The sequence below is a fragment of the Sapajus apella genome, unplaced genomic scaffold (assembly GCF_009761245.1).
Source record: "Sapajus apella isolate SASKATOON/1434 unplaced genomic scaffold, GSC_monkey_1.0 scaffold2, whole genome shotgun sequence".
Classification (NCBI taxonomy): domain Eukaryota; kingdom Metazoa; phylum Chordata; class Mammalia; order Primates; family Cebidae; genus Sapajus; species Sapajus apella.
Window position 1 is genome coordinate 1,512,132 of NW_022436942.1, and position 143,352 is coordinate 1,655,483.

The 143,352-nt window shown below is 38.9% G+C and overlaps 5 protein-coding genes, 1 long non-coding RNA gene and 1 pseudogene across 24 annotated transcripts in view; 1 reads left to right on the top strand and 6 right to left on the bottom strand.

The window, feature by feature from the left end:
* Window positions 1-1,447, bottom strand: part of LOC116555197 — a 2,821-nt gene extending 1,374 nt beyond the window's left edge. The window contains exon 1 of the long non-coding RNA XR_004270421.1: window positions 1-1,447. This exon is cut by the window's left edge and continues 244 nt beyond it. This is a non-coding gene — a long non-coding RNA (uncharacterized LOC116555197).
* Window positions 1-46,228, bottom strand: part of MRPS35 (mitochondrial ribosomal protein S35) — a 52,814-nt gene extending 6,586 nt beyond the window's left edge. The window contains exons 1-7 of one of the 2 annotated variants that reach the window (XM_032283678.1): window positions 46,068-46,226; window positions 40,913-40,950; window positions 39,326-39,493; window positions 36,300-36,360; window positions 23,300-23,439; window positions 12,047-12,156; window positions 9,675-9,744 (exon numbers count right to left, since the gene is read on the bottom strand). In XM_032283678.1, the coding sequence (XP_032139569.1) occupies window positions 9,675-9,744; window positions 12,047-12,156; window positions 23,300-23,439; window positions 36,300-36,360; window positions 39,326-39,493; window positions 40,913-40,950; window positions 46,068-46,179 (699 nt within the window). In that variant the 5' untranslated portion in view covers window positions 46,180-46,226. Of the gene's footprint in view, window positions 1-9,674; window positions 9,745-12,046; window positions 12,157-23,299; window positions 23,440-36,299; window positions 36,361-39,325; window positions 39,494-40,912; window positions 40,951-46,067 lie in introns of both variants that reach the window. The other variant, XM_032283686.1, reaches the window with a different exon arrangement.
* Window positions 44,192-45,539, top strand: LOC116555192 (cyclin-Q-like). The gene is made up of 2 exons (XM_032283698.1): window positions 44,192-45,012; window positions 45,073-45,539. The coding sequence occupies exons 1-2, from the start codon at window positions 44,356-44,358 to the stop codon at window positions 45,100-45,102; spliced, it is 687 nt and encodes a 228-aa protein (XP_032139589.1). The 5' UTR covers window positions 44,192-44,355; the 3' UTR covers window positions 45,103-45,539.
* Window positions 46,229-53,392: 7,164 nt separating the features above from the next.
* REP15 (RAB15 effector protein) lies at window positions 53,393-54,648 on the bottom strand. Its single transcript, XM_032283715.1, has one exon. The coding sequence runs from the start codon at window positions 54,275-54,277 to the stop codon at window positions 53,567-53,569; it is 711 nt and encodes a 236-aa protein (XP_032139606.1). The 5' UTR covers window positions 54,278-54,648; the 3' UTR covers window positions 53,393-53,566.
* A 2,505-nt stretch (window positions 54,649-57,153) lies between these two features.
* PPFIBP1 (PPFIA binding protein 1) lies at window positions 57,154-115,416 on the bottom strand. Of its 18 annotated transcripts, XM_032283719.1 has the most exons (30): window positions 115,318-115,416; window positions 113,692-113,897; window positions 102,713-102,799; window positions 100,952-101,065; window positions 98,658-98,789; window positions 92,714-92,806; window positions 92,300-92,392; window positions 90,862-90,976; window positions 88,748-88,780; window positions 86,699-86,760; window positions 83,211-83,286; window positions 81,961-82,014; window positions 80,614-80,768; window positions 77,931-78,046; window positions 77,003-77,059; window positions 75,661-75,721; window positions 75,257-75,286; window positions 72,934-73,105; window positions 72,436-72,468; window positions 70,220-70,370; window positions 69,797-69,925; window positions 68,189-68,339; window positions 67,393-67,504; window positions 67,186-67,274; window positions 62,879-63,001; window positions 62,072-62,197; window positions 61,295-61,483; window positions 58,625-58,804; window positions 57,899-57,964; window positions 57,154-57,759 (listed from the first exon to the last, which is right to left on the bottom strand). In XM_032283719.1, exons 1-30 carry the CDS (start codon window positions 115,379-115,381, stop codon window positions 57,673-57,675), a joined length of 3,156 nt encoding a protein of 1,051 aa, XP_032139610.1. In that variant the 5' UTR covers window positions 115,382-115,416; the 3' UTR covers window positions 57,154-57,672. The 18 variants fall into 18 exon arrangements, with proteins under 18 accessions (XP_032139610.1, XP_032139618.1, XP_032139613.1 ...); XM_032283727.1 differs by lacking the exon at window positions 92,300-92,392; XM_032283722.1 differs by lacking the exon at window positions 88,748-88,780.
* Window positions 96,855-98,651, bottom strand: LOC116555407 (cytochrome c-like). The gene has a single exon (XM_032283919.1). The coding sequence runs from the start codon at window positions 97,898-97,900 to the stop codon at window positions 97,583-97,585; it is 318 nt and encodes a 105-aa protein (XP_032139810.1). The 5' UTR covers window positions 97,901-98,651; the 3' UTR covers window positions 96,855-97,582.
* On the bottom strand, window positions 108,947-109,033 carry LOC116527615 (annotated as a pseudogene).
* Window positions 115,417-143,352: the final 27,936 nt, after the last annotated feature.

Sequence of the window (143,352 nt, forward strand, 5' to 3'; positions counted from 1 at the left end):
CTTCTCATGATTACAAGTAAGGCCTTGTGCTGTATGAGAGAAAACAGTTTAACCATTTATAAAAATCCCAAGCAATTTGAAAATCATAAAAAATTTGAAGAGGCAAATATTCATAAAAAGTGAAAAAGGAATTACTATCAATTCTTTCAGCTACCAAAGCCAAATTTTTAACTATGTCAAGGAATTAATTTAGATCGGTTTTTTTAAAAATTTGCTGAATGTAAATTTGCCAGACACTGTACTAGATGCTGGAAATACAAGGATGAATGAATATACAGTACTTGTCCTCAGTGATCTCACAGTCTAATGGGGTGAGCAGACTTGTATACAGGCAATTACCAGAAAAGTAATAAAAGGAATGCTAACTGGAGGAGGGAAAAGGGAATGGGCAGGAAACAGAGAGGTTACATTTGATGTGTATTAAAAGATTCATGTGAATTTGCAAGGCTGATCAATTTGAAAAAAGAATTATAAGCATAAAAGAGAGTAACATATGCAAAGTTATGAAAGAACATATTATCTTCATTATGGCTAAGGTATAGGCTATATAACATATATTTCCTGAGTGCTGGCAATGAGGTGGCAAATTGCTGTGAATGACATGCTAAAGAGTCCAGACTTTATCCTAAGTAATGGGAAACCACTGAAGGATTCTGTAAAGGAATATGGTACAAGAGATTTGTTTTTTGAACAATTACTCTAACAGTAATATAGAAGGCAGATGAGACGGGGAAATAAATTAGAAGCCTATTGTACTTTTCAGGTAAATGATGATGAGAACTTACTAGAGTGTAGTGGTACGGATAAAGAGGGGGAACTGTTTTAACCAATATTTAAAAGCAAAAACTGAAAGACTTGGTAACTTATTAGCATCAGGAGAGAAGGAAGAAAACAGTGTAACTCTCAAATTTATGACTTCAGTCACTGGGTGCGGGAAGAAGAACGTGAGCTTTTCTTAAAGGTCTTTTAAGTATACAATAAAACGAAGTCCTGCCTTAAGGCAGAGGTATGAGTTTGTCACCTGTGTAGCACCATCCCACTCAAGAATCTAGAACACCGCCTCTTGTCTATCACATCAAGTCTAAATTCCTATTTATGTACAACAGAAAAATCCCTCCATTTTTTTACCTGCCCCTTTCATTCTAATTACCACTCCTTGCCCGCAAGCTCTGATATTAGACATAGGTTGAGTATCCCTTATCCAAAATGCTTAGGACCAGAAGTGTTTCCAATTTCAGTTTTTTAAAGGATTTTAGAATATTTGCATTATACTGACTGGTTGAGTATTCCTAATCTGAAATGTGAAATGCTCTTTTGAGCATCATGTTGGTGCTCAAAAAGTTGCAGATTTTGGAGCATTTCAGATACCAGATTTTCAAATTAGGGATACTCAAATTTACATGTACAAAACTGCCTGAAAAAAGCCAAGCTGATCTAATAATCTTTTTTTTTTTTTTTTTTTTTTTTTTTGAGATGGAGTTTTTGCTCTTGTTACCCAGGCTGGAGTGCAATGGCACGATCTCGGCTCACCGCAACCTCCGCCTCCCGGGTTCAGGCAATTCTCCTGCCCCTCCTGAGTCGCTGGGATTATAGGCATGCGCCACCATGCCCAGCTAATTTTTTGTATTTTTAGTAGAGACGGGGTTTCACCATGTTGACCAGGATGGTCTCGATCTCTTGACCTCGTGATCCACCCGCTTCAGCCTCCCAAAGTGCTGGGATTACAGGCTTAAGCCACCGCGCCCGGCTAATAATCTTCCTTATTTACAACACTAGAAGACTGGAGAAATTGTTCACAGTCAGGGCTCAGCACCAGAATCACCTGTGGAGCTTTTAAAAGTGCATACACCTGGGTCTCACAGCTAGCGTTTCTGATTCTGCAGGGCCCAGGCATCTGTAGTTTTAAAAGCTTCCCAAGTGGCACTGATAAAACCCCCAGCTGAAAACAGGTTATGGAGATGAATTTTTAATTAGTCAACTGTTCAATCTGAAAAGAGAGTAAATAGCAGTTAAAGTCAGATTTGATTTGATCTCTTATTTCATAACATTTTGAAAGTCAAAGTTGAATAAAACTAAATAATATGATACCATGGAAAAAATATGAAATGCTGAAGCTGCAGTCCAGGTCTGAGGTCCTCCACTAAAAAGCTCTGTAACCTTGGGCAAAGTACCTGACCTTTCCTCTAAATCTTAATTTCTCAGTAATATAAAATAAAAAGGCTATAATAAGATAAGCTGTTTGATTCCTGATCTTCAAAGTTAGCCCTAATTTTAAATGGATGGCTCCACTAAATGCTTTGTGTTTTAAAAAAAAAAAAAAAAGAAAGAAAAGAAAAAAAAAAGACAAACAATTTTGAAGCACTTTTAAAAGATGGAACATGCTGGGCATGGTGGCATGCCTGTAGTCCTACTTGGGAGGCTAAGGCGGGAGGATCACTTGAGCCTGGGAGGCAGAGGCTGCAGTGGGCCAAAATAACACCACTGCACTCTAGCCTGGTCAACCAAGTAAGACCCTGCCTCACTCTGAGTTTTGCAGGGGAAATGGAACAACTATTTCACCCCCTTTTTGGTGTCCTTTTTGTGTTAATGCAAGGTGATAATTGAAGCAACACAGTTAAAGTCAGAAAGTCAGAGACAGAGACCCAGTTAACTCTCAGAGCAACATCACTTTTTAGAACAAAGGCCAGTTGTATTTGTTTGAAATCAAGTAAAACTGTGGCATGTAGTCACTCTTTACCATTACTGGTCAACCACTAATGCTCAGACTCATGGGTGTTCAATGCATATGTGTAGTTATTGTTTTTCTTTTTTCTTTTTCAGTCTCCCTCTGTGCCCAGGCTGGAGTGCAGCGGCATGATCTTGGCTCACTGCAACCTCTACCTCCTGGGTTCAAGCGATTCTCCTGCCTCAGTTTTCTGAGTAAGTAGGCTACAAGCGCGTGCCACCATGCCCGGCTAATTTTTTGTATTTTTAGTAGAGACGGGGTTTCATTGTATTAGCCAGGATGGTCTCAATCTCCTGACCTCATGAACCGCCCACCTCAGCCTCCCAAAGTGCCAGGATTACAAGCATGGAGAGCCACTATGCCTGGTCAGTTGCTTTTCTTTAATCAACACCATAACATTAGTAAGTTTATGCATAAAGTGTAAAATAAAAACATACATTTCATGTTAAAGAGATGAATCTTGCCAGGAGGAGCCAATTTTAGTATATAGATTCTATTAACATTGTCAACTGTAAATTTGCATCATGAACTAAACTCACAGAAGCAAGTATTTGCAGAGAACTTACAAATTAATGTAGAATTTGAATACTTTTAAAAATACTTTTAAAAAATCAAATGAAAAACCTTATAAACACATAATCCAAATCATACATTCATGCAAATTATCTCAAACTGTTGTAAATTTTTTTTGGCAATATATGTAGAGTTGAAAACCTACTTCAAAAGTCTATTTATGGAAATTCAGAAGAATAGGCAATGTTTCCATAGCTGTTATTTGTTTTTTGTTTTTGAGATGGAGTCTCACTTTGTTGCCCAGGCTGGAGTTCAGTGGTGTGATCTCAGTTCACTGCAGCCTCCACCTCCTGGGCTCACGAGATTCTTGTCCCTCAGCATCCTGAGCAGCTAGAACTACAGGCATGAGCCACCACGCCTGGCCAACATTTTTTTGGTATTTTTAGTAGAGATGGGATTTTGCTGTGTTGGCCAGGCTGGTCTCAAACTCCAAGCCTCAAATGATCCGCCTGCTTCAGCCTCCCAAACTGCTGGGATTACAGGCATGAGCCACCATGCCCAGCCTCAATAGCTGTTATTCAGCATTTAGTATTCTTACCTGGCACTGACCTAGACACTTTGAAGTACAAAGAACAATAGGTCAGAACCCTGCTAATGAGGTCCTAAAGTTAGAAAAACAAAACATAAATGGAACAATCAGTGACTAAGACAACTAGCTGCAGTCAGGTGTTCTAGGGACCAGCACAGAAAATAAGACATAATAACTTGCTATCTATACAAAGCAGGAGTCAGACAAAGAATAACAGCCTCAAAGCAGGTCAAGGTCTTGAAAGATATACAAGAAATAAATAAGAAGAAAAGAATTATAAATGAAATAGCAAATTATACAACCCTCACTACAGACCAAGTGTTTGTGTCCCCCTAACAAATTCAGATATTGGAATCCCAACCCTCAATATGATGGAGACAGGAAAGAACTTCCTTCCTCTCTCTCTGTTCTCCACCAAGTGAGAACACAGTAAGATGACAGCCATCTGCAAACTAGGAGGGCCCTTACCCTAATCGAACCATGCTGGCACCCTGATCAACTCCCCAGCCTCTAGAACTGTGAAAAATACATTTCTGTTGTTTAAGCCACTCAATCTATGGTAATTTGTTATAACAGCTCAAACTAAGACAATATTAATACTTTTTAAATATTTATTATTAAACCTCCTCGCTCCCACTAGTGTTCTTCAACTGGAAACGATGGTTTTCCCACAATTTATTAACCTTCATATCTAGCAACCCCAAGCAAATAGACAATAAACATTTGCCATTTTTATTTTATTTATTTTGAGACAGAGTTTTGGTCTTGTTTCCCAGGCTGGAGTGCAGTGGCACAATCTCAGCTCACTACAACCTCGGCCTCCTGGGTTCAAGTCATTCTCCTGCCTCAGCCTCTCAAGTAGCTGAGATTATAGGTGCCCACCACCACACCTGACTAATTTTTGTATTTATAGTAGAGACAGGGTTCACCATGTTGGCCAGGCTGGTCTCAAACTCCTGAGCTGAGATGATCCACCCGCCTCAGCCTCCCAAAGTGCTGGGATTACAGGCGTGAGCCACTGTGCCCAGCCAATATTTGCCATTTTTAATGAAAGTGCACTTGACATATGACACAGGATAGTTTACTCTTTCATGAACAGTGAAACAGCGAGAGGAGGCTAGGTGCAGTAGCTCATACCTGTAATTCCAGCAGTTTGGGAAGCAGAGGCAGGAGGATCACCTGAGCCCAGGAGTTCGAGAACCAGTGTAGTCAACATAGCCAGACTTCATCTCCATAAAAAAATAAAAAAGTTAGCACTACATGGTGACATTTGCTTGCCTGTGGTCCCAGCTACTAGGGAGGCTGAGGTGAGAGGATCATTTGAGCCTGGGAGGTAGAGGCTGCATGCAATTAACTATGATTGTGCTACTACTGTACTCCAACTCGGACGATGAAGCAAAACTCAGTCTCCAAAGAAAAAATAAACTTCTAAAATTATCTAGTAAAACACATAAACACAGAAAAGCCCCCCCGCAAAAAATCAAATAAAACAAAAACAGTGAGAAGTACTTTTTCAAATAACTAGTAAAACACTGTATCAGCTCAATATTGCCCTCTGGTTACAAATCAACATTTTGCAAATGAGCACCATGACAAGCTTCACAGCCTGTCTCTGACTTACTGCTAGCCTCACCTCCTTTCTTGGCCTATACCCTGGCTACGCCAAACTTATGCATGTTCTTTAAACCCACAAGGCCTAGAAAGTACTTCACTCACTCTGTACTGCATACTCCTATTCATTTTCTAAAACCTATCAGCATTCCTGTGAAGTTTTCAGGGACAGTTAACCCTTGTCTGTGCCTCTCACAGCAATATGTTCCTACTTCCATTAAGCTCAACAGACTATTACTATAACCAACAGTTTCCCTCCAGAAATCAAGGCACCTGAGGCAGAAGGTCATTCATTTTGGTAGTGGCACCTAGTACTATATCTTGTACACAAGAACTAAACAGTTGTTCAGTGCAAAAAAGAACAAACAACGTCTTGCTCTGTTGCCCACACTGGAGCGCCATGGTGCGATCTCGGCTCACTGCAACCTCCAACTCCTGGGTTCAAGCAATTCTCGTACCTCAACCTCTCGAGTAGCTGGGACTACGGGTGCCCACCACCATGCCTGGCTAATTTTTTGTATTTTTGGTAGAGACAGAGTTTCATCATGATGCCCAGGCTGGTCTTGAACTCCTGAGTTGGGCAATCCGCCCGCCTCGGCCTCCCAAAAGTGCTGAGATTACAGGTGTGAGCCACCGTGCCTGGCCTCCTTGCTTCTTTAAACTGCTGAAGGATAAATGAATGGTCCAGTGAATATGTGTCTCTTAGCACCCTCCCAGCACTGAAATAATTGTTTTTTGAGGCATTATTAAGCTTTTATGCCTGAAGCTTATGCTTTGTGATGTCTATGCTTACTGAAGTCTACTTTGACACTTCTATAATTGAATTGTTTTGAATAGTATACAACAATTATATCCTTCTACTGGAGTCTAGATGATCACTTCTCCAGAGGAATTTCAGTACTACAAGCTACATAAAAGTACCAGCTACTTTCCCCTCAGTGTTACTTGAAGTAAGCTTGAGGGGAAGCTTAAAAAGTCAAGGGAAGGCAGGGTGCAGTGGCTCATGTCTGTAATCACAACACTTTGGGAGGCAAGGAGGGTGGATTGCTTCAGCCAAGGAATTCAAGACCAACCTGAGCAACACAGTAAAATCCTGTCTCTACAAAAAAATACAAAAATTAGCTGGGCGTGGTGGCATGCACCTGTAGTCCCAGCTATTGAGGACGCTGAGATGGAAGGGTCACTTGAACCCAGGAGGCCGAGGCTGCAGTTAGCCATGATCGTACCACTGCACTCCGGCCTGGGCAACAAAGCAAGACCCTCTCTCTAACAAAAAAACAAAAAACAATCAAACAAACAAAAAAAACAAGAGAAGTATATATTCATGTATTAAATGCTCAGAAGCTAGCTTATACAAAATCAAGCAATGGATTAAAAGGAGGCTATTTGATTAAATAACAGGTGATAACATCAATTTCAAGTATGAATTCCATGTTGGTGACAGAAAATATATTTCAATTCAATAAAAATTCTGTTGTAGCAGCTCCACAAAATCTCATCGCTCATCTGTATTCAAAAGCTTCTTCACTGATGGTACTTGTTTAGAAAGGACCAAGAACCAATGTTAATATAGGAAGTCTTCAAGTATACCTGTTGGGACAGTTGTATGTGGCTACTTATTCTGGCATCAAAGTAATTAGTATTAAAGATCAAAGGCTTCTGTGTGAATCCAGAATGCAACCCTGTTTGGATTCTATGTCACAGAACCACAGAAAGAGTCCCATAAATCAACTTCCATTGAATTTATACCTATCATTTCCTTCTGGGCAAATTCATTTTATAAGATGCTGGCAAAAAAAGAGTCAAAACTGGGTGTATTTCTTGTTCATTATTAACTCTTTCAGCAGCAGCCATAAAGCTGCAGCTAATTCAGCTGTGTTGCTGGTTCAAAAGGAAACTTAATTATCTTAAGCCAACGACATTCCTAAAATCAATTGTGCAGGAAACAGAGATTAACTGCTATTCTGAAGTTGCTCCTGAAGCCAGGAACTAGAAAATCCAGATAAATTGTGATAATAGAAATAACCATAAAGAGGAAAAGAGCTTACCAGCTACTTTTTGTCTTTTACTAATCTCACAACAAAATTTTTTTCTTTCACTTTCCATTCATCCTCTTGTGTTAAAACTCTTTTATCTTAATATAAAGGAAAAGCCATAAAAATTTAGAAAACAGCAGCATGTATTCACAGAATCACAGTAACTCAGGGCTGAAAGGAGGTTCCAAAGGCCATAGGATTTAACTACCTATTCAAGGAATATGGTTTTTTTGTTTGTTTTGGTTTTTTTTTTTGCCCATCTTCACTAGGTGAGTACTGGATGGAACATTTTCTACCTATCAAAGTAGTCCACTGCATCTTCTGATGGCTCTTGCAGAAAGTTTCCCTTTGGGAGGGCTGGGCGTGGTAGCTCACGCCTGTAATCCCAGAATTTTGGGAGGCCAACTAGGGTGGATCACCTGAAGTCAGGAGTTCAAGACCAGCCTGGCCAACATGGCGAACTCTTGTCTCCACTACAAACGCAAAAATTAGCCAGGCGGTAGTGGTGCATGCCTGTAATCCCAGCTACTTGGGAGGCTGAGGCAGAATGGCTTGAGCCTGGGAGGTGGAGGTTGACGTGAGCCAGGATTGCATCACTGCACTCAGATTTGGGCGACGGAGTGAGACCCATTTTTTTTTTTTTTTTTTAAGTTCTCCTTTGGGAGTCTGAGGCAGGAAGATCACTCGAGGCCATGAGTTTGAGACCAGCCTGGGCAGCATGGTGAAATCCTTTACTAAAAATACAAAAAAAAAAAAAAAAAAAGAGCTGGGTGTTATGGCACACGTCTGTAACCCCATGAACCCAGAAAGTGGAAGCTGCAGTGAGCTGAGGTGGTGCCACTGCACTCCAACCCGGATGAGAGAGTGAGACTGTCTCAAAAAAAAACAAACAAACAAAAAAAAGTTCTCACTGAATTGAAGTCTGTCTCTTACTATTGTTTCTATCTTGTTGTATCTCTAAGTCATTAAAAACAAATGTAAGTCCTCTTTCACATGAAATCTTTTATGTTTTAGATTTTTCTGTACTTCGTTTTCCCTTTCTTCACTGTTTCTATAGACACTGACATATGAAGTCCTTTCTAAAGAGCATGACCCCCTTCTTCAGCTATCTTTATTACTTTGAATTTTCCTAGTATGAAATGCTATTGAGTCCCCCGTGTTGGGTAAGGCACAAAAAAGTTTAATTTAAATGCATACCTAAAATTATTTTCACTTTAAAAATTAATATTTCAAACTGTGAGTTACCTAAACATACTGGCTACCAACTTCAAATCAGGTGAGCTGTTGCTCAAGCATAGCAAAATCTTCTTATAAATGTACATACTTATATGAAAACTCCGTAAGTTCAGACTCGATCATTTTTAATATTATTTAAACACAGGTTTAGCATTACTAATCTGAAAATCCAAAATCTGAAATGCTTGAAAATCCAAAACTTTTTGAACACTGATATGATACCACAAATGGAAAATTTGCACCCAATCTCATGTGATAGAGTACGGTCCAAATTTTGTTTCATGCACACAATTATTGAAAATATCGTATAAAATTACCTTTAGGCTATATGTAAAAAGTATATATGAAACGTAAGTGAATTTCCTGTTTAAACTTGGGTCCCATCCCCAAGATATCTCATCATACATATGCAAATATTCCAAAACCTGAAAAAATCTAAAATCTGAAACACTTCTGGTCCCAAGCATTTCGGATAAGGAATACTCAAGCTATAATTAATTGCCTTAGTTGTCCGTAATGTATAAGAGTCAAATGTTCACACAAAATGTCACATGTTAACTAAAAATTTCAATAAACATAAAATACCTTTCTATAAAGTTCTGCTCTGCAGTTTATTTAAAAAGAGGATGAATTGTAAATTCTCAAATTATACAGATAATTATTATTCTCTTTATAGCTGACAACTTCCACCCAAAGTCAAACAAAAAAACAAAGTCAAAAACTCTCAAGTTTCAAGGCATTTTAGGAATATGATTTCAGCAAGGTCCTGAGATGAACTGAATAATCTATTTCAAGATCTTCACTTTTAAAATCAGTAGAAGCTACCTATGACATTTCATAAATACTTAGACTATTTAGCAATTCATAAAATACTCAATTGAGTACTTGCCACACAGCATGTTTTCAAAAGTTAACATCATCTAAATTACACTGACGAAATCATTAACTATGCACACACACTTACCCAAGACTCATGGTATAACACTGTTAGTAGATACATTGCATAATCATAATTCTGCCTCTTTAAAGGACACCTATTAAGGAGAAAGAAGGAGAAGTCAAAATTCTAAAAACTCAGTATATAGAATGATTTGCAAAATACACAACCTACTAAATACAGAAGATAATGTTTTCAGGTATTCCTTCTCTGCTTTTAGGAAAACTGTTTTTGGAATAAAAATACTCTTTGTAGCTCATTACTTGAAGAAGCTAAATACTGGTGTTATTTTAACTAAATTTCAAGTATCTCTTTGTTTTCATTAGTAATGGACTTATATTGTATACAATAATAGCTTTACACTCCCCCCACCACACTGCTTTTGAGATGGAGTATCGCTCTTGTTGCCCAGACTGGTGGGCAATGGTGCCATCTGGGCTCACCGCAACCTCCACCTGCTGGGTTTAAGTGATTCTCCTGTCTCAACCTCCAGAGTGGCTGGGATTACAGGCATGCGCCACCACACCTGGTTAATTTTTCTATTTTTAGTAGAGACAGAGTTTCTCCATGCCGGTCAGGCTGGTCTCCAACTCCCGACCTCAGGTGATCCACCTGCCTCGGCCTCAGCACCTGGTCCACTACTTTTACTATGATTGTGTCCAATACAAGTTCCCTTCACCATCTCAGTGCCAACAATCTGCCAGATAGCATGAACATATCTGATGAGCTCACCTAAAAAGTAGATACAGGGCTAGGCATGGTAGCTCATTGTAATCCCAGAGGGCAAAGGGGGAGCGTTGCTTGAGGGCAGAGTTTGAGACCAGCTTAGTCAGCACAGCAAAACCCTGTTTCTACAAAAAGTAAAAACTTAGCCAGGCATGGGGGTGCACACCTGTAGTCCTAGCTACTTGGGAAACTGAGGCAGGAGACTGCATAAGCCCAGGAGTTCAAGGCTTCAGTGAGCTATGACTGTGCCATTGACCTCCAGCCTAGGTGACAGAGTGAGACTCTATCTCTAAAAAAATTTAAAAATAAAAAATAAAAATAAGTAGCTACAGAAAGATGATAGATGCCAATCTAAATGTTAATCTTGATTTTCCTAGAGCTGATTCTTTTAAAAATGAGTTACACTACACAATGCTGTGCTGTTGCTGCTGTATTGAAAATGGAACTAATAACATACAACTAGGTAAAACTTCTACATACATGAGATGACACACTGAGCTTTAAGGATAATAAAATAATGTAGAAAAAGATACAATTACTTCTAATTTCTTTAAATATCAAAGAAATCCATCATATGACAAATAACTTCAACTGTACTGCTTACTCTGTACTTACATTTAAGTCCTCTACTCTAAATAGTTGTTAACCATAAAACATTCATACACTCACACTTGTAAAAGTAGCTAAAGAAAAAAAAATGCCTGGAAACTGAAGTGTTCTGTTAATTAAAAAAAAAAAAAAAAAAAAAAAAAGGCAAAAAGGCAACATTGTTGGGTACTCACAGAATTTCAAACGATAGCATTTTAAAGGCATCTTTTTAAGTTGTATGAACTAAAAAAAGCCAACATTATCTAAAGATAGTAAAAGGACTATTCCTAATGTATTTCAAATCCTTCTCCCATATGAACAAACCATGGTCCCAAGCTTTTTCTGCCTCCACACTGTTGCAATCTCTGCATGTGTGTCAGGCTCCTTCTTCCTACCGATGCAAATCCTGAGACCTAATCGATATTTACACCTCCGAATGCTTTCAAACTGGGATAGGCAGGAAGAAAGCAGATCGACCTACTTATCTCTAAAAGTGGGTCTTTCATATTTTGTCATAAATTAAAAATAGCTAAAGTATAATTCTAAAAATAAAATAGGCATTTAGTAAAAACACCAATAACCTTTCTTTACTTCAAATAAAAATGACCCAATTTATAAATTCATATGTTATAAATTTAATACTGCCTTTACAAGCATCTGTCCTGGCTCTGAAAATTTTGACTATTTAGAAATGTGCCTTGACCAATTTCCACATAGATCATTAATAATATTTCTGAACTATAAGATTTTTATATGCTTTGAATGTGTAAAAGCCTGTTTAAGCATTAATCACTAGCAAATCACTTTTTTCTTCTGATATCTCTCTTGAGTCTTATATACATGGATATATTAAAATCAAGGTTAAAAATAACATTAAATTAGCTAAGCATGCCTCTGCATAAAGATCACAGCAATAGTAGGCTAGTGTGAGGATATTAAAAATATGAATGAGAGAACTCAGCTTAGTAAGAAAAGGCTATCCTCTCCCCCATCTTCAATATAATTTCTTTAAAAAGGACTGCCAAGGAACTAGAGGACAATAAGGAAACACGTGTGACTAGTTGGCTGAACTTTTTTCCCCTTACCTATCTGTTTTGATGGTAAGCACGTCCGTGGTCTTGCAGTATCGCTCTCCTACGAGTTTAATTAATTTCTTCTTTGCATGGTCATCTAAATTCAAACTGGAAAGCTTTATCTTAAAAATAAGAAAACTTATTAGAAAAAATAATTTCATATACTTTGTACAGTGAAAAAAAAAGTAGCAATGTGATTCCTATTAACATTAAATCCACCAAAAAGGAGCTGTATAGAGCAAGCCGTTGGGACACATTATAAACCCTGATCTTACTCATGGAAAAAAAAAATTAGGGGGAAAGGGAACATACTGTTTGAAGTTCTTTGAAAGTTCTGGCCATCAGAGCCTTCCCTGAAGAACTAATGACATGTCGGCTAAATAAATGAAATTATGGTGCTTATGAGCAGCACTAATAGAATTAAACTCAATTAGTGTTAGTAAAGTTGGAATATAGAAATAAATAGATAAAACATAAGGGCTTTAAGAAATTTCTGTCATGCAATTATGAGACTTGTATCATTACAACAAGTTCTACCATGCAATTATGAGACCTGCAAAACTGCAACAAGCTTTTTAAAAAAGCTACAGACATCTCATGGAAGCTGGAATACAGCACCAGAGAAGGATCAAAACACTTGAAAAAATTTCGTTCAATGTTTCTCAAAATGTTAACACTAGTCCCATAGGTTAAGAATTTTTTTAAAAGGCTCTTTCTGTTGAAAATGTTTAGGAAATGCTGAGGTCAATTTTTTTTTAAGGTAGTATTTCTTAGAATAGATAATGTGCTAATAAGCATCTTGAAATTTCAAAATGCAGTGTTGATATGTAATGATTCTCAAATTTATTTCACCTCAGATTCCACTTTTCAAGGGACAGTTCACAACACTAGTCTTCCTTAGACATATACTGGGAAGTGCTACACCAAATGAATACACTTTTTAATTTGTAGAGAATAAGGGCATGGACTAAAGGTGTCTAGAGATGAATATGTTTGATACAAGAAGATAGGTTAGGTTAGACACCAGAATTCAATTAAATAAGGGATAGATTATTCTTCCATGGAGAGTATTAATAATAAAAAAGAGCTGTAACTATCTGAAGAAGAAAAACAGCTAAATAGAATTTTGAAATCCATTTGGTTTTCTGTAGCTTCAATAACCCTACGCTTCCCTCAAGACTTCATAGTATAGCAGCCTATTTATTTTCCCATTTTTTTTCCCCACTGAATTGAAACCCTTGAGGGCAAGAATGATGTCTATCTCGTTCTTGGCACTGGTCTAACTCTTAAAATGCATGCAACAAATATTTGCTAAGTAAACACATAAATTTTTAAAAGGGAGGATATATTGTTTTTTTAAAGCACTTTGAGTTTTTGTATTCGTATTTCGTTTTTGAACTAGACAAAATAGATAAATATAAATGCAGTCTTAAAAAGAACTCCTCATGCCTGTAATCCCAGCTCTTTGGGAGGCTGAGGCGGGTGGATCATGAGGTCAAGAGATCTGAGACCATCCTGGCCAACATGGTGAAACCCCATCTCTACTAAAAATACAAAGATTAGCTGGGTGTGGTGGTGGGCGCCTGTAGTTCCAGCTGCTTTGGGAGGGAAAGGCAGGAGAATCTCTTGAACCCAGAAGGCGGAGGTTGCAGTGGGCCCAGATCGTGCCATGAGACTCCGTCCAAAAAAAAAAAAAAAAAAAAAAAAAAAAAAAAAAAAAGAACTCAAGTAGTATGAATACTGAATATTTAACTCTCAATCCAATAAAATGTTTATATGTTGTTAGACAATGTGAATGTGAATCACCAGTTTTCTAGAAAGAGAACGTATCAACTACCAGGTTACTGACTTGATAGGTAAAATAAGCCATTTTATACTCTGACTAAAAACAATATGAAGAATTTTTTACAAAAAATAAAATATACCTTTATTATGATTATGAATATACAAATATATGTATATATGCATGTATACAGAAGGAGTAAGGAGAGAAAAATGAATAGTTTTTACATTAGGATAGTGAGAATGTCCTGATCTTGCCTTTTAAAACACCCTTCAATGAAATCATAATAATGCTTAACAATGAATTTAAAAATTTCAAAAACTTAAGTATTCTAGCTTTTTATATAAGAAGTGGTCCAAAAAGAGGAAGTAATGCCGATCATTACTATAACAACGTAATGTAAGCTCAAATTCACATTCATTTAAAACTCCATTAACAGTTTAATGTTCAGAAACTATACAGAGTTTATGCCAAAAATCATAAATATTTCAGATACAGTTGTGTGGTGCACTCACGCCACCTGGTAGCACTCAAAGGCACTGCAACATCGTAGTCTTTAACCTGGGCTCATACTTCAAAGGCTGAGTGGCATTCACTGTCTTTTATCGAAATTCAAAATACTTAGATATTTTGCCTTCAATTGATACATTTCAAAGAATCAACATAATACTATTAACATTATCCCCAAAATAATGCTGACATTTCAAATCAAAGGAGGTTTTGGTTATACACACACACACACACACACACACACACACACATATTTAAATGCCTATATTTTAACACAAAAAGAGCTACATAAATTGGGAAATGTCTAAACTTGTGAAATATTTTCTCTATATGCAAGTATGATGTGGTTAGTTAAAGAATGCTGGTATTACATATAAGACAAGAATTGGTTTGATTTGTAGATTTGCCATTTAATACGTTACCTCATACGAATCATTTTATCTCCCCAAGACTCAGTTTCCTCAGGAACACTTAATTCCAGAATTTTTGTCAGAAATGAGATTAATAAAAGAGACACTTTTGAAGTTATACATAAATATGTTCTTTTAATCCTAAACTACTTTTATGACTATCAAAATTTTTTGTGAATTAAAAATTTGAGTATGTCCAATAATAGTTTATAACAGTTGTCTACCTTCACAATATTGCTTTAATCATGCTGGACTGCATGTGCTTTAGGCCATCTGTTTAACCTATGTTTACCTTTAAACTACACGGCACATCCAGGACACCGCCACTGAGCCTCAACAGCCAGCAGGTGGAGTACAGTCTAGCAGGGCAGACACAAGTCAGCAGAAGGGGTACAAGGGAGCAATGAAGGCATCACAGGCTAGCATGAGGCACAGAGGACAAGAGGAAAAGTGTGATTTAAGAAGTGAGATCTGGTGCCGTCCTTCATATAAAGCAATGAGATTATTTTTGTGTGAAATAAAATAGGCAAACTTACAACCAGTAGGGACATCAGATCTCAATTCTATGATTGAAGACAGGCCCACAAAACGTGAGGTGAGTAACATGAATTAGGATCTAGGTTTTCTGACTCTCAGTTCAGAGATTTTTCAACACACAACAGAGCTCAACAACTGTTGGTTGTGGTTGTTACCATTATTATGAAAAATAGGTAACATTTAATATGTTCTTAAAAATATGAATCTGGAATGACATTACGGCTGAACTTTCAGTTCTTTTTTTCTGTTATTGGGATTTTTGAAATTTTATACAGTAAACATATACTATCTGTGATTTAAAAATAGCTTCAATTGAAGAACTTAAGTATATTGTTGTAATATTTCAACTGTTCTATAAAATAAATAAAGGTTGGGAAGCTTCATAATTCACTTCAAAAAGATGGTACAGGCCAGATGCAGTGGCTCATGCCTGTAATCCTAGAACTTTGAGAGGCCAAGGTGGGCAGATCACTTGAGGTCAGGAGTTCGAGACCAGCCTGGCCAACATGGTGAAACCCTATCTCTACTAAAAATACAAAAATTAGTCAGGTATGGTACAGCATGACTATAATCCCAGCTACTTGGGAGGCTGAAGCAGGAGAATCACTTGAACTCAGGGAGGTGGAGGTTGCAGTGAGCCAAGACTGTGCCACTGCATTCCAGCCTGGGCCACTGCATTCCAGCCTGGGCAACAGGGCAAGGCCCTGTCTCAAAAAATAAAATTATACTTAAAAAAATTTTTTTAAAAGATGGTACAACCCTGATACTGAAACCTAGCAAAGAAAGACAACTACGAATCAAACGGCAGTATCACTGAGGAAAATGGAAAATTCCAGAAATTAGAGATTATTTGCTAGTATATAACGTAAAAATGACTGCAGAGATTTTCAACACATTTTTGCAGTGTACTTCGAATGTACTGCCTTAAAATACAGGCTACTCAGAGTACAAAAGTTAATATTTTGAGGGTCCCAGGAGGCACCTCAAAGAGGTAGCAGTCATCTTCTAGACAAATCAAAAAAGCACATTAGTCAGGGTTCCTTGGAGAAATGCTGATTCTAGGAATGGGACAGGGAAAGAGCCCAGAGCATTCTGAAGTGCTTAAAAAAAACAAATGATGGGGGTATGGCAAAGGAACAGAAGAGCCAGTGGAAAAAGTTCTCAATGGCTAAACTCAAAACAATTTGAGCAAACAAACAACCTTTTATTAGATTATAACACAGAGTATAAAATAAATGTTCATGAGTCCATACTGACATAAATGATTAAATAAATACAGGAGAATGAACAAATTTGCCATATAAGAGGATTGTAAATAATTTATGTGACACTTCAAAGAAGTGGAGCATACCTCCTGATCCTTAAGTGTGGGCTCTGCATAGTAACTTTCTTCTGAAGAGTATGGTATGGAAAGGCGGGGAGGAAGTATAATTTTGTGGTGAAGAAAATGGACAAATACTACCTCAGCCAGGTGATCAAGATTAGCATCATCACTGACAAATCACGGCCAGCGCAGTGGCTCACTGCCTGTAATCCCAGCACTTGGGAAGGGTAAGGTAGGAGGCTCACCTGAGCCCAGGAGTTCGAGACCAGCCCTGGCAACATGGCAAAACCTCGTCTCTACAAAAAATACAAAAATTAGCTGGCTGTGGTGACTTGTGCTTACAGTCCCAACTACTGGCAAGGTGAAGGTGGGAGGATCACTAACTAGAGCCTAGGAAGGTTGAGGCTGCAGTTAGCCATGATTGTGCCAGTGCACTCCAGCCTAAATGACAGAATGAGATCCTGTCTCAAACAAAACAAATAATCTTATTAGCCTATACTCTTGATATAATGTGATGAGAATGGCATTTTTTATTTCTGGGGTTTTTCTCCCCAAAACAAGTTGAAAGACATTCTATAAAATATACAACTAGTACTTCTCAAAACTCTTAAGGTCATTAAAAACAAGTCTGAGAAACATCACACCCAAGAGAAACCTAAGAAGTTATGATGACTAAACATAATGTAGTAAACTGGATGGGATTCTTGAACAGAAAAGAGGTATTAGAAAAAAAAAAAAAAAGAAAATCTGAACAAGTAGGGACTTTAATAACAATAAATTCAATATTGATTCAGTATCAATATTAATTCACTAGCTGTGACAAACACACTACAGTATATTTTAAGATGTTTACAACAGGAGACCCTGGGTATGAAATATATAGGAATTCTCTACTATTCTTGGAAACTTTCTGTAAATTAAAAGCCATTCTAAAATAAAAATTTGAATTAAAAAAGTGTATCAGGTAACTGTTCCATCACTGCTGTGTAAAAAGATATGCCATGTGTACCAAGATTTCTTTGACAAAGAAACAGTGGTTTCAAATATGAAATTAGAAGTTACAAGGGCAGACACTTGGAAGTGCAATGGCATGTCACATGGTCCAGGTGAATAAGGGCAGGGATCTGATGTTTCTCCAAAGCAACATGGCATCCGGACAAATGATCCTAAGTAAAATTCTAGCACAGCAAATCAGCAGTAGAAGAAAGGAATGATACACCATGAACTGACCAGGGTTCAGAAATGCATCAGAATACTGAAATCCTATTAATTAATTTACGACTTCGATAATTCAAAGGAGGTAATTTCATAAATGTTAGCAATCTAAGAATAGGATACACCATTAACATAATAAAGACCATTATCTCACTGAAATCCCACTTCACACTTGAGGTTAAACACTAGATGCACAACCAATTAAAAGTATGAAACAGCATAAGGGACTAAAGAAATATGATTTCAGAAATTTAAAAGACAAAAAGAAAAGCAAACTGCGGATACTTGTAAAGGGGAATTAAAACTACAATTATTTATCAATTATTTCTTGAGAAATTTCTGAAAGAATCAACTGAAAAGTCCTAGCATCCAGATTATGGTCTGTAAACACCATTGTCCACTGGCAGAAATGGCTGATTCCAGGTCTGGGATAAGAAAGTCATGAAAAGGAGCCTGAGCCATCTTGTGTTAAAATACAAGGAAACATTCAAATCCTAATGGGACTGTAACAAAAGGACAGAGGAATCAACTTAAAAGAGTTGCCACTGGCCAAATTTAAGAGATATACTTCGAGGACCAAAAAAATAATAATAATGATTTTACTTGATATCCACCCACATATTACTTGTTCAAGGGAAAAGCAAAACAACAATGAAAAACTTCATAGAGGAATGATTAGGCTGTCAGCTTCTTAGCCAAGTGCTCAATTTCAGCAAACTGAGAATGAGGCAACCAGACTTTACATGCCCCGATGCAATATAAAATACATAGCAACATCTATAAAGTATTCTTGCCAAATATATTTAACTAGAATCTTATCAGTCCTTTAAATCTAACATCCAGGTTATGTGAAATACAGAAGATAAAGAAATAAGGTAAATGACATCCAGATGCAACGAGGCAAATTCAGAAGGTAGGAAATGCTACAGGATAAAATAGCTGTCTGTTTAACAAGTCAAATTCATTAGGGAGAAGGGAGGGAAGTGGAGTTGTCTGCCATTCCAGATAATATAAGATACATCACAACCAAATACAATGGTCTTTGACTGGATTCTGGCTTCAATAAAAGAGCTTAAAAAATACCATTTTGTAAGGTAACAGGGAAAATTTGAGTGTGGAGTAGATATTTTAGATGATATTTGAGAATTATTGACAGTTTTGTTACATGTGTTAATAGTATTGGAATTAAACATCTCCTTAATTCTTAAAGAAAACACACTGAAGTATTTGAGTGTGGAACATTATTGTCAGAAATGTTAAGGTACTTAGATGTATATATGTGTGTATGAAGCAAATCTGTCAAAATATTAATTACTAAATCAAGATGCCATGTGAGTTGGGTGTTTATTATACTAGCCTGTTTCTACTTCTCCATACATTTGAAAATTTTCATAATAAAAAATTTTAAAAAGGGAATTTGGTAAAGCAGCCAAGTCAAAAGTTAAAAGACAACCATAAAATTTTTGACAAGGGCGCCAATGCCATTCAATGGAGAAAGAATAGTCTTTTCAACAAACAGTACTGGATCAACACGCAAAAGGAATGCAAAAGAATGAAGCTGGACCCTGGCTTCACTCTCTATCCAGTTTTGTCTCCACAGGTTCCACATTTGTGGATTCAACCAACCGTAGATTGAAAATATTCAGAAAAAATAAGAATACAACAATAAAAATAATGCATATTTTAAAAATACAGTGTAACAACTATTTATATACCATTTGCATTGTATTGGCCATTATAAATAATCTAGAAATGACTTAAAGTATATGGGAGAATGTACTAGGTTATATTCAATATTCAAATGCTATGCCATTTTATATCAGGGACTTGAGCATCCACACATCTAAGTATCTGCAAACCAATCCCAAACGGATACTCAGAAACAACTCTATGATAATTAATAAAAAATAGGTCATAGACCTAAATGTATGAGCTAAAACAATAAAACTCTTAGGAGAAAAAACAAGAGTGAATATTTATGACTTTGAATAAGACTATGATTTCTTACATGTGACACCAAAAGCACAAGAGACAAAAGAAAAAATACAGTTATACGAACCTTAACAATGATTTTTGACAAACACATGGCTAGGTGATTTTGTCACGTACAAACATCAGGGTGTACTTACACAATCCTAGATGGTATAGCCTATAACACACCTAGACTACATGGTATAGTCAACCGTTCCTAGACTACAAACCTGTGTAGCATGTTACTGTACTAAATACTGTAAGCAATTGTAACACAATTATATTTGTGTATTTAAGCATATCCAAACATAGAAAAAGTACAGTGAATATACAGTATTATAATCTCTTAGGACCACTGCTGTATATATGTGTTTATCATTGACCAAAACATCATTACGCAGCACATGACTTACATAAATTGGACTTCATCAAAATTAAAACTTTGGTGCTTAAAAAAGGACACCATCTAGAAAGTAAGAGAACGACCCAAAGAATGGAACAAAATGTTGGCAAATCATGTATCTGAGAAGGGGCTGGTATCCAGAATACATAAAATACAACTCCACAATCAAAAGATAAACAACCCAATTAAAAAATGGGCCAAGGATTTGAACAGGCATTTCTCCAAACATATACAAACAGTCAATAAGCACATGAAAAGGTGGTTATTAGGGAGACACAAATCAAAACTACAGTGAGATACTTTCATGACATCAGAATGGCTAAAACTAAAAGACAGGTAATAATAACCATTAGTGAGGATGTGAAGAAACAGAAAGCCTCAAACTTGCTGATGAAATTGTAAAATAGTATAGCCACTTTGAAAAACAGTTTGGCAGTTCCTCGGAATGTTAAGTATGGAGGTGCCATGCAACTCAGTCATTCCAGTGCTAGATATACACCCAAGAGAACTGAAAAACATGTCTACACAAAACCCTGTACATGAATGTTCAACAGCCTTATTCATAATAGCCAAAAAGTAGATACAACCCAAATGTCCACCAACTGATGAATGGGTAAATAAAATGTGTATATTCACAAATTATAGGCAATAAAAAGAGATAAAATAATACATGCTACCACATGTGAAACCTACTGAAAACATTACACTAAGTGAAAGAAAACATATTGCATGGTTCCATTTCTATAACATGTGAAGAATAGGAAAATCTACAGAGACAGAAAGTAGACTAGTGAGTGAAAGGGGCTTGAGGATGGTTGAGGGGTGAATTCTACAGCAAGTGAACTATGTCTCAATAAAGCCATTATTAAAAAGAAACAATGGCCTAGCGGTGGCTCACATTTGTAATCCCAACACTTTAGGAGGCCAATGCAGGGAGATTGCCTGAGTCCAGGAATTTGAGACCAGCCTGGGCACCATGGCAAAACCCTGTCTCTACAAAAATACAAAAAATTAGCCAGGCATGGTGGCACACACCTGCAGTCCCAGCTACTGCTCAGGAGGCTGAGATGGGAGGATCACTTGAACCCAGAAGGCAGAGGTTGCAGTGAGCCAAGATCGAGCCACTGCACTCTAGCCCAGGCGACAGAGTGAGACCCTGTCTCAAAAAAAAAAAAAAAGTATCCAAGAAATCAGTATACCATCAAAATGGGCAAATGACAAAAATAAGTATTTTGCAAAAGAATAAATCCTCAACCTCACTAGTATTTAAAGACATACAAATTTTAAATAAGATCAATTTTTTATCTATCAAGTTGATAGGTAATATGTAGGTTGGTGAGAGTACAGGAAAGCAAGCCTTCTCACAATCTGCTGGTGTTGTTATATTTTTTTACATTTCTTGCAGGAATTTTACAATATATATCAACAAACTTCAAGGACTATATCCTTTGGTCTCACAGTTCTCCTTTCAGGAAGTTATCTTAGGAACACCATTAGAAATACATACAAATATTAATACCTAAGGATATTCATTAAAACATTTTTCTAACAAAGAAAACCACGAAAAAGGCTAAAGGTTCCATAACACAGGTAACTTAAATAAATTATGACTTTGGGAGGCTGATACGGGCGGATTACCTGAGGTCAGGAGTTTGAGACCGGCCTGACCAACATGGAGAAACCCTATCTCTACTAGGTATACAAAAATTAGTCAAGCGTGGTGGTACACAACTGTAATCCCAGCTACTCAGGAGGCTGAGGCAGGAGAATCGCTTGAACCCAGGAGGTGGAAGTTGTGGTGAGCTGAGATCGTGCAACCGCACTCCAGTCTGGGCAACAGGAATGGAACTCCATCTCAAAAAATAAAAAAATTCTAGTAGATCTATATTATGAAATTATTTATATATCACACTTCAGTCTCAGAAAAAAGGCTAAGTTTGAAGTGATCAACATTACACCCCCAGACTCGAACACTGTCTTGGTACGTACAGTCTCTCATTTCTACATTATTCTATGTAGCCATTAAAATTAAATTAAGTTGGGTGCAGTGGCTCACACCTGTAATTCCAGTGCTTTGGGAGGCCGAAGTGGGAAGATTGCTGGAGCCCAGGAGTTTAAGAACAGCCTGGGCAACAAAATGAGACCCTGTATCTACAAAAATTTTAGGAAATTGGCTGGGCATGGTGTCTCACACCTGTAGTCCCAGCCACTTTGGAGGATGAGGCAGGACAATTAATTGAGCCCAGGAATTGGAGGCCACATTGAGCAATGTTAGTGCCCCTAGTCTCCAGCTATGAGACCCTATCTCAAAAAAATTAAAACTAAAATTAAATTAAATAATGTTTACTATTATTGGGAAATGTTTAGTTAATTCTTATTGTTCAGTAAGAAAGAACAGACTGATGAACACACAGTATAATCCCATTAAGATACACAAAAGCAGGCTGTGAATATATACTAAAATGAGCTACTATAGTTAACAGTGGTTACAAACGGTAGATTTACGGGCAATTTTATAATTTTTGTTTTCGAGAGGGAGTCTCACTCTGTCACCCAGGCTGGAGTGCAGTTGTCCAATCTCAGCTCACTGCAACTTCTGGTTCCTGGGTTCAAGTGATTCTCCTACCTCAGCCTCCTAAACAGCTGGGATTACTGGCATGTGTCACCATGCCCACCTAATTTTTTGTATTTTTAGTAGAGATGTGGTTTTACCATGTTGGCCAGGCTGATCTCGAACTCCTGACCTCAAGTGATCTACCCACTTCAGCCTCCCAAAGTGCTGGGATTACAGGCATGAGCCACCGTGCCTAGCCTATAACTTAAAACTTGTATTGTTCAAAATTTCTGTGATAAATATTACAGTTTTATAATCACACATATCAAGTACATTTTTTTTTTTCTTTTTTCTTCTTTTATTTTTAGAGATGGGTTCTTGCTGTGTTGCCTAGGCTGGTGCCAAATTCCTGGGCTCAAGCAGTTCTCCTACTGTGGCCTCCCAAAGTGCTGGGATTACAGGCGTGAGCCACTGTGCCCAGCCACCAAAGATATCTTTAAATAACATATTAGAATGATTCTTATTTAAAACAAAACAAAAAACAAAAAAAACTCTTACTCTTAAGACTACTACTCGTGCTTTGGGGTTCCGAACAGATAGTCCTGATGAAACATAATCACTGGTGTCAATTTCAATTGGAAAATGCTTCTCACATTTCTCATCACTGTCAAGTGCGGCTGGCCAGTCAGTGCAAAAATCTGAGAATAAAAGAAATAATTTCAATTACACTTTTGAAAGTAAATTCTCATTGTAATACATACTAGACAATGCCAAATTATTGAGATCATTGCCAGGTCATAAGAAAGAACAGATTCTCTTCTGCACTTTACATATATACCATCATCCCTTATCCCTTTTTCTATTAGGTACATCCTAAATTAGGCAATGTAATTAAGGAGATTCTTTGGATATTTCAGGTTTGGTGGCAGTGGTATTTTCAGCTAAAGGAGAACTGTGTCTTGATGGAAGCTTATTGTAAGCTTTGCACATATCTGTTATGGGACAGTTTACTTCCTCCATACCAACTAAAAGCAAACAGTTCATAGTACCCAGAGCATTACTGTTTTCAAAAATGTAACAGAATATTACATTTATAATCTGTAACAGAATATTAATCACTAAAGGTTACTAAAGATCAGCTGAAAAAAAATGGGAAGCTCTCAAAAAGCCCTAAGAAGGAACGGAGATGCAGTCAACAACCACCTAGAACTTTGGCTGAATAGAACCTCAACTCAAACAGGTACAAAAGCCTAAGCCCTTAAATGGATTCTTCTAAGACTTATATTTCTCCTATGTGATTTCTATGTGCCAATGGGGCTAAATGGAAAGAAGAAAGCCTTGACCTCATATTGGAGCAAGACAGCATAGAGAGCAAGTGGACTTGGGTCTGAGACCTAGGCCACAACAGGAGCTCCAGCATTGTGAACATGCCTCTCTATCTCCATAACATAGAAGTACAAACTCAGATCCCAAATACGGGGTGGAGGGGGGAAACTTAAAGGAAAAGAGGTAGCTCCCAGCATCCCCCAAGTATCACAGTGGATTTCATCTTGCCCTGTTTCAATCAAGTAGGTGTGGTAAAGAACTTTCAGCTTAAGATGAAAACTTCTGGCACTATCAGGCTGTCCACAATGGAAATCTCTTTTCTTAAACAGCCTCACTCTAAGAACAGCTAAAAGTAACTGGTTTCTTGGGTCAAACATATGAGACTGCAAGATCCATGCTTCCTCCAAAAAAGCACAACTGCAGAAGAGGCTGGTCATAATCACAGGCAGATGTGGGAGCTCTTCTAGGTGATAATCTAAGGGACAGTGATAAGTCCTTTGCCAATAACATTTCCCTGGGCTAACAATTTTGTTATAATAGGAACTATATTTAGCTCTCATTTAGGCTTTAAAATCAGAGTCGGCACAATGTCACTCTGGATTACAAAGACTCTCTGATATCTGGGACTAAATATGTTAGCAAATTAAGTATAGTTCACACCATTCCTTAAACATTCTGTTTAAAAGATCAATAGCCAGTTGCTTTGAGCGGAAAGAAGTGTCTGCAATTAAGGTCATTTTAACATTTAAAAAACATGAGCAGAGCAAGATTGTTGAGGCTAAATTTCATTCCCATCATGAACTTATTCCAATATCCTGCACTATGAGATGCATCATTGCCAAGCACTTTATAAGAGAGACTGGTATGGGGAATTTTGTGAGCTCTTGGGTTTGTACTAACTCTTTCATTTTTTTTTTTAAAAGAAACTGTGAATAAGTCATTTCAATCACCAAATGATAATTACAGTTTTCAAATTAAATTACCTAAATTATCTGTCTAAAAACATAGCCAACTGGAAAGTACATAATAGTCTCCTATTAGCCTTTACTCATCGATAGAGCAATAGACAAGACTTTGGAAGACCTTGGTTTTTATTTAACTTCTGCCACTGATTATTAAAGTTTTGGTAAATTACCTAACTTTCCTGTGCTTCAGATTTTCCATCTGCAAATTAGATATTAAATCTGAACTGACCTACTTTGAAAGAAAACTGAGAAGTACTTGAAAAGCCTTTGAGTTATATGGAAGACGCAATCTAAATCCAGAGGCTGGCAGAAGTGTAAAGGGATAGTTAAGGAAAGATTAAGACACTCGTTTAAGTACAGTAAAATATAATGCCACTCTTCTGAATGTGCTGTATGAAAGTCTTTAAGTTTTTTAAACTTATTTTTTATTTTTATGTTTTTTTGAGACAAGGTCTTGTTCTGTCATCCAGGCCCACCAGAGTAGCTGGGACCACAGACATGTGCCATCACACCCCAGCTAATTTTAAAATTTTTTTGTGTAGAGATATGATCTCACTATGTTGCTCAGGATGATCTCAAACTCCTGGGATCATGCAATCCTTTCTCCTCGGCCTCTCAAAGTGCTGCAGGACTAAAAGGGTGAGCCACCATGCCCTGTCAAAAGCCTTTCATTTAAAAATTAGGAAGTATTATAGAAATATTTTATTAAAATTACAAGTTTCTAGATCATAAACACAAATTTAAAAAGAAGAAACGGAATTTTTTACAGTTCAATGCCATTTATTAACTGGCTTTATAGAAGATCAAAGAGTGATACATGATTTGCGCCAAATGGGACACAGTTTGTTATTTTTTTTTTTTTAATGTTTTGAGACAGGATCTCACTTTGTCACCTAGGCTGGCTGATTGTGCAGTGGCTCAATATGAGCTTGCTGCCACCTCAACCTCCTGAGTTCAAGCAATCCTCCTACCTCAGCCCCCCATATGTAGCTGGGGCTACAGGCACGTGCCACCACATCCACGTGGGAGGTCAGTCAGGATGGTTGAAAAGATTGTAAAATTATAGAATATAGTCACAAACCCTCTTGGAAGGCCAAGAGGTTTGCACAGTTTCAATAGAAGTCTCGGCTGAAGGTAGCCTAATCCCCTTTACCTTTAGTTGATAAAGAAAAGCAAATAACTAGGGAATGTGAGGGAGTTTATCTGAATAACTTACTTACTTATGTGGTCCTAAAACTAAACTTTAATCTTTCATGGGCTGGATGGCCCTCTCTGGGGGAGAGTGACCAGATACATCACCCAAAAATGGTGTTTGCTTTAGGCCTTGGAACCTGGCCTTTAATCATAGATGTGTTGACTCAGAGCCTCTGTTATTAAACCTATACTAAATAAATGCCTAGAGCACCAGCTGGTCAGGGCCATGGCTGCTATCTCTCTCAGAAGTGTCTGTGAGTGGCCATGGACCCCCAGCCTGCTCCTTCACTGGAGATTTGTGTTTGAGTGAATTTGTTCATCTGTTGCTGGGTCAGGGTCTGCAGGTCAGACCCTGACAGCTGGTACCCACTTGTGAGGAGAGCTGTAATGGATTGAGGATCACGACAGAACCCCCGAAAATGGAGGTGAAAAGAGACTGCACAGTCAGTGAGTCAGTAAGTCACTGGTACTCACTTGGGATTACCAAGTTCGAGGAGAGGGGAGATTGTTCAGGCTAGAGTTTCATCATGGGACAACAGTTATCAGCTCAACAGAAGCAGTATATAAAAGTACTGAAACAGCTGCTTAAACCTAGTGGAACCTCAGTTTCACAGGCTCAATTAAGGGACCTAAGGCAAACTATTGTCTTCCATAATCCATGCTTCCCAGCAGAAGTCACATTAGATTTAGAGATCTGGGAACAAGCAGGGAGAAATATTTTTATTTATTTATTATAGCATTTTAGGTTTTGGAGTACATCCGAAGAACATGGAAGATTGTTGCATAGGTACACACATGGTAATGTGATTTCCTGCCTTCCTCCCCATCACCTATATCTGGCATTTCTTCCCATTCTATCTCTTCCCAACTCCCCACCCCCACTGTCCCTGCCCTATTTCCCCCTGACTGACCCCAGTGTGTGATGCTCCCCTCCCTGTGTCCATGTGTTCTCATTGTTCAACACCCACCTATGAGAACATGTAGTGTTTGATTTCCTGTTCCTGTGTCAGGTTGCTGAGAATGATGGTTTCCAGGTTCATCCACATCCCTACAAAGGACCCAAACTCATTGGTTTTGATGGCTGCATAATATTCCATGGTGTATATGTGCCACATTTTCCCTGTTCAGTCTATCATCGATGGGCATTTGGGTTGGCTCCAGGTCTTTGCTATTGTAAACTGTGCTGCAATGAACAATCGTGTGCACGTGTCCTTATAGTAGAACGATTTGTAATCCTTTGGATATATACCCAGTAATAGGATTGCTAGGTCAAATGGAGTTTGTGCAAAGGCAGCAGGTCCCAGTAACATCTCTAATGTTATGGGCTCTAGCTAGGATGGCTCTGGCCCTGTTATACACAAAAGAGCCTTAAGAAAGGGGAAGGAAAAAGAACTGTCACCTACTTTGTCATCCTCGAGTCCCTCTGCCCCAGTATCACCTGACCAAAATAACAAAGAGAAAACAAAGGTCTTGCCTGAGTCGCCTCCTCCAATAAATAGGAAAAAGGACAACAAACATGCTCCAGTTATGGGACCCTGTCTTAAGCAAGTGGCATTAGAAGGGGAGCTCTTATCCTGCCCAGTAATGCAAGACTGACAAGGCAATCAGGTATATGAACCTGTTTCTTTTAACACTCATAAGGTGCTAAGAAAAAGCATTAAAGAAAACAGAGCTGCTAGCCCATTTATGAAAGGAATGATTGAGGCCTTGGCAGATCACTTCCATATGGCCCCACGGGACTGGTCAATGTTAGCTGAAACAACTTTGGAGCCTAGCCAATACCTTCTCCGGAAGGCAGAAAATGATGAGTTGTGCAAACAAGCCAACTGGAATCAGGCAGCTGGGCAAGACATAACAGCTGATATGCCCCAGGGGAGGGGTCTCCATGCCAACGTACAACAAGATTTTGATTCCCAGGCCTATGCTCCAGTGTCTTTATGCACTCTCAGGACTTGGAACCGGATTCCTGAAAGTGGAATTTCAGCATCTTTTGTAAATGTTTGAGAAGGGCCTCAGGAGCCACTTTTTGAGTTTATCAATCATTTAACCCAGGCAATTAAGAGACAAATTAGTCATGCCGAGGCTGTTGATAACTTTTTGTTGCAATTGGCTTTTGAAAATGCTAATGTAGATTGCCAGCAAGCAATGCAGGCAATCAGAGGAAAGGCAGCCACAGTCGGGGGGCTTATATGAGCATGTCAGCTGGTGGAAACTGAGACACACAAAGCCAAGATATTGGCTATGGCATTAAGGCCTCCAAAAATGAAAATGGAGAAAAACTCAAATTGTTTTCTATGCAGAGAGCCAGGTCATATGAATAGAGAATGCCCCCATAGTAGAAACCAAGGTAACTAGGGGAAAGAACCCCCTTCTGTATGCCACTGATGTAAAAAGGGGAAACATTGGGCAAATCAACGTGGGTCAAAATTTGATAAAAATGGAAATCCCGTAAGTAACCAGGTAGGAAGCTTCATGAAGGGCTTACCCCAGGCCCTGCTTTACTCTGCCCCAATGAACTACTGCCAAAAGAAGGAGAAGACCCTAAAAGGGTTGCAACTGAGATCTGGGCCCCATTGCCTCTAGAACAGTGGGATTAGTCCTAGGGCAGTCTAGCCTGTCAAGTAAAGGAATTAATGTGCTCACTGGGGTAACCGACAGTGATTATCAAGGTGAGATACTGGTTATGATGGGATGTAAAGGTCTGCATATTCTTCCCCTGGATCAAAAATAGCTCAGTTACTGATTTTACCACATTGGGTCCCCAGTGCCCATGGAAAGGAAAGGGGAAAGGGAAGTTTTAGAAGCACAAGAGCCGCTGGAGTAAACTGGAATCAGTTAATCACTGATCAGAGACCCATGATTACCTTAAAAATTGGAAATAAGAATTTTACTGGCTTATTGGACACAAGGGTGGACATTTCATAAGTGATCAAAACTAGCCAGAAACTTGGCCTCATGTTACTCAGGAACAAAAAATTGTCAGAATCAGGGAAGCACACACAACTAAGGAGACGATGCGCCCCCTAATATACTGCAATTCAGAAGGGAGAAGGGAAGTTATACAACCTTTAAACACGCCCATCCCTGTTAACCTTTGGGGGTGGGACCCATTCGCCCAATGGTGGGGGTCACTCTGCAGACCCCTTTCTAATAATAGCCACTGTTAATATCCCTCCCCTTAACCCTGATGTGGCTCTTTGAAGATCCTATTTGGGTAGAACAGTGGCCTCTGAAGGGAGAGAAATTACTGAGAGCCCATGAATTAGGTGAACGAGCAATTAAAAGCTACACATGTAGAACCTTCAACCAGAACTTGGAATTTGCCAGTTTTCATCATTCCTAAAAATTCTGGCAAACGGAGACTTTTGCATGACTTATGGGCTATTAATGCTAAATTACAACCTATGGGACCTCTGCAACTGGGGCTCCCTTCCCCCATGGCAATTGCTCAAGACTGGCCTGTAATTGTTATTGACTTGAAAGACTGTTTTATACGATTTTTCTAGCAGAACAGGACAGATAAAAATTTGCATTTATATTACCAGCTATTAATGATGAAAGACCAGCTTGCAGATTTCATTGGAAAGTGCTGCCTCAAGGAATCTTCCTATGTGTCAGTATTAGGTAGATCTGGCTTTGCTCTCCAGTAGAAAGGAATTTCTCAATTGCATTATTCATTTCATGGATGATATTTTACCGGTAGCCCCAGTGGAGCCAGTAATTTTAAATTTATATAACTCTGTCATAAAGAACACACAGTTAAGAGGTTTACTCATAGCACGTGAAAAAGTACAAGTGTCCTCTCCTTGGAACTATCTTGGATACATACTTACTTCCCAAGCCTCAAAAGGTTAAGTTAAATACTCGCAACTTACATACCTTAAATGATTACCAAAAATTTCTGGGTGATGTTAACTGGCTCCACCCCACCTTGGGGATTACTACAGTTAAGTTACGAAACCTGTTTTCTATCTTAAAAAGCAATACAGGCCAGGTGCAGTGGCTCATGTCTGTACTCCTAGCACTTTGGGAAGCCGAAGTGGACAGATCATGAGGTCAGGAGTTTGAGACCAACCTGGCTAATATGGTGAAACTCCATCTCAACTAAAAGTACAAAAATTAGCTGGGCATGGTGTCAGGCGCCTGTCTTCCCAGCTACTCAGGAGGCTGAGGCAGAAGAATCGAGTCAACCTGGGAGGTGGAGATTGCAGTGAGCTGAGATCATGTTACTGCACTCCAGCCTGGGTGACAGAGTAAGATTCCGTCTCAAAAAAAAAAAAAAAAAGGCAATACAGCTCTGGATTCTCCTAGATATTTGACCCCTGCAGCTAAAAGAGAGATTGAGGAAATAGAGCAAGCCATTTCTCACAAGCAGCTAGATAGCATAGATCTGCTCTATTCAGTTCAGCTGTTTGTCTTTCCTACCAAACACACCCCTACAGGGTAAACAGAACAAATGGTCCCAGAACAATTCCTAGAATGGGTTTTATGCTCACATACCGGGCCTAAAACGCTGTCCCCTTATATTCAGTTAATTAGTAATCTATTCAGGCCACAGATGATGCAGTCAGTTGCTAGGTTATGATCCTGATATCATCAGGATTCCTTTAAGTAAAAAGCAATTTGAAACAGTATTGACCTTATCAATGGAGAGTACAAATAGCACTCTCTGATTACACAGGACAGATAGAAAATGTCCTTCCTGCTGACAAACTCCTTCAGTTCTTATCTCATACTCCTGTGACCTCACCACTGTTTACTGATGGTTCAGTTAAACATGGAAAAGTGGCAGTCTGGTGGAGACCACATAATTCACTCACTCAATCTGGATTTACTAGCACTCAGAGAGCTGAGACTGGAGCTCTGATATTGGCATTGGAGACTTTTTCTGCTCAGCCCATCAATATAGTCAGTGACTCTGCTTACTCTGTATTTTTATTACAGAACCTTGACACAGCTCTGATAAAGAACGCACTCAAGCCCTCCCTGTTTGCACTATTTCTTCGGGTTCAGCAATTGCTGGATCAACACATACATCCTACTTTTATCACACACATTCGAGCCCACAGCTCACAGCCTGGCCCATTGGCTATGGCAATGAAGAAGCAGACCTACAAGTGATGACATCCTGCTTGACCAAGCCATACAATTGCATCAATTTTTCCACCAAAACTGGAGAAAATTAAACAATTTCAACTTACCCAAAGACTAAACAAATTATCCTGTAATGCCAGATTGCCAGCTCACGGGTACATCCCTTCCTTCAACAGGAGTTAACCCCAGATGACTAGAACCTAATCAGTATGGCAAACAGACATTATACACACCCCTGAATTTGGAAAATTAAGATATGTACATATATCTTTTGATACCAACACTTGTCTAGTTAGTGCACATGCTCTTTCTGAAGAGTCTACTCGATATATTATTAAACACCTTCTTTTAACTTTTGCATTTGTGGGGCAGCCCACAAAAATTAAAACTGGTAATGGTCCAGCTTATGCCAGCTCATAATTTCAACAACTTGTCACACATGGAACACTCAACATTCCACAAGCATCCTGTATAACCCCCAAGGACAGGCCATAGTAGAATGTGCCCACCCCACCCTTAAAAATATGCTCAGAAAACAAAAAGGGGGGAGTATGAGCAAGGACCCTGCAATACTACTAGCACAAGCCTTATTTACCCTTAATTTTTAAAATTTAGATGACAAATTTCAATCAGCTGTAGAAAAGCACTTTGCTAAAACCTTTCAAGACATAAAACCTGCAGTTTTATGGAAAGGTATAAATAGTAATGAACGGTGTGGTCCAAATAAATTGCTAACGTGGGGAAGAGGATATGCTTGTATTCACACCCCCTGCGGTCCTCTTTGGATTCCAGCACAATGCATCACACCATACCATGACATGGCTAGGACCCAACCCAATACCACAGATGAAGGAATTGACCCTACAGGACCCACAACCCCAGAGGATACAGTTTCCTCAGACAACACATGCCCTGGACTTTACATGGGGGATGCTGAAGAAGACAACTCAAGAGGATGAGCGAATCCTGCTTCGGACACAGACACCATTCACTCCAGACAATCTGTTCCTTGCTATGTTCTCTGTTGCACATTGCAACTCGCATAGTGCTCTTGCTTTGTCTGCAACCTGTACCTGCTACACTCTATTGGGCTCATATTTTCGACATGCCTTTCTTTTGCCCTGTTACCTGGGCAGGCACCCCCTTCCCAGCCTATAATAACTGCTTGGCTAGGAGGAAGAGATTTACCCCTAGTGAGCTCCCTCAATAATGGCACACTTGGACTAAGGTGCCAGGTAACACTACATATCACTCCACTATCCTCCCACTGTGTGTAAGTTACAAAAGTTCCAACCCTTACTGTGTATCTACCCAAACACAATTATGGCTACATCATGGAAAAGAAATGTTTTAACAGCCTTAGCTGCAGGTAGCCTCAAACCATGTAATGCAATCAATGCCACTTTCCCTAACCCACCTTCCTATGCTAAAGGACAAAGCCAGGAATGTAATTTCACTTTAGCTGGGAGGTCTGTCATGGGGAACAGGCCTATAGCCTCCAGTTAGGCAATTATGACATCTTAAACTGTAGCCCCCACAGCCATTTGCAGGGCAGCCTTACTAATACCCTCATCTATCATGGCATCAATCAGTTTCATAGCCACATCCCATTCCTCTATGATTTGGGCCAATGCAGAGGATGAGATATCCCAGACCCCAATTAAAGTCCATGGCACCCCAAGACACTCTATAGTGCCCGGGACATCTCAGCACCTCCCTTGACAGCTGGCATGGGACACAGCATAATTTCGGTCATAATTATACTATAACCTTTATTCATAATCACACTGATCAATGTCTGATTTGCACTACCCATCCGTATGTTTTCCTTACAGGAACCAATATTTCTATTACACTCCAAAGCTCCACGTTTATGACCCAGGTGGAGGAACAGGGTTGGTTCACCTTATGTATCACTAATTACAATATATCTAATTTACATATTGCTAGTGACATGGTATTAAGAAGACAACCTGAGGTGTTCCTACCAGTCAATTTGACATATGATTGGCAAGGTTCCTCTGCCCTTGCCACATTAGAACATGCCCTGTCCCAGGTCAGACACAAAATATTCATAGTTACACTTAAATAGTCTTTATAGTCTCAGCCACAGTCATCCTGGCAACAGCTAGCATTGCTGTGGCATCCATTGCTGAATCAGTACAAATAGTTGCCTTTGTAGATAATTTGGCCAGAAATGTGTTTAATGAACTTCTCCTGTAGCAAAGAATAGATCAAAAGATTCTTACATGTCTGCAAGCCCCTGAGGTTGCCTTGGAATATGTGGGAGAGCGACAGGTTGTGCTGGCATTCTGATGTCAACTAAACTGTGACTGGGTGCATAAAAACATATCTATGTCACTTCTACCATGGAATCAATCAATACATAGTTGGGGTGAGGTGAAACAACATCTCTGGGGAACCTTTCATGACAATTTAACAGCAGACGTAAAGCAACTTAAAACTAAAATTTTAGAATCCCTTTACACCATAGATCTACACACCCAACAAACAGCCATATGGAAGGGTGTACAAGATCATCTCTCCTGGTTAGACCCCATTCCCGGGGGTCACTCTTTGACTGGAAAAGAATGTTGCTAATTATACTAATGATTGTCTTATGTTATTTACTACTTCTAGGATGCAGAGCTGGAATAAGAGCAATGACCGCCTTGCCTGACAAAACTGCTGCTGCATACATTTGTAATCTTCAATCAACAACACCTGAAGCAAAAAAAGGAGGAACTGTGGGAGATCAGTCAGGATGGTTGGAAAGATTGCAAAATTATAGAACATGGTCACAAACCTTCCTGGAAGGCTGAGAGGTTTGCATAGGTTCAGTAGAAGTTTTGGTTGAAGGCAGCCTCATCCCATTTATCTTTAGTTGATAAAAGCAAATAACTAGGGAATGTGGGGGAGTTTATCTGAATAACTTATTTACTCTTGTGGTCCTAAAACTAAACTTTAATCTTTCATGGGCCAGATGGCTCTCTTGGGGGAAGGGCGACCAGATATATCACCCACAAGTGATGTTTGCTTTAAGCCTGGGAATCTCGCCTTTAATATTATCCATAAGTATGTTGACTCAGAGCCTCTGTTATTAAATCTATACTAAATAAATGCCTAGATCACCAGCTGGTCGGGGCTGTGGCTGCTATCTCTCTCAGAAGTGTCTGTGAGTGGCCACAGACCTCCAGCCTACTCTTCCCCCAGAGATTTGTGTTTCAGTGAATTTGTTCATCCACTGCGGGATCAGAATCTGCAGGTCAGACCCTGACAGACCCAGCTAATTCTTTTGTATTTTTTGTAGAAATGGGGTTTCACCACATTGCTTATGCTGGTCTTGAACTCCTGAGCTCAAGCAATCCATCCATATCAGCCTCCCAAAGTGCAAGCATTACAGGTGTGAGCCACCATGCCCAGCCTGGGAAACAAATTTGGAAGTGATCAGTTTTAGTCTAATTTGAGGCACGAATGAATATAGAAACACATACTCTAAAGAGACAGAAAAGCATCCAAATATCCTAAAATAGAAGACCAAATAAATGAAAGGAAACAGATTTTTCTTCCCTCATCTCAAGAGTAAGTTATTATTCCTATGTTTTAGCACCTCTTTATATATTCTTCCTTATATTTTTAAATAGAAGGCCCTTTCAAAAGCTCAAGTTTAATCATAATTATGTTTACTATTCTACATCTTCTTCCCAACATAATCAGGATACTTGTGAAGTGTTTCTAGGTTTCACATTCTTTCCTGAAAAGCCTTAGTAAGTATACTGAGCATGTATATACAACACCTTTAAATCAACATGACTATATTAAAACTTTATCCAAAGGTACCAACTCCTGAATTAAACTAATCAATCATAACTTAAATTGAGATATGTACATAATTATAAAAGCTTACAAAGAACCATAAGTTAAATAATGTTATTTGCCTTTACCTCCATGCACGTAGGAAGGAAGAGAAGTAGTAGTGTAAGTAAATGAAATCTGTGTTTATACCTAGGAATCAATAGATTTGCAAAATCAATAAATCCAGAACTGAAAGTGGAATCACATTCCAGTGATTACTTCTATTATTTTTTATAAACACACATATACACTACAGAGAATATATAAGTACACATAATTAAATATATATACTATATGTAGAGTATTATAAATATAAGCATATACACAAATAAATATACACACATTTTCTGGAAGTACTTGAACTAAATAATGATTAAAAGAGAACACTTCTGGATGAAGGACTGAGAATCGTAAAGAAAGCACATAAGGCTGGGAGTACCTTTTCATCATAAGCTCTTCTATTATTTGATTTACCACGTGCATATATCACTTACTAATTTTTTTTAATTTTAAATAATTTCTTCACGATAATTCTCTGTGAAGTATCTGCAACATTTTCTTCAGTTTTCTTATGTGCATGTTTCCTTTTTTTCTTCTTGAGATGGAGTTTCCCTCTTGTTACCCAGGATGGAATGCAATGGCACAATCTTGGCTCACTGAAAGCACTGCCTGCAGGGTTCAAGCGATTCTTCTGACTCAGCCTCCGGAGTAGCTGGGATTACAGGTGCCCACCACCACACCTGGCTAATTTTTTTGTATTTTTAGTAGAGACAGGGTTTCACCATGTTGGCCACGCTGGTCTCGAAATCTTAACCTCAGGTGATCTGTCCGCCTCGGCCCCCCAAAATGCTGGGATTACAGGCATGAGCCACCATGCCCAGACTTACATGCATGTTTTCTAAAACTCAACAGTAAGTCCCTAACCTACCTGTGGACAAGGATCATGGTTTCTAATTATCATTCCTAATACCTTGTAGTGGTTGGCAAAAACAATTTGCAGATTTAACATGTAACAATTCACTGAAAACAACTTGAATACAAGGCTATATATTATATTTGAACAGAAATTCTTAAATTTATGTTCAAAATAAATATAAAATTCACATAAGAAAATAATCACTTACCTTTAAGAGCTTCACAGTGCTTTTTAATTGCTACAGGAGTCAAATGCAGAAAATTGGGAATCTTAAATAGAGAAATTTAAAGAATAAATTACCTAAATATCCTAAAAACATGAAAAAGGTAATTTTCTCATATTAAATCACAGGCCCAATAAACCATGTAGTAAATAAAATCTGTTTTTTTACAATATTGATTTTGTCACAGATGTTGTCAATTCAAGAAATGACTTTCTTAAAATATAGATTCAGTACCAAGTAATTTACAATGATACCTGGGTTTGTCTTCAGATCATATAAATCTTTTGTCTTTTACCAAACATCTTATAATGACAATCACAAGGAAAAACTAAACATAATTTTGATAGTATTCTTCCTGCCACGAATCTACAGGTACACATGTATATTTCCTTTATAAAACTGAAATGACTTAAGGACATGAATCATTGTTTATTTATTTATTTATTTTTTTGAGACAGGGTCTTGCTCTGTCGCCTAGGCTGGAGTTCAATGGCATGATCTCGGTTCACTGCAACCTCTATCTCCCAGGCTCAAGCAACTCTCCTACTTCAGCCTCCCAAGTAGCTGGGATTACAGGCATGTCACCATGCCCGGCTAATTTCTGTATTTTTAGTAGAGGTGGGGTTTCACCATGTTGCCGAGGCTGGTCTTGAACTCCTGGCCCCAGGTGAGCCACCCGCCTTGGCCTCCCAAAGGGCTGGGATTATAGGAGTGAGCCACTGGGCCCTGCCAGGATAAGAATCACTGTTTAATCATCCCAATTCCCCTGGACTGCATAGCATGACAGTATTTCCACTTTGTACATAACCCACATTTTATAAACTAGTAAATGAAGCTAGCAAATCTTAACCGGATAGTTTAATGAAGTTAGGAATATATTTATGATGATACATTAAAAGGCTACTGAATCATTCATAACGTAAATGAAAATTCAGGAATGGTCAGAGATTTGATTCCTTCAAATAAATGATTAGCATTTATTAGGTCATTTCTTGAATAATGTTAAGTTATTAAAAGAGAAAATTTAGCTTAAAGGCTCATTTGGAAAGAAAATTTAAATAAGCAGAAAGTTACTCCAAGAATTATGCCAAGTATCTTGAGCGTTGATCAGAAAATATTTGTTTTTTGTTTTTGAGACAGAGTCTCACTCTGTCGCAGTGGCGCCATCTTGGCTCACTGCAACCTCCAACTCAATTCTCCTGCTTCAGCCTGCCAAGTAGCTGGGAGGCATGCACCACTACACCTGGCTAATTTTTTTTGTAGTTTTAGTAGAGACAGGGTTTTCCCATGTTGGCCAGGCTGGTCTCAAACTCCTGACTTCAAGTGATCTTACTGCCTTGGCTTCCCAAAGTTCTGGGATTACAGGTGTGAGCCACTGCGCCTAGACAGAAAATATTGTTTTAATCAAGAGAAAACAGGCACTGAAAACTGGGATTTGGAGATGGGTGGCTTCATTTACTTTACTTTTCATTTTTTTTTTCCTTTTTATACATTTTAAAAATTAGAAACCCTAGTTTCAAGGGCCTACTTTTAATAGATCGCAGTGATAGACTTTGATTTTTAAAACATGAACATATAAACCTCAAAAATCATAAAAGAAAAAATAGACAATTTGCATAGACTTACATAGGAACAGTTCTATGTACTTTGCATATACTAGCTCAGTTAATAAGCTTCTTCAATGACACCATCACTACAAATAGATGGCATGCATTAAATGTTGGGATTTTTATATTTACTAAAATATGATTCACAACCATTAGTATTATTGCAAATATACTGGTACTCTCTTACTCAGAGATTCCCCAAAGACCTCTTTAAACAAAATTTGCTTCTTTTATTTAAAGAAAAGATCTGTTTTCCTTGATGTATGCTTTATTGAGTTTTCACACATTCCCATTTCCAAATTTCATTTACCTCTGTCTCTGGCATCAGCGTACCCATTCTCCCGGGTCTTTGAAAAACAGTTGTTTTCCTTTGTATAACTTTCATTGTATTTAAGAAGAAATCATCTAAGATATGCATTCCCAGACTAAGCATTTATATTTTCTTTAAAACACCCATCATAAATCATTATACATGCTATCAAATGAAGCATTTACCTTAACCTATTTTGCTTCAAGCAATAAAGTTATATTTGGTAGACTATAATAATAATACTAAATAATATTCTACCTTTCTGGACAGAAAAATTTTAAATTCCTCCTTTTAAACTGGAAGTTTCACCTCCCAATTCTCAATCTCAAATTAGGTTATTACATTTTTCTTAATATCACTAAAAAGATTCAATATAGAAAAGATATGATAGGCTGGGTGTGGTGGCTCACACCTGTAATTCTAGCACTTTGGGAGGCTGAGGTGGACAGATCTCTCGAGCCCAAGAGTTCGAGACCAGCTTGGGCAACACAGTGACCCCCGTCTCCAAAAGGAAAAGAGATATAACAGGAAAGGGAAGCCACAAGATTGACTAATTACTTTTTTTTTTTTTTTTTTTTTTGAGACAGAGTCTCACTTTATCACCCAGGCTGGAGTGCAGTGGTGCAATCTTGGCTTACTATAACCTCTGCCTCCCAGGTTCAAGCAATTCTCCTGTCTCAGCCTCCCAACTCCCAAGTAGCAGGGATTACAGGTGCCCACCACCACACCCAGCAAATTTTGTGCATGATTTTGGTAGAGACAGGGTTTCACCATGTTGGCCAGGCTGGTCTTGAGCTCCTGACCTCAAGTGACCCACCCACCTCAGCCTCCCAAAGTGCAAGGATTACAGGTATGAGCCACTTCAACCGGCCGACTAATTACATTCTTAAATGCTTTGGATTCTTTTGAGTATTCTTTACCATCAATAATCAAAATATAACATCTATTATTATCTGGTGTTATATAATAAAATACCTATTATTTTTAAAAATTTAAATTAAAATACAATAAAGCTATATACTGAACCTTAAAGCATAAGAGAGAAGAAAGAGGGGGAAAGATCAGCATTTGTTTCTATGTAAGTTTTATCTTACCTTTAAAAGTTCTAGATTTCCCTCCTTTGCCATGGGCACGCCCTTTTTTACTGGATACCCCATTCGAACGGGAAGAGGTACTGCAGAGGGTTTAAATGGTGCTGCAACAGGGTAAACACTAGCCCAGTCCTGGTCAACAGCCATTTTCTCTGTCCTAGGAGGTAGTGCCTAAGAAATAAAATCTTTTAGTATTTCAAATATAAATACATTCTTTAATTTTTAGAGAATTTTAATTTTAAAGCAAAAAGCTACAATTACAAGAAACAGGAGCAAAACTGCAACATATGTAAAATCTGACCTCCCACAAAACTGCTGCTATCCAAATTTAAAAAACACTAAATCTACCTAAGTATCTCTGCACTGTTTCTTTAAACCCTTTGGCAAGGATGTCCTTTAATATCACATTTTCTTCATTAAAAATTTCTTTAACTAGACTTTTAGCAAAATTTGTACATTTTGCTTATGAAGAGACGAATTAATATATTTTGAAATAGTTTTTCAAACTTCTTTGATGGAAGTCAGTAGTACATGAGGGCATTAAGTACTCGGAAGTAAAGAGAAAAGGAAAAAAGAATAATTAAGGTTAAACTGATTGAATAAATACATATTGAGAAATTATATGTCTCCTAGGCCCAGAGAAAAACTAGTACTTGATAGCTTAGTCAATCATATTCACATTTATTTTTAACGGAATCAAATACTAGGGGATTGTCACACGCAAAAGTAGGGTTTATAGTGGCAAAATTCAGCCATGCCCCATCTATGCAGTATTAAAACCACTGTAGTCAACGTCCTAGAAGCAGGTAATACTCCTGAGGAAATGTCTGCTCTTGATGATTGTAATTTGATACCATTTAACTTCCAACTAATGTGTCTTTGTTCTGATGCTATGCTCACCAACTGACCTTACAGTTTAGATTCCTCCATAGAAGGAAGGAATCCAAATGTCCACAGCATGAGACTAAACTACTTAAGACTATGGCCAGGTGCAGCGGCTCACGCCTGTAATCCCAGCACTTTGGGAGGCCTGAGGCAGGTGGATCACCTAAGGTCAGGAATTCGAGACCAGCCTGACCAACATGGTGAAACGCCCCCTTTACTAAAAATATAAAAAAATTAGTTGGGTCTGGTGGTGTGTGCCTGTAGTCCCAGCTACTCGGGAAGGTGAAGCAGGAGAATCGCTTGAACCCAGGAGGCAGAAGTAGCAGTGAGGCAAGATTGTGCCATTGCACTCTAGCCTGGCAACAAGAGTGAAACTCTGTCTCAAAAAAAATAATAAATAAATAAACTAGTTATATTAATGCATAAGTCCCAGGCTGCAGGACTTAAGATAGCATTAGAAATTGTTCCATATTCTGGTTTATACACCTGTTTCCTAGGAGTTCCTAAGTAAGTCGACCTCTCAAAGATGATCCAGTCTCTGGGTACTGAAAAAAAACAAAGACTAACCTCTGCCAGGGCTATGGCAATCACCCAGCAAACATGACCTTGTGAAGTCTTCTCTGCCAATACCTTTCTGCCATGAATATCTGCCTTATTTTAGAACTCCAGAAACCATTAAGATAGTAGAGTATATGAACTTATTACCTTTCTTTGTGGCAGCCTTTCATTTCTGGATGTTCTTTCTGTTGTACATAAAAGATAATAAACAGAATTTTATAATGTCAAGTTAGTTAACATCAATCATGATCACATTATTCCAACACAATTTAAGGTATTCAGTAACATAACAACAAAACAAACCTTTTTTTTTTTTTTTTTTTTTTTGGTAAGCTCGGGGACCAAAATCATTTTAATGAAGACAAAAAACCAGAAACAGGGAGTCTCGCTGTGTCGCCCAGGTTGGAGTGCAGTGGTGTGATCTCGGCTCACTGCAACCTTTGCCTCCCGGATTCAAGTGATTCTCCTGCCTCAGCCTCCTGAGTAGTTGGGACCACACGTGCATCCCACCATGCCTTGCTAATTTTTGTATTTTTAGTAGAGATGGAGTTTCACCATGTTGGCCAGGCTGGTCTCGAACTCCTGACCTCAAATTATCCGTCTACATAGGCGACCCAAAGTGCTGGGATGACAGGTGTGAGCCACCGTGCCCGGACCCAGTAAGAAAAATTCTATAGTTATTTGAATATAATTGCTGATACAGTAAGCTCATCATCTAAAAAATGACTCTTACAGAGTCAAATAAGACAACTTTTTAACAAATAATTTCAATAAACAGTAATAAATATTATGACTACACATAGCAGGGAATTAAACCTAGTCAATTAACTGGTGTGATGGTAAATTTTTTTCTTTTTCTTTTTTTTGAAACAAGGTCATCTCACTCTCGCCCAGGCTGGAGTGTAGTGGCGCAATCTCAGCTCACTGCAGCCTCAAACTACCGGGTTCAAGCCAATCCTTCCACTTCAGCACCCCAAGTAGCTAGGACTAAAGGCATAAGAACATCCGGCTAATTCTTAGAGACAAGCATTTCACCATGTTGCCCAGGCTGGTATCAAGCTCTTGAGCTCAAGCAATCTACCCACCTTGGCCTCCCAAAGGGCTGGGATTGCAGGTGTGAGTCACCATGCCCAGCCATGATGGTTAACTTTAGGTGTCAATCTGACTAGATTGAGGGATACATAGATATCTGGTAAAGCATTATTTCTGGGCATGTCTGTGGGGGTGTTTCCAGAGGAGATAGGCATGTGGGTCAATAGGCTGAGTGAGGAATACCTGCTCTCAATGCAGGTGGGCATCATCCAATCAGCTGAGGGCACAGAGAGAACAAAAAGGCAGATAAAAGAAGAACATATTCTCTCTCTCTTCTGGACCTGGGACACTCTTCCTCTGCCCTTAGACATCAGAATTCCAAGTGCTCCAGCCTTTGGACTCCAGGACTTGTACAAGTAGCCCTCTGAGTTCTTAGGCCTTCAGCCTTGGTCTGAAAATTACATGGCTTCCCTGGTTCTGAGGCTTTCAGACTTGAACTGACATGGGCTTCCAGCTTGCAGACAACCTATTGTAGAGTGAGTCAATTCCCCTAAAAATCCCCTGTCGTGTATCTATATATCTACATCTACATCTACATTCTGTCTCTCTGGAAAACCCTGACTAATACAGTTGGGGAAAATCTCCTTAAGAAAGTGAACTTTAAGCTAAAACCTGAAAGATGAGCAGAATGTAGCCATGAAGACAGGCAGGTGAGAAAAAGTGTTTCAACAGAGCAAGAGCACATGGGAAAATCAAAGTGAACAAATTCAATATGGCTGAAATTTAAGAATAGGACAGAGAAACAGAGAAAGAGGAGGCCGAAGACACTTAACAGGTTTCTCAACTATAATGTATCCTTGGCAGAGCTTTTCTTCTTTTTTTGAGACAGGGTCTCACTCCTGTCACCCAGGCCAGAGGGCAGTGGTGCGATCACAGCTCACTGCAGTCTCGACTTCCCACTCAGGTGATTCTGCCACTTCAGCCTCTGGAGTAGGTGGGACTATAGGCATGCACCACCACACCTGGCTAATTTCTTGTATTTTCAATAGAGACAAGGTTTGGCCATGTTGCCCAGGCTGGTCTCAAACTCCTGGGCTCAAGGGATCCACAGGCCTCTACCTCCCACAGTGCTGGCATTACAGGAATGAGCCACCATGCCCAGCCTCTTGGCAGAGCTTTTGATTTTCTTCTTCCAGTCTTTCCAGCTCATATAAATGGAATCATCATTCATCCAACTGCTCAGGACAAAAACCTAACAGGATTTTTTAAGACATCCTCAAGCCTCACATCAAATCCATCAGTAAATCCTATAAACGCTTATCTTCAAGATATATTGCAAACACAACTACACCCTCTTCTCCACTTTTACTCTAATCCAAGTCACCATCACCTCATTTTTACTACTGCAACGGCCCCCAAACAGGTCTTTGGTTCCAACTTTTACCCCAGTAAAGCAGCCCATGATCCTTTAAAAATGCAAATCACATTATATATGTTCCCTGTTCAAAGCCTTCCAATATAAAACCCAAGCCAAAAATCCAAATGAAATGTCTACAAACTCTTGAGAGGGCAGATCATTACTTAACTAACTCTTTGACGTCTTATACTGCCACTCCACTCTCTCCTCTACTCACACTTCGCTGTTGTCACTTTGGCTTTCTTTCCGTTCACTGAACACACCCCTCAGCTTGTTCTCAACTTTTGGCCTTTGCACTTACAGTTCCCTATATCCCGAAGGCTCTTTCCCCAGATCTCTGCATGGCTTGGGGGCTCTATTCAAAAGTCACTCTCACAGAGATCTTTCCTATCTACCCTATGGCCAGTACTCCCCCACCAATCCATCATTCTCAATACTCTGCTTTATTTTTCTTCATAACTTAAACCCTATCTGACATCTTATTTAGTTGTTTGATTGTTTACATTCTGACTTCTCCACCTTGCTGTATCCCCAGTGAGGGTCTAGAACACTGCAGAGTATACAATAGGAGTTAAGTATTCCTAGAAAGAAAGAATGAAAAAGTAAAAATAGACAAGTATTAGAACTATGAAGAGCCAGTATGAAGCATTAATGAATTTATGCTTTATCTGAAAAGCAATGGGAAACTATTTGTGGATCTTGAACACGGGAGCAGCAAGACAAGATCTAAAGTTTGAAAACCTCATTTGACTGTTGTGATAATTCCATGTAGGAGAGCAAGAGGGGAAACAGCAAACGGAAAAGAAACTTGTAGAAATGAGATGGTCACCTGGACTAGGTTGTTAGTAATATGAGGAGAGTAAATTAGAGATATAACAAGGAGCAGCACAGGCAGGATCCGCTGATTGATTAGACTCACGCCAGCTGCTCCTCAACGCTCTGGTCACTCTAGCCACACTTCTATCATAGCACCTCTCAATACATAGCACTTCTCCGTTAATAAATCTGTACTTTCCGTGGCGGGGTGGCGCTGCTGCGCCCGCCGCGAGTACCCCCCGCCCCGCTCTGCCGGCCTCTGCGCGCCTGAGCGCTTTTCCTTCCGCCGGGGCCGCTTTTCCTTCCGCCGGGGCCGCAGGGCCTCATGGAACGCTCGGAGGGCGGCGGACGGGGACCCGTAGCGAGGGGCCCCGAGGAACGGCCGGCGCCCGAAGCTAGGGTGCACTTCCGAGTGGCGAGGTTCATCATGGAGGCAGGTGTCAAGCTGGGGATGCGGTCCATTCCCATTGCCACTGCTTGCACCATTTACCATAAGTTCTTCTGCGAGACCAACCTGGACGCCTATGACCCTTACTTGATCGCCATGTCTTCCATTTACTTGGCTGGCAAAGTGGAAGAGCAGCATCTGAGGATTCGTTATATCATCAACGTGTCCAACAGGTACTTTAATCCAAGCGGTGAGCCCCCGGAGTTGGACTCCCGCTTCTGGGAGCTCCGAGACAGCATTGTGCAGTGCGAGCTTCTCATGCTGAGAGTTCTGCGCTTCCAGGTCTCCTTCCAGCACCCACACAAGTACCTGCTCCACTACCTGGTTTCCCTCAAGAACTGGCTGAACCGCCACAGCTGGCAGCGGACTCCTGTCGCCGTCACTGCCTGGGCCCTGCTACGGGACAGCTACCACGGGGGGCTGTGCCTCCGCTTCCAGGCCCAGCATATAGCCGTGGCAGTGCTCTACCTGACCCTGCAGGTCTATGGAGTCAAGGTACCTGCTGAGGTCGAGACTGAGAAGCCATGGTGGCAGGTATTTAGTGACGACCTTACCAAGCCAATCATTGATAATATTGTGTCTGATCTCATTCAGATTTATACCATGGACACAGAGATACCCTAAGGCCCTGGCCCAGGTCTGCCCAAAGAGAAGCCCAGGATGGTCAGCTGCCTGGGGACACTACCACCACGTCGCATCATGGCTGGTCCCCAGAGGGCCAGCTGGGAGGACTGGTTGTGCTGCTGGAGAAGGGCTGGTGAAGGCGATGACATGCTGCCACTTTGACAGTACCTAGCAGTCGCGGTCCAGAAGATGATGGGAGCCGCGCCTCCAGCGGGCAGGCTGGGAGCGCACTATGTGCAGGTGACCCAAGGCAGCCACATCTGCTTTTGTCCTTTGAGAGGACTCTGACTACAATAGAGACATGACGTCAATGAAAGGAAAATCATGAAATAGATGAGACTGAATCCCTAGGGATTTTTTTTAAAACCAGATTTATAGCGAGAATGAATGTGCAACATGGATGAAATTTATTTTGTGTAATAAAATGTGATACTAATCAACAGAAAAAATAAAAAAATAAATCTGTATTTTCCACCAGACTCCTCCGGGGTAAGCACGCTATCAAGTATCCCTATAATCTCTGTCAAATGGAAGTCATCAACACCTGTTCAATGAAGGCCACCCATTTGATGGCCTGGAATTCAGGGCAGCAATTTATCCTAGCACTGCTGTATGCCTCTCTTAATGTTTGGGGAAATCCACGGTTCAACACTGCTGATGATCGATAAACAATACAGAACACCAGTTACCGGTGCCAGCGGCTATGGGCGGGGGCACCACAGGAGCAGGTTACGGGAAAGGGGGATGTAAGCTTTCTGAGCAAACGCCCAGAGCAGAAACAGGCTGCTAGCTAGGAGCCGGGCAACGCGGGCACGTCCACGGCTCTCCTATCAGGCTGGCCTGGAAGCGGATGCACCGGCCTCTCCCAGGCGGCACTGGCTTAGCCACCGCGGCAGCCTTCACAGGGCCGATATTCCGCCCTTGCACCTCCCCCAAAGCCCGGAGGCGACGAGACAAACACTCACGCAGGCCAGGTTTCCGGACCCGAGTGGCCAGGTACATGGCGGTGGAGAATGCACGCAGAGTCCTTGCTCTCGACTGCAGAGCCACCCATGCCGGGAGCGTGGCGGCCGCCATAGCTGCAAGGACGGCAAGCCGGAGGGGACACGCGCAGTTCAGCGTCAGGGGCGGGCCTGGGTCGGCTAAACGCAGGCTCCCTGGGCTGGCACCGCCCTAGGCTGGAGAAACAGGAAACACGTGGTTCTCCGCATTCACGGCAGAGTCAAATATCAGGAAGATACCCCCGAACAGAAAGAAGTAATGAAAAGAAAACAAAAAATTCCTTACCAATCGAGTCAATCAGTTCATACAGAATTGCAGATAAGGACCATAGGGATGGGGGAGATATGGCTCACTAAAGGCAGGCGTGGTCTGGGTGGAACCTCAGATGATCCAAGAGTCAGGCAGTCTACCCGAGGGACTCCTGGTTCTTTGTAATTGTTGCTTGTCTACATTTACTTGGATTAAAGAAATCATCAATTAATGCAAGTGATACGCGCTAAGGGGAGAGAAGCAGTATACAAAGCCAGACTGCTTGAGTTTCAAACTTGACTTCACCATTTCTGGAATGTGTGATCTTAGGCAAGTTAGCATAGTCAAATGTTTATGAACAGCATTGGCATACAGTGAACACCGCATGTGCATACCCTATAACTTTTAGCTATATACAGTTAGCTTGTTGTTAGACCAAGTTAGAATTACGAAAGTTAGAACTCGTCAGGCTTAGAAAATAAACCCTTAATGAACACTCTTATTTTCTTCTTCTTATTTTTTAAGACGGAGTCTTGCTCTTGTCTCCCAGGGTGGAGTGCAGTGACGCAATTTCGGCTCACTGCAACCTCCACCTCCTGGGTTCAAGCAATTCTCCTGCCTCAGCCTCTTGAGTAACTGGGATTACAGGCATGCAACGCCATGCCCTGCTAATTTTTCTATTTTTAGTACAGATGGGGTTTCACCATGTTGGCCAGACTGGTCTTGAACTCCAGATCTCAAGTGATTCACCCACCTAGGCCTCCCAAAGTGCTGGGATTACAGGTGTGAGCCACTGTGCCTGGAGGAACACTTATTTTCTGTGGTAGAATGGATGAACATGCAAGCCTTAGTAAAAATAGTCTCTATTTTCTCATTATTTTGTAAATGTTTTATTTATTTTAATTTGTTATTATTGTTGAGACAGAGTCTTGCTCTGTTGCAAGGCTGGAGCGTGGTGGCACCACCATGGCTCACTGCAGACTTGACCTCCCAGGTTAAAGCCATCCTCCTACCTCAGCCTCTCAAGTAGCTGAGACTACAGGCATGCACCACCACATCCAGCTAATTAAAAAAAATTTTTTTTCTAGAGGTAAGATCTCACTGTGTTGTCAGGGCTGGCCTCAAACTCCTGGGCTCAAACAATCCTCCTGCCTTGGTATCCCAAAGTGATTGGACTACAGGCGTGAGTTACCACACCTGGACTATTTTTTCTATTTGTAAATTTTCTGTAGAGTTGGGGGGGTCTCACTATGTTGCCCAGGCTGGTCTCGAACTCTTGGCCTCATGTGATCCTCCTGCCTTGGCCTCCTAAAGTGTTGAGATTACAGTCATGGATCTGGCCTGTTTTTCTATTTTGTCTCAAAGTGACAAAATTATAACAGTAAAAACAACTAGGAATAAATAAAACTGACTCTTGGTAAGCATGCAACCAGTAGAGCAGAGGTATACAGGTGTCCAAGAATATTCTATGGGCTTCCTGGGGAAAAGTTTTTTCAGGTGAACCTCTCTCCATTTAAATACTCCGAAGATAAGGTGTGAATGTACATATTATCTTATTAGAGTTCTAAAGTATTTTTATAAGTTACTGTTTTTCACCCACACTTTCATGGGAAAGAAAATCATTGCAAAATCAGGATATATTTTTTTTGTTCTATACAATGAAGTTCACTAAAACATTAAAAAAAAAAAAAAAAAAGCCATACATAGGTATTCAGTGTGCCATGGACATCAATCAGTAAGGTAAGGGAGGGAGATAAATAGCATGAGATGGACAAGTATTTGGAACAATCATCGTCTTCATCTTTTCTGGACTTTTACCATCCTGTTATCGTTCCAAAATAGCACAATGTATGAGTTCCCTAGGGGATTGGAACAAAGTACCGTAGACTGGATGACTTAAAACAACAGAAATTTACTCTCTCACAATCCTGGAGTCTAGAAAGTCCAAATCCAGGTGTCAGTAGAGTTGGTTCCTTCGGGAGGTTCTGAGGGAGAATCTGTTTCTTGCATCTCTCCTAGGTTCTAATGGTTGCTGGCTCTCCTTGGCATTCCTTGGCTGGTAGAATAGACACATCACACCACCTTCTGACCCCATATTCCAATGCTGTTCTCTCCTCTCCTCAAACTATTTTTAAGATCAAAAGCATGGTCTTTTTAATCAGATGGATGTGGGGTTTGATCCAGGCTTTCCTTCTTCATGATTTTGGACAAATCTACCTAACCTCTCTGAGTTTCAGTTTCAAGGAAAATGGGAGCAATAATATTTTTCTTAGGACAGTCGTGATTAAAGGCATAAATATAAATGGTGGGCATTGGCATTAAACTCAGGGTCAATGTAACAGCCTCTTGTTCTTGCAAGCTTGTATATTTTAATCAAGTGCAAGTTCTATACCATAGAAATTTAGGGACAAAAGGAGTACTATCATATTCATACTGTAACCAGCAGTAAATCTGTATGAGTCTGTGGCAACCTCAATTCTTGCCTGCTCAGAAGAAAGAATTTGTTCGAGGAGCATAAGACAGAAAGACAGACCAAAGCCAGTTTTAGAACAGGAGTGAAAGTTTCTTTAAAAAGCTCTGCAGCAGGAACAAAAGGAAGGAAAGCACACTTAGTGGTAAAGTGGCAGGCTGGACCCTGCACTCGCTCACTCGTGTGCTCCCTCCCTCAAGGGGCTGAGTGTGGTGGGCCTAGTAGACAGAGCACCCCTGCTGGGAGTCCAGCAAAGGAGCCAGGAAAAATCCTGCATCACTGCTTAAGATACATGAGCCCCAATCCTGGTTAAATATTAGAGTAACTTAGGAGATTTTTTTTTTTAATTATCTAGACTCCCTCTGAGATGCTGATTAATAGGTCTAGATGTGTTTGGACCACTAGGGTTTTGTTTGTTTTTTGTTTACTTTAAGTTCTTCAAGTGAATCTAATATTCAGGCAAGATGGAGAACCACTGGTGTCAGCTTTAACAAGGATGAAGTGGATATAAATCTATTAGCATAGAAAATTCTCCACAATATATTGTTAAGTTTTTTTAAATGCAGGTTATAAAGCATTTATGGATTGCATAATCTCATTTGTGCATTATTTTTTTTAATTTTTTTTTATTTGCAATACAAAGTCTGGAAGGGTCAACAGCAGATTTGAGGCAGTGGGTATGAGGATGGAGGAGACACTCCTGAAGACTTCACTTTCTCCATGCTGTACTTGAATTTTTATACCAAGCACATAGCTTTAAAAAAATTAAATGAGAATGCGGTGTTTTTAAAATCAACAAAAGCTTCACATTTTAATTTTCACCTGGAAAAAAACATGGTGACTCTGATTTATGGCTTTCAGCTGTTTATAACATGAATACTTAGAATTTGTACTAGGCTCTCTGAAATTCTGGTTAGCTTACACTTTAGTACAGAAAATGTTTTCACAAGCTTTGTCTCCCTTGAGTTTCAGTCATGTGCCACATAAAGATGTTTTAGTCAACCACTGTGCATATATGATGGTGGTCTCATAAGACTATAATGGAGCTGAAACATTCTTCTTGCCTAGTGACACTGTGGCTACTGTACTGTCATAGCACAATTAGTTTATTCTTTTATAAATTTAGTGCAGCTGAAGTTATAAAGTGAATAGTGTTTGTAAAGTCTATGGTAGCATCCAGTAATGTCCTAGACATTTGCATATACTCACCACTCACCGACTCACCCACAGCAACTTCCAATCCTGCAAGCTCCGTTCATTGTAAGTGCCCCATATAGATGTATCATTTTTTTACCTTTTATACCTTCTTTTTACTGTACCTTTTTTGTGTTTAGATATGTTCAGATACACAAATATTTACCATTGTGTTCCAGTTGCCTGTAGTATTGGCAAAGTAACATGCTGTACAGACTTGCAGCCTAGGAGCTATGCCACATAGCCTAGGTGTGTAGTAGGCTGTACTGTCTAGGTCTGTGTAAGTACATTTTATTACATTCCCAAAACAATGAAATTGCCTAACAATGCATTTCTCAGTACATATCCCCATTAAGCAATGCATGATATAGTTGAAGTAATTCCCATTTTACAAATAAGGAAACAAAGAGTTAAGCCACTTGACTCTGCTCTTATGAGCGTTGAAACTCAAATCCACATCTGATTCCAAGTTGCATGTTCTTCACGTCACCTCCTTCTTGACAGTGTATTTCACACAGCATTCCTGCCGACAGGGGTCACTATACACCAAGGAAACATTAAGTGACTGACTAACCTAACCTCCCAGAAGTGTTCAAGGTGGGAATAATTATTGCTTAACAACTTTAAGACATGCCACCTGGGCCTATTCATGCCCAGTTTACTGAAGGCAGAGGGCTAAAATGTTTTTAAATTAAAAAATTGTGTTTGATTAGAAGCATTCAGAATGTCAACAAAACAGCTGCAACTTTTTTTTTCAGTTACAGAATGGTATTCAGCTAGCAGAACAATAATTATTTCATATAAGCTGCATCAGAGAAAAATGAAGATGAAAAAACTATCCTCATACATAACTAATCTGTGCTATGAGCCAACAAAAACCTGCTTTAAATTTCCATGCCAGTTACAACCCCCACATTGTACCAGGCAAGGTTAATGTCTATTGAAAACACCACCAGGACAGGGCCATTTAAAGGGACATTCAGTAACATGTTAATTGTGCAAGAAAAGACACTGTAACGTTTAAAAACTGTCTGGAACCAAGCGTAGTGAGGCAGAGAGGGTTGGACTAATACATTCCAGACTTGTTCCCCTTCTGATCTCGGGCTCTCCACTGAGTGGAAGGCAGAGTGATGCAGCCAGAGCCCGGAAGAAGACCGAGAAGGTGGGGAGTAGATGTGGAGGTTGAACTGAAAATAACTAGCACAGAGGTTTGCTTGGGTAAGTCTAAATAAAAGAGCTGGGATTTTAGGCAGGTTTGACCTTAACTAAACTCAGAAGTTCTCTCTCCTTCTACCATGACAAAGTTTTTACAACTCTGGATTGTGACCTATTGGTGGTCATGATATCAATTGGTGGCTTGCAGTCAGCATTTTACAAACTGAGGTAGGACAGACTATCAGAGTGCACTGCAACGTTTGAGTTATAAAGATCACAGCAGCCGGGCACGGTGACTCACACCTGTAATCCTAGCACTTTGGGAGGTGAAGGCGGGCAGATCATGAGGTCAAGAGATGGAAGCCATCCTGGCAAACATGGTGAAATCCTGTCTCTACTAAACATACAAAAACTAGCCAGGCATGGTGGTGCCTACCTGTAGTCCCAGCTACTTGGGAGGCTGGGCAGGAGAATCACTTGAACCTGGGAGGCAGAGGTTGCAGTGAGCCGAGATCACGCCACTGCACTCCAGCCTGGCAACAGAGTGAGACTCTGTCTAAAAAAAAAAAAAAAATCACAACAACAAATGTATTTCTTTGGAATATACTGCATAACGCCATATTGCACTTGTATGTCTTAATTTAGCCTCACAGGAAGATGCCCTAAATGCCAAAATACAGAAAGGGCTAAGGCCATAAGAAGACTGTCAGAAACAGAAGCGGTTTTAAGAGGTTGGATGCAGGTGAAAGGCTTCAGCCCACGTTTCTAATGGCTGCATATCAGTGAACAGGTTGTTCAACAACAGGAAAAGCAGCCACAGATTAAGGTCAGGAAATGGAGAAAAACTGAGCAACAGCAACCGGCTAGCATATTTGCAGGTGAATATCTTTGTGGTCTCAGCAATTCCAGTAGTTTAAAATCAGAGAATTTTCTTTTCATATATTTTTTTACTGAGATGGGGTCTCTGTTGCCTAGGCTGGAGTGCAGTGGCATGATCAAAACTCACTGCGGTGTTGACCTCGTGGGTCCAAGTGATTCCCCCACCTCAGCCTCTCAAGTAGCTGGGACTACAGGCACACATCACCACGACTTTTTATATTTTTTGCAGAGACGGGGTTTCACCATGTTGGCCAGGCTGGTCTTGAACTCCTGGGCTCAAGCAATCCTCCTGCCTCAGACTCCCAGAGTGCCGGGATCACAGCTATTCTTCCTGGCCAAATAATTTTCTTTTCTTTTTTTTGTAAATCGATTTTTACTTAACATAATTTATAGGCTTACAGGGAATATTCCTTACGTGACTGTAGAGTAATGGGCTTTGTTACTGGACAGACTTTACTTTTTTGTTGAGTCACTTAATAGATTTATGAGTTATCTAAGCTCTTTAATTTGGCAAATAGAAACCTCTTAGAGTCATGGGAGACACATGCAAATTACGCTAATATATGTAAAGCATCTGACTTGACTTACAAATACCATAAGTAATGGTGATTCCTCTTTGTACTGTTATAATTCCACACTGGCGTTTAAGCAAAAATGGTTATTATATGTGAATACATTTTCCTTACTGCAAAGGCTAAACAAATATTATTATTAAAAGGAATTGTTATTTAGGTCACTGTTTTTAAATCATAGGTAGAGCTAACACTAAAGTGAATCTCAAAGTAAATCCCATAATGTCCTCTCAGTGCAGAGACAGCAGATAGGGAGGAGGCAGAGTAGGTTAAGTGTTAGAGGAGAAGAACGCTGTGAGTTTTCCTCAGGAGTCCTCAACCAAAACTATTATATATATATGTATGTATTTATATATATATATGAGGATCACTCTGTTGCCCAGGCTAGAGTGGTGCAGTCATAGCTCACTGTAGCTTCAAACTCCTGGGCTCATGCGATCTTCCCATCTCAGCCTCCCGAGTAGCTGACCACAGGTGCAAGCCACTGTGCGTGGCTTGAAACTGGTGTTACAAATGTTAATTAAGCCTGCTCAATAGCCTTACCCACTAGTTTACCCTACCCACCTCCCACCAACAGATGCAAAAACACATTTTATACTTTTGAGTGCTAGACTTAGTATTTCAAACAGACACCTTTTTTTCTTTTTGCAAATCAAACTTTAAATGTGACTTTATTATCTCCTGCCATTTTTATTACTGAATAAGTGAATGAAATATTAAACCAAATTGTAAGTTTTCCTGAACTACAGCCAGGTTTTTTTTTTCTCTCTCTCTCTCTGTAATTGTGACACGAATATATGTTGAACCCAGTAATCATTTTCAGTCAATGGGAAAATAAAAGAAAAAAAAATCCCATGCTGGAATGATGCAAATAGGTGAGCTTGCTTATTAGAATCTTTTTATCTTTTCTTCTTACAGGCCAGTCACATCATACATATCCAGGTTAGAGAATGCTAATATAAACCTTGCCCACCTCTCTCAGCCCATCTTTCTTACTCAGACAGCTTCTGAGCAGCTCTCTGATGAAGACACAGTCTTCAGTTTCCAGGACAAACTGAACCACAGCCTTCCATCCTGGCAGATGGCTCCTCACCATCTGACTTTTGACACTGTCCAGGACAACTGCCCTGATGTCTTTAGGCTTTCCCGGCATCCCAAAGATGAAAAACAGACCCAGGCAATCCTTTCCTATCAAGCTACAGAATTCTTCCAGCTTATCAAATCTACTTTTCTTCCAGGAAGACTCCTCTACCCTTGATTCTGGATTGGAAAGGTCACAAGGCTTAGATTCCACGAGAGAAGGTGAAGACATCCGCAGAGTCTGTACTGCCAGCTGAAACTTTATTTGCTTGTCAGATCCCCAAAAGGTCCAAATCCAGTCAGCGCCAAATAGTAAGGCTTGGTGCTTGGTCATCTTGGTGGTCGTCAGCCATTCATCAATTCCCTTTTCTTGGCAGAAAGTGATGAAGTGGATTAAGAAGATTTCATTCAGAGTATTTGCAGCTGGGCAGAGTTTACTCAGAGGATATTCAAATCCAAGGTACTCCTTCAGCTTCTGAGCCGCATGGACTATAGCTTCACTGACCACCTCACAGACCCTGTGCACCTCTTTGCTGTCCTTCAGAGCCAACTGTTGTGATGCTTTTTGCCCCATTTTCTCTGCATTCAAATATCAAACAAGTGAATCTAGTTCAAACCACTTCTATCTCAAAGAAAAAGTTCTGCAGGGAAGTCCCATCTGTTAACATGGTTCACGTTTTAACTCTACAGCTTCCTTGGGTGTAGTTAAGCATATATACATACAGCTAAATACACGTTAGGTCTCTGTTTGTTAACTGGGTGTTTTGCATTCATACAGTTCCTGCTGGTTTAAGTTAGTGATACCAAATTTCACACGAAACATCTGTTCTATCTAGGTTATATCCACTCTACTTTTAATCTTTGGTAATCGCTTCCAAGATATGTTTCTTCTTTCCAAGTGTTAAAGTAAAAATAGCATGTTAGTTCTTTTTGTTGTTTCTTGAGGCAGGGTCTCACTCTGCTACGCAGGCTGGAGTGCAGTGGCGTGATAATGGCTCACTGCAGCTTCAACCTCCCTGGCTCAGGTAATCTTCTCACCTCAGCCTCTTGAATAGCTGGGGCTACAGGTGTACACCACCACACCTGGCTAATTTTTAAGTATTTTTTGTAGAGATGGGGTTTCACTGTGTTGCCCAGGCTGGTCTTGACCTCTTAGGTTCAAGCAATCCTTTCACCTCGGCCTCCCAAAGTGCTGGGATTATAGGCATGAGCCACTGTGCGCAGCCCACTATGTTAGTTCTTCAAAGATCCATATACCTCTTTCTACAACTAACTTCTCCCAGTCTGGAGGTGAGTCATTTCCATTTGCTTTTCCTATATCCCTTCTGCCAGTATTTTTTTCTTTTTAAACTTTTTTGTTTTTGTTTCTTTTACCTTTTGCCATGATTCTTCATTCCTCAGCTTAGTTTCTTCTTTTCCTACAAAAGCTTCTCAAACAAAGGCCTCAAATTCCTATCTGTTAATACATGTTATAAACTCCATTCAAACAAATTTATGGCAGTTTATAAAGAGATCATGTTACTTTTTATATCAGAAACAAAGCCTGTTGCTATGAACAATGGAAAATGAAATAACGGCAATAAAAATGAGGCAATTATCAATGAACTTTATTTCTTTTGTATGGTAACACCAGCAGTGTATATTTTGTAAATAATATACATCATAAAAAAATTAACCTTATTACATATCATCAGTTAGGTTATACTGTCCTGAATAAAAAATATTTGGCATCTGTAACAGTCTCCTTGTATTTTCAACCAGGTTCTAAGAACAAATTGACTTTTTCAAATGGTGACATCTAGTCACATTAAAATAAAATCCAAATAAAGTCCAATACAGTTACCAAATAATGAACGGTAGCATTTAAAGAAAATTATTATTAGCATCAAATCATTTTAGTTATGAATAAATAGCAATTTGGTATTATAAGTTCTTTAATGAATAACCTGGTAACTTGCTGACAACTTAGAAGATAATACCACTGATATTCAGATACATTTTATAATCAAGTCCAAAGGCAGATACTGAACTGCCCACTTCCACCTCAATTTGTGAAAACCTGTCTATTGTAGGGTTGGCTACCATGGGTAATTATGTAGCACTGAATAAAAAATAGAATATTTTTCTAATATTCCTACAAATAAACACAGTAACAGTTTTTGCTGCAGCAATATTTTTTAAAAAGAATATTTGGGCCCCGTGCTACAGAAAAACATGAACTACATCTTATTATAACAAAACAGCCATTATAAAATGAATTTTGCAGCCTCTGTTTTTTAGATCTTTGAAATAAAATGTCCAGACAAATATTCAACTTTTTAAAAAGTTCCATTCATTGATAGCCTGAGAAATAAACAATGAACATGTTTAGGCAGACTGTTAGTATTTTGGTGTAATGATGTAGTTAACGAAGAGAAAAACAATACTGTGAAGGTTTCTGCTTTGCTTTTGGTTTCCTCAAAAACTATTTCTACAATTTTTTTTGGTGGGGGAGGGGATTCTGAATGTATTCAAGTTAGTAGTAGGCCAGGCGCATGCAGTGGCTCACACCTGTAATCCCAGTACTTTGAAAGGCTGAGGTGGGAGGATCGCTTGAGGGCAGGAGTTTGAGACCAGGCTAGGCAACATGATGAGACCTTGTTTCTACAAAAAAAATTTGAAAAATCAGCCAGGTGTGAAAGGTGGGGTGGGAAGCCATGTGCCTGTGGTCCTAGCTACTGGGAAGGCTGAGGGGAGAGGATCACTGGAGCCTAGGAATTCAAGGCTGCAGTGAGCTATGGTCATGCCACTGCACTCCCGCCTGGGCAACAGAGTGACACTCTGTCACTTAAAAAAAAAAAAAAAAGGCTGGGCGCAGTGGTCACACCAGTAATCCCAGCACTTTGGGAGGCAGAGGCGGGTGGATCACGAGGTCAGGTGTTCAAGACCAGCCTGGCCAACATGGTGAAAACCTGTCTCTATTAAAAATACAAAAATTAGCCATGCGTGGTGGCATGTGTCTGTAGTCCCACCTTCTTGGGAGGCTGAGGCAGAAGAATCACTTGAACCCGAGAGGTGGAGGTTGCAGTGAGCCAAGATCGTGCCACTACACTCTAGCCTGGGCAACTGAGCATCTCAAAAAAAAAAAAAAAAAAAAAAACCAACCAAGCAAAAAAAAGTATACTAATGTCCCTCAGTTTCTTCCATATGAGGTAAAGGGATCCAAGATTAAGGTTGAAATTCTTAAACTGTTGAAAAATTTTGTGGTGTCATCAAAAAGGAATATTTTATATATATTAATTTCGCCTCAATGATCAACATTGTTAAAAGTCAGTATGGAGAAAGATCATTCTGACTTCTTCAGAAACCAGCTGGTATATGAACATTCTGATCATCACATTGTTTCAAAAACGTGATCTTTTCACCATCGTCCTTATGTCACAAAATAAAAGTTCTATTTTCTATGTACTGTATATATACATATATTTAGAAAAATATATAAAAATAAGACAATAAGAGGCAAGTGGAGGTGTGGCTGGCATTTAGTGGGCACACTGAATGCTTAAAGAAGTTCCACATATTGATTCTGAAATCATAGGATGTCCTACTTAGGTGGCTACAGTGAACACTGATGTGACAAAATCGTTCACATCCTGGTTCCTGTTTCCTAAATCCTCCATACCGTGGATGTGAACGGACACACTCTGGTAAAACACTCATCTTAAATGCAATACTTTAAATATAATATATCACAGATTTTTACATTAAATAGAAGAAAAACAATTATACTCTCATTCACCAGTGTCTTATTTTTTTGTGGCAACTTCAGAATCGGCACGTTACTCCTGCTTTCTGTGTAAACTTCTCAAGGAGCAGAAGTTGGAACAACAAACAATAGACCATCTGTTGCCTGTTGTATAGACTGTGAGTATTTGGAAAAGAAAGTAGAAAAGAGACTAAGCACTCCTCATGTTCATCCAGGTGCTATGGTCAAACGTTTGAGTCTTCATCTGTAATGCTGGCACTGGGGGAACGGGCAGCAAAATCTTTAAACATGTCATCTTCTTTTAACATGTGCTGGAAAACAAGGAGACAGGGAGTCACACTGAGAGCCAAGAGCTCAGAACTACACATTCTCCAAGAGACATGAGGTCTTTTGGGGTTGTTGTAAAAGACATTTATAGAATAACATTTTCAATTCATTTCACAAACTCACCGTCAGGTTGTTGATGCCTTCAGAGAATGCACCTATCTGTCTCACTGTCCCTTCTGAATCTTCCATCTGCAAAGAACAAACCAAAATGTGACATATGTGTTTTCACAATTTCAGGGAAAGTGCAGCAAGAGAAACAAGAATCTAAGAAGAAATCATGCAAATAGCACTGAACGGGGTAGGAGCAACAGAACACTTCTGGTGATAATCTCCTCTCACTACTGCAATCAGAAGTGAAAAATCAGAAGAGACACTTTACTGACACAGCTAGTCTAATGCCTTTGCTAACAGTACCAAAGGATTGTTTATTGGAGTGGAAATATGCACTCCCACAACTTGAATCTGAAAACGCTGCATAGAATAACCTGTCCATTCCTAACATGTTTTAATACAGAGATGGCATAACACAGGTAAATATCACAGGCTTTGGTGCCAGAGTGACAGGTTGAAGACCTTGGGCAAGTTACTTAGCTCTCTGTCTCAGTTTTCTTATCTCCAAAATGAGAATAACAACAGTATCCATGTCTTAAGGTTACCATAAACATACATTAAGTGCTTAGGATGGTACCTGGAACATATAAGCCATCTCTAAGTGTTCACTATTTTTTATTAACATCTGTATTTTTAGTTATTTGAAAAAAAATCCCCCATCAGACACAGCATACAAAGTTCCCGTTTAGTGTCTGAATGCTGGAAGCACTTGAAAAAGGTATCCAGTATTGGACTTACCTGCTCTAACCGGTCCAAATCATCTTCATCATACAGGCGCATATCCAAACCAGCTTTAAATCCTTTCTTAGATGCACTTCCTGATGCCTGTCCCAATTCCATTGGACAAACATATTCTTCACCATCTTCCTGTTTCTTCTTTCTCAAATTCCCAAAATTGCTAAAGGCAAGTTTCTTTGGCTTTGAAAGAAAAGCAAACAAAAACATCCAAAGGATCTGATGAAATTCATATAATCAAGGACTGATAACATGTAATTTTTTTTGCATCACTCCTCTCCCCTATATGTGTAATTTAATTATTTACCCCATGTAGAAAGAAAAGTAACTGGATGTTTAAATTTGTATAAAAAAGAAAGGGCATCCTAGGCATACAAATGATGCAATGATAAATGATCCTTGTTATGAATCTCAGAAAATTAATCTTATTCTTCTTATTCATGTCAACTAGCTGGATAGTCACTGTCTGGAGTGGCTCCAAACTCCTGGTCTCAAGAGATCCTCCTGCCTCAGCCTCTGGAGTAGCTGGTACTACAGGCACATGCCACTGCACCTGGCTTCATTGTTCTTATTAGACAGGCCTTAATGCAATGAGATTTCTCAGGGTTGAGTCCAATTTTGCAAGGTTTTTCAATCTAAGATTAGCAAAATAAAATGGACCTTACTATATTTTTTCTTGGGCTGAGGCTATATGATTATCTTGTGTGCCTATTCTGCTTCCATGACAGAACTGGTGATTGCTAAAAGAATTTTTTGGAGAGAAAACTTCAGTGAAACTTAGAAGAGAAACTCCATCTTGGTCATTGGATGACTCAGGCAGATAGCACAAAAAAAAAAAAAAAGTAAAAAGAACTTGGCACAAATTTCTGGAGGACCTGATAACCCATCAAGTTGGTTGAGATAACATATTTAGAAGACTTAATCCAGGATTAATTTAAAAGAAGAAAAAGTAATCTGAATTTGGTATGATCCATAAATCCAGGTAAACTAGGAAATATCCATTCTCTTCTGGTCCACTTCTTAAGTATCTTTTCCTGTTTACAAGCCTGGTCAATTGTAAACCAGACAAGCTGAATCTGTACAAGAGAAATCTCTCTTCTATACTTGACTTATAAAAACAGAACAACTGCAATCAATATTTGAACCCAAGTTATGGGCTCTCTGCACTACCAATGCATGGGTTTTGGAAGCCAACATCATGCTCTTCATTATTATTTTTTGAGAGACAGGATCTGGCTCTGTTGCCCAGGCTAGAGTGCAGTGGCATGCTTATAGCTCAATCATAGCTCATTGCAGCCTCAAACTCCTGGTCTCAAGTGATCCACCTGTCTTGGTCTCCTAAAGCACTGGGATTACAGGTGTAAGCCACCATGCCTGCCTAAGAGGGAGCACTCAAAAAGGGACACGAACCCTGGACCTTCAGATTAAAAGTCTGATGCTTTACTGACTGAGCTATCTGGGTGCATTCTCTTAATTATTATACTTTTAAAAGATATATACTCAGTTATCCCTCAGTATACACGGAGCATTAGTTCTAAGACCCTCATGTATACCAATATCTGTACATGGTTCAGCAGTACCTGTGTACCTAAAAAGTCGAGCCTCTCTATATGTGGGTTTTGCATCCCTCCACATTTGCTTGGAAAAACAAAAAAAAACAAAAAAAAACTAAGTAGGAGTGGACCTGTAAAATGCAAACTCACGTTCTTCAAGGCTCAACTGTTCCTTCAACTTGTCAGAATAGGCAGATAGCTAGATATGAGGGGAAGCCCATGAGAAAAGAGTGGTCTGGAAAATCTCACACCCCAGAAACCACCCAAAACATGCATGTTAGAGATGAGCAGAGTGGAGGAGAAACACCCATGCAGAAAGAAACGCCCCTTAAGATGCCCAGTAATCTCACAGAGTGAGTGATTACTGGGCATCTTAAGGGGCGTTTCGCCTGCCAGAATGTAGCTAGCTGCATGCTGACAAAGAGGAGAAGAGGGCAAAGGAGAAATTCCTAAGATAAATGCAGATACATACAATACATATAGATTTGACTGCTACACAACCTTTTGGGGGCGGCGGGAACGAGCAATGCAGCTTTTAGGTAGAACTGTAGCCAATACCCAACCCACGCATGCGCACCAGCTATAGTAAGGGAGGGTCCTACAAACCTGGGATGGGAACTAGGCAGGGAAAAGGTGAGGACTTAAGGCAGGAGCGGGAAAATGAGATGAAAAAGACAGAGACTTAACACAGAGGCGAGAGCTTCAAGAAAAAAACTGGACATCATAAAAACCCAACACAGAACTCTTGGGTTCATTCTCTTTCAGCAGCCCACTGTGCCTTGGTTTTCGGAGTGCACTGTCCCTTTAAATAAGCATCGTTACTGTGACCCTGCTGTTTTCCTGGCAGGATCAGCTCCTGTACTTTTTTTTTTCCTACAATAAGCTCTTTGCTCCCTATTTCCCTTCAGTAAAGCTCTCTGCTATCTGCGAACTGTCTCTTGGCCAACATCTTTCTCCTAAGACAACTAAGCAATGCTTAGACAAATGAGGATTCCTGCATTTGCTGGAAAGGAACCCATCCACAAAACTTAGTAAACCCCAGAAAACAGAATAACCAGGTAACTGACACAATGTGGTCTTTGCACCAAGCAATTATTAAACTGTACGAGCCTGAACCAACCTTCACTTTGGCAGTAGCTGTTAGAAGGACATAATCTGGCAGCTCCATGGCATCTCGCTTCTGGTGCTGGGCCTCAGCCCCGATCAGAAGGTTGAAATGAGTGGCCAAATGTCTTCGCAGCAAAGTCTTATTTGGTGGGATGTTCAATAACTGAGCCATTGTTTCTACATTAAAACGAGGTTCTAGAACCTGTTAAAAAAATTAAGCTTGTCAAAAGTCACCATAAATCATACATGTTTGTATGGCGCTTTATAATTTGCAAAGCTCTTTCACTTAGGTGATCTCCAGTGATCCTCTCAACAGCCCGGTGAGGTAAACAGGGTATGGACTTCGATCTTTAATTTGCATATCTTTTCTCCATTTTGCCCAAGTTAGTGAGTGATAGAGCTGGTACTCAAATCCAGGTTTCAGGCATCCCAATATCAGTGCTCTCTACCTCTTTGGGGTGCAGTCCGTGACAGCCAACTTCTTATGCAACATCAATGTGCAGAAATACAATCTGCATCCTTGCAAGTGTTTTCAAACATGATCACATGAGAGACAGCAGCTACGTGTTATTCAACATGAAGGGGACGATAAAAAAGAACTGGCTTTAAATCCAATCTAGAGTTATATGATATCAATACAAATACTCTGAAAGGAAAGATTTACTAGAAATTGCGCAGGAGGGTTGGGTCAGATGACTTTAGGATTATGGTAAGCACAAACTGATAATATCCTACTCACTAGACTGATGGAAACAAAATAAGTCAATTTGAAATTAAATCAGACCCTTACCATGAGCCCACCATGGACGCCACTACCTCTGAGGTTGGGGGCATATTCTGCCAAGTCCACGGAACGCAGCCACTCCATCACTCGATGGTTCGTCCACTTCTGAACTTCTGATGGGGTGATGCTATTCTATAGGAACACACAACAGGATCCTACATATTAAATTGCATTTTCTGTCTAAAAGGTCTGGTCCACAGAGAACAGTTACTCAACATCCTACTAAATGCATAAAGAAAAGGAAAAATTTTCTTTCTCTAACCTAGGCTGGAGTTGCAGTGGTGTAATCAGGGCTCACTGCAGCCTCCACCTCCCAGGCTCAAGGTGGATCCTCCTACTGCAGCCTGCTGAGTAGCTGGGACAACCAGCGTGCACCCACCATGCCTGGCTAATTTGCTACTATTTTTGTAGAGACAGGGTCTCCCTATGTTGCCCAGGCTTGTCTCCATCTCCTGTGCTTGAGTGATCCTTCTGCCTTGGCCTCCCAAAGTACGGGATTATAGGCATGGGCCATTGCACTTACCCAGAAAAGGAAGTCTTTGTAGATATTTATCTCTGTGGATTAGGGAGTCAGGAAATGGAAGAAAGCATACAACCAAGAAAAGGAAGAAGCACAACTAAAAAAGAATGCTTGGCTTTAGTTACACAAGTGGAACCACCATGGAGTAAAAAGGAAAAAATACAGAAAAAGCCTAAGAAGTAAATGAGGCTGGATTTTAAGCCTGCAAGAAAAAATAGCTCTTAGTTTCACACACATGGACAGTCCCATGCCTGGGAAGTGCATGCTTACAAACCTCAATATTAAAATGCTACCTCATCAGATGGCCGCCTCCGTAGACAATTTGGTTCAAAGTTATTGATTCTCAGGACCTGGATGGCCCTTTTGATACTGAGATGGTGTAGCACACTCACAACCTTCAAAGACAGTAAGTCATCCTGCAAAAAAGAACAAAAGGAAGAGCTCACTGTGCTGGCCTGTAGCTGAGGACTTTCTTAGGGAATCTCAGAAGACTGGAGTAAGAGGAGAAGAGCCCTTCAAATCAATATGCCCCAAGGGCTTGTCAGAGCTCTCAAAGCTTTTATACAGTAACAGAACTCACTTTTCCATTTGGAACCACTTTCCCAAAACCCCAAATTAGTATTTTTGCCAATGAAGCTGGCTTCCACCTGTTTCTCTCTCTTCCAGATGCTCTGAGACAGGACTGTAAGACCCCACAGCTCTGAAAAACATAGTTTGAAAAGCACTTGCTGGGTCACTACAAAAGGTGATTTGCTTTGACTTGATCTGTACATACCATAAATAGGGAATGCCTTTGTTTCCTCTTTAGTTTTGAAAACTTTATCTGCAAATAAAGCACATAGGCATTGACTAAACTGCCCTTTCTATTTCCTTTCAGCAGATAGTGAAGAGCAAACAATGCTCGCAGATGAACATGATCAGGGCTTGGTTTTCTCTTTTCGTCTTTTTTTTTTTCGGAGAGACAGGGTCTCACTACATTGCCCAGACTCTTTCAAACTTCTAGGCTCAAACAGTCATCTGGCCTCAGCCTTCCAAAAAGCTGGGATTACACACAAGCCACCATTCATAGCCAAAGCTTGGTTTTCTGAACTAAAGCACATCATAGTTTTGGGGAAAATCAGAAGAGTGCTCTTGTTATGCTATTCCCTGATCATAATAATTCTCTAGTTCTAGATTTTTTTTTAGTAAGGACCTGTTTGCTATTGAATAGCTCTAGATTATAATGGTTTATCTAGAAAACACTGTGAACCATTTTGGAAAAACTGTAACAACCAGTGCAAAGGTTTTGGTCAGAATTAAGGAGAGAAAAAAATGAAGTTATAAGTATCACATATATATATATTACCAATCAACCCCTTCAAGGAAGAATTTTCACCAGGCTGTGGCTCCTGGGAATATTTTCAAATATAGCAAACACACCAAAACAAATTCTTTCAGAAGAAGGTGATATTGCGGGCAGTGTCAAGATAAACACCAGTCTACTTCCAAGCACGCCCAGAAAATAAACAAGGAAAACATCTATCTTAGACACACCTTTCTGATAAAACATTTCTTGTGAAAAAAAGAAAAAAATGTGATCTACTACAGAAATAATGAATACAAATATTAATTAGTTTAAATCCTTCAGGCTACTAGCTGGGAAAAAATTATTTCCTAAATTTTTTTTCTGGATTAATTTCTAAAAAGTAGCACCCTAAGTCAGAAGAAGTATTTATTTTAATGTAAGATTGAGACACCCATTCCAAACACTTCAATGTAGGCTATTTTCATCTAACTAAAGTCTAACAGCTTTAAAAAATATCTGAATGCACAATGTTTACAGTGTGATTAAAATGTTAATTATTTTTGAAATTCTTTATACTTTTAAGGATTTTTAAGAGTTCTTTTATATCAAAACAGACTTTCTGGGTGATTTTCTTCTTAATTTGGATTTTTAAAAACTTTTTATTTTAAAATAATTTTAAATCTGTGGACGAGTTGCCAAAGATAGAATAGAATTCTGTATACCTTTCACAAGGCTTCCTCTAATGTTAACGTCTTACATAATCACGATTACACTCATCAAAACTAAGAAATGAACACAGACGATAAGACAATCAACTAAACTGAAGACTTTATTCACATTTCACCAGCTTGTCCAGTAAGCTCCTTTTCCTGTTCCTGGATCTAATCCACATTAAAACATATATTTTGTGACTTAGGACTTCTGGGGTCAAATTTTCCAGGGTCATTTACTCTTTTAGAGCCATTTCACAGACTTGTGATTTTAAGCTTGAATTTGTTCACATTGTCGGGGGGAACATACTCACACTTAGACAGGAAGGCAAATATTTACTCAATGGGTTACAGTTATAATCGTGAGCTATTAAAAGCAGGGATCTTGAAACAGCCTGAGTTCAAACTCTCTATGACTTTCTATTGCTAATTGCGGAAACATGGTTACCAAGTTACCCAACCTCTGGATTCCTTCCTTTATACGCGTAAAAAAAGTAGGGATAATAATGTTATAATACTATAGATACACAGAGTGTGTGTGTGTGTGTGTGTGTGTGTGTGTGTGTGTGTGTGTATATGTGTATCTACACACACATATATGTATGTGTATATACATACACACACATAATCTATGGTATTATATGTATATAATACTATCTCTATATAGTACTATATAATTATATTGTATATATATGAACAAATTCAAGCTTAAAATCACAAGCAGTTTATGTGAAATGGCTCTAAAAGAGTAAATGACCCTGAAAATTTGACCCCACAAGTCCTAAGTCACAAAATATGTGTTTTAATGTGGATTAGATCCAGGAACAGGAAAAGGAGCTTATTGGACAAACTGGTGAAATGTGAATAAAGTCTTCAGTTTAGTTGATTGTATTGTCATCTATGTTAATTTCTCAGTTTTTATGAATGTAATCATGATTATGTAAGATGTTAACATTAGAGGAAGCAGAGTGAAAGGTATACAGAATTCTATTCTATCTTTGGCAACTCCTCCATAAATCTAAAACTATTTTAAAATAAAAAGTATTAAAAACATGTATATATAGTATACACACTATAATAATAGTAATATTAACTAAAAGGGTTGTTGAGAATCCAGTATTAATATGAGCAAAATGCTTAAAAGAATGTTTGACACATAGTAATGTGCAACATACTACACACATTCACATTATTTCACACAGGTTTAAGTGATGTGCCCATGAAGGTAAGGGCTTGGGTTCGATGGTAGAAAAGAAAAATCCATGAACTGAACTCCAAGTTTTTTTAATACTGAGAAATGCCTACTTAAATTGGCTGTTTAAAACTTTCCACTTATTTGAAAAAGATATACTTCGGGTAGTTGGGTTGAAACCCATCATCTTCACCAAAAATACAAAAATTAGCTGGGCACAGTGGCACACACCTGTAATCCCAGCTACTCAGGAGGTTGAGGCAGGAGAAGTGCTAGAACCCGGGAGGTGGAGGTTGCTGTGAGTCGAGATTGCACCACTGCACTCTAGCCTGGGTGACAGAGCGAGACTCCATCACCATAAATGAATGAATGAATGAATTTAAAGTAGAACATTAGTAGTGGCGTGGAATCTAAAACAAGGTTCTCTTGGAATCCATCTTTCCCACTGCTGTAAAGCAGGAAATAGTCGTATACATTGGCTGGAAGGTAGAAAGTACAATAATGAAGGAACCAGATAAAAGTCTGGCCTTCCTCCCTTCTCCGTTAACCCCAGTAACTCCTGCTGTGGCAGAACCAGGCTGAAGTGAGATGGGTCATAGGGTTTCAGGTAACAGTTGTTCAAGGAAGAATGGAAGGGAGAAGACAAGATCCTGAAGATGTCAGGTCAAAAGGGTAGCCTCTTCCAAATGGTCACTGCACATAGAAACATATAACTTAGAGACAGGTTGGGCTTCAAAACTCTACATTCTATTTAAAAAATATCTTTAGGCCAGGTATGGTGGCTCATGCCTGTAATCCCAGCACCTTGGGAGGCTGAGGCAGGCAGACTGCTTGAGGTCGAGTTTGAGACTAGCCTGGGCCAATATGGCAAAACCCCATCTCTACTTAAAATACAAAAAATTAGCTGGGTGTGGTGGCATGGGCCTGTAGTCCCAGCTACTCGAGAGGCTGAGGCAGGAGGATGGCCTGAACCTGTGAGGTGGAAGTTGCAGTGTACCAAGATTGTATCACTGCACTCCAACCTGGGTGACAGTGTGAGACTCCATCTCAAAAGAAACAAAAAAGTAAAAAATATATTTATGAGATATAATGTGCATACCAGAAAATGTACCCAATTAAAGTGTACACTTCAGTGTTTATATAGTTGAATATATTACATACAAAATCAACCTTCTGAAGAGCTTAAATTAGGCTTCCCTCTGCCTACATTGGTGTTTCAAATTATCCCAAGGCTGTTGCAATCACAATCACGAAGTGCTACAACTTCAAATATGCCCGCCACTCCCCTCAATTCAAGCAACACCTTCAAACTCTGGTGGAATCACTGAAAACACTGTGTTTGCCCTACTCAATTTCTGTGTTTTTCAGAGAAAAAAGTTTTCCTCCCCCAAACCCCAGGAGTGAGCCACTTACAACAGTCATGTAGTGTAGCATTCGACCATCGACCCGTCCTTCATCAAACTGGGTCTTATACTGAGGGAGGCCAATATCATCCAACCATCCTAAAAGAGAGAGAAGCCAGTGTTGTCACCATGCCACAAAACATCTGTTCTTGTGATTAAAAGGAAAAAGCAGCTACGCACATAATTATTTTATTTTGTTAGAATAAAAACTTCTTACTAGTGACCCAGTTGAAATCCAGCTTCCCATGATTAGTTTCTTCTTCAGATCCCAGGGCTTGTAGTGCCAGCTGGAGCTTCTTTCGATGAAGTGAATGCTTGATTCCAAGTTCCTGAAACAATAAACATTGACTTTATAACTCTATCTGTATAGGCTGGGTGCCACTGGCAAAGGATGCAAAGTTCTCCAAAATGAAGCTAACACTAAAGGCCCAATTCAATATTAAATTACAATACTAACTTGGTCTAAGAAAATGTTGTTGAACAAAAGGTCCCTGAAAAGCCAAGCCCACCACAATTAGCTTAGTGATGTGTTAGGTATTCCCCAGTAACTTATTTTCTTTGTAAGCTAGGAACTATAGCATGCATAAAGAGAATTTGACTCTTACTTTGTGCAAAATACTATAATTGGAAAGAAATTTTAAATAATTAGATATAAATTGTAGGGTATTTTTTTTTCTTTTGCAAAGTGAAATGAATTGCATATATTACATTGAGAAAATAGGCCAATGATAAAGCCATACAATGATTTTGAGAAATATGAGCTTAATTATTCTTCTGTAATTATTTTTCATTAAAACGCCCCATGGCTTAAGTGTTCCATAAGGAATCATCAAGACCAGGTCCTCCCAAGACCATCTGAAAAAATAAGCATAAAGCAACTGAAAACCAAACCTTTTGTTTAGAGAGTATTTACTGGCTTCACTCATGGCCCTTTCTGGACTATAACACAACCCTACATTCATATTGTCTTCTTCTCAGTACCCATTGTGTAAACAAAACAGAGAAGCAATCACCTTCTCTAGATCTTGTTGAGAAGCCTGCAAAAGCGTTTGGCCAGATGCAATCCACTGCTTGCCAGAATTCAGGTAGGAGCCCAAGCCCTGTTCCATGAGCCAATTGCAAACCTGCTCCTTGGTCCACTTGGCAAATGGCATATCCAAGTCACTGCAAGAAAATGAGTAATTGCACGAAAAATAATCCAAAGCCAATCCTGTGGCTTATACATTCAATAGACATAGAAGTTCCCTGGTGATACACAGTTGACCATGAAAAGCTTAATTTTTTGCATACATTGAAGGAACGAGTGGTATTGGAGTTGAAAGTTATCTTCTAAGACCACTGTTTTCATTTCAAATGAAACCACAAAAGATTTAATGTGATAGAGCAAGTTCCACAGAAAAAGAGTAAGTTGGACAAAGATAAATCATTGTATTAGTTTCAACCAATGTTGTTTGAAGTTTGGATTTCCAAACAGGAAGCTCAGTTGGATTGAAAGAAACTTAAGCCTAATTTAATTTAACTTCAGGTTTCTTTCCATATGGTAACCAATGAGAAGAGGGCAGTGTGTTGTCACTGAGTGCAGGAAACAATAATCAAAGCAAAATTCCTGTTTTCTTTTACCTAGATACATGAATAGTGTTCCTGTTCTGGGGTGGGGGCAGGGTGCACAGGAGGAAATGAACGTGTTTTTTTTTTTTTGTTTTTGTTTGTTTTTTAAATAGCACTAGGAATTCTAGTGTGTTCAAAGACAGCATATGGCAAATGAAACTGTTTGGTATTTGAAGAAGGCCAAAGAGAGTTTCCTCCTTGATGAAACTTGCGTCCAGTGTTCCACCCATATGGGCGGGGCTGTATTTAAAGGGTTTCTAGCCTATAATTCTGTTAAAAGGTTTGTTACGAATGACTTGTACTTTATGTTTGCCAACCCCACCCTTTTATGCTCAGTGAGTCGATGTGGTAGTTCCAAGCCAGCCCTAAACTTCGATAAGAGTGTCGGAGCAGTTCTCAAAGTCTTAATGGATAAAATATTATATAGTCTTGATAAATATAAGAATTCTGAGAGAATTTTTGTCTTTAAGTGCTTTCATAGATTCTGTTGTATACTATGTCTCTTGAGCAGTTATTATGTGCCAAATATTTAACACATATTAACTTATTTAATCTTCACAATCAGCTTTTGGGGTAGGTACTAATTATGATGATGAGAGAACTGAGGCACAGGGCATGGAAGCCATTGCTCAAGGTCACCCAGTTGGTAGAAAATGGTAAAGCCAGAAAGCAAATCCAAGTGGTCTGATTCTAGAACATACTCTTAACCATTATGCTATCCCATCTTTCTAAAGCTATGCTTTAGAGTACTTACAATTACCATCTATGTAGAATTTAAGTCTGAGAGCCATTCTAACACAGATGCTGTTGATGCTTTAGCTCTGGTCCCTCCCCTAGCTCACAAAGCCCTCACCTTCTGTATGTTCATTAACCATGGACAAATTGCACTGCTCTAAATATGATGGCTCCTTTCACTAGGACAGCATTAAGCAATGACTTTGTTCAACCCCATGACAGTACTAACTTTGGAGGACTCGTGAGGTCATGATGCTTCATCAGTTGGCTGTTCTCACCTGTTAGACTGTCCCAAGTCTCGAGACCAACCCAGTCGGGGCCCTGCAGTTGCCCTTGTACCTCCTCTTTTGAATTCGGACTCAGATATGTCATCTGGGTTGAATGTAGTTGATTGACTTCTCCTAAGTCTGTAGAAGACATAACACACGCAGCCAGTATTAGACCTGAGGAGGCCTTAGACTTGCTAATCACAGCATTTTTAACTAGTGCAGCTACTGGAACTAATCCTCTTTGTGTAGTTAATATAGACATTTAAGTTTAAACTTTAACTAAGACCCCGTGAGTTAATAAATCCCACATCACAATCCAAACTTTCTTCCATAAGAGGAATACAAAGCCCTTACAGGCTCATACCCATTTTCAGCCACTTTTAAGCAACATATAAGACAGGGCCCATTCCACTTGTTCACTGCTTTACTTACTTTCCAAAGAGTTTCATGATACCTCTGGATTTCTTTTTGGAATCTGGAGATGGAGGCGGTATCTGGAAGGGACTGTTCCCCTGTGAATCTTTTGGTGGAGAAGAAGCACCAGCCAGGTCTAGGTGCTCTGCTGTCTCTTTTTCTGTCTCAGCTACTCCAAGAGCAGAATAAAGACAATGAATGTTAAAATATGGAATGAACATGATAAGATATTAATCTCCTTGGTTTTAGAACTGTTAAGAATTCTTCCATTGTTCTATAAATCAGTGATTTACAAAGAGCACCTTGTATATATTAAAAATGGAACACACATGTTCTGTTCCATAGTTTACAGTGTAAAGTTAATAAAATTACAACCCCTTTGGAGATTAAAAGAGGGTGACAGGATTGTCATATTCTTTCCTTGAGTGATTTGAATTCATAATGGAATTATTCTCAATCTTTCCACAGCACATAGTACTGTTGATTACCTCCTACATCCTTCAAAATCATTTCCTTTTGCTTCTTGCCATGACAGTCTCCTACATCTGTCATCTGACAGTGTCTCTGCTGTAGTACCTCTGCTTTTTTTTCCTTCCCCATGCCACTTTAAGATTCTGTTCTAAGTGCCCTCTAGAGGATCAAAATCTCTGGGCCTAATCTCTCTCTCCAGGCTCTATATCTAAATGCCTGTAATATTCCCAATTCAGTGTGTTGGGACATCTGGGACTTCACAAACTCATCCAATTTCCCTGAGAGTCTTTTCCTCTCTTAAATGTTCTTATTTGATATTTGGTTAATACGAATACTGTCCCTATTGATCTAGCTCAAACTTCATATCATTTTCCTTTTACTCCTTCTTCTTCTTTGGCACTTACATCAAATCAGTTACCTAGTTCAAGCAATTCTTTATTTATGAAATGTATTTCAATCTATTGTATCCTAGGCACTAAGAGTAAAATGAATATGCATACATTTTTCTTTTGATATAAAGTAAGTGCCTGTTGATTTTACCTTAAAATAATCACATCCACAATTGCCACTCTCAGATCTCCAAACATTAACTATTTTAGTTCTTTTAGCTGTCCTGTAGTGGACAATCCCATACTAGCAAACACAAGGGCTACTGTTGTCTTCAGTGTGAGATTTTATGCTTTATAAAGGAAAGTAAAAGTTGTACTAAAATCACAGGAACAGTGTTTCAGCAAGATCTACAAGTTGCAGAAAGTTGGTTTTTCTACAAAGCAGAGCTGTGATTACAGGTTATAATAAGCAGCATTTACCTCTTAGCATTAACAATACAGTTCTTCTAAGAAAGATGCAAAACACTATTTGAAAATAGTTATCTGAATAGATCAGTTTATTTTATGCATCCAGTGTTCATTCTAGACATTTAAATCCACAGAGAGAGAAGTCCCGTTTGCTGGTCCACGTGAATAGATAGGTGGATATCTATATAAGGTAACAGCACCTATTGGAAAAACCCAAAGGAACTTTTCCAATTCACATTCTTCAACCATGATGGGTACAGGTGGCCCTGAAAATGCTGCCTGGCTTATCCTCATCTTAAAACCACCATATTTCTCTTTTTTATTTTGAGAACTTTTTTTTCCCGGTTGTCCCCTGCCTTACAAAGAGGAAAACTGAGCTGTCCCTCTTCTAAAATCACTTTGGGAGCAACTCCTCAGATATCAAGTAAAGTTGCTTCTGTCATCACTGAATATTATCTCCATCTTCAAAGTAATAATATGTCAGAATAATGTTCCCCTAAAAGAAGTAAACCTAAAACTATAATATTCAATGTCTTCTATAAACATCCTTATTTGTCTAAACACATTTCTTTTTGGAGGCTGGGGGAAATGTAAGCATGGAGAATGGATGGTAAGGATCTGGGAGTTAGTGTGTGGTAATGTGCACTTCAAGGCTGTAAGACCTGTAATGTACAATGCCAGGACATTCCTGCCCTGCACTCTGAGGGATGCTGCACACATCTAGGTCCTCTCAAAGCTACTCACACAGTGAGTGTTACCAGCATTGGTTAAAACAGCATTTAGGCTTAGAAGCAAAGCCTCTACAGAATCGTTTTTAGCAGAAGGTAGAGAGAACACTCTGGAAGAGAGAACTACATTTTCTGATTGCTGTCAGATTGCTTTCTAGAGCTCACAGACGCCAAGAGCAGGGATTAGATTGGTTTGGAGCACAGTGCTGACAAAGGCTGGCATGCAGGGGTACAATACCTAAGGTGGGTGCACTGGCACTTCGTTTACGATCTTCAGATATCCCAACAATGCACACAATCACACGCAGCCCAATGGAGAGAACACAGAGATGACAAAATGAAACACAGATCAGACTCCTCCTTGCCAAATACACACTGTCGAGGAGAGGCATGCACCACACTGTGCTTCTGATGTTACACACAGGCTCAATGTCAGTGTTAATTTATCCACTATCACAATAGATGGGAAATGCCATGATGAAGTCAAAGGGAATCATGATTTTAGGTCTTTCCACTAAGTTTATATCACAGGAGAGAGCATGGTGAGAATCTATATATCTTCACAACACTAAATTAAATTCACTGAGGCATTTTTTGTTAACTTCCCCCTAAGTCATTCAAAAACATTTCTGAGAAAAAGAAATGAATCAATGAATGAGGGAATAAGGGAAGGGAAGACACTGCTCTTTTCCTCCTTCTGGAAAAATTAGGGCAAAGGCATTTTGGCCACACATACCCAAGTTTGGTGCACTTGCTGTTCTCTTGTTACTTTTGATTTTAAAAAAGCCCCGGCCAAAGGAAGATCTGACTTTTCGAGTGCCGAAGGGGTTGTCGTCCACGGAGGTGACCTGCCCTGGGGGTCTGGGAGGCAGGGTCCCAGATGGCCTGCTTTCTGCCGGAGCTCTGTCCTGAAAGGCAGATAAGAATAGTGAAACAGCTTTCAGGTGCAGCATCCTTAGCACACGCCAGGCTAACAACAAATACTCACGCCACATCCATGAGTTTATTTAAAAGGTAACTGAACTAACACATTGATTACCAATGTCAAATGCCTTATCACAAGTTGAAAAAAAATCAGTTCTGAAAGCTACTTAAGAAACAACAACAACAAAAAACCATGTTCATCGCTAATCTAGAATTAATATGTTTAGGGCTTTAAATATTTAGGATACAAAAATTCTTAAATTTTGTTTGCTTCATTCCTCAAAAGACATGGAGATATCATATAACCAGAACAACAGCAGCAGATTTCTGACTTTTCTAACAATTATGACACAGATTTAGCTATAATACAGTTTATATTCTTATAACTATGCCGATAGAAGCCCAATATAATATAATTATTCTACAAAGCAGGCATTAGTCCAAACTTCTATGCCAGCAGTATAAGAACATTCTACTCCAGTTATTTTAAATATTCTCCTCAAAAATAATAAAATGAAGGCACAGTGAGCAACTTCATTTTGAGCTTTTCAGTTCTTTGAATTGGTGATTAGAGCTGGGTATAACATAGTATGGTATATTGTTTTAGCATTATTCAAAGATGCTTTGCCTAGACCAATGTCCTGAAGTGTTTCCTCTATGTTTTCATCTAGCAGTTTCATAGTTTCGGGTCTTATATGTAAGTTCTTAATCCATCTTGAGTTGATTTTTGTTGATATGGTGACAGGTGGAGTCCAATTTCATTCTTCTACATATGGATATCGAATTTCCCCAACACCATTTATTGAAGTGGGTGTCCTTTCCCACTGTATGTTCTTAGCACTTTATACAAGGATGCTTTTGTCTGCTTGCTCTCATTTCTCTAATAATTCTTGCCCTCTGCTTCCTTTTTTGCAGAAGTAGAGAGAAGGGTGAGGGGATATAGATATTTTAGGTGGTTGTTTTACTCTATATATCTGCAGATCATAGAAACTAAAAGTTTACAGATGGCACAATTTAATGGTATTACTATTCACGGCTCAACAATGACATCCAAATCATTTAACCATTTATTGAACTGAGAGGACAAAAAGGACTCTAATTATAGCTGTCATCACTGGCTGCTTTGTCAGTCCTATCCACATATGACTCAGGTACTAAGAGCCAACAGTCAAGAGTCCATCTGGAAGTAGCCTATCAGGCTATAATCTTTGCAAGGTTAATGACAGAAAATCAGAGGACAGAACAGGGACAGTGGCTCATGCCTGTGATCCCAGTGCTTTGAAAGGCAGAGTTGGGAGGATTACTGGAGCTCAGGAGTTCAAGACCAGCCTCAGCAACATAACAAATCTCATCTGTACTTAAAATAATAACAATAAAAAAAATCCCAGTATGGTGGTGCATGCCTGCAATCACAGCTACTTGAAAGGCTGAGGTAGGAGGATCACCTGAGCCTAGGAAACAGGCTACAGTGAGTTATAATGGCACCACTGCACTCCAGCATGGACAACAGAGCGATACTATCTCAAAATAAAGGAAAGAAAATCAGGGGAAAGAAGAATCAAGCACGTGTTGATGACATTTTGAAGCACACCAAAATGTTTGCTTTAGATGGACACTGGTTGTATAATCTAATGGTAATCTAAGAAGGGCTTTTAGGGACATCCAAGGAAGCTCAGTTATGGTCATTAAGAACATGAAGTAGCATGATTGGGAGATAATGGTTATGTTTTTTAACTTATTGAAGTGACATTCACATAACAAAATTAACAATTTTAAAGTGTACAATTCGATGGCATTCAGTATGTTACAACGTTGTGCAACCACCACCTCTACCTGATTCCAAAACATTTCCATCATTTGAAAGCAAAACCCCTTCCCCTTAAACAGTTTCTCCCCATTCTTCCCTCCTCTCACTACTGGTAGCCACTGATCTGCATTCTATTTCTACAGATTTATCTGTTCTACATAGTTCACATAAATGGAATCATATCATATGTGAACTTTGTGTCTGGCTTCTCTCATTTAGCATAATGTTTTAGAGGTTCTGAAAGTTTTTATCTGCTGGAGACATTTTAGCAATTTACATGTAATGGAAGTAGAAATATTTTGGCATTGTAATTTGGACAAAAAGTTACCTCTGAAGTCTTCTGAATAGATTCCTTTTCCTGTTCAAACAATAACAATATTTGAGGTTGTTAAGGAAATCTTTTATATAATCCTGAATTTGTCACATACAACTCCATAAGTTAAAATAATTTTATATATACTTCTAAGCTACAAAATCTTAGTATCACTTATTTTCTAAAATGTTGTATTAAAGTCTCCATTTTTGGTTTTACATACTATTTTCAATCCTTCATATTCATACTTCTTAATATTTACAGTTAACTCTAATATCAAGTAATTTTCCACTAGAGAAACCACAAACTCTTCATAAGAGTTTTATTTGCAAAAAGGGAAAAGATGAAGATCCCTAAATATTTTTTTCTCCGGATAACAGACCAAAAAAACCCAAGAACAACAACAACGCAGAACCCACCCCATCAGATGTCTCTTTCTTCAGATTGCCCAGGCTGCTGGACTTTTGCAGACTTGAAGTTCTAAAAATAACAGTAATAACAATTAAGATTAATAATATAAGTGGCTCTGGTGCCACTAAGTAAAACATCTTGGAAAGACACTAAAATTGTGTGTGGCTTGAATCCTGGTGATAAAAGAAAATCTGGAATCAGGCAGTCACTTATATGCTTAACTAAATGACTACATTTAGTTGTTTCAAAAGCAGGGGTGATTAACTGTCCTGCCAATAATTCTAGCCATCCTGCACATGTTAGAAGAGCTGGAAAAACACTTAGGACTAGCCTTGTGATGTCAATATTCAAAAATAAGCCAGTGCTTTCCTTGGACTAGTGGTGTATCCTTTGCATGTATACATTTAAACTAGGAACTTTAAAAATACTCAAGCACTATTTACATCTAATCCTTCTAATTAAAATAAAGAATGAAGGTTTTACTTTTTAATTCACAAGTGAATCACTTTTCTGAGTCTCACAAAGCAATTCATTTTATAGTTCTAATTAAAGCATAGTAGAAGAATCCCTAATGCTGCCCATAATAATTCATTTGCTATAACAGTGAAGGCAACATGACACTATAAACATCCAGAGACTTTCTCTTTCACATAATTAGTATTCAATAGTATAGAGCTGGTGTTACTAAAAAATTGAAGGCAGAGATATGTGACCAGTTTAGAGAGAGAAAGTGACAGAAGTCATGTGTTTGGCTCTATGAAACAGAATATAAATATGCAAATTTACAAACTTTTAAAAGGCATTTATTCTGTATTTATGTGTATATGTTGCCAGAAATATCAACTACCAAAATAAAGTAAAAGATAATATAGCGAGAAAAGAAAAATCTCATCTTTGAATACTGCTCTGAAAATACACTTTCCTAATTTAATCCAGACTTTAACTTGGATAAACATAGATATGAGGTCAGCTCACAAAACTGACAGTGCAAAAAACCCATCTCAGCTTTTCCCGCATCACATCATTCTCTGTGATGCCTTCCCACTGGACTCAAAATATGCCAGTACAAAAATGAATTAAAGCACTGAACTTCAAATGAAAACTGATGAAGGCAGGCTAAAGACCTGCAACATTCTGGCATGAGATAACAGCAGATGAGCAAGTATTTACTTGTAAACTTACAGCTCCCTGCCTTCACCCTCACCCAATTATTACAGCTGCATTAATTTATTCAGGAATTTAACAGCCTCAGGCATTTGCTGTTAATATTTAGTTATTGTTAGTATAACAGAACTCTCTTCTTTCTCAAGCCTCAATCACATATTTTACATTCAATAAAATATAACTTACAAAAGACTATCACGCAGTTGGGTATCAACAGTAGCACCAAGGATCATCTTCCCATCACTAAAATGTAAAGAATGAAAGGTAATTATTAACTTCATGAATAAAACATCATATATGTTATAAGTGAATGGGTATGTCAAAAACAAAAAATTGTGCAAAGGAAGCTATTTCTATTTTTTTAAGGTATTCTATTTTATTTGGCCTAATGTAAGACTAGATAATTTGGGAATATGTTGGCAAAGCATTGTAATTGCTTACAGACAAACTACTGTGATATTTTCCTGTTCCCTTCAGATCCATCCTTAAATGGACTCATAGCAAATGACTGTGACTATTTAGTTTACAATCCTTTGACAGTTACCCATGACCCAGGATATAAAAATCCAAGTTCCTTAAACTCTTTTTTTTGAGACAGAGTCTCACTCTGTCACCCAGGCTGGAGTGCAGTGATGTGATCTTGGCTCACTTCAGCCTCCGCTTCCTGGGTTCATGATTCTAGTGCCTCAGCCTCCCTAGTAGCTGGGATTACAGGCATGTGCCACCACATTCAGCTGATTTTCGTATTTTTAGTAGCGATGAGATTTCGCCATGTTGGCCAGGCTGGTCTTGAACTCCTGGCTTCAAGTGATCCACCTGCCTTGGTCTCCCAAAGTGCTGAGATTACAGGCATGAGCCACCACACCTGGCCAAGTTTCTTGAAATCTCTTTCTAACCTGACCATCCCACCTCCCCAGCCTCATCTCTTATTACTTCCTGCTTCACACCTTTTATTTCCATAATACAGAGCTGATTACAGATCCCCCAGTGGATGTCTTGCTGTTTCTTCCTTCTCTAGGTAAAAATTGTGTCTGTAAATAAATGCAATACATCCTGATCTTTGGTTGATCTACTTTTTTGAACAGCTATATTGCACTGTTAATAAATGACATACTTTTCTTCAAATGAAGTCTCTGGCTTAGGAGTCAACTTTGATTTTTCAGAAGTTTCCATGCTTATAGTTGCTGGCAATAATGAAGGGATGGAAACTTGCAAGACGGTGCTATGGAACTGTAATGTAATTATAAAAAGTCAAAAATCAATCAATCAAAACAAAACACAAGTCACAGAGTACTTAAATAAAAGTAAGACAATTAAATGGTCTATTGATAAAATCTCATAATCAGTATTCAGAACTCTATAGTTGCAAAATGATTTTAGAATATAAATATCTACATGGATGAAGTACTAATCAAGAAATCATCCTGAAGGAAGAAAAATTTTGAACTTGATTCTGAATAAGACACTGAATATTGTGAATAAAACTTAGTAAGTATCATTGAGCAAGTTAATGGTAATTTTTTTTTCTTTTTTCTGAGATGGAACCTTGCTATGTTGCCCAGAATGGCCTCGAACTCCTTGGCTCAAGCAGTCTCTTGCTGTAGCCTTCTAAGTAGCTGAGATTACATACCTGGGCTACTGTACCCAGGTAATAATAGTAAATTCAAACAACCTGAAGCCCTGGCTAAAATCTTGGCTCTGACACACCTGCCTAAGTGATCAGTGATCTTAGCAAATCACTTCACTAGGTATTCATCAGTTTCACCCTCTGTAAAATAAGAATGACAAAGCCTACCCTGCATGTTGCAGAGATTTAACGTAAGATTTCAGTAACATGTTTTGCTTTCAACATTCTATTATTATTATTATTTGAGACAGGATCTCACTTTATCATTCAGGCTGAAGTGCAATTCTGCGATCATGGCTCACTGTAGCTTTGAACCCTGGGCTCAAGTGATCCTCCCACCTTAGCCCAATCAAGTAAGGGAAATGACCAAAAAGGAATTGCTAAATATAAGGAAGTCAAGATTGTTTAGACAATGTAACTATTTCCCATTCCCTCTCTCTCTAGACAAAAAAATTACACTAAAATTAAGAAACAGTTTCAGGGCAAAGATGAAGCACAAGTGCTATGAGGAAACATGGTCTTCAGATGAGCCAAGGGTGTGGCGTAAAACCCTTTGTTAAGACCTTGAGATGGACTAGGCTAGAATCAAATAAAAATAGAAAAACAAACAAACAAACAAACAAAAAAAAAAACCTTAGGAAGATTACAGTAGTACTGTCTCATTGAATCTCTGAAAAATGATCAAAGGCTCTAAAAATAATGGGATGTCCCATTGCAGCTCTGTAGAGAAACTTAGCTAGAGATAGGCTTATGGTGAAGCTGTGGATGGGTTCTTCTCTAATACAGTGAATTATAACATGATTTGTATGAAATTCTAAATATTTAAAGTATTATCCCAAATTAGACCCAAAGGGACGGAGATAGTAGAAAATGAAGAGGTGGATTTGGACATCTTTGGGCACTTTTGCAGGCACAAAACTGAGAAAACTACCCATCTGCAAATATAGGCAAAGAAAGAATGACTTGGAAGGAAGAATCAGTAGCCCAGATGACTGGCAATACGTGCCTGGCTGGATTTTGGAACTGCTATGGACTGGTGACACCTGTGAGCCTTCCAGCTCCCCTTTTTTAATGGGAGTGGCGATTGCTGTTACATTATGCCTATCCAACCATCATATGGATGTGTGGGGAGCAAATAACTGTCCTTGAAGTCCACAGCTCCTTAAGTCAATGGAACAGTCCTCAAGAAGCTGTGCACAAGGAACTGTACCTGAGGAGCTTTACCCACATCTCAACCTGGTCTGGATGGCAAGATCTTGGGATGCTGATGCCTCACTGGAATGAGACTCAGGGGTCTTTGGAAAGGGGCGAGTGTATTTTGCATGGGAGACGGTTGTAAAGTGGTTTAGCTAGAGGGTAGAATGGAAGATTATATTTTCCAAATGTGGTTGCACCAATATATCCCATCCTACCTGTCCTTACAATGTAATGTAGTCACTTGTCCATCAAGGGGTAGGGTCTATGTTTCCTCTCCTTGAATCTGGGTGGGCCTATAGGCCTGTGGCCACAGCAGAAGAGATGCCATGTGATTTCTGAGATAAATCATAACAGGTGATGCAAAGTTGCCTGGGCCTCTTGGAATGCTCACCCTTAGGACTGTGAGGAAGCCAAGCAGTCATATGTAATTGTTCTAAATGGGGCCTCAGCTGAGGTCCCAGACAAAAGCCAGCCCCAACCACCAGACATACGAGTGAGTTAGCCTTCACATGACTCAGGCCCAGGCCTTCACATGACTCAGGCCCAGGCCTTTAAGCCACTCCAGCTGATGCCAAGTAAAGTGGAGACAAGATGCTCATGCTGAGCCCTGCTCAAACTACAGAGTCATTAGCAAAAGAAATGCTGTCGTTGAAGCCACACAAAGTTTTGGCGTGGTGTACAATAGATAACAAACATATTTTGAAGCCAGTTTGATGTGAAGTAAGGAGTGTATAACTGTTTACTCCTTTCCAGTTGCTTCTTCCAAGTCTAAAGAAGTCACAGGAAAATTTTATTCAATTATCTTTCAGAGTCACCATCAGAAGTGGCCAAAATCAATTTATGTGTATAATGCTGCTTGAGTTGGTAATGAAACTGAGAGAGGAACCCACGTTTTTCATGTTATGAACAGTGCTTTAGCTTTCAACAACACAGTCTCTTCAACATGAAGGAAATATTAAAAGTCTATTACTACCTCTTCGGGAACACTTGTGTTAAATGGGTCACGACTGGGAGATCCTGTTACTGGAGTGGGTGATGGACTTTTCTCCAGATCACTGAAACCCTGTGCATCCAGCAAAGTTGAGAGGGAACTGGAATTGAGCAGGTCTTCATATTCCCCATCTTTGCCTAGGAAAAGACAAAGCAAAGAGAAGAGAACAGCAGGTTTTCATTTATATTTCACTTTTACAAGAAGAATCCCAATTATATTGAACACAAAATTTTTTTCTGGAGCTTCTCCTGGCATCCCTTGAAAAACAACACAGGACCTAGGAAACAGCATCTGAAACTGTGAACACCCAGGCCCAGGGGCTCTTGGGCCACAGTGGGTACCTGTGATATTAATAGACAAAGTCATATTCATTGACTCATCGGATTGAAAGAAAATTTAAAGTTAACTTATTCCAACAACTCTCTTGTAGTTTTGTTTTAAAATCAGGAGCTTACAAATTTTAGTATAGAAGTTATTCTTCAAGCTGAAGAATACCTGGTTAAAAAAAAAAACAAAACAAATTCCGAATAGCAACAAAATCCCATTTAAAAAACTTAGTTTTCATCATTGTTGTGCTCTTAAAAAAACATAGAAAGGAGAACAGGAAAAGCAAAAAGACAGATGACCTTTGATCTCTCAAGTGGATCCTTTTATGCCATTTTAAAGCAAAAAAAAGTCTGATGGAAAAAAGCAACCACATATTCACCAAAGTTGCAACCTTGAGAATTTTTTTTACATATCTAGAAATGAAAAGGATTAACTGCTGAACAGAGCAGTGCCAGATACTCTTTTTTAAAAATAGAAAAAAATGATACTTAAGAGTCAAATCTACAGATAATATGAAATGGCAAATCATATACTTGTTTAAAGATCTTAATCAGACCACAGCTTCTTAATTTAGGTTTCACTAGAATGTTACCCTAATTTTAACAGAATTTCGTATTAGAATTGTGTGAGGATTAAATATGACTCCTAGTGAGAAATCATTGTTTAGACAACTCTTTACTGTAACAGAACATAGCTTTCAATGGTTTATGAATATCTATGCTGCTGTACATGGTTGAAAACTACCTCTTTTATTTACATGTTCATACGCACAGGAAAAAAAGCTAGAAAGAAATAATACTCAAAAAAGCCAATAGTAATCATTCCAGGGCAATTACAAGTGATTTTTATCTCCTTTATTTTCCAAATGTTTTACAATATAGTTTTAATTAAAGGAATTAATATTTTTCCGCCTTGGTTTTAAACATAAGACTTGCACAGTTGAAATTCTATAAAAACAAATAATATTTTAAATGCTATGCATATGTAAAATTAATCACTTACAAATTTGCAATATTCCATAGAATAGAGACTCTTCTTCTGAAGGCATGGAAAATGCTGAGTGATGAGAATTGCTAGTCAACACTGATAATTAGAGGTTCATTTGCTTACTCAGATATTTATAAAATCTAATATGCTAGATCCTGCATACAAAAATATGTTGCTGATTTTTTTTTTCAAAAATCCTGATCCAAAGCAGGATATTCCTTCTCTATTAACTCATCAAAATTAAAAATTCAAAATCTGAGTGTTTCATTGGGAACTCCCAAAAGAATTATTTCCAGTGCTTACATTAAGAGCAGATAACTCTACCTATGCATTGCTAAAAAACAAGAGCACTTTCAAACTTCCTCCGCATTTAAAGATGGCCAATGCGCCCATCTGCAGATAAATACAACAAAATGCACAACTATCTTTATGTACATGTCTTACAGGATTTTTCCGAACTTACCATGATCAAAGCTGAACTCAATCCCCTTTACCCAAACCAATTTTCCTTCTCTAGGCTTCCCCATATCAGTAAATGGAACCATCATCTACCCAGCTGCTTTAGCTGGAAATGTCTTTCTTGATTTCTTCCCCCTTCTTCACTCTCCTCCTCTATCTCATTACACTGCTGTGTCAGTCCACTATAACACATTCCCAATCAGTAACTATTAGATTTTTTTCACTTGGAATAATGCAAGTCTCTGAATTGGTTTCTGCTGCTCCCAATATTGCTCACTTCCCTCCATGGCCCACTTTAGCCTCCAAAAGTGCTGGGATTACAGGCATGAGCCACCACCCCTGGCCACTGCTGACTTTTAAAGCCCTTCAGTGGGTCCCTCTGCACTTGAGCAAGGGTTGAACTCCACCCCTTGCACGACCAGTGGTTGCTCATCATATGGTCTCATCTCATCCCCTCTCCCCACTACCCACCACCTTGGAGTTGCACTGGTGTTCTTCCTCTTAAGCATGCCACATTCTTTTTCCCTGGGTTCTCTGCATATGCTGTCATTTTCTCTCTCTGGAATGCTATCTCAACTCCTTAGAGAGGCTCTCCCCGACCAATGACTCTACAGTACACTCACTCCTCAGCCTGGACACTTTCTGGCAGAGTGCAGTTGCTAATTGTTCAATTAACAAATCAGCTACCTAATTTGTGACAATGGGTATGATCCAGGAAAGAAACTGAGACCAAATGTGTAAGTTTATAGCCACTTAGAATCAAGCAAAGTAGAAAAACTTTTAGAACGACACTCTACCTTTTTTACCCTGGGCCAGTACCACAGTATCTTGCATTTTCTTGTACCTGTTCAGGCACTGTCGAAGATCTTCTATTTTCCGATCCTAGGAATAAAATAAATTATAATCTTTAATCCTACAATCATAAAAGAGTAAAAGTGATTGCTTTTACATAAAAAATAAGCATGATTCTGCTGAGAGAGCATTTTTAAAAAAGAATAAAAAGGTGTGAATTATTTACATTAGTTAAAGAATACTTCTAAGCTTCCGCAGAACTAACTGGTGATAACTAGACTATGTTTCCTACATACATTAAAGATATGGAAAAAGTACCTCTAAATTTAGAGATCCTATCCTTTAGCTGGCATCTTTAAAAACAAAAAAAAAAAACAAGGTAATAAGATACAAAACAAAAAAAAGAAAAAAGTCAGTTTCATTTACTCTCCTCTCTAACTTATAAGTCAAACCTTGAAAGAAAGGCCTCCATCTTCTGTCTTTCTTAGCCATCATTAATCACCATCTGGCTTCTCCCCTCTCAAAACCCTCTACCAAGGTGACCTCTTATCTATTAAAAACAATGAACACTTTTCATCCTTTTTCTTTTCTTTTCCTTTCTTTCTTTCTTTTCTTTTTTTTTTTTTTTTACAGGGTCTCACTGTGTCATGCAGGCTGCAGTGCAGTGGTGCAATCTAGGCTCACTGCAGCCTCAGCCTCCTGGCTTAGGTCATCCTCCCACCTCAGCCTTCTGAGTTGCTGGGAGTATAGGCATGCATCACTATGCCCAGCTAATTTTCATATTTTTGAGAGATGGGGTTTCACCATGTCACCCAGGCTGCTCTTGAAATCCTGGGCTCAAGTAATCTGTCTACCTTGGCCTCCTGAAGTGCTGGGATTACAGGCATGAGCCACCATGTCCGGCCCCAACCTTTTTCTAATTTGACCTCTCTGTGGCACTTGACTGACCTCACTCTTTCCTTCTCCTTTCACTTCTCCATCCACTCTTTCTTTTCTTTCATTTTGCTTTCTTAATCCCTTGACCAGATAGCTGTCAAACTTCTACAACCCCCATTATCTTCTTGGACTATAAAACGCTAAGCTACCAGGTTCTGTCTGTTACCCTCTTTGCTTTTCCCATGTGCTCAACTGTGTTATGAAAATGGTCTCCTTAGCTCCTCCCATTCTCATTCTGGGACTGGACATGTGGGTGGCTTTGGCTAAAGAGATATCATTAAATGTGATTCAAGCAAATGCTTGAGAAGCATTTGCCCTTTGTGGCTGCCCTGTGGCGTGGCTCTAAGGAACCCCGAGGAACTATGTGACGAAGCCTAGCTCAGTCTACAGGAGGATGGGAGACCAACTGGAGAAGAGGCGAGTCCTCCTAGCTAAGGCCAACCTAAACTAGGCTGTCAATCACCAGACATGTAAGTGACACTATCCTAAATTATGCATGCAGTCTCATCTAAGCCACCACCTGACTGTAGATGCCAGCTAAGCCAAATTAGAAGAATCACCTAGCCAACTCACAGAAGTACAAGAAAAAATAAATGTGGTCTGTCACAAAGCAAAAACTAACTGACACTTCAACTGTGGCTTAGTCCCCACCAATTTACAACTCCACATTTCTCCTAAAATTGATGGAGTTCACTCCCCACCAATCTATATTTCCACATTAATCCTAAAATTTAGATTCATGTTCCAACTTTCTATAAGAAATCTCCTTTACAATGTCCCATAAGCATAGTGGATGGACTATATCTACAATTAAGCTCATTCTTTCCCTTTAGTATTTGAGCCTGTGCTGCTTAGCTCTCCTTAACTCCTTAAGAGCACCATCCACTGACCCAGTTGCCTGAACCGGGAACTTACTCTTGTTTCTCAAATCCAGAGGCCTTAAATCTTGTCAACCCATAAATTTCTCTAAAACCTTTTCCCACCTTACCACTTCGCTGCTCTTGCCTTACTTCAAGCCTTCTTCATTTCTCTATTTTAACAGACTCTTATCTGTTTACCTGTCTTCACTCTCCCATTCTGCTACCAGAGTTAGCTTTCTAAAATGGCAATTTAATCATGTCACTGCCTAAGGTTTATGAGCTAGGACCCTAAATCATGAGCATGGCGTCTGGACCCCGGCTGAGCTCTGTGGTCGGCCTCACAGCCCCTGCTCCACCAGCCTCTCACGTGCCAGCACGATCCCAGCATGCACCGTGTCATTTCAAGCCTGGTCTTGAGACAAGTTTTGTCTCATGGACCCTTTGCTTGAGAAACCTTTATTTAAATCCCAACGAACAACTCTTGCTTTTCCCCAGAATTTGCTTATATGTCCTCTTTGAAGTCTTCTGAACCCCTGGCCGCATGAGGAAGTTATGGTTACTCGGGGTGCTCCTATAACAGTTTGAGTATCTCATAAGCCCTCATTCAACATTGGGAGTTTTGTTTGCAGTTGCTTTCTGAGGGATAGAAATTTAAACAAAATGAATTTCAATGATTTTTAAAAAATAAAAGGGTGGGCAGCTTGCTAATTACTTTTCTTTTTACTCAATAGTGGGAAACATTAGCAAAAAAGAGCCTGTGAGAGTGGGTATGACAATCAGTTTATTTCCATGCAATAAAGAGGATTCAAGGCAAAAATAAATAAGGAGATAAGAAAAACAGAGTAATCAAGAATGAGAGAAAGAAACTTACTCTCATTCTTGAGAGAAAAATGATCAAGCCAAAATTATTTGGCATTTTTTTTTTTTGACTTCCTTGAAGTTACTCTTTTTTTGGGAAAATGTCCCCTAGTTCTATTCATTCAGGCAGGTAAGGGGAGAGAAGTTCTGGTGACATCAGCTGAACACAACTATGGCTGCCTGCTAGGTATATGGAGATAGATAGTCAGGTAAGCCATGAAGAAACCCATTGCTTTCGTGCGGTAACTGCATCCTGGCCCTTAGCCGGATGAAACATCAGATGTGGATAACAAGAACCAACTGGGGTCGGGAGGAACCTGTGGAAACCTTGGAATGAGGCCAATGTAGCTAAAGTAAAGCCCGTGCCACTGTTTTCTGATATTTACCCTCTCAGGAGAACAGAGACAATCACAGATGTGAAACAGGCCAGGAGTGTAAAGGAAATAATGACTAAATGGAGGAGACAATTACCATGACCCTGAAGCTGAGGTTTTCACGAGCTCCCTCCTTCAGAGCCTGCAGGTCAGCCCAGAATTTTTAGTGCCCACAGACAGGATGTACTATGGAATGTATCCTCTCTCTTATATGTCACCTGAATATGCAGAACTGATCAGACAGGCTAAACATTTCCTGAATTCACGGGGGCAGGAGTTCTCAGTGGAGCCAGTGCTGCTGCTCCATATTCCTGTGCACACAGCACAGCTGGGTGGAGAGAGCATACCTGCCCCTCACTGCTAGCAGTGTTCTGGGAATGCTCTTTTAAAATGGGATAGCTCATGAAACTGCATGGAGTGGTTGAAATGGTGTTAAAAAACATCTACATGTATATTTAAATTTCATCTGGATACCTTTTCTTCATTTGCTGCCATCAAAGACTCCACAGCTTTTTTCATTTTTTGTACTTCGACATCTGAAAATAACATCAAATCAGAAGTCAGTTTAGTTAACATGTGTGACAGTGATAAGAAGTCATTTACTCTCCAGACTGAAATGTTTTAAGGTAAAGATGTTAATGATTTATTTTATTTATTCTTTAAAAAGGGCACATTTAACATCCATATTCTCTTTAAAAAAAAAATCTGAAAAGATGGACGTCTTTTATCTCACCTGAACAACAGCCATTCTAGAAAGAAAATGAGGGTATGTGAGAACTAGCTCTCCTCTCTTAAAGCAACAAGACAATCTTCATGAGAACACTGAAGATGACATTTCAGTGCTATAGTAATAAACACATAATGTTTTTAAAAAAGGAATTTATGAAGCAGTGTGTGAAAGCCATGAATGGTATATATAAAGACAAAAGCAGAGAAAATGATGGTTATAACCAAGATGGAGGCATGAATGGTAAGAGCCTGATGGAGTGTAGTATTTATATGAGTAGTCATGCTAAGAAGCTGGTTGTGGTTCCATACATAAGAATAATAAGTACTTTGCTTCATCTATAAACTTCATTTCCAATACTGCCTTAAGATAGACTTCAAGACATAAAGGCCAAAGTAAGCTGAATGTGATTCTCTTTAAAATTTGATATTCAAATACAAAAGCGTGTTACTTGAATAATAAAAACCTTAAATATTTTAAAGATGAAAAGTCACTCCAGGGCCTGGTGTGGCGGCTCACGCTTGTTATCCCAACACTTGGGGAGGCTGAAGTGGGAGGACTGAGCTCAGGAGTTTGGGAACAGCTTGGGCAACATAGCAAGACCCTGTTTCAAATAAATAAATAAATGAAAAGTCACTCCAAAGCGAAATCGCAAACTAAAAAATTGAAGCAGAAAAGAACATATCTGCTAAAGTTACCTGCTTCTGAGAAAAAAAAAGTATTACTGAAGATAATTTTTTTTAGAGACAGGGTCTTACTCTGTCATTCAGGTGGAGTTCATGGCACAATCACAGCTCAGTGCAGCCTTGAACTCCTGGGCTCAAGTGATCCTCCCACCTCAACCTCTTGAGGAGTTGGGATTACAGGAGTGAGCCACCACACCCAGTCTTCTTAAGATAATTTTTAAAACAGTGGTGCATCATTCAGCACTGCTGTAACATTTTAAATTAAAATATACTCCATAGGAATTGTGAATTTAATTTCTGAGGAAAAGAGCCCCTAAGGAGTTAATTTTCTTTTTTCTAAGAGATGGGTTTCACTGTTGCCCAGATGCAGTACAATGGCAAGATCACAGCTCACTGCAGCCTCAAACTCCTGGATGCCTGGGGCTCAAGTGATCTTCCACCTCAGCCTCCTGAGTAGCTGGGACTATAGGCATGCACCACTATCCTCAGCTAATCTTAAAATGTTTTTGTAGAGACAGGATCTTGCTATGTTGCCCAGGCTGGTTTTGAATCCCTGGCCTCCAAAGTGGTCCTCCCACCATATATGGCAGGATTTATCTTGATGTTGCATTAAATAATCAGCTTCTATTAATAAGCTGGATATAATCTCTGTTGTAATAAGAGAATATGCTCAAAGGAGCTTCTAGACAAATAGGATCTCAGACAAATAGTGGACTTCAAAACGCTGAAAGGCAAAAGCAAATTTCAAAATTATCTTTCAGTTCTGGCAAACCTTTAAAATCGTGAGTTTTCATAGTATAAAAGTGATTTTCTCCCCGACCCTGTATCACCTAAACTGCATGGAAAATGTTTTCTTATCCACAATGCTGTGTGCCCTGCTGTACCCTGCAGAGTGGAAGGGTTGAATCAGACAAAATCTTCAAAATATTCTTTTGCCTTATTGTTTTATTATCCACCCTCTACTTTGTACACTCTGAAGAAATGGAGGGCTTATCGATGAAGCAACTTTATATCTTTGGTGACAGAAATATTTTAAAATACATGCAAAGAACAGTCCAAGGTAGTATTTTTGGTGAACGTAAAGGCTGATGGAAATGCACCAAACCTTACTTTTTTCTTTGAGCTTCTTTTTAAAATTTTCATCTGTGCAGGAAAACCCATCGAATTGGAAGTTAGCATATATTACAACAATAAATATTTTCAAATCACTATTATTTAGTCTCCTTTTATCTAAAATAAAGGAAATCTAACCTTATAAAAACTTATTCAGCACTATTTTGTGACTGTAGACATATTGTAGACAATATTGCTCTGTGTGAGGTTAGAAAGAGAATATAAGACTTAAATTTGAATTACTACCTCTCTCACTTCATCTTTCTGGACCTTGATTTTCTCACATTAAAATTAGGCTTATGGAGTACAAGCGCTTCTTATACCATAATGAACAACTAGTTAATGTCACTTTGGTTGTTTTTATATTTCCACCACAGTTCGATACCTGGTCCTCCCAAAGGTAACTACAGAGCTACTTGTGTTACATGCAACTCACCACTCAAGCTCAGCAACACTGAAAGGATCTATCTCCTGTCCAATGAGATGAGTTCACTGAGGATGCAGTTAGATGCCATCCCAGTATCACCGTGACATGAGGTTTCTAAAGACTTGCTCTCAATCCCCATATTTAGCTGGTGGGCACTGGTAACACACAGTTGCCAGGTTGGTTCCAGTCCTCAGATCAGACTTTGGGTGGCATTACTCTATTATCTTCTAGCCCACAAGTCCTGTGATGCCATTTTATTATTATTTTTTTCCTAGAGACAGGATCTTGCTCCATTGCCCAAGCCAAAGTATAGTGACACCGTCATAGCACACTACAGCCTTGAACTCCTGGGCCTAAGTGACCCTCTCTCCTCAGCCTCCCAAGTAGCTGGGATTACAGGAGTGAGCCACCATGCCTGGTGAAATTTGAAATTTAAAACTTTCAAATTTTTTTTTTTTGTTGTTGTTAGAAACAGGGTCTCATTGTGTTGCCCAGGCTTGCCTTGAATTCCTGGCCTCAAGCGATCCTCCCTCCTCAGCCTCCCAAAGTGATGGGATTACAGATGTGAGCCATTGTGCCCAGCCCATTTTATTCTTAAAATGATAAAAGCATGATCAGTATGACCTGTTTCTGAATGTCCCTTATCAATACACAATTCTATATATGCTGTATATATAGCAGGTGATGTGGATTGGGCAGAAAAGGGTTGGGGGTGAGAATCCATTTCCCTCAGGTTTGATGAATTTTCTGACGGACAGGGAACTGTGATACCTACAGGTATATAAGGCCATGGAATTCTAGAGCCAAAAGGACTTTAGAGATCATCAATTTCAAGTCCCTCATTGGACAGACAATAATGTTACTGATTTTCATATAATAGATAAACATGTAACAAAGCTACACTAACTGGAATTTGTACTGTTTTGAGTGACTCAGAAATTGCTTTGGTATCTCACAGTGCCACAGTCATCATTCGTAATTATAAAGAAAGGTTAAATTTAACCGAGTGTTGTCAGATGTTAAGTACATTATATTTCCAAATATAATTTTAAAACATATTTCATTCAGGCTATTTTCTATCATGTACAACCTACTTTATTAGAAATTATGGTCCATATAATACTCAGAACAAACCTCTTCAATTATAAAAAAATATTTGGACAAATTAAGGCATTTTTCCAAAAACAGAATTAGTCTATTTTTGCTTTCTAAAAGGTGGAGGGCTCAATCCCTGGTATAAATTTTTTACTAATTATTCCAAAGATACAGAGCCATCTTTCCCCTATCAAAAGGGAGGGAACAGTTTCTAAGTCCCTTACTTTATCTAATTTCAGTTCTGAGGGCAACAATCCTGGATAGTGATGGTTCTTTTTAACTCTTTGGCATTCCCTTGTATTGTAATTGAGACCAGTCCATTCTGGTGATGAGCATTTATAGTCTAGTAATCTTCAATACTGAATAAAGTACGGAATTCCCCTTTCCCAGCTGCTAAAGAGGATGTTAATGGATTGATTCCCAGTCACAGTAAAGAATCTTGGAGAATTCCCTGTGGTTCTGGGCCTGGCTGGATTCTGCTATTCTTTCTTTGAGGCTAAAATTACATATTGACTATCATCAGTTTCTTTTATAGATTTTGGAGGACTTTAACAAAATAAGATGACAAATATGAAATGTATCTTCTTACCTCTATCAACAATTTCAATCCCTTCTCCTTTCATCTTGCAACCCAATTTTTCTTGTAGTCTTTTTACTTCAGATTCCTTTTCTTCTAGTTGTTCTTTTAAAGATGCCAGTTCATCCTAGGAGGTACAAATTCATTTAAAATCAGCAGATCATAACTAAAAGAGAACATTCAGAGAGCATATTAGCTCTTTAAATCAATAATCAGATTTTATGAATGAAACAAAATCTACAAGAATTTAGAGGCAAGCATCAGAAATCAAAGGCAATGAAAAGCAGGAAGCAAGACTATTAGCAGAGGCCCCATTTATAATAGTTATGGTATAATTATTTCAAGTTTCTTTGTGATCAAATTAAAAAGAGATCTTTTAAAGTAAAATTAGGGATGGGATAGCCCTAAGGTTTAAATCTTACGGTAAATTAAAAACTACAACAAAGTTAATCAAGGAAGATAATCAAATTACATACTTAGTGTCATAAACGCCAAATAAGATGCAAATTGAAAAAGACTAGCTTGACATTTATTCAGCATTTCAAGATGGCACTCATGCTTCCTTGACAAGCACGGAGTTTCATTAATGGGCAAGGTAGCAAGTCATGAACAACTTTAGTCAAATCATGGAACCAAATAATTCACCCTCATCACTAAGATAAAAGGACAGAATCTCCTATAACCATGAGAAAAAATAAATTTAGAAAACAGATATTTAAGCCCTCCTCTAATTTTTAACTATACAACGTATACGATTTCAAGTCCATCCCTCTATGTACTAACGCTTAAATTTTCAGTTTCATTTCAGTTAAGAATTAGCGTTAGCAAACACATTTTGCTGGCTCTATTTATATTCGATATTACACTTTACTTTCAGAATCTCTAAAAATGTATTTATTACATTTAGTAGTATGAGAAGATGTAGTTCTCCAGTGAAGCGAGGCAGCTGGCCCTATAGTTTTGACTTCTGGTAGGAGTAGAGTGGACAAGTTCAGAACATTTTCAGCAGCACTGGCAGGAGGTGCAAACCTGTTCTCGCCATGCTGCTTCTCAGCAGTCATTTCTATTCACAGCCATGATAATATCAACTGCTGTACCTTTAAGAAAGTCCCTAAAGAGGAAAGTGATCTCTACTGCTGATACAAAACAGAATTCTTTCACAGGTGAATGTTTACAATTATTTAACTAGGCTTGGGTCTCAGTCTAAGAGAGTTAAATTTAATTTATAATTTTTTTCATTTTACTTGTTTATTATTTTTTACTATTTCACGGTTTCGGAAAACAACATCAGGGATCCCACTATCCCTTCAATCAGCTTGAGATGATTTCTAATCAACAGGTGACACACATACAGAATGAATGCACATGCCACTAAAAACATCATCACAGCAAAACAACACAAGCCAGAAAGCAACAGGCCATGGACCCCATCACCCAACGTCTACTACACCTTCTGTGACTCCCATTTTTGTTCCATCCGCTGCTTTTCATACTGCATCTGACCCACCTTGATTTTCATGCTAGAAAGTTTGGCCATTAAAGACTGGTAGAGAGACAGAGGAGTGAAAGAAAACTACAGAGAAAAAGACAAGCTAAATAACCAAGAAAATAGTATCCATTTATAAAAGAGGTTAGATACAACTCAGAGAAAGGGCAGGTTATGTTCTGTCGGGTGAGTTAAGCCTTGTTTTTAAATTCAGATCGGTGGTGTTTAAATTCAAGAAGGTTTCCAGCTTGGGGGGAAGCTTCATTTACTTTTAAAATACTCTCTTTATCATACATTAAGTAGAAAACATCTTATTTATATTATTGGTCATAGATGAATAGTGGAGTCATTTGTGGTTAACCTGTGAGAAAAACTTACTTTGGTTGATTCAAGCTTTTTTTCATACTGAAGTTTTTCACTGCCCATTTCATTAACTTTCAACCTCAAATCATTGATCTCCTGAATCAGCCCCTGTCCAAGAAGAAAGAAGAAAGTACATCAGGAAAGTGGCAACACAGTTACCTATACCTATAAAGGAGCAGCTTGGAAATCCTAAGAAGTCACCAGTGCCTAGGGTTAACACTGCATGAATCAGATGAGACAAATGGAAATACATGTACCTCCTTAAGAACCAAAGCATGTTTCCATTTAAAACATTCCTTTAAATCCCCAATGCCTCTGCCCTAAGGTGATGGGCTTATGAAAATATAAGGTGACTGCAGTTCTGATTAAGAAAGGTAGCTTGATAACTATTATTTGTCAGATATTTCTATCCTAAAAATGACTCTGCTATTTCATAGAGTGCTATTTAATTCTATTTTATAGAATGCTATTTCATAGCTTAAATATACCATATTCTTTAGTAAAGCCATTTACCTTTTGAACCTTCTCAGTGATATATGGCTATTAAAAAAATTTGTAATTTTTTCCTTTGTCCCCCAAAATATGGATTTCTGATCAACCCAATATGGGAGACTGGAATGAAAATTAAATCCTTTAAGCCCATGAATTCTTAAGATTTATGAAATGGTCTGGAAAATGTTTTATTTTTATTAAGTGAATAATAGGAACATAAGAATATTCAAACTCATTTTAATTTTGAGGACCATTTCAATTATTTTCATATGTAACAGCACAAAGTTTATCAACAGTTTTCTAATTTCTGGGTATGTGCATATATTTTAGCAATAATGTTGAATTTTTATTAGGAGATTATCAGGGATCGAGTTTATTAAAAGTTTGATGACAATTCTCAACTCAAAAGTGGATGAGGGCCCTACTGTTTACCTAATTTTATAATTAGAAAATGAAAGAGAAACCAATCCCAATGCTTACATGACACAACATGATTTTGTGCCTCTTCTACAGCTACTTTTTATTTTATTTTAGTACCACTTTTTAAAGAACCAATTTGCTCATAAAACTTGTCCAAGTATTCTGAGAAGTAGTGGTGTATTTTTGTCCAGGGCCCAGAGAGTAGGAAGGAAATTAGTGTTACACAATATTAACTCCTCCAAAAGAGACACTCAAATACCCTGCATGGGAAATGACTTACATTTTACTACAAGACACAAAGATCCCTACAATGGTTACCATATTTTTGCTTCTTTTTCCTTTTTTTTTTTTTTTAATATACAGTCTTGCTGTGTCTCCCAGGCTAGAGTGCAGTGCTACGATCTCAGCTCACTGCAACCTCCACCTCCAGAATTAAAGCGATTCTCCTACCTTGGCCTCCTGAGTAGCTGGGATTACAGGCACCTGTCAATATGCCCAGCTAATTTTTATATTTTTAGTAGAGACGGGGGTTTCACCATGTTGACCAGGCTGATCTCAAACTCCTGACCTCAAGTGATCTGCCCTCCTCAGACTCCCAAAGTGTTGGGATTACAGGCATGAGCCACTGTGCCCAGCCAGCTTCTCTCTTTTTAAAAAGACATGCAAGTATTTCTGGGTCACAAATTCATATATTACAGGACAAAATTATCCAAGAATGCCAAATATTGCAAGTAGAACAATGTTATAAGAAATACAACTTTGTGAATAGAGATTATTTTAAGCCACCAAGTATAATTATTCAAGTTCACAAAGGCTAAAAGAAGGGATGCTACAGTGAAAAACAGTTCCCAGTAAACCCACAGACTTTAAATTGTGGTCTCTTATAAAATGGGCAAAATATTACCTATCATAGTTATACAATTTCTCCTTAAGAAACACTTAATAATCATACAATATTTCACTTAGATGATATCTATTTTCTTCTTATGAATTAGGTCAAGAACTGTTTAACATTATTCAATAGCATATTTGTGATTCCTCATCTAACAGGTCAGAATTCAAGTTCAAAGAAAAAATCAGCTTTTCCTAGTTTTTGAAACTAATCATCCTTGAATAATATGAGTCCTTAGTCATCTTTATCAATATGATCTTTTAAAATATATATTTTCTCACTTTCTCATTGTTAAGAAATAGCAGTGAATTCCTATCTGCTATTGTTGTATGTTAACGGCTTCCTTGAGAAACAGTGGCAATGTGCAAAGAAGAAACCATGGGAAAAAAATGGAATTATAAACTGGGATAATTTATCTGTTTTAACAAAAACGATTCAACTATATTTCATGGCAGTATTTACATATGGTCTACATTTCCAACCTGAAATAAATCATATCTTCCCCTGACAACACAAGCTAGAAAATCTGGAAATAGCTCCCTAATGTAAAACTTTATAAAATGAAATACAAATTATTTCAATTAATTTCTTATCAGAAGTTCAGTCCTTTTGAAAAAGAAAATCCCTGTTCCTTTTCCCTTTTCCCTTTCAGAGAACTCTTCAGGGCCCTCGCAGGAACTGTCTCTAATATCTATGCTCTTACCAGAAGGGGGCACTGTTGAATGACGCCAACCATCTCCCATTAGCAATTCCAGGGACAAGCAAGTGCTGAATCTTCCAAAGTTTAAGAACTTCTACCCTCAGTCCTTTGGAAATGCCTCTACTTCTTCCTCATGACACTATTTTATCGGAAATTAATATTTAAATAATATAAAAGTCTAAGAGAAAGTTAAATATTATGGATTCATGACACAGCTAGGAAAATATTTTTATTAAGGGAACGATAACAGGAACATGAGAATATTCAAGTTAGTTTAATAGTGAAGATCATTTTAATTATTTTCATATGTAACGTCACTAAGTTTACCGTATAGTCTCTAATCTCCAGTATGCGCATATGTTTTAGCAATAACACTGAATTTTTATTAGAAGATTATCAGGGATTGAGTGTACTAGAAGTTTGATGACAAGATCACTTTAAATGTGATTGGAGAGAGCATGAGTGAAATAACGAGAAAGTGGGGAAAAAAAGTTTGATTAAAAAAAAGCAGCCAGACTCAGGGGATGTAAATATTGCCCTGGGGTCTTACAAAAATAAAGAAATAACACGTCTACTGCAGTTTAGTCACAACACTTGGTTAGCATCTCATATCCAGATTAAGTTAACAACAGATGAAGATTTCCCCTTGACTTTGCAGACACAATGTAGAAGACTACCTCTATCCACATCTACTGTAAATTCTTCCCTGCAGCAGAGCCAGCACCACTGTCATGTGTCCATCTGTTGACAGACTTTTACTATTACCCTACACAGCGACTATGGGGTTATGACCTGACAAAAAGAGGGGAAAGAGGAAAATATCAACAGATTTTTAGAGAAAGCACAAAAGCAAGAATTTTTAATTGGGTAACTTTCTAAGTCTTGTGTTAAGATCCCCAGCTTCGATCAAATGAGAAACATGCTCATATAGGCAACTGACAAAGAGTTTTAAGATTAAAACATGTCTGGGCATGGTGACTTATGCCTATAATCCCAGGGCTTTGGGAGGCCAAAATGAGAGGATTGCTTGAGGCCAGAAGTTCCAAACTAGCCTGGGCAACACAGTAAGATCCCATCTAAAAAAAAAAAAGATTAAAACATGAACCAAATGAATTTTGCCACTGCAGAAACAAGACATATACCAAGACGTTCCACTATAATTGAATCTTTGACAGAAAATTTAATTTTGAAATAGCAATGGAGTAAACCTTCTTATTTCCAGATCTATAAAGGGCTTTCCTATAGTGGATAATGTATGTGATGCCTGGTACCATGCTGGCAAATAGTCAGCATGAAATTCATGTTTGAAATAAACATAGAAGAGGAAAATAAGTAAACCATTTTCTCTCCTCTCTCCGTGGTACCCATTTTCTAATCCAGTGTGACAGCTTCCCATACTCCTACCAAGGAAACAAAATACAAAGAAAAAAGGAGGGGAGAGAGAAGGAATTTCTGCAACTCTTTATACTTCATTTCAAATGAATATATTTCTTTTTTTTTTTTTTCATGATCTGTGGTTTTCTTTGTAATTATCTTAAGTCTTATGATCACACATCATTTTTAAATTTGTGTATATCTCCTCTACTATATTCCTTTTAAGTTGGCAAAAGCACCATTCCCAATCACAAATACACAGCAGTTGTACAGTTTTGTTTCTGAATGGCTGTTTAAAGACAATCCTAAATTATAACTTAGTTTGACTTAGATTGTAAAGAATCCAAGAGTGAAGTTTAATTGGCTACTATTTTAAAAGCATATGACCTTATAGATCATCTATAAAACGTGTGAAGTGTTAAATAATTTTTGATATTACACATAAACCACAAAAAACCTTTCAATAAGTAAAAGGAACCATTTTAAATACAGGGAATTCTAATTAGATTGGCATAATTAAGGCCAAAAATATAAAATAGCCATTGCTACCCATTTATCTTCAACCCTTGCCTTTAAGAGGCAAATGAACACAAAACACAGGTGAATCTTGCTTGGTTCTGAGACAGTGAAGGAATTTCCCCCATATTTAAATATATTCACATAACCAGTTATATAAATCTAAATATAAAACCAATCTCCAGTAAGTTTTAAGATGGCACTCACCATCTTTGTGAAAAATTTAACATTACTAACGAAGTCTAATCATATCTTTAGAAGGAGTAAACAGTGATAGAATTTACTAAATTGGAATTACTATTAAAATCCAAAAACTGAACATACTCATTTAACCACAAGCCAGTCTTAGTTTTAAATAAGGACTGCCCAACAAACTATTCTGTCAGTCATTCATGAAGTAAATTCTGGTGTATGAGATCTATTAAAGTACGGTACACATAAAAAAGTCATGAGACACTTGTTTCGTAATAAATAAGGCAGTGGCCAATTATTACTCATTAGTAGCTTTTTTGAGATAAGCTATTAAGTCTTCCCTTTCTCCCTTCTTCTTAATGCGGACAAAGATCATTTTTGTTCCAGGGATATACTTCTTGGGATTCTCCAAATATTCCATCAGTGTATCCTCTCCCCAGATGATGCCTTTGTTCTTATTGGCTTCAGTGTAAGTTAATCCAGAGGGCTGACCTGTCTTCCGCCCAAAGATACCATGGAGATTAGGTCTAGTCTTGTGCTTGCCTCCCTTTTCCATGGTGTGACTTTGGGAACACTTCTGAATAAAAATCCTCTTGCCTTTCTCAACATCACCCATATTTAATTCTTTTTCGTTGTTAGCACAACAAAGGTTACCGCTCAGAATATATTTCAAATGGATATGCTCTCTCCCTCCACCAACAAAACAACAGAGGTTAAGAACTTGCCAAATGTCACACAGCAAACAAACTAGAAGGCCTGAATTAATAAAATAGAACAAACAGTAAAGCTTGTTTAGCCACTAAACTGGATACTTCAAGTTATAGAATGTACCCTGAGTTTCGTAGAAGTACAGCGAGTCTTATTTAATTAGAATGATTTACACGTGGATTAGACCAAAAATAGAAAGTCAAATTAATAGACATTGAAAAAGCTCTGTGGTTTTGCGATTACAGAATGTTAGCATGTTTTCTATACAGATTTAAAAAATTCAATTATATAGTAAATAATCAGTGTACCTAAATAATAACTACTAGTAAAACCATGCATTTAAGCCCATTATTTACAAAATTAAGAAAACCAGTATGGATGGACAGATGCTCCAAATATCCTAAAGCCAAAAGTATTCTTAAAGGTTGATAAAAGGATTAATATTGCATATCAAAAGTCTAGAAATAAAAATCACCATTAGCATTTAGTGATAAAAAGTCAATATCATCCAAGATTATTCTTAAAATGAAGCAGGATGAGGACACATAGCAATTAACTGCCTTCCTTGTACACCTCCAGGGAATTTCAACTTTTCCCTAGGAATGTATGTGTGTGAGAGAGACAGATAGAGTGACCCAGAGAGAGAGAGAGGTTGTATCATTTACCTCTGTGTCTCTGAACTTATCTTCATAATCCAATCTGTCCTTCTCTACAGCCGTCAGCTTCAACTTCAAGTTAGATATTTCAGCCATCAGATCCAACTTCTGAGTTTCTAAGGATGTCCTACTCAGAAGCTCCTATTGGAATTTAAAAGATACATTCAAAAATTCTTTTATTATGAACAGCCACATGTGAATTTACCTCATTTATGATTGCAAAGCAGCACCTATCAAGTAGAGGGTGTACTAAAATATAATTACTAAATACACACAGTTTTAAAAAATTATTCACTTGAGGCTGGATGTGGTGGCTCACATCTGTAATCCCAGCACTTTGGGAGGCCGAGGCAGGCAGCTCACTTGATGTCAAGAATTTGAGGCCAGCCTGGGCAGTATGATGAAACCATGTCTCTACTAAAAATAGAAAAATTAGCCAGGTGTACTGGCAGGCACCTGTAATCCCAGCTACTCGAGAGGCTGAGGCAGCAGAATTACTTGAACCCAGGAGGCAGAGGTTACAGTGAGCCGAGATCACGCCACTGTACTTCAGCCTGGGCAACAGAGTGGGACTGTCTCAAAAATAAAATAAAATAAAAAATTATTCACTTCAGTTACCTTCATTTAAGCAGAAATAAGCACATGTCAGTTTCCTGAGGGAAACATAAGTTATGTAGATACACATGCATAAACCATATATATTCTTCAGTCTGACAATGACATTGATGATGATGATACTGTTTGCTACATGCCAGGCACCCACTGTGACATATACTGTTTCAATCCTCACAAAAATCTTATCAGGTAGAAATTCTTATTATCCTTAATCAAAGTATGAGAAAGCTTAGTAACACAGAGGTTAGGAACTTGCCTAATGTCATACGAGGGGGAAAAAAAAATAAAGGCACAGCAGGAATGGAAACCTACGAGGTTTTGCTCCAGTGCATCCTCCATCCACAGACTTACGGAGCCTCTCCTATATGTTATAGGTGGTACTCAAATTTTTTCTTTTCTAATTTTGTGGGTACACAGTAGATATATACATTATGAGGTACATGAGATGTTTTGATACAGGCATGCAACATGCAATAATCATGGAAGATGGGGTCTCCATCTTCTCAAGCATCTATCCTTTGTGTTACAAACAATCCAGTTATACTTATTTCAAATGCACAATTAAATCATTATTGACTAAGTCACCCTGATGTGCTAGTAAATACTAGGCCTTATTCATTCAAATTATTATTTTATACCCCTTCACCATCCTCCACCTCTCCCTTGATCCCCCACTACCCTACCCAGCCTCTGGTAACCATCCCCCTACTCTCTAGCTCCATGGGTTCAATTGTTTTATTTTTAGATCCCACAAATAAGTGAGAACATGAGATGTTTGTCTTTCTGTGCTTGGCTTATTTCACACCTAATGACCTCCAGTTCCATTTATGTTCCTGCAAATGACTGAATCTCATGCTTTTTTATGGCTGAATAGTACTCCATTGTGTATAAGTACCACATTTTCTTTATCCAGTCATTTGTTGATGGACCTTTAGGTTGCTTCGAAATCTTGGTGACTGTGAACAGAGCTGCAGCAAACACAACGGCACAGATGTTTCTTCGATATGCTGATTTTCTTTCCTTTGGGCATATATCCAGCAGTGGCATTGCCGGACCATATGGTAGCTCTATTTTTAGTTTTCTGAGGAACCTCCAAACTGTTGTCCATAGTGGTTGTATGAATTTACATTCCCACCAACAGTGTACAAGTGTTCCCTTTTCTCCACATCCTTGCCAGCATTTGTTATTGTCTGTCTGTTGGATAACAGCCATTTTAGCTGGGTGACATAGTATCTCATTGAGTTTTGATTTGCATTTCTCTGATGATCAATGACACTGAGCATCTTTTCATATGCCTGTTTGCCATTTGTGTGTCTTCTTTTGAGAAACGTCTATTCAAATCTTTAGCCCATTTTTAAATTGGATTCTTAGATTTTTTACAATTATCTTTTTTCTTAATTATAAAACATATGCTTATGGGTGAGAGGAAACAATCTGAATGCAAAAAAATGAAAATTAAAATAAGCCACAATCCTATTGACATTTTATTCCGGATTCTAATTACATAAACACTTTATATTGTATGTATATATTTTGAGACTCTGCTACTCTCGATATTTGTTTAAAATGTGCTGGTCTGAAAGAATCAGGAAACTTACTACTGCATCAGAGCAAACACAACATAGAAATGCAGCATCTCAAATAGTTCAGCAGGGAAATCCCATCTTGGTTCTGGCCTCTGCACATACCTGCTGCAGCATCTCTTCTGTGGCATTCAACTTCTCTCTGTGCTCTTCAAGACAAACCTCCAAATCTCGAATCTTCTCCCCCTGAGCCTCCACCTGGTCTGTTAACACACTTACCTGTATTTAGAGCAAAATACTGCAATGAGTGAGAAAGAATTTGAGTCCCACTGCATATGTTATTTCTCTAAGTGGAACAAAAAAAAAAGGAAATGATCCTACCACTCACACAATTGTAAAGAAAACAAAATCTGAGAAATACCAAGAAGACAGTGGTCCTTTGGATTTCTATTTATATGTTGCTATTTAATTTAAGGAGTCCTATATAATTTGGAGAAAATTAGTGTAGATTAGGAATATACAATACTTTTTGGTTACAGCTACTTCAACCGTTTATGAAAGAGAGTATACGCAGAAGTCATCTTTTTGGGGGCCAGGGTGCAGATAGTATTAGAAGAGAGGAAGTTAATGTTTGAAACAGAAATCATTAAGAACTATTAAAATTTGATACCTCAAGAATAATGAGAAAAAGAACCCAGGGGGTGTCAGGCATGGTAGCTCATGCCTGTAATCCCAACACATTGGGAGGCTGAGGCAGGCAGATCACTTGAAGTCAGGAGTTCAACACCAGTGTGGCCAACATGGCAAAACCCCGTCTCTACTAAAAATACAAAATTAGCTGGGTGTGGGGGTGTGCGCCTATAATCCCAGTTACTTGGGAGGCTGAAGTGGGAGAATCGCTTGAACCTGGGAGGTGGAGGTTGCAGTGAGCCATGACTGTACCATTGCACTCCCATCTGGGCGACAGAACGAGACTCTGTCTCAAAAAAAAAAGAAAGAAGAAAGAAAGAAAGAGAGAGAGAGAAAGAAAGAAGAAAAGAAAAGAAAAGAAAGAAAAACCCAGGGAATTCAAGTTCCATGATCTCTTTCAAGGTGACACTGATCACAGATGTGTTCAAAGCCAGGGGCAACTCAATAGACTCAAAGGTCCATGAGGAGCTGTTGGGTTAGTCCTTCAACTCTAGTGCTTATAGCAGACCTTTGAGTTTTTCCTCAATAATCATCACCCTGTAAATATACTTCAATTCATTTTGCTCAGTACATCAAAGAAAAATGTTTGTCAGACATTTAAAACACTATGAAGAAGGAAACTCAAATTTAGCCCACAAGGAGCTAAATTTGTCTTGTGGGCTACTGCTGTGTACAGCAGTGCTGTGTTTTGTCTCAGCCATGGTATCACTTTTAAAATTGAAAAATTACATATATATATTCATATTCAGATTCAGAAATACAAACATATATATTCAGATTTTATACTATATTCATATATCTGAATTTCTGCTATATATTAAGATATATTTAAAAATCAGATCCAGCCAAGCATGGTGCTGCACACCTGTAATCCCAGCTACATGAGAGGCTCAGATAGGAGGGCTGCTAAAACCTAGGAGTTCAAGACTAGCCTGGGCAATGTAACAAGACCCTGCCTCCAAAACAAAAAAAAAACAGATCAGATGACATTGTGCCTGTATTCAGACTGGCCCTGGAAGAGGCGAGGTTGATTAATGGCAGCTCCTTTTAAACTGGGTGTACATACCATCATTCTGTCCCACTCCTCACCACTCCCTATTGTGTACAGAATGGCTTATCATGCTTATTTCTATCAGCAGTCTGGTTGCTGCAAGCATTCTGAATTTGCTAACCCAATTTAAAACAGTCTTCGTTAAGTATGCTGCAAAGAAAGAACAATATTTAAAAATCACTTGCCTGAAGAACGAGGGATTCTTTATCATTTTCTAAACGTGCCAGCCTTTCTTGATACACATCTCCGTTCCCAGGTAGGTGTCCATTAGTCTGAAAAAGGAAATAATACAGGTAAGGCTGATCTTCTCTAAGAATGATATATTGTGGATAAATGAACATCACAAGTGTTCTTAGTCCAAGCGGCCTGAATTGAATCTGGGACAGCTGTCACTGTCAAACAGAAAATAAGAATGCAATTTGGTTCATGTATCACAAAAGAGGGAAGACAGGCATGTTAAGCATATAGGCTTGATTTTGCCAACCTAAACAATTTCTTATTAAGCAGAAAATAATGACCCACAAGGAACAGGAGAAACTGGTATTCTTCACTGAGTGCAGACACACACCCAAGGGTAGGCAAAGCTTTGTGAGTGAGCAGGGGGCACCCCTCGCTGTCAAAGTCTGTATCTCTTCCTCCAAAAGCTTAAACACTCAGGCCACAATGACTTCCCCTGGTAGCGCTGACTAGGCTTACTTATCTGCATTTTAACACTCTGTGTCCTGATCTTACTAACTTCCTGTGAATTTACTTGTTCATATAATGTTACCTTCTATTCCAGGGCAGAGCCTATAAATCGTTTTGTAACCTCCCGAGCATTTGACTCAACGCTCTGCATATATTGATGCTTACTATTTCTTCCCCTCCATCCTGCCCCCACCCTTTTTTAAAAAAAATCATAATTGGGTATATTTATGCATGGTATAAATGCCAAAGGAAGTATAGATTGATAAACAACATACAGATTTTTTCTTCAGCTGTCTCATACGCAAGTCGTGAAAGAGACACACGAAGAGGCTCACGAAGAACAGAAAACCTAAAAACATCATTTTGAAATGTATGTAGTATGCAGTGTCTCTTGTAATCTCAACATAACCATAAGATAAGTAATCCCAATAGAATTTCCTGATTCTTCATTCAAATACAATGGAAATAAAAGCCAGCTGAAATCCAGAAGTGTTAGATGGGGCCACCCAGGGTTCAGCTGAAAAAGAAAATAATACCTTTAGGTTTAGAACCAGAAAAAACACAAACTTTATAACTTTACTGCCTAGAGCACATCTGATGTGTCATCTACTGTTTTACCAGAATTAACTGATACCATTGTTCTATCTTTCCAATAAATGCAGATTCCAGTATCAATTCTTAGAATAACAAATGTCATGTGCTGCAAAAGGGAAGAAAAACAACAGAGCTTGAGTGAAAAGGAAAATTTCAGAATGTTTTTTCTAAAAACTTTAGTGTACTAGATACATTTTCCAAAAGGCCATAAAGAATCAGAGGCTAATTTTGTAAGGGTGCAACGCATATTTAGAGTGGATTAATACTTTAAAATCAGCTGCTTCACCACATACTTCCACAATTACCACAGCATAATTGTCTATGTTGTTAACTGAAGTGCCCAGCACTAAATTACAAGTATTTTGAAGAGTGTGATGGAGTGGCCTGGACAACTTCCACCCCTGGGGACTAACATGAAAATGAAATGTACATAACTTCTCGAGGGCAGTTTTTTGGAAAAGAGCCAGGGTGCATAACGCATGTTCTCAATCTTAAGAAAGTGCCAAGACAGACCCTATACAGCTTTAAATTCCTCATTTTGATTATGGACATTAACAGGCATCTGTTTTTAAAATCCCATACAAGTAATAACATTTTAGAAACAGATACATTTCAGTAAGTAGAAAGAAAACCCCCTGCTGTTTAGAGAGGACAAAAAAGCAAAACTGGCCAAGTGTGGTGGTGCACGCCTGTAATTCCAGCACTTTGGGAGGCTGAGGATTCCTTGAGCCAGGAAGTTCGAGACCAGCATAGGCAACATGGTGAGACCCCGTCTCTTATAAAAGAAAAAAAAAAGACACAGCCAAGCATGGTGGTGTCCACCTGTGGTCCTAGTTACTCTGGAGACTGAGGAAGAAGAATCACTTGAGCCCAGGAGGTGGAGGATATAGTGAGCCATGTTTGTACCACTGCACTCCAGCCTGGCCAACAAAGCGAGATCCTGTCTTAGGAAAAACAAAACAAAACAAAACTGATCTTTCTTCTAGTTGGAGGAAATCATAGCAAGATGAGAGCAGTTTCCTCCCAAGCTACTCTATATGATACAGAAGTAAGGTGTTCCAAAAACCAGTTCTCCAAAACTAGCTCCAAATAGAAACAGATACTTAAATTGGCTCAAAATGAGGATATTCATGTTTCTCAACACTGCATTGATATTTATAAGCACTCATAACGCTCAAGGGTAGTTTAGTAAATTAAAAGTCGCTATTAGAGGCCAGGTGCAGTGGCTAGTGCCTGTAATCCCAGCACTTTGGGAGGCGAAAGCTTGCATATCACCTGAGGTCCGGAGTTCGAGACCAGCCCAACCAACATGGAGAAACCCCGTCTCTATTACAAATACAAAAATTAGCTGGGCTTGGTGGTGTGCAACTGTAGTCCCAGTTACTCAGGATGCTGAGGTAGGAGAATTGCTTGAACCCAGGAGGCGGAGGTTGCAGTGAGCCGAGATCACACCACTGGCAACAGAGCGAGACTTCGTCTCAAAAAAAAGAAAAAAAAAAGTCACTATTGGAATATAAAGCAAAATTTAAGAGCGACCTATGTGATATCCTTGTGTTAAGCAGGTAAAGACTATTCTGTCCACATGTGTTTATATTTCTGCCAATTTTGTTTCCTTTGCATTAAGAATGTTGGCAGTAAGATCCATTAGGTAAATAACCTATTGTCTCTATTCTTCCTACAACTCCCATGTTCTACCTACCAGGTCACTCAAAACCTTCCCATATATGGCATGCTCTCTCACACATTACTTTTATTCCTTCTGCACAGACCATCTTTTCCCACCCTTTCTTCTTCTCTTCCCATTCCTTAAGGTCCACCTCTATTAGGGCTTGGTCTGTGAAGTCTTCCTTGAATTCACAGTTTACTATATGTCAATGACAGCATCTAGATGAGCCTTCATTACAGCAGGCATTACTCTGAATGCACTAAGGTTAGACCTGACTGCATACATGTCTCTCTCTTCTAATAGACTCTGCATTCTTTGCAAGTAGATTTGCCTTGGCATGTGACATACAGTGGGTGATAATTAAAATGCCTGTTGAATAGAAGAATGACGATAGATGTTCAATAAACACTAGTTGAATAAAAGATGATTGCATGTTTGGTTTTGATCTGGACTTCTTGCTTCTCAGTGGGTCTTTATTTACGTGTCCTCTAAAATATGGCATGCACTCCATGGTTGACCTCTATCTAGATGGGCTCGTTTCTCCTGAAACCTGTACTCTCTCTTCCCACTATGTTTAGGTGATCTCAGAGCCTTTGTAATGGACAATAGTTAAGGTCATCTTGTGTGAACTCCCTTAGACACTTTCTCCCTCAGTGCATAATACTATAATATATATGATCTCTTACCTCTTTCCTTTCTTTCTTCCTGCAGGCTTGAGAGACCTGATTCTTAACTCCTTCCTGAAAGCTCATCATTCCACTTCTACTTTGGAACCTTGATTTCTTGTTTTGCTGGGACCTGTAATCACCGCTTCTACTTCTACTTATTTTCCATTTCTTCCTTCGAATGAGTTTTCTTCTATTCTTGTTTATAACAGCTACGCCAGGGTTTTGTACCCACCACCCCACTCACCTCCCACTCCACTCTCTCGGGTCAATCCATCTTTCTATAACCTGTTTCTACCTCCTCCTCCTTACATTGTGCCATTCTCCTTTCCCCTTCTACTGGCTGACCTTCTGGGTCTTGTCTTAAACCTTGCTATTTAGTGTTCCATCACATTCTGCCTCAGGCAGATGACTAATAATTTTATGCGAGTTGGTCACTCAGCCTAAGTTACTCAATGCAACACTGTCTTACTTCTTTTGATTCTTCCATGGTGCTCATAAAATCCTGAGCACATAAATTACAATGTATTTAAGCATAAACTCTTGTTAAGTCCATCTGATTTTCAAAGCACAGAAGAGCAGCCTAAATAACTACGTTTCTACTTTAGCTCATGCTGCAACCCCTTATTGGCCACATTCAATCCAGCTAAGTAGAAATTGGAATCAACTTGAGGATTTCAACAGTACAGTATCCAACCAATAGCGTGTGTGGAGAGTCAGGGTGGGATATCCAGCTCAACTGTAACTTTGACAATTTGATTTAATTAAAGAACTTATGGCCTCTGCCAGGTTTTTCTGGCATGATGGAGATAAACACATCTAAAAAGCTTTATCCCTCATAGAATTACAGAATCTTAGAGCTAGCCAGGAATCTCACATGGAAAACAAATTCCCTGACTCTACATGGCAGGTGCTACACATAACATTAGTACACCATCTACTTTTCCCTTCACCATCTAAGTGGAAAGCCTTCTTTTTATATAAATTTACTTTTAATTATCAAGTATTACAATCAAGCATAAAGATGTAATAAATGTTAACATCTTTCCTTTCTGTCTGCTTAAAAATGTTTATTACAGAAAATTTCAAATAGATTTAAATTAGAGAAATGAGCATGATGAAACCCCATGTATTTGTCATTCCATTTCAATCGTTATTATTCACAGAAGGTAGGCGTCTCACCTGCTATTTTTACTTATAACATCATGTTGTGTTTTCCTTTATTTTCTGGGTTCTATTTCTATTGGTTTGCATTGGTCTAGAGTTGTTTTTCCTATTTCCCCTTTGTTTCACTTTGTTCTTTCCTGAGCTCTGCTGTCCTGTCTAAATCCAAAATCAATATGCAAGTAGTGACTTGCCACAACTATGCTTATTTATTTTATAAAACAGAAACTAATTTTGAGTGTAATATTCCCAAATCAGAATGGTTAGTACCTAAATTAAAATGGGTAAAAGAAAACAGCCCCCTTTTTAAGGACAACAAATGTTAAAAAGCATAGCTGGATTACTAATACTACATATACACAAATACACGCACACACCACATTCCAGCCGGTTTCATTATACTTATTTTTAAAACTAGTTATTAAAACTGTCACATGGTGTTGATTTCATAATTCTGTTTTTAAACATTCAGTATCAAGAATGAAAAAGTAAGGCCCAGTCCACGAAATCTTTACGTAAACGTTATCTCTAGTTACCAAAAGAAATAATTACTGCGACAGTGTTTTGTACTCAGAATTATACCCTTGCCACGCATGCAAACATTTACTGCATGCCTGCTCTCCACTAGACTCTGAACTATGAGGAAAGATTGAGATAGGACTTGAATCGTTCAGCCATGAAGAGCATAATCATATTGTATTTCAGTTCAATACCATAATCAGGCATCTTACACTGCTACTGTCCAAAGAGTCAAAGAACATGGCATCAGTGATGCTGGAAACCAAGCAACCAGGCAGTGGCAGTACTCTGCTCCCCTGTCCTCTCACTGGGTGTGATGGAATGAGGGCATGAGCTTCGCAGTGTGGCGGAGGGGCTGGCAGGGACATGCTTAGACTATAATATTACCCTAGTCATAGGTTTACACCTAAGTCCCCTGAATTTGGGGAGGACAGAGAAAAGAAGGTCCCAGTCTCCCTAGCAGCGAAGCCCCAGCTCCTATCCTGGTACAGTAGCAACTTCATTCATTCAATATCATCATTCACTCACTTATTTAACATTTGTTGAAAGCCAGCAATGTGTGACAGGATACAGAGATCTAGCAAAAGAATCGCTTGTCTACTTTGGGAAGGATAACTTGAGATCAAGAAAAAAGTCTCTATTGTTCTCCTCACTTTTTCTTTTTGCACTCTCCAAAAGGAACAGGGAAACCTCTTTCCATTCAATCCTAACAACTACCAGTAGTTTAGGACTCTATGCAAAGCATATCTTTTACCTCTGGAAACTAGGAATTCTGCTGATTTGGTCAATTTGTTTTTCTGTGTCTGTGGACACATTCCATGGGAATTTACTTGAAGCTATTTGAAGGGGAAAACTGCCTTAATTTTAGCTAGGACATCTCAGTGAGGCACCACATAACTCAGATAACTGTGATCACATATGGGATACAATCTTAAGATGTACCTTGTTTGCCAAGGCCTGAGAAAACATTTCCTGGAGGCTCACATGAAAAGCAAAGCTGGTCAGAAAGCAGCAAGGATCAGAGGGTGGTAGGACAGGAACTGCATCGTGCGGCCAGGAGTCAGGAACTCATGGAGAACAGCCAGCAGCCCTGAGGAGAGTGCGTCCCATGCCTGAACTCTTCTAAGTTATGAGTATTTTTATTTTTCAATTAGCAATAATTGCGCCTCGGATAAACCTCATTGGCTACTATACTGCCACTGCGCAAAGCTTATTTTTATTTTTATAGCAACTTTAAAAAATATAAATTTGGGATTAATATTATCTAACTTTTAATGTAAAAATAAGAGGGAATGTATTATGATGATTTAACAGGTTAGAATCCAGCCCAGAACACTCATTTTCCCTGTTTACACTCTACCTATGTCATGGGTGCTGATGACCGTTTTGGCGGTATTACCATTACTATTCACCATCAGTATTTCACTTACTTTGTTGAAACTTGTATTTTTTAAATTTCTGCTGATTTTCATATGGTCTCATAATTAAAACTGCCAAATGGTCAGACACCTTTGGGATTTCACTACCTGATCCCCTGCTGACATGGATCAAGGTCATGATCCTCAGTGTAATAAAATATTATAAGAATGTTCTAGGGCAACTTATAAAGTTAGACTTAAAGTAAACAACTACTTGCTTGACTCAAGCAATTAGACATATTTTTCAATTTGCCTTCTTAAATCTGGAGCTTCATAAAGCAAATAATTCTCCATTATTAATATCTGTGTTAACACATTATAATATTTCACAATCAAAACAGAAAATTCAGCCTTAATTTGATTAAAGAAATATGTCATAGTCTACAGGTTTTCTAACCACAGTTTTAAAAGAAATTTGTTCATTTCTAGAAGTCTACAGCTACACTAGTAAATTCATTCTTATAGATTTAATGTCCCTTCACTGTAACAGGCTACAAGTTTTGGTATTTTAACATATTCAGCTTCTGATCATATAAAACAAATAGGCAGGAACAATTAACAGTGAAGAAATAACCTGCATCCTACAAGAAACCAGGGGATTTCCCTGGCTCCAGCAAAATAATAATTAGAACTGCAAATGCCCAGTTGCACTAATGAAAAGGTTAATATCCATTTTAAAGTACATAGCCTGTCAAGTTGGCTATCATTAAAGATGAACCGAACCTTAAGTATGTATCTATTACTATTAACAGATACATATTTTTTTCTAAAAAATTTTTTAAGTTTTTCTAAAATATTGCAGAAGCTCCTCTTCACTCTGAGAAATGTTTGTAGTCTTGTCGCAAGACATGAACTATGTATGGGTGATTTGTAACCTAACTCCCCTTGTAATTGGACCAACTCTCTTTCCCTCATCGCAAAGGGATCCTGTTAAACATTTTCCCTCTACACTCTATGCTCTACTCTTCAGTATTACCTTTCCGACTAGCCTTTTATCGGGTGTATTGATAAGTGCTCAGCCTATGCCTGTAAAATGGGGATGATGGTTACTGCCACTTAGGATTGTAAGGATCCTACTTCATACGACTGTAAGGATCCTTACAATCCTAAGTGGCAGTAACCATCATCCCCATTTTACAGGCAAGAAAACCAAGACACAGAGCTTAAGGTATTTCCCAAGGTCATACAAGCATAGAAGAGTTAGGACCAACATTAAAATTCAGGTCTGCTGTCACGATAGCCTGCATTTGAAACTGCCTAGATACGATCCTGCCTTATAATTCACTGCTTCCTTTTTTAAACATCATAATCTCTTTTATTTGTTATTTGGGCAGTTTCCGTGTGTTCAATACACAGGGAGAATTTGCTAGGATTCTGTGTTTCTTAAATGCTAGAATATCATCAATTTTAATTTTTTATTGTGGTAAAATACACATGTAAAATTTACCATTTTAACCATTTGGAAGTGTATAGTTCAGTGGTATTAAGTACATTTACACTGTGTTGCAACCATCACCATCATCCATCTAAATAAGTCTTTTCATCTTGCAAAACTGAAATTCTATGCACAGTAAGTATTATTTTCCCTTCCCCACCCCCAAGCTCCTAAAAAAGGAAAGAAGGGAGAGAGAAAGGGAGCATGGATCCAAGCTAAAATGTGTACATATTACCATTTTAAGATCATAAAACACATCCCAATTTCTGGAATATTAAATTGGAAAAATCTAATATTATTAGCAAATCACTAAATTATAAGCATATAATCTTCTGCTTGTTGGATTCCCAATGCTGGCCCAAGTTCCTTTTTGGTTCTAAAATAAAGTCTATCATGACAGGTGGTGACAACTCAATTTCACATCTATGCTGTTACGGTGCCAAACATCCAGTCCTGCTCTCCTTTTCTTACTTTGTTTTTGCCTTTTGCTGTCTGTCTTCTTTCATCCTGTCATTCTCTGCATAATCAAGAAAACACACTTAATTTGGAAGGTTGGGATCAAGGTGAGGAATACATATAAATAAGTTTGATGGACAAATAAACTTCGCAACAACAACAACAAAAACCCCTTATCTCTCTAGATCTACATCTAATTTATTTTGATATTGTTACTTTTAGGATAAAAATGGAATCATTAGTTCTGTAAAATATTTGTCATTTTGTGGATTCTCAAGCTTAAAATGTCAAATAATAAGATAGCAACTAAAAACATAGATCAACAAGCCGTTCCTTATCCAAGGAATAAATTTAAAACAACTTCCATTCATTCAAATGTGCATTCCACTTCATCATTCACGGAACATCATTCATTACAAATGTAACTACTGAGCTAGGCACTGTTCTAAGCACCAAGGATACAGTAATTTTTTTAAAAATAAGGGCAAAAATCAGATTCATGATGCTTATATTACAGTTGGAAAGACAGAAAATAAATAATATGAATGTCATGAGTACATTGCACATCAGAAAATGGTGAATCCTGAGAACAAAATAAAGCAGGAAGGTGTAAGACAAAGAATAAATGGGTATAATTTTAGTTAGGGTGGTGATGCAAGGCCTCATTGAGAGCACAACTTTTGAGTAAACACCAAAAGAATGTGAGGGAGCTAGCCATACAGATATCTGGGGAAAGGGCTTTCCAGGCAGAGTGAAAAGCCAGTGCAAAAGCCCTGAGGCCAGTGTACCTGGCATGTTAGAGAATCAGTGAAAAAGCCAATGTGTTTGGCGTGGAGTGAAAAAGGAGATGTGTGATGAGAGATGGTCAGAAAGTCATAGGGAACAAATCCTGTGAGGCCTTGCAACCCACAGTAAGCACTTTGGTTTTTACTCTGAGTAAGATGCAATGCCATTGGCAGTTTCTGAAAAAGGAGTGAATGTCAAGATCTAACCTATATTCACATGTAATCATTACCTTTTATCATTTCTTGAAATACTTTCACAGAACAGATTAAGCACATGCTAATGGAAATGTTTTAGACACATGTCAAAAACTGAACTACAGGTACACTTAGGCTACCATTGTCATTGATGACCTCTGGGTGTGGGCTAGGAACAGGTTCTTCTAACAATAGTAAATTCCTTTTTCACTGCATGCTAAATGGTCAGAAGAACATGGAGTAAGGAAGGGTTGAGACAGGACATTGAAATAGACTAAGGGATATGCTAGGAAACACCAGTTTGGGAGCATGAAGCAATCCCCAAAGAAATCAGCAAACCGGGACCCTTAAATCTCCAGAGGGGAAATTTACAGAGCAATAGTAAGGCATTATGTGTTTTGACAAGCAAAATATCTCCAATTGTTAAGTTTGCATAGCTGCACCACTGCTAAAGGATGGATTGTACTGTCTGCACTCAGAAATGTAGAGGTACACAAGGTGGGAATACAGAGCATTCAGCACAGGACTGGCTGGGAGCACCAGTATTTGTGTCCCATCATATGAAAATGTTTTAGCTGTAGGATGTACTCTTAAGGTTCCCAAAGGAAGCAGCTTTCTTGTCTACCACAGATCCAAAAGTAGATCATGATTCTTTTATATAATTCTCATTAGTTTTTATATAAACACAGTTAACTCATAAGCATATTAGTACATCTTACTGAAAATGGAGTATCCTTTAAGCAGAAAATATCTCCTTTCCTCTCGCCTCCATTGAATTTATTTTTGTGACATTCTTTAGATTTTACATGTTCGTTGCAGATTAAAACCACAGTATTTACCATTGCACCTAAATAAAGGGTAGCTCTGTCACATCGTCAGTTTTTGAGAAGGATGCCTAGAAAGAGGCCTCATTGTTCAGTGAATAACACCATTAACCCATTTATGCTGGAGGTTGCAATTTTTTTGTGTGAAAAATCAGACCTTGGCGATAACCTTGAGAAGTAGGATATAAATAACTCTCACAAGCTTACCATTCCAATAATGGAACACTACGCATAAATGGGTTAAAGGCCCAACTCCACAATTTAATTCGAGAACTGGAACTGAAGTGATTGCCATAAACCACTAGATGGCATTTCATGTCAAATACTGCTGTAAACCCTTGTTGCTTTTTGAATGTCTTTCATTATGCTTTCCATTTAGAATTGCCGTTGGTCGTTTATAGTGAATAACCCAATATGACTGAGAAATCATCTATTATGTGCAATATTCTTTCCCTTATAGGACTATTTGTTTTAAGCCACAGTAGGTCATTCAGGCACAATCTAAAAGCCAGTCTGTTTTTATGGGCAGAATCAGGTGACCTGTTGCTGGTACTTAGAAAATGTACACTAATAGCACTTTTTAAAAAGTTATCTTTAGAGTCAAAAGAAAATTAAGATACCTTAAGGAATAAAACGAGAGCACATCTGTTGCCCTATACTTTTTTTTTCTTGTTCTAATCAGCTATTCTATGTTCCAAATTGTGGAATAAGCAACAAAAGAGTCATACACAGAATTTATAACAGGCAGACACCTACCATTTGACTCTGAAGCCATTCGATCAGCGTTTCTGCTGTTGAATCTGGGATCTGGCATCTCAAGCCTTCTTTCTCGTCTGTTTCCATCATCTCTAACAATCCACGCAGGTCTTCCACAAGGTGCAGAGCTCGCAAACTTCCCATGAATGGAGAGGTGGGAGATTGGCAATCAAAAATCCCATTGGAATATTCCAGGGCCTTAGAACCTAAGTTAAACAAAATCACAGAGACAGCAATGGGATTTATGTTAGATAAAACACCAAAGCCAAGGGCGGTAAACCAGTCTAGGCACAGTAAGGAACAATCAAAAGAAACGGAAAAAGGAGAATTCAATCACATAAACCTCTCCAAGTCAGAGTTACGTGGTGCAAAAATTAAAATCATATAGTTGATGGTAAATATCAATGGTCCAATTCCTAACAAGGAGGCCAATCATGTGGTATAGAAAGAAAAAGAGTGTGGTGGGCTTTGGTGTGAGGTGTTCTGGCCTCATGGAGATGATGGATAAGAAAGTGGCAGATCAGAAAATACAAATATTAGAGCTGGTCCATTCTGGACCAATACTGAACCAAATGATTTCTGGCTTAGAAAATCTGTGGATGAAGGGTTATGAAATGAACCCAGATAAAGACTATTAGAGTAAATTCTGAGGAAAGATAATGAGCTCAACATGTTAAATGATTATACTCACGTGCCTGCAGGACATTTCAGGGGAGATATCTAGTTGGAACATAGAGATAGGGACTGGAAGCTTAGCAAAGGGTTGGGAAGGTAAATAGATATAAATAAGCAGGGTGCAGTGGTGTGTGCCCGTAATCACAGGTACTTGAGGTGGGACGATTGCTTGAGCCCAGCATTTGAAGACTGCACTATGCATGTTATTCACAGGCAATCATGCCTGTAAATAGCCACTGCACTCCAGCTTAAGCAATAGACCAAGACCTCCTCTCTTAAAAGAAAAATAGATACGGCCAGGAATGGTGGCTCACGCCTGAAATCCCAGCACTTCAGGAGCCTTAGCAAGGGGTGGGATCACGAGGTCAGGAGCTCAAGATCAGCGTGGCCAAGATGGTGAAACCCCATCTCTACTAAAAATTAAAAAATTAGCCCGGTGTGGTGGCAGTGCCTGTAATCCCAGGTACTCCAGAGGCTGAGGCAGAGAATTGCTTGAACCTGGGAGGTGGGGGTTGCAGTGAGCTGAGATCACGCCACTGCACTCCAGCCTGGGCAACAGAGCAAGACTCTGTCTCAAAAGAAAAAAAAAATATGGCGTCATTGGTGGACAGTTAATTTTGAATTCAAGGAAACAGATCAGAACATTCATGGCTACCGAGTGTCCTCAAAGTATGGTCCACAGACCACCTATACCAGACCACCTGAGATGCAGATTCTTTACACTTGATTAGAAACCTAGGATGGAACCGGAATTTTTGATATTTTAAAATAATGTTTGAGAATAATGCTTGCAGAAAATGGAGAAGAGGAACAAAAATGAAATTAAGGGAAGCAAAAGGCATAGTGCTAAAGAATGAAAATAAAGTGAGAAGATAATATGAAAGTTGTAGCGAAAAAGCCAAGTGAGCAGAATCAACGTTGTGATTCCGTCTTTCACAGGATGCAGATTACCTGCTATGATACCATCCATCTGCTCCAACGCCGCAGCCAACATGTCACTTGCATCACTCATCATTTTCTTATTTCTCAGGGGCAAATTACAACCTAGATCTGAAAAAGAAAATGATGTTATCATTACATCCTTTAAATGACATAAGCTTGCTAGTGGGTTTGCTAATTCAGCTTCAAATTATAACACTGCTGTGTAGTCAAATATGAAGGAAGAACTTCAGTAGTGGAGTACTAAGCTGTGGCCAATCACCTACTGTAGCACAAGACCACATGTGACACCTGTATCAGTTAATAAAAATATTCCATTCTTGCACTTGAGGTATTTCGAATCCACTAGCACGGTTTCCATGCTGTTCTTTAGAACTCTAGGCCTCTGTAAAGGGCAACAGGGATGGCCATGGAAGCTTGCTGAGGGCCATGACAAGCACTGACCAGACAAGACTCCTTTCTCCCTCTACCAGCCCCACTCAATCTCTGCTCTCTTAATTTTGTTTTTTTAACTTTCTGTATAAGGGCTTAAGATTTGTCTAAGAAAATTATTCACTAACACATATACTACGTGTACCTGTGTGTGCACACACACACACACACAAATACACACATACACCCCTAATGGTATTAAACGTTTTGTAATGGAGCCATGGCTATCACATACTGAGTGCCTATACTGGTTCCCACACATTTACATAAATTATCCATAATCCTTAGTCAACAGCCTTATCAAATGTGTAAATTCATCTCCATTTTATAAATGAGGATTGAAGATATTTGATTTTTGCATGGAAACACAGCAAAGCAAATATAGCAAAGTTCAGTTTCTAACCTAGGTCTGTCTAACTTCTACTATAATACATAATTTCTATTTACCTGATCCTATCTAAAGACGAATTTATGCTGAAATTATGTCTCAATCTACTCATTGGTTTACCTGTTAAAAATTATATTGAGACAATGCTTGCAAAAAGTTTGGTCACTGACAGGAAAAAGTCAAGATAATGTGATTTTCAACATTCACTAGTGCATTTCAGGTACCAGACTAAGCACCCAGGAGATTCTCCCAACAGACCTAAATAAAGCTCTTACTACATTATCGATACTGTGATACAGCAAATACCTGGGAAATAAAGGGCATGCTGTTTCACAGAAACCTTTGCCCTCTGTTTCCAAGCAGCCAAATCTCACCACTTTATTTTCACAAATATATTTACAGTCCTGGTATCAGCTTCTTGGATTAGTTCCCAATTATGCATTCATTCTAACATAATGCCATATAATTGTTGTAAAATATTATTTTGATTTTAAGGTCATTTCACCTAAGGATTTTCCAGAACTTTACTCACTTCCAAAGGTGAAAAATATCACTACCATTTAATGTGGAAATAGTACAGCATGAAAATACTCAAGGTATGTGTCTACAGTTACCCAGCAAACAAGGAGTCAAGCAGTTAGGTTATGAACCTACATCATTCTAAAAAATGTACTGACACACTCAGCCAGTGCACCATTCAAAGATGTAGAACACACATTTAATAACCACACTCCAGTCTGGGAAACTCAAAATATGAAAACTGAGAGCATAAAGGATTAAGCTAAATTACATAATTAAGTGGCTTGCATTCTCTTTCATTTAAAAAGTAGCATTTTGTATAGATATGTTTGTATACGTATACACACAAAACAGACACAAACCTGGCTCAGCTATATACATGGGAATATCAATAACACAAAGTAATGTCCATGTTAGAAAAACATACAATCTCATTAAATTAGAAAAAAAAATTTTGTCTTTGTTAGCAACTATATTTTGTGTAGACTACAAACACTTTTTCAAGTCCGACAGGTGTGATGATTACTGAGTTCTTCTCTGTTCTGTTCAATGAGCCTTTCAAATGCTATTACATGAAGGTATGGTACAACCTAGACCATGCTTTTCAAAGTAGTGAAGAACTAGTTCTTAAAAAATTTTCCCAATTCATTGGAGACCAATACTTTCATTTAATAAAAATATGATGACAATGGTAAATTGCTATGAAAGTTCAAAATGCTAACTCTGAATCTCTATATTTATCAGGTAGCAGCCTACATGTACTAGTAAGGAAAGACAGTACATGCAAGTAATAAGCACAGATGTAACACGGAGAAGGTGGTAGGTGCTAAGGCAAAAATGGAGTAGGATAAGGGGGCCCAATTTGAAAGACTTTGCAAATTAAATGGGTAGCCAGGGACTGGTGACAGACTCAAAGACCAAAGATTTCTCTAATAAGTTAAAAACAGTCAAATATAAGTGGTCCGGTTCAGTAATATTCCACATGTAGAATTCCTAGAAATTAAAGAAAAAATGAGAGGCCTGATGATATGATTTGGCAGAAGAAATGTTTTCAATCAATAAAAATATGAAAAGATGCTTAATATCATTAATAAATGAGGAATCTAAAGCAATGTGATAATGTTTTATACCCAATTCGTGAAAAATATTCGCTTAGCCAAGTGCTATGGAGAATATAAATTTACAGAATCTTTACTTTTTGTTTGTTTTTTGAGACAAAGTCTCACTATGTTGCCAGCTGGCTGGTCTTGGATTCCTGGGCTCATACAATACTCCGGCCTCAGCCTCGATTTTACTAAACTGAAAGGCAGTAATGAAGGAACAATGGACACACAGGACAAGAAAAATCAATAGCCAAGGTGGTAGACTTAAACTGAAGCATATAAATAATCAGATTAAGTATTGTATAAGTTGGAGCTAAGCCATGGGAATGCAAAGGCATACAGAGTGGTATAATGGACAATGGAGACTCAGAAGCAGGGAGAGTAAGAGGGAGGTAAGGATGAAAAACTACCTATTAGGTGCGATGTACACTATTGAGGCGACAGGAGCACTAAAATCCCAGACTTCACCACTATACAATTCATCCATGCAACCAAAAATCACTCGTACCCCTAAAGCTACTGAAATATTTTTTTTTAAATAACATTTTAAAAATTACATGAAGTAAAAATGGAATAAACACTGATAAGAGCCAGGGATCATCAGATTAGTTTTTTTAATTCCTAATTGTGTACTGTTAATAGAGACTTTAAATGTAAAGAAATATAATAGTAAAAGGATGAAAAACGAGATAACATACATATGTAAGCATAGGAAAGCAGGAGTGGGTATATTAAAAACCACAAATCAGGAAGTATGACTAGAAAGGAAGATATTTTACAATGATAAGAGTTAATTCATCAGGAAGTCATAAGAAGCACAAATGTTTGTGCAACTAATAACAGAGCTTCCAAATACATGAAGCAAAAACTGATAGTGTTAAGGGAGAATTAGACAAATTTAATCCACTTATATTTAACACAATACAAATATGACTGATCTGATTGGATTTAAGTCTACCAATAGGGCTGGATTTAAGTCTATTGTCCTGCTATTTCTTTTCTGTTTGTCCCATCTATCATTTGTTCTTTTTCAACCTTCTTTTGAATTGATAGATAAAAAACTGAGTAACATGCAAGATTTGAGCAACGTTATAAACCGTCTTGATCTAATTCAACGTAGAACAAAATACCTAAATGCAGAATATACATTCAAGTCTACATGTTACATTCACCAGGATAAGGCATATATGCAAGGCCACAAAATCAGTTTCAATAAATTTCAAGTGGGCTTTAAAGAACTACACAGAAGAACAAGAAACAGAAACCTGAAGTGGTAAAATACTAAGAATAGACCGTCCATATTTATTAAAATTCTGCCTTGCCGATGGCTTGAACTATTTCAGAGGCAGCCTAATTTAGCAGGCATCTGTGTTGATAAAGCTATGTTAACTTTCAGGGCTAGGTCAATGTATTTTTAAAAATGAAAAGGCTAAATAAAAAAGCTTTAGAAAATCCCCTGGTCTCTAAAAAGACTTTCTTAAATCCTCAAAAACATTTCTGAGAGAAAGATTCCTTAGGCTTCATCACATAACTAATATAATGAAATATTATTCTAAAAGATAGAATATTATTCTACAGTAGAAAGATGGAACAAATAATACATGCAACATTAGGTTGAGCAAAAGAAGCCAGACAGAAAGGACCATGTTACTTTCACATGAAATTTAAGAACACACAACCTATGATAGAAAGTAGAGCAATAATTACTTTCAGGAAATGGTGAGTGACTGAAAGGAGACACCAGCAGAATTTCTGTTCAATATCTTGATTGGGATATAGGTTACACAAGTTTACACATTTACCAAAACTCATCAAACTATGCAATGGCCTTTAAAACTTGTCAGGCATTAAGAATCCTAATGTCAATCCCATTTAAGTTCTTTATTTTAACTAAGAAAGAACTATTAGTTGTTGACTAAATGTTGAAAGCATAAAATTCATTTAGAACTAATTTAATTGGGAATGGCTTTGAAACATATGCATTAATAATACTGTTTAGCCTCTAACTGAGGCAGATGTGATTGGTGGCCTCTCTGTAATTCCATGCATGTCAGCCCAACTTTTAACTATCCAAGATTTCAGGGAGCCCTTTGCCATTGCATGTGGTGATCTAAAAATAACAGAGAATTAATGTTCTTTTAATATTTAAAGTTATCAGCTTTAAATATTCCAGCACACTTTCCCCTAGAAAGAGAAAATTCTGATTCATGTAATCTACACTGGTTTCCAGCATTACCCAGACAATTAAGATCTATTCAGAGTGGTAATTTTCTTCATAATGCATCATTTATCAGTTCTCTTCTTTATTTCTTCAAGTCTTTCCTAGGATGACTTTCCAAATAAAACTTTTGTATTTGTAAAATTAGTAAAGAGAAGTTGATTGTTATAAATTAGAAAGAAATATCCCACTTTAAAAATAAACTAAATAATAATGAATGAAATTGGACATGCTTGCACCTCTGTATCTATGACTATGATGATAATATGTCACAAATCAAGGACCATGAATAATCCAATTATATGAACCTATGGTCCAAAATAAAAGGCTCAGAATATCCAGCTCCATTACTTCTCATTTTTTCCTTACCCAGAAACCTGCTAGTTATAATTTAGTTCTTTGGGTAGACAAAACCACTTAGAAAATTACAACTTTACCATCCAAGGCCAGGCACAGTGACTCATACCCATAATCCCACTACTTTGGGAGGCCAAGACAGGAGGGTTGTTAGAGCCCAAGAGTTTGAGACCAGCCTGGGCAACATAGTGAGGCCCTGTCTCTACAAAAAATAATACAAAATAAGCTGGGCATGGTGGCTTGCACCTGTAGTCCCAGCTGCTCAGAACGCTGAGGTGGGTGGATCAACTGAACCCAGAAGCTCATGGCTGCAGAGAGCCATGATTGTGCCACTGCACTCCAGCCTGGGTGATAAAGACCCTGTCTCAAAAAAAAAGAAAAAAAAAAAATCCTATAGAATAAAAAACTTCACCATCTAATAATTCTCACAAAGTAGCAAATTTATTTCTGGATTCTAAGTGGCTAATACATGCTTCTTTGAATAACTTGCTAAAGAAAAAAGTACCAGGAAATATATTAATCACCACCACAACAAAGAAGTGAAGCTGGGGTTCGAAGTCATAGTTATAACTGGAGAAGCCTCTTATTTGCTAGGTGATGTAGACAGTGAAATGAGCTCTGTTTGCAGGAGTCCTCGGGCTAATGGTTTCCTATTCCAATGGCTTAATAAAAATAAAATTAGGAAAGTCTTAGATAAGCAAGCTCTTGGGGATAAGATTCAAATATTATAGTTAGAGACCGAAGTAAAAAACAACAACAACAGACGTATGTTTAGGGTGTATTTCGAGTTTGCTCAGGACCCATTTAGAGCGGATTTGAATGGGGTAAAATATCAAGGAAAGTTCCGGGCATGGGTGTGGTAGCTAAAGCGTTGGCAGGACACCATAATTTTTTGCAGGGTTGCTGACTAACTGATGTTTTAGGCCAGGCTCGCTGCCCAGTCTTTCTGTGAAGAAAAGAAAGGCCGTAAGAAAATCAGCAAGTTTCTTTGAAACTTTTGTGAGAATAACATTTGCCCTAGGTTTCTCAGCTTTCTTTAGGTAAAATGCTTGCATTTGAAAGAGAACCCTGAACTTCTTACCCAAATAGACACAATTCACTGAGACTGAGACACTTCAAAGAAATCTCTGTGAAAGGGAGAAAGTTCACGTACATTCGAATAGGCTTGTAGAACACCAGCGTATTCTGCGGTCATTATGAAAATAGAATATGTTTTACACAAATTACTCATACCTTTCTCAACAGTTTAGTTTTTTGTTTTCACCAAGAAGCAGTTTCAGAAGACTAATCAACTACACAACGATTGCCAATGTTTGCAGCGATACAATCGCAGCAAAGAGAAACTATCTTAAAAACACAGCATATTTGACAGCACAACAGGGTGACAACCATCAACAATAACTTACTATACATTTATAAATAACTAAAATAACGTAATTGGAATGTCCATAACACAAAGAAATGGTAGATGTTTGAGGTGATAGATACCCCACTTACTCTGATGTGATTATCAGATGTATGCCTGTATCAAAATGTCTCACGTACCCCATAAAGACGCATACTTAGTATGCACTCATAAAAATTAATTTAAAACAAAAAACAAACCAGATCAAAAGGGAGAAGCAGGTCAGCGGTTTGGAACAGCAGCATCACCTGTGAGTTAGTAAGAAATGCAAATCCCTCCAGGCACGGTGGCTCAAGCCTGTAACCCCAGCACCTCTGGAAGCTGAGGTGGAAGGATCACTTGAGGTCAGGAGTTAGAGACCAGCCTGGCCAACATGGTGAAATCCCGTCTCTACTAAAAATAGAATAATTAGCCGGGCATGGTGACATGTGCCTGTAGTCCCAGCTACTTGGCAGTAAGAGGCTGAGGCAGGAGAATCACTTGAACCCAGGAGGCGGAGGTTGCAGTGATGCAGTGGGCTGAGATCGCGCCACTGCATTCCAGCATGGGTGACAAAGCGAGTCTCCATCTCAGGGGGGAAAAAAAGAGAATGAAAGAAATGCAAATCCCTGGACCCCACCCTAAGTCTCCTGAATCAGAAACTCCAGGGCCAGGCCCAGCAATCTGTGTTTTTCCAAGCCCTCCCAGTGGCTCTGAGGCGCACTCAATCACTAGACTCACACACACCGAGGCCTGTCTTTCCTCCTTGGGACAACAAGCTCTGCCCAGATGAGGTGGGAATTGGTACCAAGGTAAATAAGAGCAGAATTCCTCTCTCCACGCCTCAGCTTCTTACTTTTAATCCAAACATAACAGTTCTGAAGAAGCCATTCAGGTTTTAATTCAACAAATCGCTCCCTTTAAACCTCAACCACTATAGGTCCTTATGTCTGCAATATTTTGGAGATTCTTAAATACAACCCTCCTTGTTTTCCAGTTCTCTGCTACATATCTGTCATCACATATTTTTTTCATCCCCACTCCATCAGCCTTCTCATCACCAATCTGCTCTAACATTCCTAGAAAATTAATTCAGAATCACTTGGAAAGGGCAGGGGAAGTGTTGAAACCAGAAAAGCTTGGCGGTATTGGTAGCAACAGAGATATCTAACGTTACAACACACATTTAAAACAAAATGGGGTCTGGCTATATTGCCCAGGCTAACCTCAAACTCCTGGGCTCAAATGATCCTCCTACCTCAGCCTCCTGAGGAGGCTTTAAGCTGTAAAATAAGGCCAGGCACAGTGGCTCACGCCTGTAATCCCAGCACTTTGGGAGGCTGAGGTGGGTGGATCACTTGAGGTCAGGAGTTTGAGACCAGTCTGACCAACATGTTAAAACCCCAATTCTACTAAAAATACAAAAATTAGCTGGGAATAGTGGCATGTGCCTGTAGTCCCAGCTACTCAGGAGGGTGAGCTGAGACAGCACCACTTCACTCCAGCCTGGGTGACTGAGCAAGACTCAGTCTCAAAACCCTCCCCCCACCAAAAAAACAAAAAAACCTGTAAAATAAGTACAGAATGGATGATATAACTGGAAAGTTGAACAGTGTGTATTTGAATGACAGTGTGTACTGTCATTCTAAGGTTACTATAACAATGTTATTATAGTTATCTTTTTTGAGTCTTTATTTTTTAGATACAAGTAGCAAAATACTTATGGATAAAATGATATAATATTTGGAATTTGCTTTAAAATAAAACAAAAGAAAATAAAGGTAAAGATGTTGATAAAACAATATTAGCCATAAGTTGATAACTGTTGAAAATGGGTGGTAGTATGTGGGGGTACACTATATTATTCTATCTATCTACACAAATAGTTTTTGAAACAGTCTCATTCTATCATCCAGGCCGGTGTGCAGTGGTGCAAACACAGTTCACCATAGCTTCAACTTCTCCGGGCTCAAACAATCTCCCCATCTCAGCCTTCCAAGTAGCTGGGACTACCACATCTGGCCAATTTCTGTGTTTTTTGTAGAGACAGAGTTTCCTCATGTTACCCAGGCTGGTCTTGAACTCCTGGGCTCAAGTAATTCGCTGACCTCAGCCTCCCAAAGTACTGGGAGTACAAGTGTGAGCCACTGTACCCAACTGAGTATCCTGTCTATATTTTTACATACTTGAAGTTTTCCATAATAAAACATTTCAGTTTTTTCATCCATATAGGTAAACCATAAAATGTTTAAACACCTTCAACCATGATATATTGTCTTAGATATTTTATTTCTCTATCGTAACCTCAAGCATACTAAGGGCTCACCAAATATTTATAAACCAAATAAGAAAATACTTGTTATTTTAACCACCCTCACAAACACAAACACACACATGCACATGCACATTGAGAAAATGGAATGGCCGCTCACAGAGGATTGTAAGGCAGAGTTCAAAAGGGGATCTTGGCTCTGTCACACAGGATGGAATGCAGTGGCATGATCACGGCTCACTGCAGCCTTGACCTCCTGGGCTCAAGTGATCCTCCCACCTCAGCCTTCCCTGTAGCTGGGACCACACGTGGGTGCCACCATGCTCAGCTGATTTTTTTAATTTTTATTTTTAGTAGAGGCCAGGTCTTCCTATGTAGCCCAGGCTGGTCTCAAACTCCTGAGCTCAAGCAATCCTTTCCCCTCAGCTTCCCAAAGTAAAAGTTACTTCTCTTGTTTACTAAAATGAAATGCCACAAAATACAAAGAGGCAAAACTAGTAAGTAATCAAATAAATGAAGCAGCAAGGGAAAATAGGATGAGGTAAAAGGAAATGAGCCTTCTGGCTCTCTGCCATTAATGCTTAGGAATGAGAACCAGAAGAGAGTTGATGAAAAAGTTCATACAATAAGCCAAGATCTTTTACTTCTCAAATAAGGATGCTGCTGCTATTGGAAAAGTGATGTGCATTACATGTCAACAGATTTGAAGATCTTGTGATAAGTTGAAAAAAAGCTCCATTTCTCCATATCTACTCTTACTAGCTATTATTATGACTACATGGAGAAGTTAGGAGTTTGTTCAAGGTCACCGAAGAAGTGAGATTTGAGTCCAAAGCCCACATTGTTCCCACATATATCTCTCATCCATTCAGTAGGTATTTATCAAACGACTATTAGGCCTTCACTAGGATCACCACCAGCCCCGACCTCCCTCATATGTTTGTAATTCAAACTATAAACTATGTACAGGACTGCCGACCTCCCACCATACTACAAAGACATGCTCTCCTCAGAAGACGCTGCTGCTCTGTCACCTCTGTGCCATGACATGTGCCGATCCCCCTACTGCTTGGGCCCTCTTCTATGTCCTGGGACACATGTTTTCAAGGTGGCTCAGGCATTTTTCCCTCCAAGGCCAGCCTGACCACCACCACCATAACAGTCCTCATTTTACAGTGACTGTTTCCTGGATGAAGCTGTGCTTTCCCTGAAAACAGACTATATTTCTGCTATCTGCTCCCCGTCATCTAGTGTGGTAGACACCAAATGCTTGCTATGTACAGCTATAACTCAGTGGTTCTGCAAACACGCACACTCTAATGTCTTAAGTATTCCAGCTCCCAAATGCACTGTTTTGGCTGATAGTATCACCTTCCTCTGAGCTGCATAAGCCAGAAAACTACATCTTGACCTTTACTTGTTTTTTTATTTGTTTTGTTTTTTTTGAAACAAGGTCTTGGCTCTGTCATACAGGATGGTGTGCAGTGGCATGATCATATCTCACTATAGCCTTGACCTCCTGGCCTCAAGTGATCCTCCCAACCCAGCCTCCCCAGTAGCTGGGACCACAGGTGGGTACCACCATCCTTAGCTGATTTTTTTAATTTTTATTTTTAGTAGAGGCCAGGTCTTTCTATGTAGCCCAGGATAGTCTCAAACTCCTGAGTTCAAACAATCCTTTCCCCTCAGCTTCCCAAAGTGCTGGGGCTACAGGTGTGAGACACTGCACCCGGCCATGACCCTAACTTTTAAGATATGTTTAGATAAACGTGACTGTTAGTATCAGCCTTGCCATCCACAACCTTACAAAGTAAAATTTCATGCTCTTCTAGGTGTAGATGAATCAAATTCATTGTACTACTTTAGAATGACATTATTCCTAAGAATTTGCAAACTTAGTTGCCAATATTAGGTAGGAGTATGGGGAATCTGTTTCAACTTGCTATTGCTCTACCCACTCTAACTCTAACCTCACTCTTCCCTTATTTTTAGCTCTTAAATCTCCAGACTCACCTCCCTCTGTTTTCCTTCACAGGCTTCACAGGCCCACTAACCTAATGTATGCAGGCTGTGTGGACTGCTGCCTAGATGTAAGCAGTTCTGGGATGTGTACACCCATAGGAAGACAGGAGTAAGAAGCAGCTACTCAAAACTATGAAGCAGAAGAAAAGAATAATAAATTCCTATACACAAGCACCTTGTAAAGGAATGTTTTATAAACCATGGGTTGCAATTCCTAAAATTAGAATGTATTGAAATAGAATTATTAGGCTAAAATCAGCATTTCTTTTAATTAAATAGACAACAAAAGAGTATTTCATCAGGAGTAAAGGTTAAGTATTATCATGTGAAAATCTTGATTTGATTACTCAGATACACACACACACACACACACACACACACACACACACACACCCCTGCAACAAATATTGATTGAGGGCCTACTATGTTCCAGGTATTAGAGGCAGAACAGTGAAAAAGAACAAGAAAATCTAAGCTCTGCCTTTAGAGGGCTGACATTCCAGCAGTTTCAGAGTATGTGTGCATGTGTGTGCCTGCACAGGCACGTACACACTCATGTATTTTAAAGCCTAAGAGCGCATCCTTTATACTGGGATAAAAGTGTTTGAAAACCACTGCTCTGAAGTAGCGTTGTTTAGAATGTGGTCTGTGGACTGGAGCTGGTGCACAAACTGTTATTGGTCTACTGTAAGTACAGAAATTGAGAATAACCATTTTAACAACTGCATAGCAACTTGACCTTGCTGTGATATCCAATTATGTGATAATTCTGCTGGGAACACACTTTTCTTTTTTTCTGAGATGGAGTCTTGCTCTGTCACCAGGCTGGAGTGCAGTGGCATGCTCTCAGCTCACTGCAACCTTTGTCTTCCAGGTTCAAGCGATTCCCCTGCCTCAGCCTTCTGAGCAGCTGGAACTACAGGTGCCCGACACCACGCCCAGCTAATTTTTTGTGTTTTAGGAGAGACGGGGTTTCATCACGGCCAGGATGGTCTCAATCTCCTGACCTTGTGATCCACCCACCTCGGCCTCCCAAAGTGCTAGGATTATAGGCGTGAGCCACCACACCCAGCCCACTTTTCTTTTTAAATTGGATTTTAGAAAATGAATCAATGGATCGTTTGAGCAGCACCGCTCTGGGGGGCACACTGGCCAGGTGTCTTGGAAGTAGGTTACGCCACACTCTGATTGGAAACTGCACACATGGACCACAGCTGTAAAAAGGCACAATACAGGGAGCAAGAAAACCCCAACAAATGGGGAATATGTTCCAGGTTTGTTCTCTTTCCACACATATACAATGACGAAGAAAATTAAAATTAAACGGCAAGTGGAAAACTGCTAGCACTGACAATAAATTCAGAAGAGGTGGCACAAAAACCATTTCTGTTTGCATCAAATTCACATCAGTTGCAGTCACATAGTTGAACTGTTTATTTGTCTAAATATAATGCATCATATCAGCAAAATGAGTGTAATTTCTGAGCTGCTTTAATTACAGCAATAAAAGCTATATATTTTGTGTTAAAATTTTGGTTTGTCACATGGTCAAAAGCACTGCATTAAAGCTGGAAGAAACTTGCTAGCACATAAAATTGATTGGGAAGACTGGTAAAAACTGGGCTAGGAAACAGTTCTGTGGAGAAAAAAGTTTATAAATAATTTTATAAACTAAACAGTTTGTCTTGTAGGTAATTTCTGTTGGTTTCAATTCCAACTGGGTATCAGTTACACTCTTGGCCATATATTAAGAGGAATGACAACACTGCTTATTCCTTATAGTGTACGTGCTCCTGGCCAGAATCCCCAGTTTTCGGCTAGTGGAGAAGAGAAATGAAAACCAGAGCCCGGAAACTATACAGCTAGAAAATTCAAAATACATTCTTAACATTGTTATTTCCTATCACAATATTAAGAGACATGGAAAATGTGTACAATTAATAAATACTGAGCCAAATACTAAGTGGTAATGTCATACTTTTCAAGTTATTTATATTTCAGTTCTGAGTGAATGGCACTAATTGCTGGCTGAAGGCAGGAATAATGAGAACGAGGAAAGTAAGGCCAAAAATTATTCCCCAACCCAGGAGCTGACAAACCATGACCTATGATCAAATCTGGTCTACTGCCTGTTTTTACAAAGCTTCTTTGGAACGCAGTCACATTCATTCACTTATGCATCATCTATGGTGGCTTTCATGCCAGCACAGCAAAGTTGAGTAGTTGTAATTCACGAAGCCTAAAATATTTACTATCTGGCTCTTTACAGAAAAAGTTTCTAGCCCCTTCCCTAACCTACCTTATCCTAGGCCTCCTGAAAGTATGCAGACTCTTCTCTCATTCACCCATTGATTACACAAGATTTACAGAGTACCTATTGTATATCAGGCACTATTCTAAGTGATGAAGGTGTAGTAGTGAAGAAAAAGAAAAGAAAATAGAAGGAGAAAGAAAGTAAAAAGTTGTTGCTCTGATGGGTACATACATTCTAATGACAAGAAGCCACAAAAAATAAATAAACAGAGAGCAGGTGAGAGGGTGATTGCCAAATGCTATGGGAAAAATGATGCAAGCAAGAGGAATAACATTAACATTAGATTACTATGTACCTGGCACTGTATTAATTGCTTGTCATATATCAATTCAATTAATCCTTACAATAACCCTAATGACAAAATACTTTTCCCCACTTTATTGGTGGTGAAACTGAGGCACAGAGAGGGCACCAAGTCACACGGCTAGAAAATGATGTGAAGCCAGGCAGTCTGGCAGCAGAACACATCCTCCTAATTATATGTTGTGCCAGCTCTTTGTACAGAAAGGGCATGGCAGCGACTTTGAAGGTTTGATCTGATAATCAGGGAAGGCCCCATTGATAAAGTGATATTGATTAAAATCTTGAAGGAGACAAGGGGAGAAAATCACATGAATGTCTGGGAAGAGCTTCCAGGGAGAAACAACAGTAAGTGCAAAGGCCCTGACGAGGGAGAGCTTCCTGTAGTTGATGTTTGAGGTCAGTGGGCTGGAAGGTGGTGAGCCAGAGGATTAGTAGGCAATGTGGTCCCAGAGGCACAGAAGGCGTGATGAGAGTGGTAGGGTAGTGGGGCCTCATGAGCCATGGCAAGGCTTTGAATTCAATTGAGCATGGAAATGGAAGGCCATTGGAGGGTTCTGAGCCAAGGAATGACATGATCTGATTTATGTTTTAAGAAGTATTATTCCTAAGAACACACTGTAAGGGGAGCAAAGGTAGAAGAACAGTCAGAAAACAACTGCAACAATTCAGATGAGAGGTGTCCTGTTGGTGGCTCAGATCAGGGTGGTAGCAATGGAGGTTGTGATTGGACCCTAGTTATGTATGTATGTGTGAATACACATGTAGCAAACATGTATACATATGTAAAACATATATTGCTATATATATATTCTGAGTACAAAATGTATATTATTATACATGCTAATATACATTACATATATGAGTAAGTTTAATTTAGAGAATGAAATGCACAGATCTTTACTGCACAGTTTGTTCTGACAAATGCATACACCTATGTAACATAGCCCTAACAAGATAGCAACATTTCTATTATCCTGTGTATATTTTTGATATAAATGCTAACAGAACTTGATATAGAATTTGGGAGGAAGGATGAACTCAAGACTATGGTCTAAGCCATAGGATGATGGAGGGGTCATTTACTGAGGCAACTAGCTGCCTACTCTCAACTTCTGAGCATGACAGCATTTCCTTCATCCACCAAAGGAAGGAAACAGAAGGAACTATAAAAGTAGCATCTGGGTGAGTCATTACCCTGCCATCTTTTACACTTGAAATACAGCCAGCCCTCCATATTCCTGGGTGCCCCATCAGCGGATTCAAACAACCATGAATAAAAAATATTTGAAAAAAAAAAGTTGTGTCTGTGACTAAACATGTACAGACCTTTTCTTGTCATTATTCCCTAAACAACACAACAAAAATTTACCTAGCATCTGTATTGTATTGGGTGTTATAAGTAATCTAACGATGATTTAAAGTATACATGTAATATTCCTAGGTTATAGGCAAATATGATGCCATTTTATATCAGGGACTTGAGCATCTTTGGATTTTGATATCTGGGGAGGTCCTAGAACCAACTCCCCATGGACACCCAGTGACAACCGTGCCTGGATCTTGTATATAAAAACTGAATGTAATGGCAGAATACTCAAGGAAGATTACTACATCATCAACTACCCCTGTAGCACTTGTTGTCTCCCCCACACCCATTTTCTCTCAGCCTCTGTTACCAAGTACAGTTGGAACCATTGGTTATCTCTAATAGATGTTATACTTGGCTAAGGAAAAAGTATGTTCCTGGCAAGCAGACTTCTTTAACCAGGTCCTTGGAATGTTTTCTCTACTAGATCGAGCTTCTTAAGGACTAAGGACCCACTCTTGAAATTTCTATACCAGATCTATGGCAATGAAAAGAGTCAAACTCTGTAACGTATTTTGAAGAGATTTATTCTGAGCCAAATATGAGTGGCCAATAGCCCATGACACAGCCCTCAGGAGGTCCCGAGAACATGTGCCCAAGTTGGTCAGACTACAACTTGCTTTTATACATTTTAGGGAGACATAAGGCATCAGTTGGTACATGTAAGATCTACACTGGTTCAATCCAGAAAGCTGGCACAATTGGTGGTGGCGGGGGGAGTGTGGTTAGTTTCAGATCACAGATAGATTCTACAAATTTCTGACTGGCAATTGGTTGAAAAAGTTGTTAATATCTAAAGACTTAGAATCAATAGAAATGAATGTCTGGATTAAAATAAGGGGTTGTGGAGACCACAATTTTATCACATAGATGGAGCCTCCAAGTAGGAGGCTTCAGAGAATGGATTATCAATGTTTCTTATCAGATTTTAAAAAAGTCTGTTCTATCGGTAATTTCAAATAGGAGGAGGGAATAATGAGTCATGTCTGGCTCCCCCTTCCCATCATGGCCTGAACTAGTTTTTCAGGTTAACTTTGGAATGCCCTTGGCCAAGAGGAGGGGCCAATTCAGGTGGCTGGAATTTTATTTTTGGTTATACTTACCATGGTGATCATGAAATAAATAACTGTTTATATCCATCAAAACAAAACTATTTTGTAAGCACCACCAAATATGCTTTGGAGTACTGCATAGGAAAGAATGGAATATTAATGGACTTGTTTGACTCTGACTCTTTCATGTCTTAGAATATCAACTTAGATTTTGTTTTCATTTCAATAAAAGTCCTGACAACCCATAACTTTCAGGAGAGAGGTAATGAGGGAGGCAGAGAAGCAGAAGAGATTAAATGTGTTTAACTGTCTTGACAGGAACTTGAAAACTTGCTTTTACCACAGCTGCATATTGAGTGACGTGGGCAGTGCAAACGACCAATATAGTCAGAATTTTCCATATTTTACTATGTCTCACAAGACTAACGCTTCAAACTGACATGAATAAATTTATACATTTATTCATATACATACAGTCAGCCCTCCATATCCATGAATTTCATATCTATGAATTTAACCAACCACCGATTTAAAATATTCAAAGAAAAAAATAATAAAAAATTTAAAATACAGTAGAACAATTATTTAGATAGCATTTGCATTGTAGTAATTCTAAGTAATCTAGAGATGATTTAATATATGCAGGAGGATGTATGCAGGTTATATGCATATACTATATTATTTTATATATATAAGGAACTTGAGCCTCTATGGATTTTGGAATCCTCAGGAGATCCTAGAATGAATCCACCATGGATACCAAGGTACAATTGTATTTTATTCACAGAGTATTTCTCATTTACCTACCATGTACCAGAAACTGATCTAGGAACTAAGGAGCTTCTGTTCTATTGATCATCTCCAATTTTGTATTTGCTTCCAATCAAGTCCATCTCATGGACTTGGTGAAGGGAACTCACCTGCCAGAGACATACTTTTTCCCTAGCTAAGGACAGCATCTGCCTTATTTTTTAAGTGGCACCCTGAAACTTGAGTATTCTAAATTATCAGGGTATTCATTCTACTTAATGGGGTGTTTATCTGAGCTTAAAAACAAGGGGGAACAATATACTTTTCAAAGTTTTTCTATTTATGCCATCTGTATTGCATGTCTTCGAATTATCTTCACCTCAGGAAACTTTAATTCCTTCCCTCTATTAAAGAATGATAGTGTTAAAAATTTATTTTTCCTCATGAAACGTCTTGCTGCCTCTTGATTTAGCTGTACCAAGCACGGCTGGAGAAAGTTGAGTTGGCTCCACTTCAAATGGCCGCTATCTAATCTTGACTGGGCACTTAATGTTACCCAAGAATCCTTTTATCCATCATTAATTCCCTCCCTGTCACATTTCTCATAAAAGCTGTCTCTAAAAATTCCCATAAAACTCTCCCCTAACCTGTTCCTATTCCTCCAACACTTAATCTCAGCAGATTACTCCAGATGCCCTCACACTGAGAATATTAAAGCCAATATTTGGGAACTCTCTATCTAAAGTTCCTGTGTAGACTTGTCTGTTCTTGGCTTTTAGCCTTCCGTCACAGGAAAAGTCTCCGCCCTTTTATTCTTGATCACATGTCAAGCTTTCAATTATTCCCTCACTCTTCTACATCTTCAATCTCTTCCATTCCTGTTTCCTTCTGCTAAATTAATAAATATGTTTAACATCTTCCAAATCTAAAAATCCCAGCTCAAAGCAAACAAAAAATACTCCCAAACACTTCCCCTCACCCTTCCTACATTAGGATCTAGCTCTTACTCTCCACAATTATGCCCTTGGAATGAGTAGTCCCACATTCTGCTCCATGGCCCCCTCCAATTTGGCTGCCACCTGAACATCACCCCCAAAATGCCATCAAAGATCATCATCGCTTGAAGAGATCACAGAGCTACAAAGTGGAAGATGAAGGATTCAAATAGAACAACAACAACAACAAAAACCTGGAAACAATCTAAACGTCCACCGGTGGGGTTCTCAAAATATACTGATAAAACTGAGGTCTAGAAAATTTGGAAAGAAAACACAGAAATAACCAGATATTTTAAGAAAAAAATCTCTCTTGCCCTATATATTATGCTTGAAAACAATGGAGATAGGGTATAAAAAGGAAAGGAGGGAAAAGAGGAGAGAGGAAGGCAGAGAGGGAAAAGAAGTGAGAATGGAAAAAGAAAATAATAACAACTAATATTTATTAAGTGCTTAGTAAGCATCCAAGAGATTTAGAGCAAACCTATTATTCCCTTTTTATAGAAGAGGCAAACGAGGCATGGAAACATTTAAACATTCCCCCAAAATCGTCCTTTCATGCAAACTTTGCCTTTATCCTCCAGATGACTAGTGATACCTGAGTTATCCTGGGAGACTTCTTTTGGAGGAGGGCCTGGGTCTCAGCTGAGGCCATCAGGATGGCTGGGGACAGTCACCAGCAGGGATTGGAGTGTGGCTGGTCCTTAATCCTGGCCTGTGGATACCATTTTCTTCCCTCTACTCCACCTCTTTTGTGAAAAATGATACCACTAGAAGTTATGAGATGTTACAGAGCATACTGCTCAAGCAAATTTTCCAGGTTTCATTTTCCTTGTTTGTAAAATGAGAGTAAATCAGATAAATGTAATCCTTTTTCCATATCTATAATCCAAGATTATTACTGTGAAGTTGGAACTAGATGAATCATTCATTACCTTATTATAAACTATGCCTATAAGTGAGTACAGGAATATCTAACTCAACTTTTAAGTGATTGCTTTGTGCTAGTAAATACCATAAATTCCTCCCTTGAGGAAACACAGGCACATCCACTTTGCCTCTTTTCATCTTGGAATCCAAAACAAACTGGTCCTGAATTCTACCCACAGCTCTGCTGGGTGTGGACATGCATTTTGCATGCATGATTATGGTCTTTTTGACGTTTCCCTCTCTTTGCTGTCTTCTCCTATTATGCAACAAAACACAAAGGGGGAGTGCCATTTTTTACTTCTCAACATCCTTCAGAAACATGCAACATAGGAATTTTCTGAATAACTTGTATTACTTCCTGGATTTGAGAAAGGAAGTTAAAGCTGGATAATAGGAGCTTAAGAGATATACACTTTGCTGAGGCTTTAGGGGTCTAAACAGGGGCAATAAATGTGGTAAGTAGCCCAAGCTCAGAACCCCCATGGTGTCAAACCTTCCTAGGATCTGTCTGCAGGAACTATAGTTTTCTGTGGCTGAATCTCCTATTCATGATTCATTCTTTGGGTTAATGAACCAAATCAAGAAGGGTTTCTCAGATAGCCAACTTATAACTAAAAGGTATTAATACTAGCAAATACCACCAGTTGCTTCCTTTAGTTAGCATGGAATTTTTCTGTTTAATTAATTAACTAATATCAACTGTCATTTTGAAGTTGTTAAAAATAAATCACCCATTTATTTCAATGTAAATGCAAGAATCTTGGATTCCAGTTATGTAACAATTCTTTGTTGAAATAAAACCTGTCATAGCTTATTTTTTTAATTAAAAAAAATTCCTCCCAAAGGAAAGCTCTATTGCATTGCAGCCTGTTCCTTCTTTCTTTTTCTGCTGGCTTGAAATTAGCACCTGATAGAGAATGAGTGGAAAAATCTGCAGACAGCCTCTCTCTGCATATATTCATCCCTGACAACTGGCCCATTAGTAGCTTAGGAGTCTGGCAGTAAAAGTGCTCTGCTCTAAAAGCTAAGCAGAACCGTGAACATACTCCAGGACTCTTTTGTACATGCTGAGGCCTAGCATCACTACTCAGGAGCTTGCCAGTTTTTTCTTAATTTGCTGAAGGCCCCAATGCATAAGCAAAAAGTTAAAGAAGTCATGGGCTAGGAGGTCTTTTATTCTCTTTCTTTAAAATACAGAGTCTCGCTCTGTCACCCAGGCTGGAGTACGGTGGTCCAATCATGGCTCACTGCAGCCTCAACTTCTCAGGCTTAAGTGATCTTCCTGCCTCAGCTTCCCAGGTAGCTGGGACCACAGGTGTGTACCACTACACTTGGCTAATTTTTTTATTTTTTGTAGAGACAAGGTCTCCCTGCGTTGCCCAGACTAGAATTGAACTTGTGGTGAGCTTGAACTCAAGTGAGCTTCCCGTCTCAGCTTTCCAAAGTGCTGGGATTACAGGCATGAGCCACCATCCTTGGTCAAGGACATCTTAATATAGTGATGAAGGGAGAAACTACCAGCTGCCAGGGACAAATCTCTGCTAAAACCATTTTACCAGGAGACAGGAAGAGAGATTAGCTCCAGAGTGGCTACTCTGCCTATTCTGGACCTGGGGTATGGAGTCCAAGGAGCAATGCTGTATGGAATTGTGTGGGGAAGCCAAGGTCATTGTCTTCCCAAAGGGAGGAACTGGGAGCTATTTGATTGTGATCTACCCCTAGAAGACAGGAGATCAAACTAAACACAAGAATAGTCCCTAGTGCTGGAGAGCTAGCTCACGGGACTAACATCAAGGGACAAAGAACTGTTGGTGGGCCTGACACTTCAGGTCTCTGAGTAAATTTTTTTTTTTTTTTTTTTTGAGATAGTGTCTCACTCTTTCCCAGGCTGAAGTGCAGTGGCACAGCTTGGGCTCACTGCAACCTCCAGCTCCCGGGTTCAAGTGATTCTCCTGCCTCAGCCTCCCAAGTAACTGAGATTACAGGTGCATACCACCATGCCTAGCTAATTTTTGTATTTTTAGTAGAGACGGGGTTTCGCCATGTTGGCCAGGCTGGTCTCAAACTCCTGACCTCAAGTGATCCACCTGCCTTGGCCTCCCAACGTGCTGGGATTACAGGCATGAGCCACCACACCTGGCTTCCGAGTTATAATTTTAAAACATCCTCATATCTAAGCTCTGATAGCTTATCTACCCTGGAGAGAGTACTTCTGTCAATTCAGATATTGGAATTCATGTCTAATACCCTGTGGTTCTTTTCTTCAGAGAGGTCAAATGCCAGAACCATCAGGTTGCCAGATGGAAGTCGGAAGGTATGGGCTTCTCTCTTGGCTACCCAGCTCCTTGGGAGTTTCTGTTTTCCTCTAGGATTTTCTCTAACAGAAAGCCAGCCATGGCAATCATGAAGTCTAATTGCAGGGGTTTTGGTCTTTGGGATTGAAATTATCCAGAATGAAGAAAGCTTCTCAAGCCATCTAATTTCTTCTGGAGAGATGGGGTCCCAGACCTTCCTGTGCTTAGGTACAATCAATAATTCATGCTATTCCACCCTGCTTTTTTACAAGCACAGGAAGTAAGGATGACGATGATGATGATGATTGATAATGTGTATTATCTAACCAACCCTAAATGCTGTTTCTGAAGGGATAAGATGTTTTATTAGCCAATCACTGATATTTTGGAATATATTTGAGGAGAGCCAGAATTTGACTGGTTCAATTAAAAAGGGGAGAAAATTTTCTATTCCACCTATCTCTTAGGATAGGGGGAAACAAAATATGGGTTATATTTCAGGGCCCAGAAGCCTAAGAGGGTACATACCAGTCACACACACACACATTGCATATAACATGCTGGGGGAACAGAGAGCGGGATGAGTTCTGAAGTACAGAGGGAGCCAGGTACCATGGCTCACACCTGTAATCCCAGTGGTTTTGGAGGCTGAGGTGGCAGGATCGCTTAAGCCCAGGAGTTCAAGACCGGCCAGGGAAACATAGTGAGACCTTGTCTCTGTTAAAATAAACAAAAATTTAGCTGAGTGTGGCGGCACACATCTGTAGTCCCAGCTACTCAGGAGGCTGAGGTGGAGGATCGCTTGAGTCTGGAAGCTGAGGCTGCAGTGAACTGTGATTGCACCACTGCACTTCAGCCTGGGTGACAGAGTGAGACCCTGTCTAAAAAAAACAATAAAGTACACATGGAGCACACAAGTATGACTGATGCCAGTGGGTTGCAGAGAGAGGGGCTTCGCAGATGCTTTGACCTCCCAGAAACTGGGAAAGGCCCAGAGAAGAAAAGGAAGAAAGCAGAAAAGGCGCTTTAGGAACCAGCACCTCTGACGGCATCCCTGGACAACATCAGAATGATCTTCCAGAAAAGTCAGCTGCAAACTCTCGGAATAAACATTGAGTCCAAAGCACTAGAGAGCTGTGAATATCAAAACTGTACAACTAAACAAGGCTTATGTGGAAAATGAAGTATATGCAAGAATGGTGTAGCTAAAACAAGGCGGCAAGTGAAAACACACTACACATCAACAAATTACATTTAAAATCCTTAGAACTAGAATGTTAGACATGATACAGGTCATGGACTTGGGGGGAAAGGAGTGGTCCTCTTGTTCAAGATGCTGCTATCATATGAACTTTCATTTACCTAACACTATTTGGCTTAATGACTCATGAAACAAATGAGAGACAGAGAAAGAGGGTGGGAGAGAGAGTGAGAGAGAGTGACCGCAGTGTTGACTGCAGAACCAATATCATGGCGGTCTGGTGGGTCTGAAAAAAAGAAATAAAATTCAACTACGTTATGGAAATTGGTTCAGATTATAGACTGAACCAATAATATTGGTTCCAAAATAAGTATAGCTAATAAGCAAATAAAAACAAAACACAAAATAAATACAGCTGGATTTCTGAGGCTAATTTCTAGTGAGGTTCAACTACGATTGATGTGATGGGTTTAATTATGTCCTTCCCAAATTTGTATGTTGAAATTCTAAGCCCCAGGACCTCAGCATGTGACCTGATTTGGATATAGGGTCTTCATGGAGATAATCAATATAAACAAGATTATTCCAATGGGCCCTAATCCAGTATGACTGGAATACTTATAAAAAGTGGAAATTTGGGCACAGAGATATGTATTAAGGAATAATGATGTGAAGACAAAAGAAGACAGCCATCTACAAGCCAAGGAGAGAAGCCTGGAACAGATCCCTCCCTCCTGGCCCTCAGAAGGACCCAACCTTGCCAATACTTTCAGCATCCAGAGCTTTCCAAAGTGCAGGTGGCCTGAAAAACCCAGCTACAGCGCTGTATAGGCAACAATCTGCTGGCCACAATATATTCTTTTCAGTGACAACATTCAGCCAACTGCCTTTCATGCCCCAGTAATGAAATTCAATTAGATATAGCATATTTGGCAATTCCAGGATCATAGCAAGCATTTACAGAGTGATAACTTGCTCCCAGATTTAAATTTTGTTCCTATTGAGAGATCTGGCAATGACCTCCAGAGAGTGTCCATTAGAGTTTGAAATTACAAAGGAATTGTGCATGTGTGGTTGTTTTTCACACTTTCCTATATTCCCCACCTCGCTTCCCGTAAAATTTACGCACTTCCATAAATACAAAAAAAAAAAAAAAAGAAAGAAAAAGAACTGAACTCATATTCAACACAGAGTTAAAAACAAGAAACAAAACTGTTTCTAAGTCAATAACAAAAGTATAAGTAATTAGCAAAACCATAGCAATATTTATTCAGTGTTTGTTTGTTCAGGGAGAGGTTCATGTTAGGATCCTGGCAGAGACACACAGATATATAATATACACATCAAAGGAAGCCAATGATTGATGAATAGTTTTATACCAACAATGAAACTGCTTTTAAAAGTGTTCAATTTTAATTTTTATGGGATGATTCATGCTCAGCAAGAATTAAGTCTCCTCCCATGTTTTCTGCTGCCAGGACTCAAATACTTCAAGCCACTTCCACAAGAGCAAACATGTCAGATGAAAAAGTATTGTGCCTCTCCAACGAGTCCTTCCTCCACACAGTAAAACACCATAGTCTGGGCATTAAGTGCTCAGTGCCAAACTTACATGCCAGCAGGTAGAGACATTCTAGGTTGTAAACCGCATCTGGTCTTCAACTCTGAAAAACAGCTACAGAGCTAGCAGTGTAGACACAACCATGCTGGCTTGGAAAGGTAAAAATCAAATGTCTTTCTAGCCATGCAAAGAACTTTTTAGCCTCATGGTAAAAGCTTTTCATATTAATTATTATTACAGAATCACTACTGGGCTACCAGGGAGTTCCAGAAGTTGCATAGTTGTTCAGTTTCTAAATAAGACAAGCCTATTTAGACCTGTTTTAATCTGGAAGCAAACTAACTGACATCTCCAGAGATGGTCACCATTCCTGCTGTGCAGGTCATGTCCTTAACGGAGTGCCTCACCCTGGATGTGTAGAGGCTGAAATCCAATCCATGCAGCTCGGGGGCTGCATTCCCCTGGAGGGGCACCATTTTCTAATTTGTACAGGCTCTCTAAGGACAAGCAGTGATCCTTTCCCAAGACCTCGTTTTCAAACAGTAATAGAATGGGGCCATTTGTCAGTGTTAATAAAAATGTCATCTGCGAGTGTCACTTTCACCGTCTTCTCTGTGGATACTCCAGGATATTCATCTAGGATTATCTCAGTAAAGAGCAGTGACTTTAAACACCTTTAGCTCAGGAAGTGAAACAGTCAGTGGACTGAAGTGTAGAGAGCAAAAGGGGAAATGGCTGCAAAAAGGATGAAAATATGGGGGAGGCCATGTCATGCAGGGCCCATGGGACAATTTTGAGAATGTAAGGATTATCCTAAAAACAGCGGGATGCCATTAAAGGGTCTTAAGCACATGGGCGACCTGATATGATTTGTGTTTCTTAAAAAAAAAAAAAAATCACTCTGCCTTCTATACAATAATGACCAGAATGGAGCCCGAGAAGGTGTGGGAAGAGCCGGTGAAGAGTTGGTAGACTGCACAAGGTGGAGGTAGTGGAGGCAACAGAAGTAGACAGATGTAACATGCATTAGGAGACGGGACTGATGGGACTTGGTGAGTGACTGGATGCAGGAATGAAAGTGCGCAAGAGAAGGAATGATGTCCAGGAGGAGGCCTGCCTGCGGTACTGAAAAGATGGGCAGCTGAGGATGCCATTTCTAAAGAACACTGGAGGAGGAGCAAGTTTGGGGGTTAATGTCATGAGTACAGTTTTAGAGTTGAGACTTTCATAAAGCAGAGGATTAAAAGGCCTTCATGATAAAATATTATATTCCATACCTATGATTTTCTAAAATTAAATCTGAGGCATGCAGTTCTGATCAGAGTTTTAGGAGTAATTGGCTACATGCTGAATCTAAGATTTGTAGTTCTCAGACAGGAACAGCAGCAGCTGCGGCCAGGTAGCCCAGTTTTGGGAAGGCTCTTGGTGTACCGCAGCCTGCAGACACCCAGCCCACACCCTCCCCGTACCAAGATACCCAGAAGGAAGTTCAGCTCAGCTGAAGGGTCAGTGAAGGGAGACCCCAAGAAGAGATCTGCAAGGTGGTCAGCTAAACCTGCTCCTACAAAGTAAAATAAAGCCCAAAAAGGCAGAGGAAAGGATAAATCTTCAGACAAAGAAAAAAAAATGCAAATGAAAAGGGAAAAGAAGCAAAGGGAAAACAGGCAGAAGTGGCTGATCAAGAAACTAAAGATGTATCTACAGAAAGGGAAACGATAAAAACAAGGAGAGTCCAGCCTCGGATAAAGCCACAGAGAAAGACAGCAAGTCTGACTAATACCATATACTATGTTTTATCAGTGGTCCCTGTCTCCCTTCTTGCACAATCCAGAGGAATATTTTTACGCACTATTTTGTAAATGCAAGTTTTTTAGCAGTTCTAGAAATATTTTTAAGGAGAGAATTCTACCTCATCACATTTTTTTAAGGGTAAATGCTTTTAAGAGGTGAAAACATTCACTGATAGTTTATTTCCTCGTATACAACCAGACAATAGTGTGGGACATTTAATTATGGCAGGCTTTGACTGTCTTGGGTGTCAGCTTAACATTTTATAGATGGGGGATTGGTTTCCATATCCTATAACACACAGCACAGTAAATGGCAATATGGATTCACAGGCCTGCATTTAACGTCTCCAACATTTGTGACTACTTCTATTCTCATGTTGGTTTTTAGTAAATTGTTTCTAAAAAAGATTACTCTTTGGTCATGGCTTTCCCTGTCAGAGCAGTGTGCGGTGTGTAGCATCTTTGGTCACGGTAGTCCTGTTTTCCTAATAAATTTATTATGCTGTGAAAGACTGAATATGTGAGTATGCGGTGTATATGTTATTAAATTGTGAATTGGTATGACGTGTGTAACAGCTTATCAACATTTGAAGATACTAGTACTTGATATCCTCTTAAGGAAAATTTATTTCCACATTTTAAGCTGGAGAGTCATTGGTATAACTTTTAAAAAGAAATGCAATGAATTTAAAAAGAATTATAATGGCATTTTACAGTTTCAGTACATAATTGTGTACAAATTGGAATGTTGTGGACTGATTCTCAACACAACCAATAAAATCTCAATTAGGAAAGAAAAAATCTGATTTATAGTTCTCAAATTATTCTCCACAGCCACATTCCTGTCCCCACTCCCAGAGTATTTTTGGTTAGACCAGTTGTTCTCAGAGTAAAAAAGTCACAGAAGGAAAAAAAAGGGGGGGGAGGAACATAGCCCCATAGCCCACATGTAGGAGTTCAAGGTGACACCTGATAATCATTACCTTCCCCATTCTTGCAATTTGCACCCATCATCATCATCTATGGATTTTTGGTAAATTAAGAGTAGTGGGTCTCAAAGTGTGGCCCCCAGACCAGCATAACTTGAGAACTTGTCAGAGAAATGCAAATCTCAGACTCTATCCCACACCTACTGAATCAGGAACTCTGAGTATGGGACCCAGAAATCTGTATTTTCACAAGTCCTTCAGGTGGTTCTAGTGCACACTCAAGTTTAAGAACCTCCAACAATGCTCAAATGCATTTCTTTCACATCTGCCTCTTAATTGTCATAATCAGTTTCCCTCCAAAGTGCTTCAACATTGCAGTTGACATCTAAGTGCAGCTGCTTCTCCCAGTAATGCCATTCTCCCTTTTGGAGCTCATGCTATTTCCCACGAGGTGGACATGCAGTTTTGTTACCATTAATCTGAATCAACTGTTGGTGGCACTGTCCCCTGCCTCTAGCTCCTTCCCATGTGTACTGGCTGCACCACTCCCAGCATACTGCCTTGTAAGTTATGTTAGCGTGTTCATGACAAAGAAATTGCCTTTTGTTTGAATTTATCACAGTGCCTACTCTGTACAGAAAACTTAATAAAAGTTTAACGCGTTGTTCCAGATTAGAGTTTCTCAGGGTGGAGTCTGCTGGCATAAGTCCTTTGTAGGGACATGGATGAATCTGGAAACCATAAGTCTCAGCAAACTGACACAAGAACAGAAAATCAAACACCGCATGTTCTCACTCAGAGGCAGGTGATGAACAATGAGAACATATGGACACAGGGAGGGGAGCATTACACACTGGGGTCTGTTGGGGGAGCCAAGGGAGGGACAGTGGGGGGTGGGGAGGTCAGGGAGGGATAACATGGGGAGAAATGCCAGATGTAGGTGATGGGGGGATAGAGGCAGCAAACCACATTGCCATGTATATACCTATGCAACAATCCTGCATGATCTGCACATGTACCCCAATACCTAAAGTACAATTTAAAAAAAACAAAAAATTAAAAAAAAAAAAAGAATCATGTGGAATGCATGCTCAGAGTGCAGATTCTAGGCCCCATTCCTTGTCTATTAAACCAGAAATTCCTAAAAATGGGGCACAGGTATTTGCATTTTCAATGCACATTGAAATCTGATTTTCATTGTTATATATAAAATTCATCTTGATAGCAAGTATAGAAGGATTAACTGCTTCTTGGATTAGCAGAGTACCAAGCTAAACTCTAAACTAAGGTTAAACAAACTGAGAAGAGTTTACCTGGTGCCTCATCTGTGGCCTACTTGTTAAATGTATGCTGTGGGTTATAAAGTGCTGAAACAACTACATCACATTTTGTGCTCTCAGATTTATTAGTCTGTGGATATTGTGATTTAATTTTCTCATCAGTTGGGTCCTCCCCAGCCCAAACTTATGGAATTGATTTTTCAACCCCAGCAAATTTGATCTTCTTACTTTCAGCCCAGATATCTGGGCTTCAAAATCATTTCCAAAATATCCTTTGGCCTATTTCTCTTAGACTTATTCATTTGTAAATTGTCAAAGTTTATGTAAGCTTCAGCAAAACTTAAACATGGACTTTCCGGTGGAAAAAAGAAAACATTAAAATAGCTATCAAATAGCAAACAATATCATTTGTAACTACTAACACATGGCTGTACAGCTAAAAAAATTTTCCTAGCTTTAGTGATGAAAGTTAAACTTACTCCCTGACAAACTCCTCTTACCAAGTGGGTGCATGAGCCCCACCCCCCCCCCCCCCAAAAATGCCCGCCGACAAAACCCCCTTCAAAAAAATTTCCTCAAAAAACCGT

What these genes read in the sequence shown, in the direction of transcription:
- PPFIBP1 (XM_032283719.1), bottom strand. Translation starts at nt 115,381, where the DNA reads ATGATGAGTGATGCAAGTGACATGTTGGCTGCGGCGTTGGAGCAGATG. An exon ending in GATTGAAATTGTTGATAGAG is followed by an intron (nt 88,781 to 90,861) that starts GTAAGAAGATAC and finishes TTTCCTGCACAG; the next exon opens with ATGAAAATTTTAAAAAGAAG. An exon ending in GGATTTCAACTGGGTCACTA is followed by an intron (nt 67,275 to 67,392) that starts GTAAGAAGTTTT and finishes TCTCTCTTTTAG; the next exon opens with GATGGTTGGATGATATTGGC.
- REP15 (XM_032283715.1), bottom strand. Translation starts at nt 54,277, where the DNA reads ATGGGGCAAAAAGCATCACAACAGTTGGCTCTGAAGGACAGCAAAGAG.
- LOC116555192 (XM_032283698.1), top strand. Translation starts at nt 44,356, where the DNA reads ATGGAACGCTCGGAGGGCGGCGGACGGGGACCCGTAGCGAGGGGCCCC. An exon ending in CTGAGAAGCCATGGTGGCAG is followed by an intron (nt 45,013 to 45,072) that starts GTATTTAGTGAC and finishes GATCTCATTCAG; the next exon opens with ATTTATACCATGGACACAGA.
- LOC116555407 (XM_032283919.1), bottom strand. Translation starts at nt 97,900, where the DNA reads ATGGGTGATGTTGAGAAAGGCAAGAGGATTTTTATTCAGAAGTGTTCC.